Source organism: Melanostigma gelatinosum (genome assembly GCF_949748355.1).
Source record: "Melanostigma gelatinosum genome assembly, chromosome: 10".
In the NCBI taxonomy this organism is placed as follows: domain Eukaryota; kingdom Metazoa; phylum Chordata; class Actinopteri; order Perciformes; family Zoarcidae; genus Melanostigma; species Melanostigma gelatinosum.
In genome coordinates this window covers 24,544,447-24,688,625 of record NC_136643.1, presented here as the reverse complement: position 1 = coordinate 24,688,625, position 144,179 = coordinate 24,544,447, and the positions used below count along the sequence as shown (strand labels likewise).

General features: G+C 44.1%; 2 protein-coding genes across 2 annotated transcripts; one reads left to right on the top strand and one right to left on the bottom strand.

The window, feature by feature from the left end:
* Window positions 1-41,018: 41,018 nt before the first annotated feature.
* Window positions 41,019-115,434, top strand: cntnap5a (contactin associated protein family member 5a; the record flags this gene model as incomplete). The annotated part of the gene is made up of 24 exons (XM_079276659.1): window positions 41,019-41,091; window positions 57,353-57,463; window positions 60,035-60,228; window positions 69,842-69,989; window positions 73,855-74,058; window positions 74,440-74,624; window positions 76,304-76,447; window positions 78,726-78,993; window positions 83,227-83,370; window positions 84,151-84,310; window positions 87,132-87,238; window positions 87,937-88,056; window positions 91,123-91,323; window positions 97,120-97,276; window positions 98,650-98,777; window positions 101,162-101,332; window positions 102,174-102,392; window positions 105,241-105,480; window positions 106,717-106,944; window positions 110,527-110,660; window positions 111,228-111,315; window positions 111,424-111,624; window positions 113,959-114,033; window positions 115,244-115,434. 24 exons carry the CDS (start codon window positions 41,019-41,021, stop codon window positions 115,432-115,434), a joined length of 3,891 nt encoding a protein of 1,296 aa, XP_079132785.1.
* Window positions 115,435-136,186: 20,752 nt separating this feature from the next.
* Window positions 136,187-141,534, bottom strand: ndufa10 (NADH:ubiquinone oxidoreductase subunit A10). Its single transcript, XM_079277072.1, has 10 exons — window positions 141,394-141,534; window positions 139,770-139,938; window positions 139,449-139,664; window positions 139,168-139,254; window positions 138,851-138,972; window positions 138,553-138,632; window positions 138,366-138,420; window positions 138,194-138,279; window positions 137,801-137,909; window positions 136,187-136,363 (listed from the first exon to the last, which is right to left on the bottom strand). Exons 1-10 carry the CDS (start codon window positions 141,466-141,468, stop codon window positions 136,295-136,297), a joined length of 1,068 nt encoding a protein of 355 aa, XP_079133198.1. The 5' UTR covers window positions 141,469-141,534; the 3' UTR covers window positions 136,187-136,294.
* Between the last annotated feature and the right edge of the window lie 2,645 nt (window positions 141,535-144,179).

Genomic DNA, 144,179 nt, shown 5'->3' with positions numbered 1-144,179 from the left:
TCGCTCGAGGTGAGGAAAATCCATGTGGAGCTGACACATGGATGTGGAGTTCAACGTGTAGAAAACCAATTTCCCCCAAAAATTGAAAAAGCCTCTGCACAACTCAAATATGTGAACGGTGCATCGGAGGAAAGCACACCTTGAATAAAAACGACAATTTCTTAATAATGAATAGTCATTATTAATTCAGCAGACCGAAACGGTCGGAGTTAATAAATGCATCGGCAGTGAGCGAGACAGTGGTGACCAATTTAAAATCACCTTGAGAGCGCTGACCCTTTGAGGGAGAAGTGGCGGGTCTGGAATTGAAGAAGATATAGCTCTGTGACACCATCCAATCTTATATAACCCCGCTCTGCCAGAGCACCACCCGCTTCATATCAGAGGTGCAACATGGGCTGCAGTGTGAGATTGTGTTTGGAGAATATCCTGACACCTGCCAGACAGTCGGATTCAAGTATTCCATTGAGGCGCGCTGCAGAGGATGTTTGCACAGCGACTGTAGCTGTTACTGTTGGCACACATGCCCTGACTGAAAAGAGCCGGGAATCCAACGGGCTCTAATTGCTGCCTTACCCCGTTGCTTAATGCAGTGGAGTTCACAGTGACCTAATTCAGGGAGACATTTCTGACATGAGGTACCCACTTGATAACCCCAAGTGGCACATCAGTCGCAGAGCTGCATATATTCAATCCTGCACTGTTTATATTAGGTGACCTGTGACTGATACTGCCAGTCGAATGGTCCTTTAGATTCATGGAGACGTGTCCGGACCACAGACTGTATGAATATGGAACTAGTCTCCCTTGTGTCACACTTTTCTGAAGCTCAAAAGGGGAGGGGGGGCTCCGGCTGTCGCCATCTTGGCATTAACGACACAGCCTAACTCTAAAAGCGGGCAAAGCGGTGAATCGTCAGTGGAGCTGAGGCGGGGTCCAGGTGACCCAGCAAAGCAAAGCCGAACGCTGTTCATCAGCTGTTTCGATGCACCGCAGATATCTAGCAGGCTAAATATCAGGACGTGTTGTCGGGGGACGACAGCCAATGAGAGCACAAGAAACAGGTTGTAACCCAGTCAGCAGGAAAATAAACATTGTTCTTTTCTGCAAACCACAGAGTCGTTGAATGTGGACATTTTGCATTTGACCAGGTAGCTTTGTTGCCTTATCCTAACCAATCGTTTCACAACATGAACTTTGTGTCATTGTAAGTTTCTGCAAGCCGGATATGAGTCTCGTGACTGGGTTGTGGGTCGCCTGTAACTTGACTGTGTGTGTTGCACTTGTAACATGGACCAAAGGTGTTGTTGCACCTCTGGTGTTGGATGTTTGCATGAATAAATATAACACCTAAGTGACTGATCTACACAAGGGAAATGGTAAAGACGTGTAAACAGGCTATTATGTGACCACATGTGCCAACAACAATAAGCCTGACTACACCGCGTTTCGTCTCGTGTGTGTTTTCGTGATAGAATGTAGTCATGAAGCCAGACACTCATCAGGGATTCCTCCCGGTGAAAGATGTGGTATTGTGTGACCTCCTGTCAGTCACGAAGAGTGAAAACCACGACAACTACGATTACGAGACAGCATGCGGTGAAGTGTGTACGTTACAGCAATCGGACTACTTTGAAAGTCGTGTATTGTGAACTTGGTTAAACGTTGACAACATACATTTTCAACACAAATAGAGCCACTTGATTGAGAAGAGCCAGGTAGATTCTACAGATAGCAATGCAGGAGCACAGACGGAGTTCATAACTACGATTATTATTATTCTGTTCCTCTTTTCTTTCCTCTCGTATGTGTTTTTGCGGTGCATTAAAGCAGCAGCCTCTCCCGCTAATGTATTCATGCTTCGTCAACTCCGGTTATCATTTTAGCTGATAATAAATCACGCCAGGATCTGTGCACCGCTGATTATCACAAGCAATTATTCAAGGCCTAGATTACAATACGTACGGCTACGTGGATAGTAATACCGTTTTCAACGTGCTAATGTTCAAAAACAGAAGGTGACACCATAAATCACTGCTTGGATCACATGTAGAGTTAAGCAGATCATCAGACCTGCATTAGGAATATACGAACATCCACGATAGTCCACGAGAATACAGAACCACATAAACAGGAGATGAAGAGAACAAGCATCAATGTATAAAACCTGAAAACCTAAAAAATACATCTGGCTAAAGGGTTAATTGTGTTTTGCGAAATTTGGCGGATGCTGCATTTCCTTTGAATCCAGGGCGGGAGTGGCGGAGTCCGCCACCAACAATAAGAAATAAGACCTAAAGGGGTAAGCAGAGAATGTAATGGATCACAAATAGTTTCAAAAAATTGTTAGATTTCATCCAAATCAAAAAGATCAGCTGTAGCCGCTCACATTCTCCCATCTCAATCTGCAATGCTGATGCCGACCACCTGCTGTGATCTGTATTACAATATTTATACGCAGAACACAAGATTTGTGTCGCATCCCACGAGAGCAAACGTCTCCGCCACGTGTTCACAAATTTACACACTGAAAAAAGGGAGTTGGGATTAGATACAAAGTTTATTTCAGTTTCATATTTCAACATTCAAATTTTTGTTATGTTTAGATGTGCTCAAATGTTGATACCCTAAAGATAACTCTGGCTTCAAGTATGAGCTCCTCAAAAAGACAGTAAGAACTGAAAAACGTCAGCGCAGAGATCATGTTCGTCCTTGTTCTCTCCGTACCAGCTTGCTCAGGGCTCCTCTGTACCTTCTCTCTGCGATGGGCTACATGCTTAGAAATGACAACTTGTTACATTCACTGTGATTCAAAGCCAGAAGTGACCTCTCGTTAAAGCTGTAAGGCTGCTGGGAACTCAGCTGTCCTTTCCACAGTCGAGTCAAGGACAGTCTTCACAGTTGGACTGTTCCATTAACTTCTACTCTTGTAGAAGTCTCGTAAGGGCAGCTTCCTTACTCAAGACTCTTTTTGTTTTAGCGGTTAACTGCTGGCCAGTTGCTACAAACTTTTTTTTGTGTGGATAAACTCTGAAATAATTCATTTCAATAGACCCTTTTACAGCCAACGTCATCATAAATAGGCGTGCATGTTGCTCAAACTCACACCGTGTCTTTTATTGCTCAGGACTGAGGTGCAGGTGTTCTGGAGACAGCAGGAAGCTAGTTATTGCAATCCGGCACTTCAAAACCCTTAGCACCTAATTGCTGCACTTTGTTGGAAATTACTAAACTTCTCGTACTCATTACTCACACATAGCACACATACACTTTACACACATTTGTTATCAGTGAATTCCATTTTCCAGGGATATCATTGTGTCCAATGTCCGTCGAGAATCAACGTCCATTAATTGAACATATGCTCCTTTTATAACTCCAGAACTTGCCTGAGAATCATCACATTTTTAGGTTATCTTCAGTGTCAGAATAATCCAGCGATAGTTATCTGCACATTCATGGGTTCATTTTAAACAGGAACTGATAATAGCCAATTCGGCATAATTTTAATGGTGCCAATTTGTCAAAACATGCTTCAGCAACTATGCTGATGCTTTGCATACAGACAGGGCTGAGGCCAGACAAATTGTTTTTCCCCTTTTTCTCTCTCTCCAGAGACTCTGAATCAAAATGTGCTGCAATGTATGCAGCATATAGATGAACCTTCCAGCATCAGTCGATGGCAGAGGGCCCATTAAGGTGGTAAAGAATTAGGCAGAGCCCAGATCTCCCAGGTCCCTTTACCCTTTCTCCATGTTCTTAAGTGATAACAGCAACAGACGACGTTCACGCCTCATTTCATTTCATTATCGCGTCCCGTTCGCCTCATCGCCTCTGTTCCCGGACTGGTCTTTCATCTCAGCATGCGGCCGATCACTCACGGACAGAAAACACAATGGAAGTGGGGGGGGGGGATTGTCTAATCAAAGGTTTGTGAAACCAATTTACCATGCTCTAGAAAAGAGCCCTCCAGAGAGAATGCACCCGCAAACTGTAGATGAGAAACTGCATAATACTGCGTGAGAGGCTGCGATTACAGCTTGGTGTAGACAAGGGCCTGTGACTGACAGGGGCCACGTGGGTTCTTTTTTTGTTTTGGCAAAACACCCATAGCGGTGGACTGAACCATCCAGCCCAGTGAACTGTACTTCCAAAGTGAATTGCGAGTGAAGAGAAAGGGTGACTGATTTCGTTCACCTGGGTGGTGGAGGTGTGGTTACAGCAGTTGTGCAGGGGAGGGGGGGGGGATCCCCAGCGCCCCTGGAGACTCTCTACAAGACTGTTTATTAGCCAAGTGTGACGCTTTCAATGTCTTCGGCATGCAGGCTGTTATTTGAGGATGCATGATGGCATGGGTGGAGGCTCTCCGCTGTTTGCACGCGGTGATTCACAGCATGTAATGTAACGACACATGGAGCTTTCATCCAGCATGCCTGAGCTCTCTGTGTGTGTGTTCTTTATTCTGGAGGAAGAAAATAAAAGGAGAGAAGGCACCGGTGTGCAGTGTGACTCGTTGAGTCTAACCTGGTCAGGTGGATCAGGGAAAGATTAACGGTCCAGCCTGCAGATTCATAACATTTATCCAAACACATACGCCTGCATACGCTCAGTCCTCGACATCAACCCGTCTGGAAATTGCGCCAGTAATATTTGTATTACTATTTCACAATATTGAGGTCGCAATATTTTATGACGTGAACTGCATTTTGTTGCTCAACAATATCAAAAGAGCTGATCAGATATTTTCCCATCACTTAAATGTGTCATTTTCTGTGTCAAAATCCGATTTCAACCCTGTATTGAACCTGTGGATTCAGTCGGTTTTTTTCATTGCTCGGAAATCGGCTGAGAAATTCCCTCGAAGTGAAGTGTGAAATTGATCTGGCATCCAGTGAAAGGCGTGTGAAGAGTCCTCTGATTACAGGAGACATCCCATCCGATCCCCCGACCGCTGCCAACCTCCGAGCGCCCGACTAATACCCATCACTGCCACTTTTTCAGAGAGGCTTTGTTCGCTTCACCTTTATCATTAGTCACACTCACGCACAACAACTTCAACTTTGTGCACAAGTCGGAGCATCTTGCTCCGTGATTATGATTCAGCGGCTGTATCCTCCCGATCGACCGAGAGCGTGAGATTATCGGCCTGGAGGATCGATGGAAGTTATGAATTATTAGGTGGAGAGGAAAGTAATATTGGAGGACGGAGGATTGAAGACCTGCAGCAGAAATGACCAATCACTGCAGTATAAAACAGACATTCGTTTGATTTATCAGGTGATGGGAGGCCCCTGGAGGAAGGCCGAGGCTTATGCATTTAGCCCGACCTCTTCACAACACTGAGCCACTTTTAAGGCCTTCGGTCAGAGACAAATTCGCTCCACTTTCCTTTGACTGATGGTGTTTTTAGGCGCTGTCACAACTATACGTCAGATCAAGCAGCCTCAACATGTGCTGCTGAAACAGTCAAGAGTTGCCAAGAGGCTTATGTCACAAAGACCCACAACCCGGTGACACAAACATCAGTCTGCTGGATTAAATTCAAGCGGCACATACAGATAGATTTTCAGGCGAAAACTGAACGAGTGAAGACATAAACACATAAAGCCGGCTGGTCCAGTTGAAGATAAATCTTTTATCGAACTCTGGGCAGCCGTCTCTGCCCTGCAATCTGCAGACAGAAAATGGCCACAAGCCATTTCAGGGGAAGCAGATCTCCGCGTAACCTTTGAGGGATTGCTTTATTTCAGCCCATTAAATCCAAATTATTTGATTCTGTGTTATGTTAAAGTCAAGCCACAGAGGCCGAATGTGGTCTGACTGGTATAATTTGTCATGAGTCATGAGTACTTTCACACACGAGGTGAACAAAGAAGCTTCGTGGGTTTTTCTCAGAGCTTTCGCACTGAAAATGTAGGCATCAACCAATCGTGTTGAGCGGAACAGACGCATTTAAAATACACGCCGTATGGACAACAGCACGGAGGATCAGTAAGACCGAACCAAGATGGCAAACTCAACTTCTTCCGCTCTGACCTTTCACAGTAAAAGCCCTCGACACAGACACTGTTTACCACGCAGAGCATTTCACTAAAAGGAAACATATTAAATATCTAACAGGCGCTTTAAGCTGAGTTTATACTCGCCACAGTGAAGCAGGCACGAGGTGCACGAGCCAGAAAATGATGTCATCACATTTTGTAACTTGGCGCGATACAAACTGTGTCAGAAGTAGTCGGCTGATAAAAGCTCTACTTACATGTCCAGAGATTACACAAAGACGGTCAACTCATTTTCAGATGCTTTAGAAACAGGAAGTCTTAAACTTCTTTATTTGAGTAAATATTTTCCAGGCAAATGAAATTGTTTACAGGATAGTCAACCTTTGTTTCATGATAATACATTTAGTACGTGACTTTGTTCTTTACACGGCTTCTATAAAGGCAGTGAGGTAGTCCATGAATATGAGATATGAGTTTACAGATAATTACAATCCCTCCTCCTCGTTGTGGAGGTTGGTTTACGGCTGTTGGACGGTTACGCCGACTCGTTGTCTTCTTGATTCTTCACAGTTCATCGTGTTTGTTCGCCCTCTGGTGTTTCGGAGAATAAGGCGGCGCGCAGAGTACAAACGCCTCCGCTCATGCTCGGGGCCTGCGTACTGTACAAACAAAGCTTCAGGCGATACAACAGTTTACCTCAGACAGACTGCCAGACACTGCGTTAGTTTCAGTTCATTCAGGTTATCAAATGCATGCAGATACAAAAAGTTACCAAAATACCTTATGAATGAGATGTATCACTCATGATCCATCACAACCTCAGCAACAGGTCGCTGTTTGTAGAAGCCACATGTACGTGGACGCCAGCTCTCTTCTTAGTTCTGTACACATGACATCTGTTGCACTTCTGTCCATCCTGGGAGAGGGATCCCTCTGTTGCTCTCCCTCAGGTCTCTCCCTCTTTTAAAGGGGTTTTGGGAGAGTTCTTCCTGTTCCGATGTGAGATCCATTGAATTGAACTCCCCCCACAAAGCAGGTTCATCTTCAACCCAAAATAAGACGCACTGTGCACAGGTTGCCTTCACAGTTCACAGTTTTGAAGACGTAACTGGAAGAAAAGTCACAAGAGGTGAAATCGTTGGTTTGCGCTCACACGGGGCCTCGTCAGTGACCCTGCCGTCATTTTCTGTCCACTCAAACAAGAAGTCTGAGTCAGTGTTACAAACTATTGTTCTTAAGACTTGTGGGAATGCAAAGTGGATTTGTTCCCTCCCACATAGAGGCGTATGAATAATGAATGCAGCTGTGGTTGTGATTGTGTTTGAAGCAGAAGCTGTAAGTGGAGCTACACGCTGTGCAATGTGCTGACATGACAGCTTTTGCATGGTTTCTCTCTGGTTTCCTGCCTTTAAAGAGCTTATCCATAGTGTCTGTAAAGCTACGACGACCACATCCAAGCTGCAGGTTTCTCTTGACGCAGATGAGAAGTAGGGCTCAGTATAATCTCTTTCTTCGGTTAGAATTTGCAGCTACGCTTTTGTTAAACTCAGCCGATCTCCAGCTCGCTCACCACTGACTCAAACAAAATAGCTCCATCAACTTCCAAATAAAGTCTTTTTAGCAACATAAACTCCGAAGCGGGAGAAGAGGTTATGAATCAATGTTCATCAGACATCTCAAGATCTCGTAAACATCTGGGATTCTAGAGTCACGGACAGAAGTTCCATGTGAGAGTGGACTGATGCACATAGTTCGTGTCTTCTCGGACTCACTGCAGGAACTTCCCAAACTACCACCATAACTCTCTATCCAGGTCATTGATCTTTGTTTGAATTTTGTTTTCCGCTCTCCTTAATATCTGTCCAGATTCACGGTCAGAGGATCGATTCCCCTGCTGTAAACATTTCTCTCTGTCAGGGTCAGCTGTGAACTCATAAGTGTTACAAAAGTTCTGTTCGAGCGAGTCAAATCGTTTATTGATGGATTCACAGATGTCTTTTGGATATTTTTCCCCACATGTTGCTCCACACACGGCCTGTGAGCAGAGACACTGCATCCAGTGGTTTGTTGTACTTTGTCTTTGTGTATTGGGTGTATTTTTGTACTTAGCATTCAAGGGTAATACTCACACTACAAGCACTTGTAAATGAAGCACTACACACTCTGCTGAAGTTCAGCGTAAACAGTTACCAATCGACTGGATAAAAACATCTCCTCGAGGTGCATCACACTTGCAGTCTGTGACTCTATTTGCAGAGGCTGATCTGACAGTTGCCCTCAAATGCCGTCACACAAATCCTTTCATCTTTATTTTTCACAATTTAAAGTAGGTTCACACAGGTGGAGCAAAGGTTTGTTTCGTGCAATTATTCTCCTGTTTAGCTGTTTCAAAAGCCACAATCGGCTCAATTAGACGTCGCTCAGTTCACTCAGGCCTTTATCATGATTGCCAGGACAATAGAACGCGCGGTTCAAAGGTAATTGCTGGCAAACGTGATAACTCCTTAAATTGTTTGGACATTTTATGTCACTTCCTCTACCTTTTCCTTGTGCCTCAGGACGAGCTAGTTAGCTCTAACTAGCTCGCTCATTTCACCGTGCTTTCATGCTTTGAGTGGTTAGAATGCTGTTCACACCAGAGTTCACTCCACAGCGGTCCGAGACCGCCCGGCAGTTGTTTGTTCCGCACCAATGTTTGAGTCCGGCGCTCAAACAAAGTCAAATGTACCGCACTAAGGGGGTAAACGCTCCGGTGCTCGGCTCAACCAGACCTCTCTCCCACTTCATGTGAGAGATGCAGAGCCAGACGTTGAGAAAAAAGCAATCATGAAAATGTGTTTTTTGTGAGTTTGTGATGACTGCACAGCGGCAGAGCATTAATTCAACACCTCCATCTCATATTTAGTTCCCTTGCATTCCTTACATGCAAATATAATGTACCGTACTGCCCTTACAATACTACGGTTGCACATCATATGATAACGCTGTTGTGTTTTGATGAATGTTTTCCTCCAAGTCAAAACGTTTGAGAAAATCAACCTCAGTTGCCGCTTTAAAATGAACCGTTGTTGTTTTGTAAATTAACAATGTAATAATCCAGGGTGCTACTAGACGCTCTAATAACAGAGTATAGACAATCATTTGCAGACCCAAATGTTTTAGGGGAGAAAAAAAAGGCAATTATGCAGCAAGCTCACGTCAATAGCTTCTGCCTGGCTCACAGTGATTCATTTGCCGCATCACGAACTGAATGGACACCGATTGGCAATTAAAATGTGTGTATTATTGAAAGACAACAGGCGAAAGGGATGAGACGTGTTGAAGAGGACCTGCGGGTTGAAGACGCTTCTTTACTGAGAGCCACGATGCAGCTTCAAAGCAGCTTCACACAAAGAACAGCTTTTTGTGCAAAAACTTAGAAAAGGTGATTATGAGGCTTGTTTTGAGCGCAGGACATTTATCCAGACTGAAATATATTCACACCGACTTCAGCGTATTTCCATCTGACCGTTTGACCAATGAAATCCTTTGACCACACTGAAGATGTGTTTTTTGTTTGTTGCACAGAGAGTATCTTAGGAGCAATGGACCTTTAGAACTATGGCTGTTTGTTCTTGTGGTTATGGTCTTTTGGAAAGAGTCTTTTTTTGGTCTAATTGGGACATTTTTCAGACTGTGGTGGCTTAAAAACACATTTCAGTGTGCACTCTATAAGGTTAGATAACGTGTTAGTCAGATCATTGCCTTTCTTACACAGATATTTCATTCTATTATAATAATAATCACAATAATAAAGCCTTGTTGCTAGATTCTTTCATGAAAAATTGCCTTTTTTCCGTGAAAGACCTGGATCTTTCTCTGCACTTCAGGCAGAACAACATTCATAAATCATACTCCGATTTTAAAATGGCTCCATTTATGAGTTGTTTGGTGCAGCTGCCTTGATGCAAGAGGCTTGAGCTGTTCTGTGCAGAAGCCAGAGAATAACGGCTTCAGTGTCAAAGTGCAAGTGAGATAAATGACTCGCGAGCATCTGCTGCTGAGCGGTCCTCTCGCTGTCGCTGGGTCAGGGACATTTCCTCTTCTCTGGACACAATGACGAGGCTAATAGGCTGCGAGGTTACAAACAGCACACCCAACTCTGTCTCCTACCAAATTGCATTTTCATACAACTAAACTGCAATCCCTTTGAGGGAAATCTATTTTTTTACACTTGCAGTTTTGAACACGTGGTTACGTCGTAAGTTGAAACAAAACAAATAAAAAGTACTTGGTTTTGTTTAGGCAACACAAATACCTGGTTAGCTTTAGTAAAACATCTCGGTTTGGCTTTTGTTTGTTATGTCAATTACGATAAAGATGTTCATTCAAAAAGATCAATGTTGACTTTTGGTTTCAAATGGGAAACGATGGTCTCCTGTGTGAAAGTCCTGTGTTTGGACCTTGGACTGATTAGAAGCGTGATTGTGAAATGTAGAAAAGAATTTTGGAGAAAACAATACAGTTTCATTGTTTGGGAACATTACATATATTAACATTAGGTTTTAATAATAGCACAGCTCTAATGTAAAAGGTACTTAGTTGCTTCAACTATTTGTATGACTATTATTTACCTGCAAATTGAATTCACTGCCAAAGGTGAATTTTAATTTCTTTTCAGCAATGGGAAGAAATAAAACAACACCCAGGAAAATAAATCAGCCAGAGTCGAAAACACCATCTCACAGCTGAGGAGATGCATAATATGTTGTTCTCTCAGTTGAATGAAAGCAAAGAGCCAGAAGAGCCATAAAGAGAGTGAATATTGGACTTTATCGCCAACTGGAGAGAAACCGCTTCATATGAATGCTAATGTTGCTCCGTGTCCGCTGTGTGTGTGCATAGGCAGTTGTTTGCTGACATGTGAACTTAATAAGGCAATAATATATCTGGGATGTGTGCCTGTCAGCTTGTTTGTGGGCTCTAGTGCCCCCTAGTGACCCAACAACCCCATTACTGCGGCTCTGACGGCGCCCTGTGGACTGTTCTTACACACAGAGTTTCTGTTTACATCGTCTGTATCCTCGCGGTCAAACGAGCATGTTGAACAAATTCCCTTCCTGCAAAGCACATTTTTAAAACCTACGGTTGATATTCATGCTTGTTTGCTTGCAGTCGTTTCTTTCTCTGTTGTCACATTGCTGCAAATTCTTTTTTACTGCGTCATGTAAATCCATCTACGATTTATTCAACTATATTTTGTATTTCTCTCTCTTGCAGCTTCAAAGGTGCAGGTTAGTGGCCCCGAAGCTCCCAATAGCAGAACAGAGAACGCAGCAGCATGGATCCTGAAATCATTCTGCATCGACCCGGAACTAAATGTAAAGCTCGGTGAGCAAGTGAAACAGGAGCGAACGTTTCAACCAGAGTGAAAATGCTGATTCTCAACTTTAAGTTTCGCCCTGTACCTCAAACTATCTTTAGCTATAATGCCTCAACCAAGATGTCCATCTCAGCATTGGAAGTACTCCCAAGTACTACGGGAAAATATCACCCTTCCCCACTCGATATAACGAGTATTTCACCTCAATCGGTATATATTTATCTCCTTGGCACATGTTTATTGCCAGAGTTGACAAAATAGTGCGTCACGCTTTCCACAGGACTTGATGTTGTGATGGCCGTCATTAACAGTGAAACGAGTAGATAAAAGCACGGCTTGGTAGTTGTATAGTCACAGAGACTATAACTGGTGGTTGTTGTGAAAGGGCTGAGGAAAGTCGAGTAAGGTCAGCTTCCTGTGACTGCTGAGAGCTCACCGAGCACAGCGACAAAAGGCAACAGCGAGAGAAGGTCAGGCAGTTTTCAAAAGGTTGCTTCCGATCGAAGCCACGTCTAAAAAAATGTACTAAGAGGGCCGTAGGTTGAAAGGTAAAGCTGCAGACATCTTATTTCTATTGGTAACAAATCCCTCGAAAAGATCAAAACCAACGCGTTGTTCTGTCTCTCAACACGCTCTGACTTCTCTCCACCGTCTGACGCTCAGAGATGTAAATCTTTCAATGAAAGAATGTGTCACGATGTTCTAAAACATGAACAAACAGGAGGAAATATCGCATTTGTTTGGGACAATTTACAATCACAATGAAGGATGGTTTGGTGACGCAAGTATAAAAAGAGTATTGTTGTTTTTGGTCTTTTCAACGTGATTTAATGACAGTAAAAACAATAAAGCCAGGAGGTGACATGAGGGGAGATGTCATCCCTCTTGTTAGCAAAATGATCAATACGCATCGGGCTTGTTCACCTGCTATCCAGCCTCTCCGTCCTCAAACAAACACAGGACTTTCACCCAGGAGACCTGTGTTTGCTTCCCAAAGTGTTGTTGAGTTGTTATGAAGCTCCTCAGTGATAATTGTGACGTGTTTCCGTACTTATGTAGAACCTTCTGAGCAGGAATCTACCAGAGCAGAGAATGAAGTCACTCTACAACCCGCTGCTACTACGGGATGAAAAGGTCAACCGGGGGGAAACATTCCCCGTTAGAAATCGACAAGTCGCCAACTGACTGTAGAACATTACCAGACTTACTCTATAACGAGGCGATCTGAGAGGAAACTTAAGTACTCCACAGTACAAATACATGTGCTGTGGAGCCGTATCCATGAACTGCATGTTCCTCTTCTGGTGGTGAAATGTTCATTTCTAAGAATGTCTAACTTGAAAACGTATCAAGACAAAAGCTATTTGCAGAGAAGCTCAGCCCTTCAGCCCCCGGGGGGTAAGGAAACTCTGACAACAGGGAGGGCGGTCTGCAGAAAGCTCCCTTTACTTCAAGCAGAGGAGACAAATGGCTGCAAGAACGGCAGGCAGGAGGAACTTCCATCAAATGCTAAATAGCATGAATTAATCAGATGCTACAGATTTAATTGTCGAGTATTCGCTGATCTGGATGACAGCTGTGTTTCTCACCACACATACAACAGAATTAGGCACTTTGTCACAGCCTTGTGATGATGTGCCACATACACGTCTTGTCAACAGAACAGCAGCGATGGATATGGTGATGGTGGGTATTCATATCTGCATCGTTGCACAACTACTGTGTCGGAAAGAACTGAGCAGATTTAGAGCCTGAATTGTTGTCTTTAGAAATGATTAGAGATCAACAACAGAGACAGAAGTGAGTTAATAGTGGACGTACACTCGCCAGGTTGCCAGACAGACACATGACTGACATGACACTGTTAATGCCGCTCCGTTACTAAACGAGCTGCAGTGTAATCTACTGAGGGCAAGCTGTCACCGTCGGTTATGTCCACCAACGGTGTTTGTTCCCCTGTGATTGTTATTTGAAGGTTCTGACGTGATGGAAAGTTCCTCCTTCTCAAGTTCTGCAATCCCGTGAGATGTCATGTTGTGGGAAGACAGCGATGGGAAGCATTACACTGTAGTCTGCAGCGTTCTCCCTCAATACTGAAGCAGCTGAAAAAATACATTTTCTGTATTAGTCACATGAGACATGAACACATTGGAGAGTAGGGTGGAGAGTAACCTTTTCAACAATCATGCCACTTTAACAACCCCTTATGGCTCAAGCGCTAACATTCTCAAATGCTTTCCGACAATTATTCAAATTGCAAGTTCTGTCAAAATGACTGATTGGAAGGGTTTTATTTTATTTTTTCGACGACTATAATTAAACCGCATTTCAATAAGCCAAGAGAATAAACTGATTATGGAGTGTGGCTCACTCCGTGCATGAGACTGATCTATTAATGGCAGCGTATAAAAGACAGAGTCAGACGCGATACTAAACTACACAGACTTCACTGGAGTCATATTATTGTCCATCTCTCACTGCGAGACAGTTCCTGAAGGCTGAGCTGGGACTGAATACTAAACTCGTGCTGCAGTTGGATTCTCGCGATGTCACATCCCAAATCCATCTTGTTGGGCTTCAAGTTATGCTCCTGAGAGGAGCTACTGCAGCTATGGGCGTGGCTTAAGAGTGTGTGTGTGTGAACTATGAGGGGTTAATGCTGCAATAGCATCAGTGATATCAGAACTGAGAAGTACTTCATCATTAAAAGAAGAGCAAAGAACGGCACTGGAGCCTTTTCTTCATGCAAGAGATGTTTTCGCTCTTCTACCGGCGTCGGTAAATGTTTGATTGACAGATGGTTCATCCAATCGCCTGCCAAGTATTTCTTTTAAAGTTCCTGGCCTTTCCAGTTTCCAATGACGGCTTCTCCGATGGTTCTGTGTCACAAACCACCTGGTGGGTCGGCTTCACTGAATGCAGTCCCAGGTCTCCGTGCTGGCATTTACTGCTGGTAACTTACAGAACGCTGACCACAGCGAATCTGAGAAAAACTGCTCAATAACAGACGAGGCAGGGAGTTATGAAACATTAAGGGCAAAACTCCTGTGATTTACAAGAGGTTGACGTTTCCAGAGCAACACATTCGGTGGATTGACTTTGAATGTGTGAGCAGAAAAACAACCGCTTCACACTCTCTGGTGTTGAGTTGTCGTCACCAGAGACGCTGGCACAAGAACCTGTTTTATAAAGCCGTCATGATTTGGAGGTCACAGATACTACAGACAAGGGGAATGGTTTTTTATTTCATCTCGCAAATGAATTTAGTTGACAGATTCATTTAATTAAAGGAGCCTACGGACAGACCAGTCACCAATATTGAAGCTGATTAGCCGACAGTTCCTCTAATTGAGATACTGAGCGGAAGCTTTCTAATTCAAACGATGCAAACCAGCTGAATGAAATTAAGATGCAATTAGGACCAAATCCACTGATGCTGTGTTGATTGAAGATCTATAAAGTTATACTTGACAAAATCCGTCTTCAATGATGTCTTCATTAACAGCATTGCATCGCTTTTTTTTTGCAGGATTCAGCAAAAGCCTGGGTTTGCTCCTTTATTATTTATCTTATAATAATATTAATAATACATTTTATTTGTATGGCGCTTTAAGTACTCAAAGGCACTTTACATGGTAAAAACAAACAATACAAGTAATTACAATACAAACAAAGGAGATGGGGAACAGCACAAAAACATACACAACATGCATACACCGGTGAGGCCACTTTACAAGGTGCCACCTGGTCCTCAGGCATGAATTAGACCGAGTGTGTCTCTCCATACAAAGTGCAATTTTAACAATGTAAAGAAGTAGCTTTTAACACTCTATGGTCTGTACAGGAAACGTCAAAACATCTCCACTCACCTCTGTCCTGCATTGAAGTCCTGCTACATGAGATCCCTAAAGGAGAGGCTGTGTTTTTCATCAGCTTCAGCAGCAGAATTATGGACCCGACAAAGCCGAGGAACATGAAGTAATAACGAGTGTTAATATCACCTGAGGGTCGTACGCCGCTGAAATAAAGAAGAAACGGTTCGAAAGGACAATAGTTTTGCCACAGCAAGGCAATCGATGACTGCAATCAGAGAAGGGCAAATCATTGAAGTGGTTTTGCAGTTTGAGATATTGATATTTCTCACTGTATATGCCACCATTAGGTCACATCATTCGTAACCACAACATGTAATTTCACTGTTATGCAGACGATACAAAGTTGTCTCGATCAAACCCTCTGAATGCAACAAGCTCTCAGGTTAGAAGCGTTTGCTGGATCTGATCGTACACGCCCACCGCACAAAAGAAGAGGAAGTTACGATATTTTTATCTGACTTTTTTATGTTTTTGCATGAGGTATAATGTATGCTGTGCTTTCAACATCTGGATCTTGGACGTTGTAATGTGGTCGGGTCTGATTGATCTGCTGCGTGTGATGCTTGCACCTGACCTACTTCATGAACAAAGCTTGAGCTGCAGACTGAAATACCACTTCTGTTTAAATCATCGAATTATTTGTTATTGTCATGAATCGTGATGTAGGCGGACATCCGGCTGTCTGGAACCTCTCTCCCCAGCACTCCAGCGTGCTGTGTGGGTTTATATTTCATGCGTCTCACACTCCTCAGTTGCTCCGAGTGCTCAGTTTCTCTCAGCCATCGTGAAGACATGAGGAACTATATGGAAGCACTCCCAGCGTGAGAATGGTTCGATGGTATCATTTTCATGGTGAAAAAACAAAACTTTTGACAGAAAACATGTAATCACCAGGAGCTAATTGCACTTCCGCGAGGACGCTGCTGGCTGACGGTATCAGTTGAAACCACATAACCCAAAGCTAAGCATTGAGCTAACCAGTGGGGCACGCTCACAAGCACTTACATGCACTAAAAGCATGCACGGCCGACCCGGCGATGTCAACAAAGCCAGGAAGCTCAGATAACAGCACACAGGGGGCGAGTGACTCCATTCTGTGCTCATTAGACGTCACTTCACCACATCCTTCCTTACATCGACAACAGTTGTTTGCGCCGATAGTGAATGAATGAATGAATTTTATTTATATAGCGCTTTTCACGGACATAATATCACAGGTTGTCGGGTTGCATATTTTCAAAAACATTTTATGAAAGTGTGACAAGAGCATTCGGCAGAGTTCAGGACAATAGCAGAGCAATAGAATAAATAATAGATTACTCAAAGATGACTTTTAAACTGGGCTAACCAGACAGGTTTGCATTATTCATGGTCCACACACACACATACACACACACACGCAGCTTGCATGTCAATTGCATGTAATGGACGTTGTTACTGCTTGTGTTGCCTGTATTTCAAAAGGTGAAGTGCTTTGTGACGTCCTGTGGGACACTTACGACTCAAGGTTTGAAGTCAGATAATTGCCTCTGTGAACTAAATGACAACATTAAATGTTGAAGTAAGCAGAGGGTATTTTCTGTATTGAGAGCATCCTTTTGGTGTAGATAATCTCCAGTTGAATTGTCTGCTTGATGTTGATGTACTGCAGGGTGCATCTCTGCAGCGCTGCCTCACAAAAGCAGATAAAACAGCGCACGACATTTCTGACTTTATATTCTTGGCTTCTCTTTGCTCGGGTCAATACGAAACAAGAATAGAACCCCAGATTCAGCACCCTGGACAGCGGTCGAGAGCCTTCTGGGAATTTGAGATTTCAAAGTGCTTTCATTGGAAAAAAGGCCACACAGAAGCTTTAGCTTTTAGTAAGTCAAAGAAAATCTGCCAATGGAACAAGTGGACATTTGCTTGCTAAGATGTCTTGAAATAAGATGTTGTACTAAGACTTTTCGAAGACAAAAAGAGATCTTGAAATTAGCTGGAAAACTAGGTTTTGAGCTGTAATTTACAGTAATATTGTGTGTCATAATAAGAGGGTTATGCTCAAAAGTAGTGTTTTCTTTAATTTAACATGTTTCAAGATGCATAGTCTTAAAACAAGTCTTTGTATCTCCCTGAAATGTTACCTGTTGGGTGATTGTGTGCTGTATTAAGTGTTATGAGTTTTGTTGGAGTAATTAGACAAAGACAACCCTCTCTACCACCTGCTCCTTGCAGATGATGTGGTTCAGTTGGCTTCATCAGATCATGACCTCCAGCTCGCTCTGGGGCCGTTTGCAGCAGAGTGTGAGTCAGTACCTGGTCTGAGGCCGTGGTTCTCTGCTGTGGATCGTGCCCTCTGGGTCGGGGGTGAGTCACTGCCCCAAGAGAGGGAGGTCAAGTTTCTTGGGATTTGGGTAGCGACCGAAAGAATGAGATTGCGGATACAAGCAGACGACATAAGCTTCCTTCATAGGGCTGCTGGGCTCAGCTGTAGAGATAGGGTGAACCAGCTCAAAGGGGCCAGCTGAGGTGTTTTTGGCATCTGATCAGGATCCCTCCTGGACGACTCCCTGAAGAGGTTTTCAAGGCAAGTCCAGCTGGGAGGATGGCCTGGGGAAGACCCAGAACACGCTTGAGGGAATTTATATCTTAGCCTAAGAACGCCCCAGGGTTCCCCAGAAAGAGCTGAACAAATATTGCTCAGGAGGGACGTGTGCTAAGCCTGCTCGAGACGAGACGAGGATAACATAATTCATCAGGTTTTTCAAGCAATTTCCAATTTTAATTTCAAAGCAATGAATTTGTAACCATCTGTTCTTTCTTTGACGATATAGATTACAAGTATATTCACATATATAACTAGATTTATGATGCCGATGTAAACAAACATTCATCAGTGTTACAAAGAGATTATTTAGATGCAGCTGTTGCAGTGCAGTCCCTGTGTGGAAGGAGAAAGGAATCTAATTTGTGTGTGTGGCTGCGATTTGGTTTAAATGCAGACCGCAGCCTGGGCCTTAAATCGAGATAATGAGCTTCTTTATTTCGTGATATATTGAAGTCAGTTACATAATGGAGTAATCCCTCTGTGCCTTGAGAGAAAGAGGCGTCCCTAGAAAGACACAAAGCAGAAACACAAGAGTCTAAAGAAGCAAGGACGATACACAAAGAAATAAATGAGCGGCTCATTCCTTCGTTAAAGGAGACGTACAATCGTCGTTTACAGGTTCATACTTGTATTTTGGGTTTCTAGAGAGTCTACTAGGGTTGTGTGAGTGTTTCTTGATCAGAACCAGTTGCCTGACAACGAACAAAGACTCCAGGATTCTGGTTCTGGATTCAAACTTTTCCCTTTATCATTCGTTTGTTATGTTCTGTCATTGATAAAGTTTTGGAGTCACACCACGAAAAAAAAACCCTCAGCCCACACTGTCTGCTAAATAATCCCATCCTATTTCTGACTCTGTGTCTGTACACTGTTGGCTGATGTCTCCTACCAGCATGGATTGAACAGGTGCCTGAAAAACTTTCTCCAGCCAATTTATTCTCCCAGACATCTGTTCATTGGTGCAGCACTGCCAGTTTCTTCCAAGACTCTGAGCACATGAACAGAGCAGCTTGAATGTAGCCCGACAGCGTTCACAAAGCCTGGTTGTGGAGGGCAAAGGAAAGCAGAGGCGCACTGAAGTAATGGATTTGATCAAATGTGTGCGAGGAACTGTTCAAACTCCTAAAAATCCAACACTAACATCTGTCAAATTTCATTTTACAACAGCCATCCCAATCATTTTCTGTTTTTTGGACGTATTTTCTGGACATATTTTCGCTGTCGCCATCTTGTTTTTTTTAAACCAGAAGAGGCACGAGAGGGTGGAGCTAAATCCAACCGAAAACTATACAACACATTGTTAGGTGACCAACATGTCACAATTAACTTTCATGAACTTATCAACATACAGTGAAAGGGTTCAAGTTGTAAGACAAAAACACAGTAATGGCCTGTCAATCACAGCAAGCCCCGCCCATAAAGCATCCCCTGCGTTATGGTCTGTGTGACTCTAAATGGACCATAATGTACTAAATGAACATCATGCTGTATTGAAGAAGACTTGAAACTAGAGATTGAGACATAAACTCATGTTTACTGAGGTAATAAATCAAGAGAGAAGTAGAGTCATTTTCTCATAGACTTCTACACAACCAGAGGAGTCGCCCCCTGGTGGACATATGAATTAATGCAAATTGGAGGTACTTCCCCATCGGTTTCACTGGCTGGTCATGATGGAGAGCCTCTCTTTATGCCCAGCATGCAGTGCCGGCTCAGGAGACTCCTCTAACAAAGTTACAGTGTGTAGGGGTGCGGCGCTCCCCTCAGTGTGCCGATTCCCTGATAAATATTGATGATGGAAGGCAGGCCTGTTGACATGGCAAGTGGCTGTGACACAGTTACAGCTGCAGTGAGCTCGCTGCACTCTTGGCACACATCATTCTCACTGAATGCTGGTAGTGCTGAGCTGTGCAACACACCCCTCTATATTAGATCACAGTAACACAATGAAATCAATCTCTATTTCTGCCTGCAATGTAGGCATTTTTATGCATGTACTGCACAGAACCTACAGCATGTCTGCATTAAACGTACTCCCTTTGAGTTTTGGATTCAAATGTTGGGTCATTTTATTGCGCTGCTTCAATCAACGGAGCAAAAAAAGATCATTTTATGAATTCATTTGTTTTGAACTACAACTTGAATCCAGTTGTTTTATATAAGTCACACAAAACACTTCTTAAAAAGTATGAATGGAAGTCTGCTTTACATTCAATAATTGATTCAATCCAATGCCATCCACTTATTTCCAACGCATTTCAGACGGAGCCTGGCAATCACGCTTTAGTGGCGTTTTGTTTCACTTCACTGATCCGCTGAACAATTCAGAGGTCTGGACTGGAACCGGGCGAGTGCATCATTCAGCCTTTATTTGCTGCTGGCATTAACGGCGTAAGCGGCCCTTTGCACAAGGACCCTGCATACGCAGGCCAGTAAAAGCAAATCTACTACAGTTACACTTCTAATTAAGAGCAGCAGACAGTGAAACGTGCAACACTGAAACTAAATAAATGCCAGATAAGAACTGTAAAGGGACACAAAAGGGCATCAAAGCAGCAATAAATAAGTAAAAGACGAGTCCACCCCATAATAACTACGATACCATGGTGGCTACATGTACTGTAGATGAGATGATAAAGAAACGTATTTGATCAAATATTAAACAGTATACTGCTGTTCATTTCAGATGCAATGAGCTCAGTTCAGCTGCAGGAGGATAGAACACCATCACAATCACCAACCAGACATCAGTCTGATTTTATAACAATCAATGAAGCCCGACTGGTGGCAACGGCTGAATTAAAGGGTTAATCCTGCTGCAACACCTGCAGTGTATCTTCCACCTTGCTGCGGCCCAGAGGAGTGTTGCTCGCAGCACTAACCCGGTGCAGCGAGGATCAGTGCGTCAGCTTCATTTCCATATCGTCCAGTCGCACCGAGCGACCTCAGCTATGCTGCCATGGAAACAGATTCCTCCAGACTTCGCCGGTCCGGCTCGTCGAGTCCAGTTTATCTGCGTTTGCTCCGGCGCCGCCTACTTTTCCAACTGTTTCACTTTAAAGGAAATTGTTTTTGATCCAGGTTACAATTTTCTCCAAAGCATGTATTGCCCAGGCTTGTGTTAACAGAAGAAGTGTGTACTTAGTGTGTACTTATTGGTGTTTTCCCCGTCGCAAACAGGAGTTTCTCAAATAGTTTCAACATGTTTCTTTTAATACTTAATACAAACAAAATAAGGGCAAACAAACAGTTTGTATGCAGCAAAAACAACAGCATGGACAAACAAGACACACACACACAAACATATATATTTATTATTAAATTTTACATCATAATTTATAAAATATGTACTGTGTGTGTAATCATTTTTAATGCATTTCTTTTGTTACAGTAAAGTTAAAAATGCACAAAAATAAACGTAGTTTTTCAAATAGTTTCTGAAATAGTTTCAACATGTTTTCTAAAGTTAAATACAAAGTAAGGGCAAACAAGCATTTGGTACAGTCCAAACAGTCCATTATTTATAATATATATATGATCCATTCAGCACATAGCCTGACAGAACGATGGTAATTGTATCATCCACAGGCTGATGATGGTAGCTACACGAGCAGAGCCATAACTCACACTACCCAGGGTTTCATACACTCACGTCAGACATGTGACAATGAAATGGCAACATTATAGTTGTTAAAACCCTTTTGCTGATGAGGGAACAGCATCATGTGTTGCTGCAGGGCAGGGGCAGCATCCGGCTCAGCGTCAGCGACCCTGCAGCCTCCGCCGCTCCAGGGAGCGGCTTGTTTACCAAAGCAGCGCCTCTCTGTGCCTTTGGTGCCGTTACGCCGAGATTCGATTTTTTATTGTTCAAAGAGGTCTGTTATTGCCATCAGGGTTTATGTCTCATCACAGAAATACATCAAAGGGAGATGAAGCATCCTTGTGATTCTTTAGAGTGTGCCTTCTGGAGAAAGCCAGCTCCCTGCTGCTGGCAGGAGGGACTCCTGAAGATCCCCTGTCCTCCGTGGGCCACTTCTGTTTCTTCTTCTTTGCTTTTTTTCGGTTGGCTTTCGTTTGATTTGTTTTGTGTTGTATGACTTTGTGAGAGGGAGAATACAAGTCGTGTGGAAATTCGACCGAAACGTAGCCCCGGCACTTCCAGAAGCACAGCATATGAAGTAAAATAACAAAATGTTTGATTGTGACGTTGATGCGGATGGACGCTGTTGTCTCACGGTGTAGTGCACACTGGCAATGAGGGAGCTGCTCATGGATGGAAAACAATACAAAGAATAGTGAAGATGAAAAGGAGAAGCTGCCAGCTGAAGGAAAGAAATCAGCTTTCAACATAAATCCTTGAGGTTTGGAGAAAGAACCGTATACGGTAATGCCCAACCCGTCTGTCCGGACTGAAATATCTCCAACGATTGAAAGAATTGCCGTGACAGTCATGTGTTCTCTCCTCCAGTGCAACCATCAGGTTGACATTATTGGCTTTTAGCGAAATATTCCAACAAATAATGGATGGACCGCCATGATTAATTGACATTCATGGTGCTCAGAGGACGAACCCTAATGGCTTTTGTGATTCCATAACCAGGTTAGCGTGTTTCGCCGCCAAACTGGGCTTCTTTTGAACTGTTGCTTTGGGTCGAATCCTCCCCACAAAACAGGAAAATAAATCCTACCCTGCTCTCCACACACACCTCTCAACCCCGGGGAGAAAAGTGGGCAAAATACAGGAAGATATTTAAAAAGAAATGTGACAGTGAAGAAGTAATTAAAGACGACAGTAAGTATGAAGTAAGAGCAGTGCAGTCATGTTATCAAGGCAGGAAGGAAGAGGGGAAAAGGGCAGAGGAAGCTAAAATACAAAGCAACTGGTTCGTTTGTGCGTCAGTGAATTGGTCTACACGTTCACAATGCTACATTATATTTATGTTAATATAGTGTGTGTAATTACAGAAGGCCATTATCGGACCGAGATTAAAGAACTGTTTCGGGAAAACTGCTTTTAATGCTGGCACGGTGAACAATCGTGTGCTACTTGTAGATATTACAATACATTTAGCAATGACAGCAATGCGGTTCCAGTTTAAAAGCTGTGTGTGTGGCTTGGCAGTCGTTTATCTTGAGTTTGGATATCTTTTAGTTTTTGGACAGCTGTTAAACCTCCTGCGCTTGTATCCGACTCTTTGTACTTTGTCAGCGTATTAAGTCCATTAAAAAGTGTTTGACTGCGATGCCACAGTAACATCATTACTCTGTAATCATGACCTCCTTTTCCTCCTGTTTCCACCTGTTAGTCACGGTTTCATAACATGGAGTCAGGTTGCAGTCTAATGACACTAATAACGCTCATAATCTGGTATTTCTCCGCATAATTATTCACATCAGAAGCATGAAAGTGCTGCCAGAATTTAATTTCCCCACATGGAAATACAGATGATACAAGATTACAATCGGCAAAACTAAACAATCAACGAGTTACCTTCATGTTCACTCCTCTTGTTGTTGTTTTTTGTAAAAACAAGAACCGCACCAGAATTAAAATGCATCAGCGTCTTATTATTGTCCCGCTTCTCCGGACCAAACGAACCCAAATACAGGTCTGAAAAACGGTGGAAGTCCTCTGATCAAGTGAACAGTGCACAGTAAAACTCACGAGTGCATTCATTGCCAGTGTCAAATTATCATTGCTGCCTCTGGGGGGTGTTAGGTCGGCTTTAGTCTACTTATCACTAGAAATTAGTGAGACCGATTCCTCGTGTAGGGGACGCAGGGTGCTCATTTATTTGACCTCTTTGCAGCTCGTATGGAAGATCAAAACCCTTTCTGCCATTTTCTTAGTGCACATCAAAATCAGTGCTGACATTCTTCCTTGTTACGGGGTTAACACCTGAAAGCATTAAGCAAACATATCACAGACTGTGAGATCAATAGACGAGTGTGAACAGAGGGGCTCAGAGGAGAGAGAAGCAATCAAACTCTGCTTTGAAGCAGTGAAGTCAGTGCGACACCGGACATGAAGTACAACACCAGCGATAACCCCATTTCTGACCGTCCGCCTTCATTCCCGCTGCTCTCCAAACGTGTGGCTGTGATTTAAATGAGAGCTTCAACTTTTTTTTGCCAAAAACTGTGTTAAAATCTCTTCATCTTCTCCATAAACAAGCTCTGAAAACACTCGATAAAAAAACCAAAAATCCACCATCATTGCAATATCCTCATCAAACCTCATGAAATGCACTGATGTGTGTCTGGTTCTGAACATTGCACACGGTATGGCCCCGCCTCCACTCAGTGATTTTACTAAACAAAGCACTTAAAGCAGCAGACTCACTCGGTCTGCTTCAAGGGGCGCTTGTGTCATTTCACATCGGTGCTCTTTTAGCGTTCTCTGTGAAGGCAGCTCACTCGTGGAATGCTCTGCCATCACACATACGCACACAAAACACGACGTTGAAACACAGCCGTAAGGAATGGCTTGTTGCCAATCAGGCGTGCAAGTGCTGTCTGTCCTGCCTGCTTGTTTCGCCTATATGTGCATTTGTCTTGCTCAGTGTTGCTATTTTCCATTTAGATGTGTCTGTTATGCGCCTCAGTGTTATATATGTGCTTGTGCTGTCGGTGGGTTTCTTCTGCCTGACGCATGCTGCAGCCTGCCTTCAAGCACCGCGGACAGCAGATGAAAACTAGCCTCTCTGGCTAACGCTGACTCACTTACAGTTTGACTGTTGCTTGGTGTGCATTGTCCCTGCAAAATAAACTGATCAATAAATAAACATGACCTCATCCTTGACTGTGTGGACGTCGTCTTGGTCTCGCTCCTGCTTGTGGTGATCAAGCACCGAAAATAGAAATGCATTTGCTGTAATGAGGCGGGCATCGCGGCATGTTGTACAAAGGTTACGCCAATCAGATGCTCCCTGTTCTTCTGTGTGGCGATCTCTTCCAGAGAGCAACGCGCAGTCAGACAGGAAGTCAATGGCGAGGTTGGGAGTGTATAATCACACTTGGGCTTAAACTATTTGTCTACACAGAGTCGTTATTGGCAATATCGCAGTTCGAGACATTCACAGTCCACACCATCCCTTGTGGAGATGAGCTCTGGCTTTCTGCAGCATGAACAAACTGCAGCAGGCGAGGTATCAGATTAGAGCTGCCCTCAGGCCGCCAAAACACACATTAATCCTGTAATGACCCGCTGTGCCGAAGTGAACGCCGATATTTCTTCAGATGACACCGAGCAAAAGTTGGCAAAAAGTGTCTGCTCAATCACCAGGGGAAGACCCAAACTCTCACCTCTCGATGCCGGCAAACGGTTTCCCGTCGCATTCACGTCAGAGCTTGAAAACTGGAGCGTAAAGCGTTTCCCACCAATTAAACAACCTTCTAACCTTCAGCTTCACACCAATTGTGACAACCATCCATGAAGAACGAACGAGATTAGAAGCTAATTAGCGCCGTCACTGATGAGGCACCTTCTAAATGCTGTTCGGTCATCAGCACCGGTTTAACATCCAAACAATACCGTTACAGGATGTTGCTGAAAACAACAAAACAAAAAAAAACCTCAATTTCCGACTCCATTTTCTCCACCTGTAATAGATAAGGCTCAGGACGATTGAAACCACATACTCCATAGCTACACACAGAACAACCGCAGGAGTTGCATCTGTTGGTCAAATAAATAATCTACCATTTATCGACAGCTCGATTACAAACAACCCACTTTTTGAAATAAAGTAGCGTTTTCTAGACGGAGGATATTTTATCTCGGTGCGTCCGTGAAGCTTCTTCAGGCGGCGCTGGTGTTTGCTTGTAAAGACACAAATATGGATGAGTAACGGTGCTCCACATGCAGGCACAAACAAATAACAAAAATGGGTTTAATTATCCTGGCTCATTGCATTTTAATGAGAGGTCCAACCCCATCTCGCTCAATCCACTTTCAAGGTGTTGAACTGTTAATCTGTGGGATCTGTTGGAAGCGGTATACTGTACGACAAGTATCTTTCATGCTGTAATATGCATGTAGACAGTAAACAGTGGATGTGGTTTTACGCTTGAAGAGCAACAAATGCTACAACACATCTTGTTTTCCTCGAACCTTTCTTGGTCTCATATTTCCTCTTGCCCTTGCCTCGATTGAATTCCACGTTGTCTGAGGGAAATGGTGAGGGTCACTCAAAGGCACTTTGCAGGTAATTTCTGATGGGAACTAAGCGACTCTGAGGTGAAACTCTGGAGGAAAAACTGTCTGCGTCAGGTGAGTTAACCCACTGAACTGTGGGTTAACTGTGGCCTCGTTTGTAACCGCAATATTGAAGTTCTGCACCTCTTTGAAAACACAATCATGGTTAGAAGCAGAGAGATTTCAAACATGTCTTTTGTTTCAGATAACGCAGTGACCATGCCATAAATCATCATTTCTTTGATCATTATTTTACAGAAATTGGAAAACACTGGAATCTATACATTCATTTTCCCAAGTGTCCACCAGTGTTAGCAATGTTTGAAGAATAGAAAAAAAGCAACCTCTCTGTGACGGTTCCCTGCCATGCTCCTGGTTTGTGTGTGTGTGTCCCTTTAATGCCAGGATCCGGGAGATTGCAGACTGGAGACACCTGGGCCAGTGCTCCAGTATAAAGCTCCGCCTTCCTGGCAACATGGGGCCCTCCTATCACCCCGTGGAGGACCGGAATGGCTCCTTCCAGCCACCGATGTAGATAGACCTATTGTTTGTCTCATGAACTGTGCTCAGCAGCGAAATATCACAATTCGAAGCTTCCTTTTGGTTGCTTTTTCTGACCGAAGAGTTTGTCGCACATGATGCGTTCAAGGACCGTCAAAAAAGATTTAAATCTGACGACAGTGCCCTTTTTTTTTTACAGCTTCTGGCTGTGATAAACCTTGTAGTTTTCTTGATTGTTTAAATAAAACATTCTTTTCAATCCCACAGGATGACTTTGGGGTTCAGAGGGTTGTCAAAGAGAGAAACTGACGGAAAGTGCAGATCTTTTGCAACCTCTGTCCGCTCCTGCTGAAGGTCTGATTCACTGAAGATATCGCGCTGATGATATTACAGCGCCACACATTTTGCAGCTTGGTGCAATTTACAATTTTTGTTGGCGTCTGATTGCAATTGTCCGCGTGGAAGTGCAAATGCTCTGGAGGCACTTGGTCGGACGTCTCTATTTCACTGCGCACATAGAGGCATTCATTCCGCAGAGCTCCCAGTCGAGTGGATAACGCGTAAGAGCTTTTTGAGACATTTGAGAGCGTTTTAAAGATTCCCCATTTAGAGATACGCTGTGTGCATTTACGCTCGCGGCACAGCAGCATAACTTCATTCATAATTTAAATCTCCTTTTTCCTTTTTTCAAACATGACATGTAGAGGAGCTTTATTCATTTATTTTTTATGCCACAACTGTTGCATCCTGTCGCTGCATTCCAAAATAAATGAGTTTGAACTGTCCTCATACATGTGCGCCAGTTCAACTCTCTGAATACGATGATAATTTCACTGTAACTGTGGATTATGTGGCTGTTTTTTGTAAATTGGACTGTTTTTGCAGTGAGGCTCATCCTCATTGAATTGTGCACCAAATGTCTGCATGTTACCAAATTTAAATCTGTGTAAATGGCACAGTACAGGAGCACCGAGGCGCTATTAGCTTGGCAGCTATGCACCGTTAGCATGTGCTTTGTGAATTACACGCTTCCTTTTTGTTGTATTTGCACAGTTTTACCAGACGCCAAAAAATGCACAATCCTTTTGTGAATTCGTCCCCTCGGCGCCACAGAAACATCAAATCATACAGATAATAATTTAGCAGATACTCAGCTGACATTCGAGGAAACGACTTGTCTTCGCTTAACGTTATGGTTGGGTTTGTTTGTTGGTACTACTTGGTGAAAGGGCGTATCATGGCCCAAGAAAGAACCCATTCAATGGACTGCAGCAGACATGAATCATGGGACGGATACATGCATTCAAACCTTTATTCAACCACGCAAGTCATTAACAACAAATCATTATTTACAATGCTGGCCTGGCTGAGTGCCCTTCTAGTGAGCTTTGTGTTAGATGAGAAAAGAAGCGAGGAGGTTCGTCCTGGCACAAAATTAAAAATTGCATTACGAACACAGACAACAGAGCCAAGTTTAAAAATGAGCAATACTGCAGGGAGGTTAATCATGTCGGTATACTCGAGGTAAAGCATTGTTATGTTGATGAATTCAAACCAAAATGTGTGAAGCGAAACAACAACAGCACTCGCACTCTCTTTGCCTGCAGCAGAGAGTGCGAGTGAACTGATTACTTCAGGGCCGCGGCTGCACAGGTGAGCTGCATCAGCCGACGACGCTCCCACCTGTGCCTGCCTACAGCAGCCGGGGTGGTGCTCGCTGCAGAGAGGGAGGGCTATTGCGTCGCGTACGATTCTACATGAAAGGGCTACGTCACTGTAAATCAGTCAGACATGTTGGTATCTTGTCAGACTGAAGTTTCCAATTAGTGAAAAGACTCTTTTTTGAAACCCAGAATCTGAATCACATGTCTGCTGTGTTGTTCTTTTCTCCACATGCATGTTGTATGTCCAGGACTTAGTTTAATTATGTGTGCAGTTTGTCTTTTGAATATCCACACATCTGGATGTAGATGTGTATATATATTTTATCATTATGGCTGTAACCACGAGGGCCACTTACACCACCTCATATATGGCACAGCTCATATTATTATTTCTGACAACAATGTACCGAGATGACGCCGGTGCAGCACAGCTTAGTGTCTGAGCTGCTCAGGAGGGAGTCATCGTCGTGGTGATGAGAGAGAGAACAATGTGATAGTAACTACGAACTTTTTTTTCTTTCTCTGGCCTCAGCAAAAAAAAACTGCGCTTCGGTTATGACAAGGTGGCATGATTTGCCAGTGTCAGCCGGCCGCGGTGTAGAATCCCCAGTCGGGAGCTCAGCCGCTTTCAATTAAATCCACGAGCGAGCACTTTGATGGTGGAGGGCTGCACTGTGAATTAGCCTCTATGTGAAGCTTTTGTAGCTCCGCCACCGGCTGAGTGCACTCGCACTGACCTCTCTCCCGTCCTCCAGCAGAGAGACAGAGGAAATGATAATGAAAAGGCAGCGGTGTCACTGAAGAAAAAATCATTTTATTATACACCTCTGTAATAGAAGACCGTGAAAGAGGTTTAAATTATAGGAGCTGTTCTTTTATGAAGTCATAATGCCGCCTAAAATAGTTTCCATCAGCAATTAGGTTTTAAGCACACTGCTGTGGGATTTTCTTAATTACCTTCTTGAGGTCTCAGGGAGCTCGACCTTTTACAGCCGGAGTAAGTGAAGACATCGATAGTAACCTTCGTGTTTACTGTCAGGCTCTTAAGATGCTACTGGAATATCTCGTTTAATCTCTTCTGGCAGCCCCCGGTCTCAGCAAATGGCAAACGAAGGACACAACAATTTGTAAGTAATGTAGCGTGCAAAAAAAACAACACTATTCTTATTTACTGCGTGTTATTTTACGACATGTATCGCTTTGTAAATGTGCGAACATGCAGTGATCAGAACAAGTGATGCAGTATAAAAGAATAAGGGGGACAATTATGACGGATGGGTCAAACTAACACAGGACCTTTAGCCAGGAGACCGGTGTTCTTGTCTTTCTTTTGAAGTTACGCTAGAGGCGTTTGTGACGTGTTTTCCGCACTCAAGTTACGTTGTTTACGTGGCTGTTTTGCGGTAACGTCATGGTGTGAAATTACATGCGAAAAAGCCTAAAACGTCGGGTTATTTATGAGGTCAGGTTGCTTTTAGGAATGCTGGAATCCAAGTGTTTGTCAGTTGGTGTGATGGAGTGATTATGTTTTCTTTAGTTGAAGTGAAATATCCACAACAGTTTTTCTTCATTATCAAATTTTGAACTGATGCTTTGGCAATATGGTCCTTGCTACATTCTTGCCAATAAAGTATATTGAATTGAATTCCAATTGATTTGTAAAAGAGCAGTTAGCGCTCTTCAGGACTCTCTGTGGTAAAATAATATACTCCAGCCCCTGATTCACGATGTTTGTTTTTCCTCTTTTGCCTCCCACAGTGTAGGACCACACACACACACACACACAGACACACACACACACACACACACACACACACACACACACACACACACACACACACACACACACAGATATACACTGAGTAGCACAGGCTTAATCTGCAGCTCCGACTGGTTCAGGTTTGTGATTTTCAGCCAAGGTCTTTCCATTCCCTCCCTCCCTGTAATGTAAGATGGTGGGAGCCCAAGTATGACAAAGAGTGCATGTCTCCGTGTCTGACAGGGTGACCCAGTGGGCGAGGAGAAGCTTCTGCGACCGGGGGAACGCATCTGGCCGACTCTGTATTATGACAAATCTCCCTCAAAGTGAGAGTGCGCTTGCAATATATTACAAAGCTGGATAGGAGCTCGTGGCCCAGAATGATTCCAGCTGCTGCGTCCACCTGCCTCCTCCATTATCTGCTGGAGAAAATGACAGTGAATTGGTCATACAGTATGAATATGACTTTCTGTTTTTCAACGAACAATCAGAGGATTTGTTGTGGATTTTAGCAAAAGGAGGCCAAAGGAAATAAAAACAGCCAATAATGGAAAAAGAAAATTGGATTATAAAATAGCTCGTGTATTTTTTTTAATTGAGGGACTGAGCTGCGGCATAATCAGAGGCAATGTTTTGTTGGTGGAATGAAACAGGCCATGAACTCTTGATGCACCCTGGTCATCTGCTGTGCTGAACACTGTCTTCATACAACGGTTTATGTGATGTCTTACGAAAAAGTTACTCCTCATATTTCGCACGTTTTCCTATGAGCAAAACATGTCCATTTTCACTTGTTACATGCATAAAGTCTTTAAAAAAAATAATGCTAACATCTTCAGGGAAACTACTTTGTTAGGTTTATGCAATAAAACTACTTTGTTAGGTTTAGGCAATAAAACTACTTTGTTAGGTTTAGGCAATAAAACTACTTTGTTAGGTTTAGGCAACAAAACTACTTGGTTAGGTTTATGCAATAAAACTACTTTGTTAGGTTTATGCAATAAAACTACTTTGTTAGGTTTATGCAATACAACTACTTTGTTAGGTTTATGCACTAAAACTACTTTGTTAGGTTTAGGCAATAAAACTACTTGGTTAGGTTTATGCAATACAACTAGTTAGTTAGGTTTAGGAAAAGATGGGGGTTAAAATAACTGCAGAAATGACGTTACTTATGTATGGAAGTTACGTGACAAATGAATCGACGTTGACTTCTGGTTTCACGCGGGTCACGAATAACGGTCTCTTGAGGGAAAGACAGTTTTTTGTTCGACCCATCTGCCTCCTCTGACCCATACCGGGTGGTTTCTTTTTTCAGCCTTTATACTATGTGGATTACATACAAACTGATTTGTGGGATATCTACGAACACTGGATGAGAACAGTCTGCCTCACTACAACTCGCCGTTACAGCCATCCAATCAAATAGAGGTGTAATTGAATCCCTTGTATTCCAAGACAATAATGAACTTTATCGTTGAAGAAAATGTGAGAAAAAAAGCATTTAATTAAAGCACAAGCGATGCAGCAATCTCGAATCTAAACGAACATTGTCCTGCTTGTTTTCATTAAAGCCTCTTGTCCCTCATGATCACATTGCTACAAACACTTTATATATTTGTTCTGCAGCAGCTTTTAACAACACATCATATAGCCTCGGGTCATTTCTCCCTCCCAAAGCACGAGCACTCTGAATACTTCCAGCAGGGAAAACAATGCAGACATATGGAGTTACCATCTGTATTTGCTCGTGTGGTAAAAAAACTGAAACTTGTTACACGTTGAGCCTGTCTCATTATGAGCATGAAGTCACTTTGTGCAGTATTGTGCTATTAATTACTGAGAGCTGAATGTTGTAAGTGTAAAGATATGGTCCTGATTTTGTTTTTGCTCATGTTTTTTTAGAATGTAGATCATTTTAAATACCAGGCTGGGAATTTGGTGAAATGGTTGCTGTTTTTCTTGGAAGAAGAGCGTCATCATCATCATCATGTGATGGGTTGAAACCACCGTCTATGTCGACGGTGCTTGAAGAAGATTGTGCTGAAGCAGAAATGCGGTGGATGACTTCATTGCCTGTTATATTATGTGTTTTGCGCCCACTGTGTGATGGTGTCTTTAATGCACCAGCTATTCATCCATCCTTCACTTAGTTTGTGAACTTGTGAGAACTTTCAGAATGTCAAAGCAAGTAAAGCACGTAATCATCTGTGAATGTGCGGTTAGGAAACATCTGTTCACTGTAAATTGGAAAGCAATCCTCAGAAATATCACACGCTGTAACAGAACTTAAAGAAGAGTTTTATGGGCCAATAAATAGATTACCCTTTGTGAATGTAGGCATCATTTATTTTTTGCTTCATATTCATGAATTTAATAGATCTATTTAAAAAGGGTGTAAAATATTAGATTTAGCTGCCTTACTTATTTATTTTTTTGTTCATTAGAGGTTTATTGTGGTATGTAATATAAAATATTCCCAGTTTTCATCATAATTAAACAGAACAGGACACATATGAACAAGCTCGTTCTGTCAGCTGCTTCAGTCAGCTGGAAACTGTACCTGGCAGTTCAAATATGTACAAACAGCTACAGCAGACTGAACAATACAACAAGACGTTTGTAGGATGTCAAATCATTTAAGTCATTACAGAGTTTTTTAATTTTTATTTTAGCATCAAGGTTTTTCTTTCCCATGCAGCCTTTAATTAGGAACTTGCAGTACAGAAGGTATTCATTCTAGCGTGAAATCTTTTATTCAGCTTTTAGTCTGCAAAATAACTGATCTTATCTCACAGCCTGTTGGAGCCCTTCTCTGCTGCTTATGAGATATGGAAGTGATGCATGGATCTGAAACTGTTACAATTACAGGCCATGGAACCAGATAATGAATGACATATATTGTTTGGAGTTTTATTTTTTTTCATATTAGCCAGATTTACCGATTGTGACTCCTTTGTATGAGTCATGTATTGGGTCCTGCAGGTTTCTGCAGAAGCCAAACAGCATAACAAATATGTAAGGTGCTGATTGTTGACCAAAGCGGACAAAAAAACAGGAACCTGCAGTTCAATAAGCCGAAGAAAACCCTGTGAAGAAATGTTCCCGAGGACAGTTGGAGTACATTTTTTTACTTTAGTTGCCAGAAAAAACATCATGGTTTGTGTTACAATAACAATGTGACAGCGTGGTGTGACAACGTGGCGTTTCAACGTGACGCAACAATGTAGCAAAACAATGTAGCATGGCAACATACTGTAACAAAACAACGTAATGACAATAAATCATCCTTGAATTCCTTGAACAGCTGAACTCAACGAACCATTCCAGCACAACAGCACCTTTAATATACACAGCTACTGAAGTACTAAGGGAATAAATACTCACTTCAAATGTATCAGGTTTGTTTCTTTCTTGTGACTTATTCAAAGTGAATGTTTCGGCTATTCCTTCAGATTTGCAGTAGGACAGTCAGTGCTCTGGACAGGAATGACAAAAGCCTTCGTCTATGTGATAAGAGATGCCAAGTTAATAACAGCGACTTCACGCAGAAGCTCTCTGGCTTAGGGGCCTGCTGAGCCATCAGGCCCTCTGGGACCGGCTCCGTAATCCACCCGTGCCTCCTGCCTGCCCTTTGTGGACTTTCTTACTTGTTCTACTTGCTATTACAGCGCATCACTTGCATACCACAGTCGCTCGATGTACTAAGAGACCTGCTCTGAGCGAATGGAAAAAAACGTCCACATTCAAGGTGTCCGTGCTTTGCAGAAAAGTACAATGCCAACATCTTCCTTGGCGACAGGGCTGCTTTACTGACAATAGGACGACTTTAGATGTCTTCATAGTAGCAGGAGGAAGTCATGGAGGTTAAGAAAGGAATGAACAGAGAGAAGCACAAATCATACATTCGTAGATGATTAAATATCTAAAATGAAATGTTATGAAACCCCTCACACCCGGTGACTACAGCTCCCCTGCCAAATATTATTCTCCTGCCAAGTACAGCAGAAGCATATTGTTTTGTGAACAATGTGACACGGAGGAATACAGCCGACTGCAGCAACAATGTAGGTGTCAAAGGTGTGAGCTTGAGTGTAAATTGAAAAACCAGCACAAATGTGAAAGTTTAATTCAAATCACAAAGTAAGCTTGTCATTAACTAATGTTTATTTCAGCCATTTGACCCAAAATGTACATTCAAACCATGATACAGGCATGAAGATGCTGCCATGTCGTGTTTCTTAAGGACAGCTGTGTATTTATCTTCCAGGATGATTTCAATATATGAAATGTTTTCTTAGTTTTCTTTTTATTGGAGCTATCGTTGGCATCGGGTCTGGAGGTCAGGACCCCCCTGAGGGGGCTGCAGGGGGCTGAGGATACGTGATTAAACGTACTGGGATGAACAAACATGTTATAACGCTGCAGAAACCTGTTGTTTTGTCCTCTTCTCTGATAGTTGCTTCTTCTCTCAAAATGATTGGATATGCTCACAATAAAGAAGTGAAACAAATGAAATGAGTTTTTCTCCCAATCATGATTTTCTATTGTTTCCTTCACAGACAGTCCAATGAGTTTCACAGATATTCAAGAAGACATATGTAGAAATACATGAATGAATTAAATAGAACGAATGAAGAAGTAAATAATTAAAAGATTAAAAACTAAAATAATTATCACCGGGACATTATGCAAGGTTGATTTTATTTTCAAATCAACCCCATGAAAACATGATGCTATCTTCTTAGAGATCTGTGAAGCCTTTATACCGGCTGTCTTGTGTCTTGGGCTTCCTTTTGTTTTATGCTACATATTGTATTCCATCTTTTTGTCTCTGTGTGCGATTTTTTGATTAGTTGCTTTTCTCTAAAGTTGCTTCTGTGATTGCGGAGCGAGTCTTGACACTTCCTGAGGCTATATTCCGCCATCCCTGGTTTGACAGCTGATATTGTCTCCACCGGAGAATAGAATCAAGCAGTTTTGTCAGGTTACAATAGAGGACAGGAACACTTCTGTCGATGCCCGATCCATGTGATCCATGTGACAAAAGCAGTGGCTTGAAAGAACTTTGATTCCATCCAGGTTTTGTTTGATTCCATCCAGGTTTTGTGTGGGGAAAGACAGATTGTTCAGCTAACCTCCAGCCAGTGGATTCTAGTCAGCAATAAAGACCTCTTCCACATTTCCCATGTGGGGCATTTTTCTCGGGGTGACCGCAAAAAGCCATGCGATTCAAATGAAAGCATGGAGGGACTTAATTGGCTTTTCACGGAAAGAAAAGCTATGAGAGAGAGAGAGAGAGAGAGAGAGAGCGCAATAAAGCATGGAGGAACGTGAAAGGCAATGAAACATTATCTTTGGAAACGAGCTCCATAATCCATGCAATTAAAATGAAGTGGCTGACAATGTCAGTCGGCCATTTCCGTTTGCATTGTCCGGGTTGAGCTCCTTGCGGCGGCATGCTCCTTTTGATCCTTTCATGACTCTCTGGAGCTCAATACAGAGGAGGGGAACATTTAGGAACATTTGTTTCAATGACTACAGCCGTAGGCAATTTGAATATGAGAACTCTGTTTGCATTATGTGGACGCAAAAGCCCAGATAGAACATAGAAAAAAACATTAGGGCAATTCAAGCTGAGACTAATTCCTTTTCTGGTGCTGGAATTGCAGGGCTTTTGTCCACTTGGCAGCTGTCAAATGGTGTTGCTAAGGCTATCTAGGGGAGCAAGGTGTACGCTTCCCTTTTTAGGGGCTCACATATCACCGGAATCTGTGACACCTATCTGATTGCAGCTTTGTCAGGACCCTCTATCTGGCACAAGAAAACTACTGAGTGCATCGTCCTCTGATGCAGCCACTGTGGAGAATTTAATTTGGGAAGCACCAGACACTGCTGAGAATTTCACTCTTGCACATGATGGATGAGCAGGCGTTTTTCGGATGCAAAGAACTCTCATATTTAGGCCTGAGCACTGCTGTCGACGGCGTCCTTGAGGGCGAGCATGTTCTCCTTCACAAGTCGGTGTCCAACTAACCAGAAAACAGACGGAAGTTACAATCACACTTCCCAGCCGTGATGAAATTCTCCTCCCGAGTTCAAGGGCGGACTTCACCAATAAGCAACGTTCGTCTGGACGCCACCCAGCTACGAGGACTCAGTGACGTAATATATACACATAGTGGAAGCTATTTCACAAATCAAAGAATGAAACGAGTGCTAGAGGGCAGGATTAAAACATGACTGTGAAAAGTCACAATAACGGGATAATGGTTAGCATGAGTAGCAAAGGGTTAGGGTTAACGGAAGCCAGAGGGATACCTAGAGCGTCATCATCGAAAGGGTAGGGCCACCCGAGCGTCAGTGTTTGACACGTTGGGAGTGAGAATGTGTTGGTTTCATTGCTTTTTGAGTTCAAGTCAGTGTTTGTAGGATCAATTATTTCTTCTTTCAAAAGTAGCATAGCGTCGCTTTGAAGCATTCATTGCAAAAACTCCAAGAGTGTCAGCCGATCTCAGTTTCTTCTCACTTTAATTGACTCCACGACTGGAGTGAGCTGGAATTTGTTATCCGTACAGCTCGGGAACAAGGGTCAGCCCACAGAGTCAGCAGAACACACAAACAGACAGACATAAATATAACATATTGCACAATAAATAAAAAATCACAATATTTCAAGGACGCAGAGTGCAGCTGGATGTTCATGAAAGCAGGGGAACAGTTCGGAGTGCTCTCACTTGCTAGTGGAAAGCACTACTGCCCCAACCTCCCCTTATTCTAGTTGATGGGACACAGATGTAAGAAAATAAAAATACATTCAAAGGGGCAGCAATTACCTGTGTGAGTGGTTTAAGACCTTTTCCCATCTTCCATTTAATGTTGCTATAAATAATTATTCTCCAGAAGTAGAAACCTCTGGTTCTAAGAAGTGAAGCCAGAAAAGAAGTGCCTTCAACTTTTTTCTAATAACAGTCAAGAGCGACTCCTCTGGTTGTACAGAAGTCCATGAGAAGTCCATGAGAAATTGTCAATTACATTTCGAGGGAAATATATTTTCTGCGGGTTTTTGATAAATCTCAAATATGTTTCGAATCATAGTCCGTGTCGGGAGGTCTGAGGAGAGACGGCTCAAAGTTACTTAGGACCTTCACCCACAAGACCATTGCTGGTTTCCCAAAAGTCATTGTTGACTTACTTTAATTTAGAGTCTATAAGTTAAAAACATAACCAAGTAGTTTGGTTGCATTTTAGTTTTGCTCCAATTTGCAACACATGTTCAGAACTGCAACTGTAATCCAGGATACAATATCTCTCCCTCTATAGCTGAGAATGCAGTTTGAACAAGTTCATGTAAAAGTAAAAAATACTACGAGAGTATATAAAGACAAGTACACAGTAAAGTCCTATTGTATATTAATAACAGTCATTTTGGGTAGCGCTTTATATAAGTAGTCATTGATTTCCAGAGCAAACATTATTCTCCATATACTGTAAATTTGTACACTTGAAAGCCATGAACCTTTTTCCATGTTCAGCTGAATAATGACTCTCTGAGTTACACTGGAGTCAACTGGAACTAATATCCTGGTAGTGCACCAATTGGACATGATCTCCATTTCCTCATTTTTGTACCATACGACGTTGCCTTTTCCAGGAACCTTCCTAAGAACCTAGAATAGAATAGAACAGAATAGAAAATACTTTATTCACCCCCAAGGGGAAACTTGTCCAACCTACATTTCCATGTCAGTTCCTTTCTAGAAATTATAGCAAATTGGACCCCTTAAAATGAAGTGTTGCTGTAGTGAAAAACACGTACAGCCATGTATTTTTTTCATTTGATTTATTAATGGATCGGAGTGTCGGAGTGAGAACATTTATTTTGTACGGAGAGGGAGCTGTCCCCATCCGTGGTGCTGAAACGATTTACAGCAGTGGGGCTCCTCTTCTTGATTCCTACTTGATATCTTCCCTTCTGCTCCTCACCTTCACTATTATATACAAATGTTAAACTGCTGTATATCCACTTATAATGTACATTTTAATGGGTATTTTCACAGTAAGTTGTTCGTCTTTCATGATTGTATGCTATGCAGCTTCGTGATGTAGTTGTATACCAGGAAATGCCACATAATCGACACACTCTCGGACTGAAACAAAATTCAACATTTACTTGGGGAATAAACTGACAGTTTGGGAAGCAGCGATATGTGTCAGAGCCTGAGGGAAAACCAGGAGAACACAGGGAACTGTGCTGTGCTTCCTCAAAAGTTGCCTCCTCTCCTCTCCTTGTTTGTATCTCTTCCTCACAGAAGAACCACTTGTAAACTACAACATTCATTTCTTTCTGTCATTATGGTAAATTAACAGTTAATTCGTTGTAATTATATAGTTGTATAGTGTAGTGCGGTGTTGAATAATGTATCTTGTATAGAAATGTAAAAATAATTGCTGTCCTTTTTACAACATTCTTAATATTACTTTAAAAACTGTATTGAAAATGCTTTGACGATACTGTACTTAAAGGTGCTAAATTCAAAATTTAGGGCATTCAAACAGCATCAAACCACTATTTTCAATGTAAAGTTAGATTAATATCAACCTGTGCGTCGTTATCCAAGCTTCTCTGTTCTTTGTTTCCATAGCTAAGCTAGCTGTGCGTACCTTTCAGTGCAGGTGAGTCTCTCTGTTGTGCCGCTCTGCTCTCATACGGCAGTTACAGATTATGACGTAGAGCGTTGTGCCCTCTGGTGGCCCTTCAGGTTAGCACAGTTAGCTCTGTCATCACTGTTGTCGTTGTTTGCACTGTTAGCGCTATTAGCACCGTTAGCTGCTAAGCGACCAGCTCAGCTGTCACCACGTCGAGAGCTGTGTGGAGTAAATTCCTCAATCATAAACATGCTCTGAATATGGAGTTCAGCAACTTTTAATTATGGTTATGTCGATTAAATCTAATTTGACATAATAAGGTTGAATTTCAGCTATTTGTGTGCAAAATGTGTCCAGCTTATTCCACTCTATTTCAAAGTAAGAGACCAAACTGAACCTACAGCTGAAAATAATTGAAATCAAACCAAAATTGTACAACATGGTAGTCAATTGTGGACTTTGTACCCTTAGAAAGATCTCTGTTTGTCAAACTAAGAAGATGGAGAGAAGAGTGCACCAGCCGCTGGACATCTACAACAAGAAACGGAACCTTTTATACTATTTAGCACTGAATAGACAACTCAGAGTGGCAGATATCTGTGCAGTACGAGCAATCAGAAACTAAGAAATAATGAATCCCAAAAAAACTGAGTGACCACACAAGCGACCAACAATTGGCTGTTGAGTCTGGTTGTCACAGAAAAACCTGGCAACCCGTTGAAAACAGACTGAGTCAGTTCTGCCAACAACAAGATGTAGAGACAGAGCAACACGTCCTGTTCCACTGCAGCCAGTATGAGCACATTCAAATCAGGTTATTCAGCAGAAATAATACCCAAATACCGAGAATATGATACTCTCCCAGGCTAAAAGAAATCCAGTGTTTAATTGGGGGAAAGAAAACTGACCATGCCATATAAAAAACATCCACAGGGTAAAGCAGCAGAACACATAAAGCTGTAATGAGCTCCTCTGAAATCCGCTTCCTCTTTAGATTTGTATTATCTCTGGTCTTCTATGACTCTCAGTATTACCACAGCACCACATTTAATTGTTTAACTACATCTATATTTAAAATTTCTTCCATTTTAGGATTTGTTGCACCAATTCGTTTTAGTGTCATTTCGTGGTGTATATAGTGCCGTAATGTGCAAACTACTTTATTTGTTCTCTCTTTTTGGTTCAGTCTAATCTTCAGCCACACTAGAACCTCCGGTGATGACGTCAGTCAGTCCATTGCTTTGGTGAACGTTAAAATACCTCAACAACTGTTGAAAAGATCGGCAGAAAATATCGTCCATGTAGCATATTGGAGTCAACTGTCCCCGACAAAAATACTGCAATAACTACAACTGACTCGTTGGTGTCAAGCTACATTCATGATGGACTATTTGAAGATTCTTTTCACATGGTGTTTGGAAAATGAATATAAAAGTCCACCAAAAAAGGTGAGGAGGCTCCAGACAGACACCACTGCAGGAACACTACAGATGCATAGCACACTGCATGGTGTTCATTTTTCATATTTTTAAATCAGTAATAAAAACCTTGTGAAATATAATGTATGTTTAAACGTGAAGCGTGGATGGAGCTGAGGCAGACCGAATGAAGACCTGTAGCTGGTCGACCACCATTCTAACATGGACGTCTATGGGGACTGACTCCCTTTTGCAGCCAGCCTCTAGTGGACATTTGATGAACTGCAGTTGTGGCCACTTTTGCGTTAGGTTCATTTTTCAGCATTGGAAGGTAATGCTTGGAGCCATCGAACTACCAACCTTGGGGGCGGCCATTGACCCCAAGGTTGGCGGTTGGATCCCCTGGATAATACTGTCTGCATGTCAAAGAGTCCTTGAGCGAGACACTGAAGCCCAAGTTGCTCCCCACTGCTCCTAAAATACTTCAGGTGGGTGAAATGCAGGTCAAAAATATCACGTATGTTTGTTTACCATACACACCTGTACGGTTTGATGACTTCATCTTGGACGGTCACAAAAACTCATCCCCAGACAGACACCTGGGTACTAAGACCTGCTCTGTGGTAGTTCCTCATACAGTAGTTGTCTCCAGGACCATGCTGACTCACACACAAGGTGAAAACTGGTGACCAGGAAAGTCGGGTGTGATTTTATGGGCTGCTTAATGGGGCCCCTTGGTGAATGTGGCCCCTCCCCTCGCAATGCTTGGGCACCACAATGCCCCTTCTGCAGCGCGAGAGAGAGAGCGCGAGAGAGAGACGGGTTGCGCCTCACATTGAGGGAGTGTCGTCGTCGGAGCGGTCTGCTCTTCTCTTCCTCATCAGACTCCTTCTGTCCCTCCGTGCTGGAGGAGCGAGGCGGAACCTCTGCTCTGTTTTTTCCTCTTCTCTCTCTCTCTCTGCGGACAAACGGATAATAACCGCACCACCACGGCTGGGAAGATGGTTGTTCTGCTGCACATGGTTACCCTTTACTCTCTCAGCGTCTTAAGCGGAGCGTCCGCCGCCGCGCACTGTGAGTATTTCACCTCCACGCTCACCTGTGAAGCTGCTCTCTCTCGCGCGCGCTGGGGAAAAAGCAGATCGAAGCGCAAGTTTTGCCGCCTGGCTGCTGCCGCTTGTCCTCAGAGGGAGCATCGTGACTATTGTATCTGCTGTTGTTGCTCATTTTCAAGTGCACTTTGAGGAGTGCTCGTGTCAGTGTGGTTGCGGATAACAAGTTGTTGACGCTCGACCCGGGCGTGTTGTTTCTCTGTTGAGAGAGCACGGACTCCTGGTGTGCGATGAAGGTCAAGCAAACAGGTTCATTTGCTTTCCTTCACAAAGTCAAACGCAGTCCGGAGAGGCTGCGCGCTGTCTGGAGAGGCTTTTTTTTGGCACACATCGGCTTATTTGGCACATTGTGTCCGTTTTTTTTTTTGGGGGGGGGGGGATATGTATTGTGTGTGTGTGCGTGTGTTTGTGTGTGTGTGTTGGGAGAACACAAACTGCTGACTGGCCACAGCTGTATACTGCACAGACAGCTGCTGTTAGTGGTCGACTCCCACCAGCTTCCTCTAAAGACAGACTACTGCCCCCCACCCACCCACCCATTTTATAATCTGAAGCTGTCCAGTTGTAGTTTTGGGCTTGCACTGCTTGAGTGATTTCATTAATGCATGTGGGTTAGAATATGTGGAGATCGGAACAGTCTGAATAAAGCATCAAGTCATTGTTTTAAGCTGCTGGTCTCGGCTCTCCACTGAAAAACAGAATATCACCACATTTTCAATTGTGTTGGTTGAACAAACCTTTTATTTCGCAGACCAAATGATTTATCCGTTCAATAAGAAACGAATTAGCAGATAAACAAGATAGAAATCTTTTTTTTTTATTTCTCTTTCAGCCATGATTCCCTTGCAGGGAGTAATGAGATAACATCCGGGTTGAGGCATCACGCCTGAACTTAAGACAAATCCTACAGACGGAGTCACTGTTCATACGAAGAGTGTGTTTTCTGATTCACACGCTGCCCAGTTTGAGGTGTTTCTGTTATTTAGTCCGCACCCGGTGATTTACTGTGGGGTGTTTTGCTTTACAGTAGCCAAGTGGATCTACTGAACCAGCAACTGAGTGGACTTTTATTGTTGGTTTCACAGTAAATGTAAGATGTTTATAAAACACTGCCTCCTGTCAGTGGAATCACAGTAACGTGCTTTTACAACCTTCAGTAAACACATGTTTAATTCTGCACGGCATGCAAAGGAAAGCAGTCGATATGGAAAAGGAGACATTGGAATTAAATACACGCTGCTAACATAAGAACAGACATAAGACGTGTTATAGACATGTTATAAGAGCTGAAGCTGGAGGACACAGTAGGTTTGATTTCCAAAATAGGTTGGAACATTCAGACAATTTATATTAATATGTTTTGCTTCTGCCAGTTGCCCAACTGGCAGAAATTTTTCCCCAAACCCGATGTTGGTAGTTCTTTACCTGCAGGAAAACAACACACAGGAAGTTATGTGTTATAACATAGAATTTGTATTTTTGTTTTAATGAAGAAATACGGTCGATATATAGCTTGAGTCCCTTTAAAAACAATCTTGGAATCCATTGTCTATCGGTCCAAAACTGGTTTATCCTCTGGGGGCAATCCGGGCCGAGACTTCCTTTTTCCAACTTGAGAAACGCAACGGAAGTTCAGAGAGGACGTGTACAACATGATCTTTGTCCAAGTGTCCAGTTGACGAGCTCATTGTAAAACAATAAAAAGCTCCGCCTCTTTTGCTCTCCAAACGGACTGTTCACCTGCAGGAACGTGATCATCCGTACCACGTGGACTACTCACTGAAACTACAAGCGTTCCTCATTTCAAATTCTCGTCCTCTAGATTCTGTATATGAATGCATCTGGTTCTAGAGATTACTAAGAAATCCATGTAAGGCCATTCACGCTCCCCAGAGGATGGACCTTTCCAATTTGGACAAGCTCCACTCATGACGGCTTTGCACACAATATATATATATATATATATATATATATATATAAATGATAACCTTATGTTCAGATTTCAATATGTCTTGCTTCCAAAGGGATAAATATTTATATTTTAATGACTCCATGACCTTTCTCCCTCCAGCTACAGCCTTTGAAGAAAGTTCACACTTCCAGCGCTACTCTACGCGAATAACAAAATCCTGACAGTGCTCATTTTGCCAGACATCTTTGCATGGTGGAATGTTAGGAAAGAAATAATGCAGCTTTAGCAGCACTCGAGACCTTTGCTGCCCTTTCTTTCTACATCAGAAATGTGCAAAGTGAGTCCCGACGGTAAATGAATTGCCAGCAGCGTGACATCATTTGATCTTACGGGTTTATCTTTGCTCTCTGAGGGCGATTGTGACACCGGGCTTGTGGTGGGTTTTGAGCATGTTTATGTTAAGCTGAGGAGCTGAGCTAAACTGACAGCTGCATTACTCATTGGTGGCGGTCCTGCGGTTCTCAGATGTGCGCGGTGATCACGTCTGACACACTGTGCCGAGATGAAATGGTGAGATGCTCCTGGAGGTCAGATGGCTGTTCTCATAGTTACCAGCGAGAAACAAAAAAGAAAGGAGGCGAGCAGAGATGCGTCACGGCTGGTTCGTGTGGCCTTGTCAAGTGGCAGCCACTTCCTGTCAGGAGTCCCTCTGCTCTTTCTTCAGCTCCACGGAGAGACGAGTACGTCAGTCAATACATCAGCGTTTCGATCTGCCATTCTCAGCAGTACTGGTGTGACCTTTACAGTAATGGCCAAATGATTGGCAACCGAGGAGCTATTCGCAAATGTGTCGAAACAACGATTTCTTCCTGTTGTTTTTCTTGCTTTTTTCCTCTGTATTTTGTAAAGACAGTACTGCTATACTTCACTGGTGGAAATGTGTCTTGCTGGTTCCCTCCAGCAATTACATCAGCACCAGTAGACGTGAGAAAGCAGAGGGTCGAGTGCTTTCTTTTCAAATATATTGAGCTTTGTGTTCAGTTCTGTGCATAATTTCCCAGCTGCATTCTTTAAATGCTTGAAATGAGGCCGTGTTGGCCACTTCAGCTTGAGTGGTTTTATATTTACAACCCAGATGCCCATGTCAGGGTGCTCAATTGGAAGTTGGCATACTTTTTACTAATGATGTAAACAGTCCAGAACATTCTGGCTAATACCAAAGCCCTGTGAGTACCGTAAGTACGCTGCTGGATACATTTGATTTAAGCAACAAGAAGTCAATGGGATTACAATTTAAATGGAATGTTGAGGTTGACTTCTGTGCTGTCTTCTCAGGAGATGGATGACACAGTGTTGTTATCAGTTGTGTTTTGGTGCATTCAGTGAACACACTCGTGAGGGACTTAGCTTTGCGTTGCGTTGGTGCTGGAGGGTATTTTCTATCTGCCACTTAGATGCCGTGGATTGCAGTAGCACGGCCACCATACTCCCCCGTATTTCTACTTTGGTTCCAGCCTTGACAGCCGAGGCAGCGAGTCTCGAGGCTACGCCGACAGCCGCCTCCTGCCGCCACTAGTCCACTCGTTAATCTGACAAATGCTAAAACGGATCGCTAAAATACGTGAGCAGCAGTTCATTTGTCCGGGTGGCCTGCAAGTAAAGTCTGTGTGATGGGAACACATTGAGCTCTAACCCATCTTAACCTCACTGAACTTGTCTTTTTGTTGTGCGTCTTCTCCGACCACCAAAGTGGCACGCGGCCTGACCTTCCACTACCGACAATGTTTCTGCATTTGCCGGGTGCTAATTTCAAACCCTTGGTATATATCTCCCAAGTTATGTGTGTTCTTTACCAGCCAGTGCTGAGCCTACAGTGACTCTTACTTGGAGGTGAAAGGTACGCGAGCTGTGGATGTGCAGTCTGGGGGCTACGATGCTGCTGAGGCCACTTCTAAACTGTACCATTAAGCCGCTTGTTCACTCACAGCGTCCCATTTATTGTTTCTACATGACGCCACAGCAGAAGATGTGATATAGATCTGGTATCATTCCATAGCAGCAGCTTTGGATGTTGATTATTTTCCCGATGAATTGGTGAATCATTTGGTTTGTATACAATTAAACATTTAATCAATCACAGCTTCCGAGAGCCAAAGAAGGTGATTTCATTTTCTACAGTTTTAGAGAAAAGAAATCAAGAAATCTACAGATTGATGAATCATTTTCACTTGAAAATGAGATCGACCAATAATGAGTAAATAACTGTTTCAGTGCCGAGGCTTCTTCTGAGGGAATATGTCCTGCAGTGGGAGGAAACTGAGGCTTTCAGTACAGATGATGATTCCACTGCAGGTCAGTGGGAGGAATGTTGCTGCTCTTAGTGTTTCACCAGCAGCAGGTAGAGACCGCTGCTCAAGGCATCCATCTTTTATTAGCCTGAATGTTTCTGGTTTATCAAAGTACCACACACACACACACACACACACTTATATCATCTTTAGATTTCATGTTTCAATGAAGCTCAGCTAGCAGCTTATTATTTCCCATCTGAAGCACCTAAAACGTGCTGGAGCCCAGCTGACATTTAGCATCACTGCAGAAGCAAGAGTGTGTGTGTGTGTGTGTGCGTGTGTGAGTGTGTGTGTGAGAGAGAGAGAGAGAATGAGATGGAGACCATGCAGCTGCAGATTCAATCGTCTAATGAATGTGAAGTAGGCACTCAAGGAACACCTACCGCTGTACATATTCACGGCCTGATGAATTTATCAAAAGGTAAATGAGGCAGAGCACCGCTGTGTGACTGAGCAGCCACTTTTCCTCATCTTTAAACATCCGCAGAGTTTCTTCTGAGAGACAAAACCAACTGGAAGGAATGTGGAGGACTGAAGGAACGACGGTACAGAAATAGTCTGTGAATATGTCACGAGGATTACTCTCCTCACCATCCTGATGCCGCAGGGAATTTGAATCCTTTGTACAAATCCTATTTTCTGATATGTATGAAATTTACACTGAAGTTGGGTTTAATTTATGAATATCTGTTTATTTTTTTATATTTTCCAATGTAATTCGTTCATCTATTATGTCACACTTTATTTTTTTCCTGAAAATAAGAAAAGTCTCATCCTAATATGAACAAAAAGAATGAACTTTGCAAACTAACCCGACTGGAGGCCCTCAAACAGTCTCGTTAATTGGAACCAGACGATCGGGATCAGGATGATTGCGCGTGCTCGTCCCACTTCAAAAGGGGGAAGCGCCGATCACCGAAACCATGATGTTCTGACAGTACAATGTCAAATAAAGTCAAAGAAAGAGCCGCTTTTTACTCCGCTGACAAGCAGGAGATGATCATGAACACATATGAGGAATTCAAGACCGTAATCACGGCAAAATAAACACCGGCACCGCTGCGAGGGGGCGACAGGAAGCACGCAAAACATCACAGACGGGTTAAATGCGTCAGTGTTGGAAATGTATCGGCTAATTGTAATGCCTCATCACCCCAACCAATCAGATGACATGTCTTTAATGTGCTGCTGGCAGTAGACTTCATGATGCATCATCCAATGAGATCTATAGCGACAATAATGATCTCAACTCTTCAGAATAAGTAGATAAAAACAAGCCCAACGAGGATCTGATACTCATTAATATGAGGATATATGTACTGTATGCCCTGATGGATCATGTACTATATATGTGTACATACATGTATGTGTAGATCACCATATAGAACTAGTTTGAATATGTGTGTGTGAGAATATGGGCGGATCAGTATGTGTGTTATTCATAATCAGACATTCAATCAACTGAAGCAGTGAAAAGAAATAGTGTGATTCTCTCTATTCTTATCATGATCCACCTTCATCATGTTCTACAGTAATGATGTGCTGCTGTACTAATAACAGTCATATCATTATGAGTGCTTTAACCTCCATATGCAACGCAGCCATCAAGAGGACATGAGAGCAAGTATACACTAAGCACACAATTCAGAATGCTGAGTCAATACAATATGTGCCATCATGTAATGAACACATCCATACGTTTATTAAGCGCCAAATGAACTTTACGACCAGTACGGCATTTAAGGATCACCGTGTGTCTCACTTTACATGCATTTCATCAATTCCCGTATAACCCCCAGTATATGCGCAAGCGCATTAGACTACCGTATATGACAGGAGCTGCCATTTTTCCCGGGGGAGTGACAGTTTATCCAGCTCCCTTCACTGAGCCTGAACCCAGACATCGAACATTTGCAGGCGAGTTGTTGCATCTTGGTTTCTCCATCTCGCCCCCGGTTTGGAAAGGCTTTAAAACTGAAATAAATCAGGAATTAAGTCGTTGCAGCATTTCCATACTAATTGCTAGACAACGAAAAATAGTAAATAGAAAGAAAATCATCATTAGTCGCTGGAAACCTTTGAATATTTCATCTAAAAAAAGGGAATTGTTTCACAAATTTCCATTTTTTAAATACTTGCGGTTTCTCTGCGTCTTCATGTTTGGGAGGACAGGATCACTGCTGTAGTTAGTTTTTTGGGGTTTCTGAACAGATTACTGTTTTTCTACAAACGAAATCAACAAGATAATGTTTCTCTCCAGATCAGTCCCCATCAGAGAGACTTGATTTACAAAGAGGAAGTCGAATGGAGCGCTCTGCTACAGAGGACTGTCTGTTTATTCGGTTATACTGAGAAAATACAGCATCTCTCACTGCGTGATCCCCGACTGATGCAGCTCTGCAGAGACATGAAATGATGACAATCTCACCTGTTATTTATTTGTTTCATCTTGGTCAAAGCATTTTGTTTCTTCTGATGCGTTCTATTGAGTTATTTGGCTGGAAACGCAGACAGATGCTGCTGTCTTCACACTGTTGCTGAAGTTGTGCACTCCAGTCAGTGTGGCATCGCTGCATATTGCCTTTTACGTCACAATATTGATGAATACATGTATTTAGAATTATTGAAAGCCTTTTTAGCTGTTCCTGTAGATGCACCTGAAGAATGAGTGTATTTATATACAAGAATTACACAAAAGCTACTGATCAACAATGTATTCATCACTATCTCTCAGTGGATAGAAGCTGTTACAATGTGTTTGTGTTTTACTGGCACACTCCAGTCGAGATAAAGCTGCTGTTGTCCTCTGCAGATAGTGTGCAGGTCAAAACACTTCTTGATTGTAATGAAAAAGAAGAAAATATAATGGACACTTGATATAAGACTATTTAGAGGAATCGTTTCTGCCCCGTCTCTCGGGAGCAGGAAAGAAAAAAAAATCTATTGTGATGAATGCGGAGCCAGTGGAGGTCTTTACATTTTCAGCTGCATTGGTCACACGGTGATGCTGCACCAATTCCCAATCCATAGAGTGCAATGAATACGCTTCAGATAGCTGTGGTGTGTAAGTTCCATCCTCTGTTTATTCTCCGTGTTACTGGCAGAGGGGCTTCAAAGGATTATCAACACCCACTTTTCTATCGACTGTGCCAATAAGATTGATGCAATAATCAGCAACGGCCGGTTACAGTGATGAAAAACCAGACGGCATTAAGAAAAACAAAAATCTGTTTTGAGACTCTGTCGAATTAAAAGAAGAAGGAAAAACAGCCGAGGCTTGTTCGCTCGATTTCACATTCTGTTTACAGTTTATTATTTGATGTAATTACGTTGTGTGAGTACCTGAATCGGACACAGGCCTGCACCGCCGCACTCTGTGATATCGATCATGATTTACACGGGTCCGAAACAAAGGCGTGTAATCATGGACGTGCTGGTTCTCAGGACCAGCACGCAGAGTTAAAGAGAAGACTGAGACGCCATAGTTCAGTTCATTTCAGCATCAGCAGATCAACAAATCCCCTTTAAAAATGTGTCTCCAATCAAATATGGAAAACATGAAAACAGATTGCGTCTGGCGACTCCATCGGTCTAGATATTAACGGATTATTATTAAAAGGACTTGTAGTATTTATACCTGTGTTTTTCTCAGTGTTGTTCTGGCTCATTCCGCCTTAATTCCGCCTGTTGCAGCAGCTTTCAACAAATAAATATCTCAGAACAGATTGAGGGCAGCACCGTGACACAGGCATCATATCTATAAATGTGTCTTGTCTTGTGACTGCCCGTGCACGACCACACTCACATACCAAGCGCTACACGGAGCCTTAAGAGAAAAACTCAATCAACTTCTTGCGCTCCCTGAACTTCCCTTCGAGGAAGAAATGGGTTCGGTTCGGGAAAGCTTCTTTTAAAATAGATCTATAGCACTTCATGTAGAATCCTCTCTCCAAAGACGTTTTCCTCTTGTCGCAACCAACGTCAGGCTACTAAATCAAAATTTGTTCTTTTTACTCTGAAGTAAATGCTGCCTTTATAGATATCTTCATGTCCAAATGATAGAGTCAATTCAACCTCATTTTAGTTTAGGACCATTTTACAGCACAAGCCATCCAATCATTCTGTTAGGGCTGCAAGCTATCGGCTGTTTTAATGATTAGTCCATCGATTAATTCACGAATCGGATGAAACTCACTCAGGTGCAAAGTTAATTGTTCAAAAGAAGAAATGAGACAGAAGAACTAATTGGTCTTCTTTTTAGAAACGTTTTTGTTTCATGCTGGGTTTAAAGGTTGTAGTCTTGGGTTAGAATGAGGTTAAATTACCAATTCCTTAAATTGAACCCTTATATCACAAATATATGATAAATGTTATGAAGACATTAGCCCCTAACGCTTTTGTAATAACCACAGCAGAAACCATTGTTGCCCATTCTTACCCCTAGAATATAACTTTAAGCAGAAGACGAGCAGGAAACCCTGCTTCTCTACAGTCCTGACTGAATAATTAATGTTTGGCAGATGAGATGTGTGTAATCAGTAAAACATCCCGCTGGCTGCCTGTAAACGCTCATCGGCCCCTTCAGGTGATATGCAGCGCTCAGAGGAATGAAGTGCGACAGTAAACCACGCCGCGGTTCGCAATCATTTGTATCGACGTGCGCTTCCTTGAATTCAGCCGGCGTTTGGGACTAATTGTCAACCGATACCTCGGCTCTACTCGGCCCATCGGCGAGCAGAGGTCACCGAAGCCCCGAAGCCCGTTAGTGCGCGCGAGGTATCATATGAAGCTTTATCGATGCCACACAGAGGTCTGAGGCGGCTCCGGTACCAGATACTATCGCTGCCCCCCTTTGATATTATTGACTCTGTGGTCTGCGTCGCCTGGACTTGCGCTCCCTCCGGCACACTGCCTTTGCCTTTGTGGTGTTGATCATGCTGTAAAGGTGCTATATGGGGTTTGATGTGGTTTTATTGCCCATAGCAGCGAAAAAGCATTAGCCGATATCTATTTCATGTTGCATTGTTCATATCAGTGTTTCCCCGGGGTTGACTGCAAACTTCACGGAGAACAACGAGGGCAAAAAACGGCCACACCGATCCGTCGTATCCGAAAGCTCCGGGGGGTCGGCTCACACTTTGATATGCAGCCCCTTTTTCAATTTAGTTTTTAATCAGCGCGCCACATCAAGGATAACGTCAATGACACCACGTCAACAATTATAGATGAGAGCACTTACAAGAAGGCTGCCATCCAAATCAATAAACCCACCAACCCTTCACCGATCATGTTCACGAGCAATAAACTAACGAGAAGGCAACGAGTACCAGCCAATCAGAGGCGGAGTACATGGCCATCTTCACAGAAGGGGAACAGCCAATCAGAGGCGGAGTACATGGCTATCTTCACAGAAGGGGAACAGCCAATCAGAGGCGGAGTACATGGCTATCTTCACAGAAGGGGAACAGCCAATCAGAGGCGGAGTACATGGCTATCTTCACAGAAGGGGAACAGCCAATCATACTATCGTAAATGATAACCGGCACAACTAACCATGGCTGTGAAAGCGCTCGTATGGCTCGTGCACCATTGGTTAAGCTTCATCGTCAGAATAGTCGTTTTGTGCCATCCAGACGAGATGGAAGCTTTACACATTGAATACAAACGGTTACCAGCATCAAAGCGTCAGACTCAATGTTCCAGAATCAAGTTCTAGGAAATGCAGACAGAATAATGTGTTTCAGAGCAACAGGTGTCTCAGTTTAACCAGCGACCGTGTTAACTGCTGACTGTCACCCCAATGCTCCCGTCGTTTCTCGTGGTGTCTTTATGATTGGTGTTGATAATAAACAGTTGAGTCTGTATTTAAAATAGATGGAAGGCTGTTTTTACGAGGACACCGACATGTTCTGTGAGTGTTTTCAGCAGCTGCCGTCACTACGAGCGATCTCAGAGTCACCAGTTAACATGGTCGCTCGTTAAACCGGGACACCCGCTGTGCCTCTGACTGCAAGCGATTCAAAGTGTTGACCACCACTGGTCTGTTTGAAGCGCCCATTTAAAAACATAACAAAGTCAAACCTCTGAGTCTGTGTCGTGGGGTTTGCGGTTCGGTGCGTGAACACAGATAACTTGTAGTGTCACTCGCGTGGTTTCTCCACCAAATGCATGTTCATATCTGGACACCTGCTAACGTGTTCTACCCACTCACGCACACACAGATCTGTTTCTTTTGCTTTCGCCAGCTCATTGCTCTTGACAAGCTGTTGCACTCCGCCGCGCTTCCGCTGCCAAACTGTGTGAGTCATCGTTGTTTGCAGAATGTGAAAGGCTCAATATCTCTTTGATCAATACCTGTGAAGTATTGGTTGAAGTGGAGCACATTTAATTAACTGATTTCTTGCTTTTAATATTCTCTCTCTGGCCTGTTGACTCCGTTGTGTGCTGCTGAGACGTTAGTCATAATAATCACGCACAGATGACAACTTTGGCAAATTGCTTCACTCATTTATCAACTCGAAAATACAAACAGTCTCTTTCACAGCTGTGAATAAATGCTTTGTTGTGTTTTGTTTTTTGGAGAGAATGAGCTCTGAAAACATACGCTGTTGTATAATTATTTACACCCTGAAAGAATATTATAACCAAAAATGTAGTACTTTTATTACTACAGTATTTTTATTTTGCACATAAATATGTTTCTTTAATGAACTCCTGTGTGTAGATCTACATCTCGTTCCATCACTGCTACAGTATTCACATTTGAAAAGTATTAATAGCATTATATTGTTGGCCATAATACATTTTATAATGTATTTCTATTTTGTGTGTTAATGTGTGTAAACAGATGTTCCTGTGTGTACTGATGTGCAATCATCTATCAAAATAAATCACGAGTTTGACCTACATTTTGAATGTAAAATCGTAATCTACAAAGTAACTTTAGTGTAAGTAACTTACATCGCATTGCAATAGCTCAGACGGTGCAGTACTTGCATACATGCGCTTGCAGAATATTCCGCCACCGCTTATCAACATGTAAATCACTGACTGTAATTAACCAGCCGAAGTCAAATAGCTGTAAAAGTAATCAGTAATCCGATAATGTCTACTCCATAGAAAGCAACGCTCACTGCTGCTGCACACCTCACTGAAACAAGTGACTTCACTGTTTTATTCCCGTTCCCGGCTGCAGAGACCTGCTGATGTCACAGTTGCTTGTTTTGGGAGTTGTCTCAGGATGCAACGGACAACAACACTCAGAGTTTGGATTGTGTCACGGTTTTGAGTCAGCAGAAAAATAAGGGAGCAAAAAATGCAACTTAAAATGCATCGACCACATTCTTTCCGCTGGTATCCAACGCTCCACAACATCTGTTTTCACCTCCGTCATGAAACATTCTAAATGTTTTTCTTTCACCTTCTTATGTAATTGCTTAAAACAATGATTAGGAAATAAAAAGATTGCATTTGTTTTGATAAAAACATCCGTACGGTTCTTGGATCAGTACAATCCGTTACATACGGACGTATGTGAGCTGCAGCCTGATTTTCTGCTGTAACTTTAAGCACATGGGTTTGAGGATCAGGTGTCTGCCCTCGGACTCGACTGCATGTTCTATTTTAAGTGAATCCCTTCGGCCTTTTCTTCCATCCCAACTGTTTGTACATTTCCTGAGACTCGATACGATATCCTTCCTCGTGTTTGGCGCGCCATGTTTATGTGATTTGGGCATGTAGTTGTCTTCAGGTGCGATTACGCCTCTGCAGCTCGTGCTTAAACATATCCAGCCCATGTGTGCTACGAATGGCGCTTTGTTGTGATGATTGAGTTCGATTTCTTTGTGGAGCACCATCTGTTTGTGCACTCAGGTTAAGGCGGGCTTGCTAATGAGCAAAGGAGAGGTCTGTATGGAATGGCTGACTCGATGCTGCTATTTAACACTGAAATGTGCTTTATAAATAAACATACCTCCCCTCACTGCAGCTAATGTCCGAGTGGGTAGTTTCAAAGATGTTTTTGTTTCAACTTTCAGACACCTCATGTCCTTGAATTCAGAAGATTATTAGTATGAAGTTAATCAGAGACTTTCATCTGAAATGACACAGATGTCGATTAAATCTTCTAACGGGCCAAAGAGCAGAGTGAACGCTCACTCGGAATCCGAACGCATTTGCCGTCATTCATCGGGGAACGGATATGTAAGACGAGGACATCTCTTCTTCATAACATGAAAGCACACACTGCGGTGCAAGGATATTGAAAAAGAGCATGAAAGGATAAGGCTGGTAATGTTCTCCGTTTTCTTTATCGTCAAGAAATCCCATGCAAAGACGAAAACCAACAAAGAATTGATCGTGTTGAGAAGTGTTGTCTGAGTAGCCGTGTGATGCACTGCAGCTCGTTCCTATGTGCCGTAGAGCTCCGTTGTTGCTGTTGAAACATCAGTGAGCCACGCCGTGACATGTGCCCTCATTATGGCAAATGCAGTGTTGTTTATTTTGAGTTTCTCCCGCATTCACTGCTGTAGTGCTGTAGACACTCACTAGAGCACCAAATATGTATTAATCTGCAGCTGGAAATAGTCCAAAACAAATGCAATATTTATAGGGCTGCACCGATTCATCTGCAGAATATTCGTTGACTGCCGTCGGCAAATAAGAGGACGTTCACAGATGGCGGTGGTCGATTGGTATCTGTTGTGTTCCATAGATTCTGCACTGGATAAATGTTGTGTTGGTTATTTGTATTCAGACTCAAACAGCAGGCGCTAGCATATGCTGCTATACTGCAGCTGCTCAGCCAGAGAGGAAACCACTGACTGCACACGCATCCGGCACGACGCGAGAGGGAAACGCAACCCGAGCGCCAGAAAACAAATGTTGGCGTCGTACGTTCCTGCAATCAATGAATACGTTGAATGTCGACTTTTACTGAACCAGACATATGTTTCGTGAATACATATCAGCCTTGTGTCATGCTTGTAAATGCGGACAATGCCATGTGGTTAAAGTGGGGAAGTGATTGGTTAGAAAAAAGATCAACCTAGCGTAACAACAGTACCACAGGTGTAAATAAGAACCGTCCTTAGCGGACTAAGTAATGCTCCGTAAAGTCAATATTTACTTTTGTTTCTCACAGGACAGGAACAGTGGTCTCCTGGGTGAAAGTCCTGTGTTTGTTTGAGCCATCCCCCACGTGTCCTACCCACTGTTAGTGGACTCTCCTGCTTCTTATCTACCTCCTACCTCGCCCTGCATGTCGCTCATTGGAATGCATTGCTTGCTTTGACAGACATCTTCTTTCAACGTTTCCCAGGCTTGCAGAAAGGTACAATGCCAACACGTTTGTCTGGCGAGGTGGCTGGGCAATGGGTGCCGTGTGAATAGACATGTTGGCAGGGTGGGATTATGATTATACGGCCTCAGGAGAGAGATCAGTGACAAGAACGTTGCACTCCGTATGAAAAACATGAGAGATGAAAGAAAGACCTATTTATGCTTCTAATTGCTTCTACATTTAATTATATTTAATTAATGTTTCACAAAAAGGTTTTTTGTCGGGCTGTGTACGTACTGAACATTTGTTCTCGTGAAGAAGGTAACAGATAAAAAAGGCCTTTAAAGCAGTTATACAATAACACAAATATGTTGTTTCCCCGCCACAAAAAGGGGAATAAATAAGAACAACAGAACATTGTGTGTTGGCCAACTTACATCAGCTCAGAAGTTCATCAGTGCATCTCTAACGAGATCTTCTTCGAGCAACATTTCCTGAGAACCACGGTGCAGCTGACTTCGGAAAAAACTATCTTTTTATAAATTAAACGAAATATATTTGAGTCGTTATTAAATATTTACATGAGCAGTAGGAACCAATCAGCTTATGGCTGAGAGCAACGGAGAGAGCAGGGTGAGAGTGTGTTTATTCATGTGATAAGCAAACAGAATAAAACATTATGCTTTAATGTAAAACTGAGCCCACAAATGTGCTGGAATAGATTTTGATTGTGGCTTGGGGTCGGTGTGCAGGCGCTTCTCTTTAGAGTCTGTTTTGGTTACAAAAAGAAAAGAAAACAATCAGTGATAACCTCTGGTGGGCTGCAAACCCAAGGGACACCAAAACAACCCCCCCATCATCCCGGCACTCCTGTGACTGAAAGTGAGAGCTCCTCATATCAGCTGGCGTACTTAAGATTTCAAAAGAGATTACGCGTTCCGTCTCCGCTCGCAGTTGCGTGCATGTGTTTGTGTCCGTGCGTCTGGCTTCATTTGGCTGTCAGATCCAAGCCCCTGAGCCTTGCCTGGAGATCGCGAGTCAGCTTCAGAGGATCTTCAGTTATCCCGCAGGCCAAGGAGCAGCTTTGCAGGCAAATCATCCGTAAGTCTCCCAGACTGACAGCCGGGCATTTGGCTCAAGACCAAATCTGTAAACAACAACGGAGTCTGTAAGACGCAACGTTTTTGCACTCACGCAGTCAGCAGTCAGCTGCGAGGACATGTGCTGCCCGTTCTAACTCCCAACTCATCAAAGGGTCGGCCCGGTGGCCCTACGCGTCAAACTGTGGACACAGGACCTTCACCCAGAAGGCCGGTGTCTGTGTCCTGCATGACACCAAAATTGACGCTAAAGTGGTACCAAGCGCGTTAAAGTTGAAACCGCTGGGCCACTGACCAAGCTGCCATATTTGACGAATTGGGGGTGAGAACCTGTTGTGTTGTGCCATCAAAAATGTTTTGTTTCGCCTTCTCTAAGCTGTGAAGGTCTGGTTGTTGTTCACGGTCGTGTAAATCAGCACTGTCACCAGAGATGCATCGTACAAGAAATTAAAAAGAAGATGGGAGGGTTGAGCGTTATCCTTAAGGGATCAAGAGGGGGACTCGGAAGTCTTTCGACAGACTATGTGAGTGCTGTGCTTGCATAATGACCCCCCGGTTTACAGCAGTGCTGTGTTAAGTTGGCATGCCGCTGTTCTCATTCCCCCAATGAACATCTGCAACTGCAGCTCAGCCATAATTTGAGTCTTGGACTAAACAGCTTGATCCACTTTAGTCACACTTGAAATCAGGATTAGAGAAATCTCTTGGCAAGCGATCTGAGAGCAGCCAAATCAGGTCAGTCGAAATTTCGGTGGGACGCCCAAAAGGAGAACGAGCTCATGCTGTCAGCTCCGTCGTGCTCTTGTCTAGCAGATGGATGGCCAATTGCCACTCCAGATGTGCTCCGAATCCATCCGAAATCCAAGTAAAGTAGTTTCCAAAAAACAAAAAAAAAGCCCGTCGCACTCAGAGGAGTAAACCGCACGCTGACGGAGAGAGTACGGGATAATTGTAATCAGGCCGGTGCCAGTTTTCATCATGCACTCAGATGCAGGCCTTAATGCAGCTCTGCACTCAAGTGAAGCCAAAGACACGAGAGGCTGTTTGTTGTTCGACTCGCTGCTCTTATTGTGGCGGGCAGGGCGGGTCGGGGGTAGAGGAGAGTGGCAGGTTTAGATCACTGGACTCCTAATCTGTTCCTGCCTGTTGGACGTGATGTAATCTCACACTGTGGGATTAAAAAAAGAACACACACACACACACACACGCGTACACAAAAGGGAGCCGCAGTGTTTTCTGTGCTATTTCCAAGGGTCACTGCATGGGTTAATAGAGTGTTTGAGGTATCTGAGAACTGGATAAGTGAGTCAGCCCTGTTATTTACCCCCCTCTCCCTCCTCCCCCCATCTTGCTTTAAAACTCCACCGACAGGTAAAGATGCACTTTGAACCACCATGTTTAACTCCTCAAAGATATCTTTTCTATTATGTCCGTCAGCTGAATAAATCCGAGCGTGGCGACCGGTGAAAAGCCCTTTCAGAACCGTTCAAACAAGTCAGATTTGCATGTGAAATACCTTCCACGAACCACACAGCACGTCAACATGTTGAAGTTAATGGCCTCTCTGTTTTCTTTCACAGATAATTGCAACGGCCCTCTGGCGTCCACGTTGCCACAATCATCCTTTCAGAGCTCCTCTCAGTCCTCGGTCAGTTATGCCGCTCACAACGCCAAGCTCAACAGGAGAGATGGTGAGTACAAGGCAGCATTCATTATTTCTCCATGCATCAGACACGCGCCGCCCTCCTGCGGTATTTGTGTGATGGGTACACGGGCCGTTTCTATTTTAAGGCAATGACAAAGTGGCAATGAGGTGCGACGACTTGCTGCATTGAGCACACGTTGTTGTTCAGTCGGGCGCCGTTTTATTGTTGTGAAGAGGTGAGAAATACATGGCTGTGTGTGCAAAAATATGAAATTTCTATTATTTTCACTTCAATTGCGATATGATTTTCGAGGGAATGATCAGTGTTGTCATTTTCATTGGAAAGCATATTAAAATGATTATGGTGTTATTTTTGCGGGGAGGTGTACCAAACAAAGATGAGGAGGATATGATATGTCAGGAAACCACAATATTTACTATGAAATTGATATTTTGACACACATTTTGCCTTCAAACTAATTACTAATTACTAACTACTGTAATTAGAAAATTGCTTTTTTGATTAATTTTGCTCTCCTGGTTCAAACTAAATCACACATTTCATGATAACGCTATACAAATACAGGAGCAGTTGGATGGCAAAGAAAGTGACTCAATCTTTTCATGAGAAAGCCCGTGAAGGACAGAGCTGGCAGTCACACCAGGATTCAAAAAGAAGCTTTTATTTACAGAAAACAAGCAATTTACAAAATACGCCACGATGGTCTGGGCCCATAAAGGGGGTCAACTAAACAGAATTTAACCACGACTGTGTTAACATAAACTGAACAGACCAAACTGACCTCATAAACCAATCATAAAGGGGAACATAAACACATAAATACATAAAAAACAATCATAAAGGGGAACATTAATGCTGGCTTTTTGAAACAAAAGGGTAACAAAGACAAACACTACGACCTCAACTACAAAGAAAAGAAAAGAAAAGAACCAACAAACTGACAGTCGAAAGAAATACATTCCCCCCCCAAGATGTGGCGGCTGCTTTGTACATTCTGATTGGCACTTCCTGTTCTTAAGAGCTCCGCTTTAGGGACGACAAGACGTCGCTCCTGTCTGACAAGACGTCGCTCCCCGGCGCTGGTGACTCACAGACATAGAAATCAGAAACATAGAAGACGAACTAAAGTGTGAGTGTACACAAGTCAAATAAACATCAAATAAACTACTGCAATACTAGATGCACTGCGAGTATGATGCATGGAACATGGTCGTTTATCTGTTAGCCCCTCCCCTAATCCGCTTCACAAATGACTGCATAGTTAGTTTAACGTGAACGGTTGTGTAGGAAGACTCAAACCATGTCATACCATTTTCCAGATAAGGGGGTTCTCATTATGAAACGCGATACATTGTAATAAAGCAACAATAAATGCTTTGTTTGTTCTTGTAAGTAAGGCCTCAGCAAAGAGGGTCGGGCCAAACAGCAGCTGAGCCTGTGGAACCAGGCAATCAAAACCAGAATCCAGCAGACGTCGATCTCCTGCTGTTGTGCTGAGGAGGAGGAGGAAGAATAATTATAGTTCATCGTCATTAAAAAATGCTAATATCAACCTTTCGACTGCATTTGAAATGTGTATGTTCCCACCACGTCTACCGGCATCAACACAGGAAGACAGTGGTGGAGGAGTCCAGCCTGCCTGGGCCAAGCGTGACATGTGACGCAGTGGTGCGACTCCTGGCTCTAAACTGAATATTTTTTTACTTTCATTCCCGTCTAAAATGCGAAACGTTGTCCTGCCCAGGGACACATGGACATGGACCGGAGGATCCGGGGGATCGAGACCGCCGATCTTCCGATTGGAAGACGACCTCTGAGCCACAGCCGCTGAACAACGGAAAACAATGGTTGATGCTGAACAGCATTGGTTCAAGATAGAATAGAATAGAATGGAAACTTATGCCAGATGTTGACCTTTGCAGCCAACTGTTACTTGAATTCCAGCAGCTCTGCATCTTTTATTCCAAAGTACCCATCGCCATTATTACTTCTATTTAGGATTGGCCCCAGACAGCTTTCCCTTTTTTACCGCCTTGTGCGCGGCCCTGGTCTTAGTCGCTCCTCTGGAATTAAAGGGAACACCTACAGCACCAATGAGCCGTGGACATATATGCTAACAAGACAACTCTTTAGAGATTGTAGAAAAGGTGCTGAAATATTACTAGCGGGTGTATTTTTTTTAGATGATGTGAACAGAAAAGGCCCAGTTTCATTGATTCATCTCAGTTTTCAGAGACATGATGACAGACACACTTCGTATTGTGGAGAGGAAGCTTGTGGAACAGAGGTAAACGTGTTGAGCTAGCAGCATTCTGCTCTTCATCAGTTCTTGAGCCCGGCTGTACACATTTCAAGATGAATCAGCTATTTTCCAAGAAGTGAGGTGTCTGACCTCCACGGGGTCGGCTGGAGTGCAACGTCACCAGGAAGCGAACCCTCCCTCCATGTATTCACATCAGGACTTTGTTTTGCAATTTGAGCGGTGACTTAGCATAAACACACCGGTCCACGGTTCATTCTGTCCATATCCACAGTATCGGTGTTTGACGGACCCCCTCTGCCTGTATTCCCCCCCCCCCCCCCCCCCCCCCTCAGGAGCAGGAGGCTGGTCTCCCGTTGTGACCGAACAAGAGCCCTGGCTCCAGGTGGACCTCAGGGAGCAGATGGAGGTGACGGCTGTGGCCACGCAGGGACGTTTTGACAGCTGGGACTGGGTCAGCAGTTACCTCCTGCTCTACAGTGACACGGGCCGAGCCTGGAAGCAGTACAGGCACGAGGACGGCGTCGGGGTGAGTCGGCCCACGGATGTTTCGTTTGATTCACCATAGGTTTGATGTTAAAGCTGGAGTTGGCAATCTTGAGTAGCAATAGTACGCTAGATTAAAAACAATGATCCAATCAATACATTCAGCCCGACTAGAATGATTAAGGACATTACTAAGCCTACCTTTAACAACTGAATCCAAGCACTGATATTATGTTGTTTTATTTTGCTTAATTCAACAATCCTGGATGGAAATGTTGAGAAACAGAAGAAACGGTTTCATTCTGTTTTTGATTCAAGGAATGAGTCGACGTTTTGGGAATTGTTCTTATGTTTCTTGATGAGAGTTAGAAGAGAAGATTAATACCGCTCCCATATGTTTGCTTGAAGTATGGCGCTACAGACGGGATTCAGTTGTCCTAGCTTAGCATAAAGACAGGGGGAAAGCTAGCCCGGCTCTGTTCAGAGCTCGCTAATACGCTTCAAGCTTTAATCATTACGCAAACCCAAATGTAACAAAGACAACTTGTGGTCTTAAAGGAAATATTTGCAGACTAGTTCAACATCTGGTACGACTCCACATTATCCTGCACAGATGTTGTTCAAGCCTGAAGTGAATAAATATCTATAAATCTATAAAATATATACTAAATTGCATTGCAGGTTAAAGTCTTTGACTCCTGAATGTTCAGCTCAACCCACACGCTGTCTAAAGATATTTCAATAGATGAATAAAATCACATCTCTCCTCGTTAGTGAGGATCACGAGCTGGGAGTCTGTTCAAGGCTCCTGTCAGAGTGACACCATCGTCAAACAGCAGTGAGAAATCAACACAATACTCAAATGCTGATTTTCAAATTGTGCAAATCAGCAGATTATTAATTACAGCTCGACTATTCCTGCTCAAATTCCAGGCACAATTAAAAACTGTAAGATGAAAGTAGAATGAAGGTAACAAAGTAGCTAATTAAAAAAACATACAGGCCCTACCTCCCTACATATATCCTCATTAATTAAGTGGGAGTCGGGTACGGTTACGCTTATTATTAACAAACACTTTATTCTTAAACAGCAGCAGAATGAACTGAAAAGAAAACATGAAATTGGTGCAAACTCGACCCGATTCAAGCCCGAACACACAGAATGAAAAGCTCTGAGCCACACTAACCGTTTCCCCTCTGCCTCTGACGGCCAATCAACTCCCTCATCTGCCTCCATATTTAACGCGCAGACACGAGAGTGGAAGTTGAGCAATCTCGACGGTTAAGAATTACATTTACTTCTGTCACGAGAGGTGTCGTCACTCTTCCACGCTCCGTTCTCTGTGGAGCTATTTATTGACAACGTTGCAGGTACGGGTCCGATGACGCATCCTCTCACTGTTCTCCACACATCTCGAGGTGTTGGGAGTGCTGGGAGTGTCTGGTGTCAGCGCAATTGTATACCGTTTTGTTTCGCCCCCCCATGTAATGTCACAGCGTGTTATGCCAGCCTGTGCAGGCGCTCGAGGTCGAAGAAAATAGGCTGATGTTGGCACACGTTATTACTCCTTCATTGTGTTTGTCCCAGTTATGTCAAAGGCTGCTGACAAGTTGTTGAATGTTTTTTTTATGAGTTTTTATCCTTGGCAGTCCAATTAGCGTGAGTGTGTCGTTGCCGCAGCGTGCGCTTGTATTTTTCATTGTGTTGAAAGGAGAGAGCACAGAGACGTGAGGGTGTACGTCATGACTTTATCTTCCTCCATCTTCTGAACAAATCTACTGGAAAATAGGTGTTAGAGATAAAATAAAACATATTTGGTTGGTTTTTTTGCACTTATTGTATTACATTTTTACAAACAAACTAACAAACGCAACCAAATTCAAAGCAAAACCATAAACAAAGACGACAACAACGAATAAGCCAGACGACTAGAAAGAGATACATTTAAAAAACATGTTTCAGTCTTAAAAATGTACATTTTAGCAAATAATTACGCTCGTTGTCGTTTTGATTTTTTAATTTATTTTTCAGGGACAATGCACACTGATTAACAGTTACACTGTAAGTGAGCCAGAGTTAGCCAGAGAGGCTAATTTCCATCTGCTGTCCCCGGCCAGATGTTTCAAGGCAGCCTAAAATAACAAAATCTCAAATTGAAACGGAGTTAAAATTCATAGAGAAACAGACAAAACCGAAACGCAGCAAGATTCTTCACAGTTCATGTTGTTTGACCGCCCTCTGGTGTTCCAGAGAACATTGCAACAAACAGCGCAGCGCCTTGTGCGTGCTGCGGAGGCTGAGGTGCGAGTGTAAACAAAGCTTTAAGGTGAGGAACAATTGAGCCCCAGGTTTCCTGGAAACCACGTGTGTTACCTGGAAGCCTCTCTGAGACTCGTTCACTAAGCCATCTGGAGAAACAAGGAGCACTGCTAGCTTTTTAACAACACAGTTCGGACAACTCTGAAACAGGTCGAACCCCTTTAGTCAAGCCAGAATCCCCCCCCCCGCCCAAGCTCTGTTAAACGTTCATGTTGTTACTGTCACACACACACGGGGTGTGTATTTATCTTTGGGCTGAAAATAGTCCACAACAAATACTCTAAATCCACTGACTCACGATTCAATTACGATTCAATTCACAACCATTTGTTGTATCCTATCCTCAATTTTCTATATTACTGCATATCATCATTTTTCATCAGTTAATACTCTATTAAAAGCAGTCTATAATGTAAAAAGCTGCACATTTTTAACGCCGGTATCTGTGTGAGCCACCTCGGCACATAAACATTACAAAAGTAAAACATAAATCCTTCTGCAAAGCGTTACAAGTGTGAACAATGCAGTGACAAATACAAAATGCATGAATTAGCTTAGCGGCTAGCAGACTTTTCCTCACTCGTCGCTCTTCTACTCTCACTTGGTTTATTGTCGTCTCTCTGCTCTGAGCTCACAGTGTGTGTTTAAGCTCCGCCCCCGGTGAAACACAGAGATCAGAGGAGAGACAGGAGAGAAACAATCGTGACAGTATATGACAGCAACACTCGAGCAAACAAGACTCACACTGAGCTGGAGTGAAACCAAACTCGTCTGTCAATGCATCGATGGAAGAAGATCCACGTCTGCATCGCAATGCATCTTAGCATTGACAGAAATGTCCACGGCTCTAAAAACCACAGAACCTTTTGTGCTCCTATTCATGAGACGGGAAATGAGGACTTTGTGTGTAGGTCATACCAACGTGACCTGCAGCTGTAACCTTTTGGAAGTGACCCGTGAGAGAGAGACAAGAGAGAGGGCTGCAAGAGTTTCACATGTTGAAATTAATGTAGCACTCAGCGGTGTATAACACGCGTCGTCCTCCAAAACCTGTCAAGCATTAAGACCAGGCGTGACGGAGCTTTATATCGACTGGTGCTTAATGCACGCTCACAAAGACGATTTAAGCCCCCCGTCTCATCTGTGGTGCTCATGTGAACTTGGATTTACAGTATGGTTTATGTAGCGCAGGATGAATGTCAGCCAATTCGTCCGAAATCTCTTATTCTGAAACTCACACTCAAGCTGACTAACTACAGCGTTCACCGAGACCTTTGGCTGAGACTTACTCACATCCGTCTGGCATTTGAACAAGAGAAGCTCCAAGGTAACGGCTCACTGCCAGACACTGAACTGAGGGGGACTAATGAGAGAGCGGCAGCTGCTGATATGACTGCTCGCTCTCAGCCATTCTTTAACTAAGGCTGAGCCAAATGAGCTCCGCTGAAAAATGAGCTCTGTTCAAAAAAATAAAATAAATGGGGATGAAGGCCGACAATCCTGCTGGCATGGTATGGAAAAAACAGACCCTGATCCACAGCTGAACCAATATGGCTTAAGATATGATAAATAGTGTAATATAATATCGTATAATATCATATATATATAGTGTAATTCTACATATATATCAAATCAGATTTGGGGTTAACTTCCATAGAAACAAAATCACCAACACCAACATCAATAGCAGCCATCCTCTGAGGACCATGAATATTGATATCAGATATTCTGGTAAACTGATCCGTATCTATGGACATATCTTGCTCTGCATCGAAGTGTTCAAAGGGCGTCTTCACTCTTGAGTTCAAACACTGAAAAACAAGTAAAAACTGAATGCAAATGAAATCCCATGAAGGCTTTAACGCATCTTCAACTGTCTGCTCCTGTAAACTGTGGGAGCAGAGCCTTACAAAGTACAAGAGGAAGGCGTGGAACGACATGATGGTTCGACTCGACAAGCTGATAATAACCCAATTAGCGAGAGCCAGGGGAGAAGATCTGTGGAAATAACTCATGTCTGTAGAAGCATTTAGGAGGTGAAATGTGGTCTTTTATCAGCTCATCAACGCCTTTCCAAATGTGAAAAAAAAGGTTTTTCACTCGATGGTACTTTTAAAGTTAACTCTTTAAAAATGGCAGAGCACCCGTTTTAAATCCCGCTGTAACTTAATTCCCTGTAAAATATTAACAATCCGCTCCGTGGCGAGTGGGCGGGATGCTCTGTGCAAATATTCATAGGTGGGAAGAGGAATGTATTCTAGCAGGGCGTTCCAGATTACCTTCATTATCCTTGAAAAACCTTTTTCATAAAATCTATTTTTAATGCGGCTGTGAATAAGCGTGTGAAACAAATTCTTGTCCGGGAGGGAGGAGGAATTTGCACATTCATTTCCATGCTTGTTAGCTGTTCAGGTAGATGGGAATCTAACAAGGATTAAAATGGGTCTGCATGATTGATGATTGTATCATGACTGCGCTTGGACTATTTTACAGCCCGATCACAAAGGAAATTCAAACAATCGTTTGGTCATTATGTGTATGAAATTGGTGGTTGAATTGGAGTTTTCACCGAGCGGTTCACATCTGTGGTTTTGAGTTCAACATCTTAACTGTTGGGTGGATCGCCATGACATTGCGTACGGATGTTCAAGGTCCCCAGAGGAAGAATCCCTCTGACGTTGGCGATTGTTGTGATGTCATCACATCAATAATTTCAGTTTTTCTAAAACTTCCAGCGCCAAATACCCATAAGCCTCAGCTGCATTTTGTGTCTAGTTCAAACGAGCAAATGTTAGCATGCTAACACCCTGCGATAAGGCTGCTTTCACTCCCATCTGGTCTGTACTGAGGGAAAGAGTTATACTCTGTTGCATTTCAGTACACAGAGTCAAATACAAGCACAGCAGTTCTCAGAGCTCTTGATCCATTAATCAGGGAAAATACCAACACTGACGTCCAAACGTGTTGATTTGCATAAACAGGTTATATAAGCGGCCCTAGACAGATCTATAATAAGATCGCTCCCTGAACAGACTTCAAAATCACCAGATGGATTTATGAGCATAGATAAGCTTTTGAAATCATGCTAAAATCACGTATCTGCTATCATAAAATCCTGTGGTTGGTTCCTTTCTTCTCACGCACCACAAACAAACCGCACCAGTCTGCTCGGAAGTGAGACCCACCTTTTCGAGCCGTCTCGGTTTTGGTTGTTTGCGCCACAACAGGGTTCAATTGACAGCTTTCACACCAGCCCAACTAACCGGGGAGACTGCTTCACCGAAACAAACAGGTTGGGTGTGAAAGCAGCCTGAGATGTTCACGGTCAACCTTATACCTCCGACAGCAGACATCGCCATGTTAACCTTGCCATTGTGAACAAGGTGCCTGCGATGTACACCACACACTTACCAGTAACGTCAAAAACCTAATATATTATGTTGCTGAAGCCAACACAGAAACAAAAGCTACTACTAGAATGCACAAGGAAAATACATTTTAATTAAACAAAATACCTGTGTGTATATATGTGTATATATATGTCTGTTGTGAGGTGAGGCAACTAATGCGGCTGGTCGAGGCAAACTAGTCACCATTACTCCCCACCAGCAGGATCAGCATTGAGCCCACTGGTGAATACCCAGGACGGCTCCAGAATCAGCACCCTGGACAGCGCCCGCCATGCTGACGTTAAAGCCGCTGTAAAACGGACGTTAGAGCGCCTTTGCCTTCTGTACTGTGACGTATTCACAGTGAAACAGAATAATTGAGCGGTGTACGGTTATGAAGGGGATTTAAATGAAGTTCTTTGGATTTGATTGGACTGCTAACAAGTGGGCTTGCTTGGAGTTTAGCGTGATACGGAGCTGCAGAGGAGAGCTGGCTCCACACACACACACACACACACACACACACACACACACACACACGTCCCTCGACTGTTGTTACATCAGGAGGAGGACGAGTGGGAGATGAATGGAAAAAACGTGCCGCTTTAACTTCCGTTTCACTGGGACTTTGCTCTCAGGGCGTCACTGTGCAGCCTCACAGGGCTGCTAGTTTAGCTGTAGTCTCTTGACAAAACTGAAACAGATATCTTAATCAAACCTCAACCCGAACTGTAACAAAAACAGAAAGCGTATCCTCTGCTACTTGCTCATAAAAAGAAGACATATAAGGCTTGTTGGTCCCGGTCGGAGGACGTCTGGCCGGCAGACGGGAGGTCAGGGATTACTCCAGCATTTTCATCGCAAGGTCACATACTTCCAGCTCGCTCACCGTGTTGTTCCCTGAGGCTGTTTAACTGGCCAGTGACCTTTTGGAACATACTGTATTCAACGCCGGCAGCAGGATTCATCCCCCAGTGAATTGATTAAAATAAAGGTATGCATCTGTGCTGCATGCAACACAAAGGAAAAGTGACTCGAGGGAGCTCATCACCGGAGAGGAAGAGTAAAGAGTCTCAATGAATGGGGAGGGAGACTGTTCCACAGTGACCGATGCATGAATAGAAATAATGAAGTCACAGCGGGGTGAGGATTGTTTATGTGGATAAGGACCGACCTCTGAAAAGCTGCTCTGCCCCCAGGGCTTTACTTCATCTCCCGGCTGAAACACACAGGATGTTCGGTTGCAATATTTTTTTTCCAGAGAGGAAACAAAAACAACCGTCATACTCGGGACAGCCTCAGTGGTGTTCTTGTCGTGGTATCACTCTGGAATACTAATGGCTCACGCTGAGGTGTGTAAGTGTTGTTGGATAATGAACAGCTAGAATCACTGCAGTGCAGCCTTCATCCGAGTTTGTTTGGTTCATTAGATTTCTCAGATATTCAGCTGGGAGTTGAGTGGAAAGACGGGCTTAATGATTGTAACACAAATAAGAAGAAGTGGAGTTTCACAAGCAATAAACCAAACTGACATGGTTGGATAGTTGAACGGGCCTACCGAGCACAGGCCGAGGGGCCCAACATGTGCAACATGACACTCGAAGATAAAACATAGCAACCAGGAAGAGACTCAGAGATGACCACAGATAAACATGACATGACTACAAACAGACATAAGAAAACTACAAAAAGATGCAAAACAACTGCAAAGAGAAACACAAAGAGACTAAAAAAGGGGCAAAATGACCACAGACAAAAATTACAATAAAAGAAACAACAAAAAACTACAAAGAGACACGAAACCACAGAGAGATACGTAACGACTACAGAGACTCAAAAAATACGACAACAAGATGCATAAAAACTGGAAATAGACACAAAGAGAGACAACCACAAGCAAAAATAAGCATAAAAGACCAAAACAAAGTTAGAAAGAGACACAAAATGACTTCAAAGAGACACAAAATCACACAGAAAGAGACACAGATGAGGCTAAACAACTATCAGGTCTGTGTTGCTCATATGTGAGGTGGTGGGCCTATTGTCTCATAACCCCCCCATGAACTTGTTACGCCTAGACCTTCTGGGTAGTGTTTGTTGCCACATTCTGTTCCTGTTGTGTTGTCTATCACTCACCTTGTCTCTCGTTTCAGACACCCCCCCTCTCTCGTGTGCCGTCCTCCTGGGTGATTACAAGCCCCGCCCTCATTGCTTCCACCTGGGCCTCGTTCCCCTGTGTATTTAGTCTGTGTTTCCTCCTTGTCCTGTGCCAGTTTGTCTCGGAGATGTTTGAGGAGCGTATCAGCGATATTTCCCTTTGTGCCTCTCCTGTGTACGAACCCTGATCAAAGTAAAGAACTTGTACGTGGAACCTATCTACCTCGCCTTGAGTCTGCTTTTGAGTCCTGCTCCCTGTGGGCCCCAGACCCCCCTAACAGAACTATGCACTAAACATCTACCTTCATTTAGCAATGGCGTCCTAAATGAACACACCTTTTTTCTGCCAACTGGTTTTGGTTATTTCGACGAAGACATGTTCGTATTTCTGTTCTTAGTCGCCGGTTCATAGTGGCCAGGGCTCCAATGGGGGAAAAAGACGACGTCGTGCCATGCCTCACGTGCTCATGTTTCCATCACTGCCAGACAAATCACTTCAACCCACAATGAAGAAGATCAACCACATTCACAAAGGCTTTAGATTTCGAATGCGGAACAATCAAATATTCTCCCACTGCAGCGTGTCTCACAGCTCTGTGTCACAAGCACAGCAGCATGCTTTCATCAGCTCCATCCCCTTCTCACCCCCAATAAACACTGATGGACACATTTTATTTTGTTTTGATTGAAAGCATTTGGAAAACGTGAATTAGAATAAGCGCCATGAATACGTATGGCTTGTTTGTTTTTTTTCAAGGCCAATGGGTTCCCACATATTTATTTTGCTCTAAAAGCAGTTTTTAGTGGGAAAGTAATACATTTGCTTTGACCGAACGTATAAAACCAACGCGCCATTTCTTCATCCCTCCTGTGCGGACGTGAATAACGGTGCACGTGTAATAATTTCCGCTCAAAATGGGGGAAGCGGTGGCATAAATCACAATAACAGCCCAACAGTCGCGCTGTCGCCTTGATTATCTACCAAGTAGCAGCATCCCGGTGCATCTAATGATGCTTCTGCTTCGCGGCGCTCTGCAGGCACCGGACGGTCGTGTGTGCCGCTGGTAAATGTGTCTCTGCTGTATTATTGGCTGTATTATTGGCTTCGTCTGAATGTGTTGAACTGTCCACAGAAGCCTGGAGCTCCGCTGTCAATGATGTATATTTCTGTTTCTCTATGGAGCCCTTATTGATCTGATATGTCACCTGCCTACTATCAGTTATGAAGACGCTGGTAATCAGTCATTTGAGAGGAGATGTCATTTCTTTAACCCATCTTTCACTCTCTCTCCTCTTGGTTTGTGTCCCCTGGCTTTGTGTGGGGCAGAGAGAGAGGGTTGAGGAGGGGTTGGAATAGAAGGAAGAAGAATGACATCTCACAATATACTCAGAGAGGTTTCTTTAGCTCTGCAGGGAGAAAACACAATACGAGAGCCGTTATTGCCCCCCGGCTGCCTCGTGGTGAATTTTCCTCCTGCTCGCGTGGAATCTGCTTGAACGGATATTCTCATATTTCCACACCACACGATGATTCTCATCACTTTACATCAAATAGTGTGTTCAAGGATAGGAAGAGGACATTGCCCTTGGCCTCGCCGTGTCAGCATTTGGTTGTTGTCTGTGCTATTTGAGGATTGTTTTTTATTGTGCTTATATTTCAAGTATTCAGCTAAATAAACAGACTGGTAAAAATATGACGATTCACTTTGGATCGGAGGTCGTTTTCTCGTTTCTCAGCGGAGCCCTCGGTCACAACCACCATCGATCTTTGTCGCTCTGTTTTCCTGCAGAGATTTGTCGGGAATGTGAATTCGGAGGCCGTTGTCCAGAACAAGCTGTCCCACCCGGTGAGAACGCGCTTCCTGCGCTTCGTCCCTCTCGACTGGAACCCCAGCGGCTGGATGGGCCTCAGAGTGGAGGTGTACGGCTGCTCCTACAGTGAGTAACGCACTCCGAAAGCACTCAGTCGACACATCAAAAAAACCACCTAGAAGGATTCCTTCATTTATGCACCTGCAGCTACTCTCTCTTCATGGAGAGTAATTAGGGAGCCATTTTCTCTTCACTTACTTTTAACACGCCGTTTGATACTCCAGACAGCAGAGAAATGACTAATCAAGAAGCCGACAGGCCGGCTCTGAAACATATATATACAGGGGGATGATCACCGCCCAGCAACAATTACAACAAAGAGTTGAGCGGGGCTCCTTTTCTTGATGCACAATACGGAATGATTTGTAATTGAACCTCGATGACCTGCAAAAACACAAAGTGGAGCCAGATGAGGCAGAAAGATGCCCGACGCAGCTCAGGTCATTACTTTGCTTGTTCTGACTCTGATGTTGTTAATGCTCTCACTCGTGCTAGCGGGCCGATTAGCACCAACATTATAATTACTTATCTCTTTCTCTCATGATATGAAATGTTGTTTGTATTCAGAATTGACCAATTTGATTGTAAAAAAAACACAAATTGAATACTTAATATCTCGGGATGATATGAGTGTTGACTTGGGAGTCGTATCACTGAATCATTGCTCTCTGCCACGATAGAAGGTGTCCCACGTCACGCACATATTAAAAATGTGATGCTAATGAGCATCATACTTCAGATTTAGCCTAAAATACGAGATTGGGTATCGGTGAGTATGTGAGTCATTGTTGTACTTCATCAGCTCATTTATGCTACACAGGAACAACAACAACACTTGTCATTTGCTACCCGATACATGCACCCTGCTTGATCGTGACTGAGCATGTGCAAACTAGTGCAACACACCTGTGGTCAATGCTACATTGTGAACAACAAATCCTTGTTTAAATACTCAGGAGAGCCACTTAGCGTTAGCTGTTAGCCGTTAGCAGCCGGTGGGCAGCACAGTGCTGCTTGGCTAAATAACTGAGCTAACGGCTAACGTTAACGGAGGTTGCATTGAGTTCCATTATGACGCGCTCAAGCTGTCTTCAGTGAGTTGGGCAACAGTAAACTACAATGTTATGAGGATGTTTAAATGCCATCTTGTAAAAATGTAGTTTCTAGCGAAAAACAGTTGTTTAAGGGAGATTTTTGTCACAGCAATTTACAATATATGTGAGAGGGAATTATGTCTGGGTCACTTTTTTGTTTTTAAAACACTGGTATCAAATCAATACTTAAGGACAAAGTAAGTACTAAGTGTGACTCACACTGGCCTCAAGTACTGAAGCACACGCCAGATAGAACAAGTAATCAAAATACGGTAGCTGGCATGTGCCATTTCTGGGAACATTGTCATCGTTTGAAGCAGACAGGTGGACCCAAATGCAGAGACAGCAACAGGCAGGACACAGAAACTATTTACTCTCAAAGGAACACAAAGCAGAGATACCAGGAAACTCAGGCAGGCAGGTCACGAGGAGCACCGAGGCAGCTTCAACTGAAGACAAACTGACAAAGAACTCAAGCAACAGACGGGTATGAACACCCGTGCTGCTAATCACGAGATGCTGCACAGCTGGAGTGGGCAGGGAACTGGAATGAGGGAGGAAATGCTATAACAAGACCACGAGGACTGGCAACAAAAAGGCTGACGAGTCTAGACACTAAACAGGTGTACGAGGGGAGAAATGCAGGGCACGGCTACAGGAACACACAGCGCACGCACGGGAAACTGAGAATCGGAAAAACACAAGGACAAAACCCTGCTCACAGAAAACCGTGTCAATGTTTGAGAGTGGACACAATCATAAATAATACTAGAGAACAACAATAACAAAGATCATGAATTTTTGAAGACAATTATTGTCTGAAAAGATACCACCGTAGAAGATGACAGGTAAATAATTCTCTCCATGTAATCGTAAGGAGATGCTAAAACAAACTGGAAGTCTGTGACACAGACTTCCAGTTTGCTGAACAATGCTTTAAAACACACGTAATGAGGATCCACTGACACCTCTCCCACACATGGGGAGGCAGCACCAACTAGATGAGCCGCTGGATTAATGTGCTGGGAAACACTGTGAGAATATCCCACCATAATCATGTCCAATAAGCAGGTATACAACCCAAGATGCCTCTCGTACTCCCTGCTCCTCCATTAGTCTATACATTTTGTTGATTCATGCGTCTGCTCATAAACCGCTGAAAATACAGAATGATGCACAATACAACTGATGGATGATTTATGTTACAGAAAGAGCTAATCTGCCGTCGGCAGACCCGAGAAAGGTCACACTCTTTCTGCTGCGGGATAATGTATGCAGGAGTGTGTCTGCAGGAGTGTATGCAGGAGTGTGTCTGCGGGAGTGTGTCTGCGGGAGTGTGTCTGCGGGAGTGTGTATGCGGGAGTGTGTCTGCGGGAGTGTGTATGCGGGAGTGTGTCTGCGGGAGTGTGTCTGCGGGAGTGTATGCGGGAGTGTGTCTGCGGGAGTGTGTATGCGGGAGTGTGTCTGCGGGAGTGTATGCGGGAGTGTGTCTGCGGGAGTGTGTCTGCGGGAGTGTGTCTGCGGGAGTGTATGCGTGAGTGTGTCTGCGTGAGTGTGTCTGCGTGAGTGTGTCTGCGTGAGTGTGTCTGCGTGAGTGTGTCTGCGTGAGTGTGTCTGCGTGAGTGTGTCTGCGTGAGTGTGTCTGCGGGAGTGTGTCTCTGAAGCAGGATTATATAGAGGTGACACCGACAACGCCGCCGATCTCAGATCTGTTCACCCTGAAATCAATTGTACATGAATGATGAGAGTGACACAGGGAGAGTGTAAAGAGAGCTTCTCATTATGATGACAAGTTTGGGTCCAATACTCTTTTATTTCCTTCCTTTGGATTGAGCTGCACGTCTCCTGTAAAATATCTGTTTGGTTTTCACTCCACTTTTGAAAATACTGGGCTTCTGCTACTTTAAACACATTTTTAATTGTTTGATTGCTGCGATGCTGCTGACGCTGGATGGATTATTGTGGTGTTCAAATTCATTTAATTTCATACATTGCAGCCAGTGGGCATGCTATGCCTTAAATTAAACGTCATGTCTCTGGGGGACGGGCGGATATCGATCCCCAGAGAATCTTTACTGCCGACACTAAATCTTGTAGCTCGCGTCAATGCGATCAATCCCCCCCCCCCCCCCCCCCCACAAAGACTCCATCTCCAGACTCTGAACACACTCCTCTTAATGACACACTGCTCATTTGTTATTATCCATTCGGGGTTGTCTTGTGTTTTAACATGCATGTGATTTAGTAATTAACAGTTAATAGTAAAATGAATGTTTGGCAGATAATTTGGAAAATGTTCAGATTGCATTCCGCTCATGAATCAATGCAGACTAAATTATGAGAGCAATTTTCCAGACAGTGACTGGATGGTGACAACATTTAACAGACTTGTGGGTGGCACTTGTATATAATGCATGATAATACTGTATATTGTAAATACTCATTATAATTATAATAATAGTGATTATAATGCATTATTACAATATTATAATGGGTTATTAATATACACTATGATTCTTGCATGAAAACTGAATCAAGAATCATGACACTTGAGTATGTAATTAAAAAATGCTTTTCAATTTGTTAAAATTATTCTCATAAAATGAAAAAAAAAACATTAATTTCTAAATATTTATTAAATACATATTCATGAATTACTTATAACTACAATTACACCGTTCTAAAAGCAGATGTTTATAATGCATTATAGACCTGGGCATCATAGAAAGTGTGACCAAGTAGAGCACATTTTAAATCACGTAGAACATTTCTTTGCATCACTTATTGGAAGTACAGTTTGCAGTACTGATATACGAGGTGCTGTGGTTCTCCTGTAGAGTCGTACGTGGCAGACTTTGACGGCAGAAGCTCCTTGCTGTATCGGTTCAACCAGAAGTCCATGTCGACGGTGAAGGACGTGATCTCTCTGCGCTTCAAGAGCCACCAGGCCGAGGGCGTGCTGCTGCACGGAGAGGGGCAGAGAGGAGATTACATCACCCTGGAGCTGCACCGCGGAAGATTGGACCTCTACCTCAACTTAGGTGAACTGCGCTCTCTGAGCCTCTCCCTCTCGAAAATCTATTTTTTTTTTTATTTCCACAAGCATTTTGTCTCACAGTCAGGACTGAGAGGTGTTACGGCAATGAGGTGTTTTTACATCTCACCTCAGTTCTAGTGACACAACAATACAAAGATGTCTTCAAATTGCTGAATTTGTCAGGCCACAATATCTGTCTTTAAGTCAGATTGCTGTTTTCCAAGCAAATGCATTTCAATCACAACATGCTGAAAAAGAGATAAACAGAAAATGTGCAAAGTTGAAGAGTTTAAACCAGCAAATGGTTGACCTATAGCTGACTCTACACCAATGCATCGTAAAGCTGCTCACTGCGTTCCTTGCCGTTTCCTTTGTGCTTCTGCAGACGACAGCAGGCTGAGGTTCAGCAGCGGCCGCGTTGCCATCACCGTGGGTAGCCTGCTGGACGACCAGCAGTGGCACTCCGTTCACATTGAGCGCTTCAACAAGCAGGTCAACCTCACGGTCGACTCCCACGCGCAGCACTTCCACACCAAAGGGGAGGGGCACTCACTGGAGGTGGACTACGAGGTGAGTCCACGCCATCATTCACTCGCAATATACAGCTTTGTAAACCTGAATATAACTCGTGACGAATTCATCCAGTGAAGTCCAGACAACCCGATCACTGATAACACAGTGATGAGCACAGTGGAGTTAGTCAGGAGCCTTGGAGTGCCTCAGTAAACAGAGGCTGTGTACTCACTGCGAGCTCGGGAAACGGCATGTTTGGAATGTCTCTGTTATGAACGATGGAAAAGAGAGAAATGTTGCAGAGATGAGTTATTTGTGTTGTCTCAAAGGACTAACAGGCTGCACAGACTCTTTTCTGTCGTTGGGTGCACTGGTCAGGTTTAGGCATGAGGAGTGAGATGGGTTAGGGGTGAAGGGATTCGTAATAATCTCCTGGGGGCAAGAGGCTGTATTTCTGGGGTTTTCCGGTTGAGCCAGCGGATATCTGGGCCAAGACTTCTTCTTCCGTGCGCTGCTAGTTGTCGGTGACTGGAGTTGGAGTTGAGAGACGATGTGTGCAACCGGATTGTTTCACAAGGAGCCAGTTTACAAGCAGACGTTAAACCACGAGAAGCTAAATCATCATCAGACGGTAGCCGATAGGTTCCCAGATCCTCTCTTACTCTCCACACGGACTGTTCACCTGCATTCAACATGCCTGCTGGGAAATGGTTGGTCAATACTATTCGGACCACAAATGGAAACCTGAGTGCTTCCGATACCAGAATCCTGTCGACAGATTCTGCACACACGTGCTTTGTTTATAGAGATGTGAAACGATCAAATATTGTTGCGACAGACGATTGCCGGCTGGAATCAGAAGCCTCATTCTAAAATCAAGAACCCATTGTTTGAAAAATGACGCAGAATGACTAATATTAATTCTGCCACAGTTATTTTAATCCGCATGAGAATGGAGAGCTAAGGGTGTACTCCTTATAAAATCACCTTCAGAGATGCAGTTTGAATTTGCACAGTTCCAGCCGGTGTTGAAATACGACATGCATACTTCCTCCTGGATTGAGCAGTCGTGTGAGGACACTCGACAGCGGTTAGAAAAAGGCCATTAATCTGCTGCCTCAAGTCTTCTGGGACGGCTTTCAAAAGGATTTTGGAACCTGGCTGCAGGGATTTTCCTCCATTCGGTCACAAGAGAATTATTGAGGTCCAGCACTGATGTTGGGTGATGCTGAGGTCTGGCTCACAGTCACAAGTCCCAGTTCATCCCAAAGGTGTAATAGGCTCTGTGCAGGCCAGCCAAGTTCCTCCACTGCAAAATCGGTAGAAACCTTTTTCTTCACGCACCACTCTTTGTGCACGGGGGAGCATTGTCGAGGTGAATAAAGGGAAACTTATTTCCCAAACTGCTGTAGCATTAAGATTTCCCTTCGGTGGAACTAAACAGCATGCGCCACACCATGACCAGAATACTGTACGCATAACAGTGGCTCTGCGGTGTATGCTCGGGTCCAGCGAGTGGGTGTTGTTCTCTCACTGACTCAGCTGTGCAACTTGTGAGAATGTGTGTTTTGAGACTGTGATGGTTTTAACATACAGAACAGAAGGTGAAATTCATGTTATGTAAATATTCCTTTTTATAAATACAGCATAGAATTGTGTACTTGTTTCTGTTGGATCGATTTCTGCATCGAATGCTAAGAGCGCCGCCGCTGCTTTCTCACTTCCTCTCATCAAAGCTGAGTTTCGGAGGCATCCCGCTGCCGGGTAAACCGGGCACCTTTCTGAGGAAGAACTTCCACGGCTGCGTGGAAAACCTCTACTACAACGGGATCAACGTCATCGACCTGGCGAAGAGACGCAAGCCACAGATACACAGCGTGGTGAGTGGCACGGAGTTCAGTGTTCCAACAGCACGGTGAAATGTATCAGATGTTATCTGTCAAGATCTGTCTCGTAAATATCAATATTTTAGTTCTTGAAAATCTGAACAATATGTCGGCCAATATTCTTTTTTTTTCACAAATTTAAATTTGATTTCCACAAAATGTACCAACATGTACATTTAGCAGGTAAAACATGAAGGCATCTAGTCATTACAGATGAATGTAGTGGAATAAAATGTACCATTATTTTAATGGTGATATTGTTTCTAGATTATCTAATTTGACGCTTTATTTTTACGTTGCGATAAGTCAACGTCGACCTGTTGGTCTGCTCCACTGCTGACAGAGATGAAATCTTCAGCTTTCCACATGTAGACCCAGGTTGAGTCCATCCTTGAGCTCAGTGTCGTCCTCGTGCTTCCCGTCTGGGAAATACAATTCCTGCTTTCAAAAGCTCCGAGATGTGAGGCGCCACTTCTCCATTTGAAAGACATCTCACACAGCAGTCTCAGTGGCGGCGATGGAAACCGATTTGATGGCGTATGAAGAGAGAGACAAAGAAACAGAATGTGCACAAGAGCACACATACAATATCAATTTACACATATATTGCATATTCAGTGTAACTCTATGGTTTAGTGGTAAAGTGTGTAGACTGGAGTCTCTGCAAAGGCTGACGACGAGAGACGGCTGAACTCAAAGCCGCAGATGTTAACCTCACGGTGGTCCGAGAGGAATAGTCAGCAGATCACCGAAGTCATGAGGATACATCCTCTGGGGACCATGCATGTCTGTAAAAGGTGTCATGGCGGTCCGATAGCAATTAAGATATTTCTCTCTGCACTAAAATGGCGGACGGACTATTTCTCCTTGCTGCGTCACATTGTTCTCTTCAGGCATTCTGCTCAGAACCTGCAAGGAGAGAATAACGCTAAAAACAATCATGACATCCATTGTGATCCTAACTACAATGTCATTAAGTCAGAGTGTGCGAATGGATTCGTTTGAACCCCCCCCCCCCCCCCACACCACTACACAAATCAGAGAGGTCGGCCAAAGATCCACACGCCACATCTCATCCGAGACACCGTCTGCCTTTAAAGTCTGATTGCTGCGTTAAAAGGCCTTCGCTGACAACAGAGGCTGCGAGGCTGTCATGATGGCAGCTGTAATGGAATTTCAATGGGACGATCTCCCTGAGGTTGATGGGAGAGAATCACATTGAGAGTCAAAGAGCTGTGATTGCTGTGTGCTGCCCTGCAGGCAACGGGACTAATGGGACTCTGACCTTAGCCGGTCTGTGTTTGAACGTACCGAACACAACCTCTTTAGAATTACGCTGAAATGTGAACTGTAACGTTTGTCTTTGTCTTGGAGGTTCGACCATGTTGGTTTGGAGCAAATAAATGCCATGGGTTCAGCTTGGATCCAGGCTTTTCCACATTCTGCTTACTTTGGAGTTTAAACAACCTCAGAACAACACGCGAGGAAAATGTATCTTTATTTAACTCTTTAATTGAGACGGGAAGTGCCAAACAACGAGAACAAATGTTTGAAATGAGTTTGTCAACGCTTTGATTGGCGCCATACGAATAGTTCAACATCTTGAGAAACACTGTTGTTCCCTTTTGTTGCTCAGAGCTTGAAGAGCGATACTATTTCATATCCACTTTCATATCTGGACGGCAAACATCCGAGCTATCCTAGCTTAGCATAATGACTGGAAACGGAGGGAAGTGGCTAGCCTGGCTCTTCTCAAACAAAGCGATCTCATCCCCAGTAGAGATGCTTTGCTTTGGGACAGCCTTGTGTGTTACTAACGTCAAACGGTTGCAGTTAGGTTCAGTCAACAAAAGCACTTCACAACATGATCTGCTTGCCCGGGTTTGCAGCATATGAACGAAAAACATCATTTGTAATGGGAAAGATGTCTTCACTCCATTAACGGCCTTTGGAGACGAATCCATGGCGAACCATGGCGGCCCTTTTGCATCATTATTGTGAATTTATATTCAAGGAAGTACAAATTGCTGCGGATGATAAATTGACAATTGATGACGGATAATTGAACAGCTGGAAGGTTACATTTAATTAGTTTGGGTGGGGCTTCGCTCATGATTCTTCATTTAAACCATCTGTTCCCTTTTGTTGTTTCTATCAACATGACGTTTATTTCCCGACACGTCACAAAGAAGCTCCCGTGAGACTAACTTGCTCCAGCATGCAGCGGATGGTCCGTGTGAATCCGTGTCCTTTGGGCTTTCTCCTGCTCCAGGGCAACGTGACCTTCTCCTGCTCGCTGCCCCAGCTGGTGGCCTGCACCTTCCTGAGCTCCAGCAGTAGCTTCCTGTCACTCCCGTCGGCGCCGTCTGCCACGGGGGGCTTCTCCGTCCGCTTGCAGTTCAGGACGTGGAACCCGGACGGGCTGCTGCTCTCCGTGCAGCTGGACCCGGAGCCCCACCGGCTGCAGCTGCGGATCAACAGCAGCCGGCTGCAGCTGACCCTCCGCGGCTCGGGACGAGCCAAATCAGAAGTCTCTGCCGGTGAGTTCACAGGGAAGCGCACGTGGAAATATGCTTTGACCGTTAGAATCGTTGTGAAGATATAAGTATGATTACCGGTAAGTGGATTTGATCATCTCCAAAGATCAGTTCACTTTTGGAACCGCATGTTTGAAATATGAGTGGGTGTACTTTATGTTTTAGGGCTGTCGGCATTATGTTATCGGATTGTCCTGGGAGGTTTTCATCACATTTGTCAGCAAAAGTCCACTTGGACTCAAGGATGAACTGATTCAAACGTGGTGGTCAAAGGTCACTGTGACTTCACAAGACTCATTTTTGGCCATAATTCAAGAATTCAAATGCTAATGATGACAATATCACACAAATGTCTCTCTAAAGTGCTTAAAATCAGTGTGCAAACACAGTGGGTAAAACATACCTTTTATTTCTTTACCGGGAAAATTCCACAGAGCCCCTTTAAGTGAACCAGCAACTCTGTTTCCTTCACCTGGCTGCTTGTCTGTGAGCGTCACTCCACTGAGACAGGACGCTCTTCTCACCTCTCTATCTTCTGCCTCCTGGTCTCCTGGTGTCCTATCTCCTCTGTCCTCCTGCCCGTGACCCTGACATCGATCTCATAGCTCCATCTTGAAGGATTCCTAAAATCCTGAAATGCGTCTTGAGGAGAGCGGATGCCTCTGCCATGTGTCCTCGACTCCTCTCTCCTCGTGAGGAGGAGAGCGGCTGAGGAAAGGAATCGAGTATATGCACAAACAAATGAGAGGAGCGTATGAAGAAAGACAGTGCGGCACTAATCCACAATGTGGAGACCGAATACGTTGGCTTGCGCAAGTAATTTCATCCGACTTACTTTTTAATACCTTTGTCCTCCAATAAACAAATTGGAATTACTCGGAGAGGAAAAATCATTCAATCCTCCGTACGGAAATTCAACACAGATAACCGTGATTGTTTGGGGAAGCCAGACTTTCAGCAGATGGTGGGCTGCAGAGAATTATAGATGAGAAGACAACCTCAGCCAAGAGACAATATTTCCTTTAATATAATTTACCTCAAGCTGTATTTAATTACCAATCTGCACGGGGGACGAGCAGTGTGACCTGGCATCCGCCTCCTCTTTGCAATGACGTGTCAGGAAACGTTTCACTGCTAATTCATTCAGCACAGTGAAGAGTGATATTAGTTGCGTGTAGGAATTGACTTCTCAGTAATTTGGGGTATTTATCTATTCATCAATCCACTTACATTCACCAGGATTCCTTGTTTGTTTGTTTTTCTTCCACCGGCGCTGAAATCATTATCGAGCAAAAGCTCTGATAGCATCTCGCTTACAAATGTAGGGGGCTCACCCAGCTCCTCGGCACAGAGGTCTGCAACATTGTAAGCGTGCTGAGCGAGATAAGCCCTCGGATGTAGCCAGTAAATGTGATTAAAACGCAGATTTATCCTGAGTGAATGTGCTGCATTAACCACAGACACGGGGGGTAACGTTCCTTAATTTCATTAGGGTCCCAAAGTAGGGTGCACGCTACTTGGAGCAGCTGGACATCTTCCTCGTGATGGATGTGCTGAATCGTAACCGAGCAGTGAGATCCAGGCAGAGAAGTGGACTCACTGCTGGTAGATGTATTGTTCCTGCGGTGCGTACGGATCAGCTGGGTCAGTAAACAGCGCGCTGTGCAGTATACGGATATGTTAAACGAGGTACCTGTCGCTGCTGCTCGGAGCTCCTGTAATGTGCAGCAGTATCTTTCCTGTTCACCTGCAACAATGTGCGTTCCGAACTCTGTTCACACCGAGAAAAAGAGGGAAATTGTGAATCTCAAAACCGAGGATATTAATTAAAATGAAAGGCAAGTTGGTGGGTGTCATAGTAGGTCTCACCCTTTTGTCACCACTCTCCTCTCAGAGTGCAACAGCATCACATGCCTCACAGCAATGTCGAATGCAGCAGAGGTGTCTCATTAAACCGAGCTGCAGGGCTCCAAAAGTCTCTGCGAATAATTTAAACTTTCTAAATTTAAAACCCGCTCTTCTTGTCGGTTTTTTTTTTTCTAGTTTGAAAAGTAGACATCAGAAAACGCTTGAGGAGAAATGCAATTGGTCCTGTTTGATAAAGTGCTGTACTGGAGCTTAAGTGCACAAGAGCGTTGATGTGGAAAACAAAATCGATCTGCGTCTTCCTCCGTTCAGCGCAGAAAAGGATGTGCACCGGCAGCACCGTCTTAATGGTGCAAGTTTGTCACACCAGGAGACACACGAGTGCCTATCACGGGCGACAACATCCACAATTGAGCCTCTGTTTCATTCACCACACTCTGCATCCACTGCCAGATGCGCTTGTCGAGGACTTGAGGCCACTGCAGCTTTCTTTCTTTCTTTCCAGGAATGACATGAAGCTGTCACATGAAACTGTGTGTTTCCTGGAGGAGGCGGCGGCGGCGCTCAGAGCTGTCGTCTCAGACAGAATAGGCAAATATGTTATTCTTCTTCAGCAACAGGTTACTGATGCGATTTAAAAAAAACACCAGATATGTGTACTAGGTAGTACTTTGATGCTTGGAGCTTGGCCAGCAGCAGGACAGCAAAGAGATCATGAGATATATACATGTAAATATAAATGTATATAAATACATGTGGGCTGGGGGAGAGGAACTCCCGCTGCGGCGCTGCTGCTTCCACCATGAAACAGTCAATGGTGTGGAGAAAGCAACAGCATTGGCACTCGCGCTCCTCTGGGATGAAGGTTTTTTCTGGCAGCGACAGGCATCATTGGATCGTTCGCGAAATTCTCAATTTCTCCCAAGAGCCCGGCCCGGATCTGATTTCAGACCAACCAAAAATAACTCCCAGTGTGCACTCTGCGTGACCGTCACGTGCCCTCTGATGCCCCCAGAACCACAGCGCAGCTCGATCGGGATGCTGATTTGGTCCGTCGCCAACACGTCGGCATCGGAGGCACGGCTCGGTCATTCCCGCTCACAGTCGCTGCAGCCGTTGTGCGCGTTCCCGCCTCTCGGAAGCTGCGGCTCCGTGAGATGAGCTGTCATTGTCAATTTGACAGGATTTCAAGATGAGTTGGCCAATTACTCGTCTCTTTGGGTTTAATCAGGTTATTTTAAAGACTGAAGGGGTTCAAACTGTTCTTCAGCTTGATGCCTTTTTACCTCCAGGTATGGAAATATTGTGCTGAAGGGTAACTTAGGTATTTTTCATGTTGCCCATGTTGTTGTGTCTAAGTGACGAATGGGGACAAAATGTTTTAATATTGGTCCGGTGTTGAAGGAGAACGCTGCAGACAGCTGCCAATAAACAGGCTGCAATGCAATCGCTCGGGGGCAACGCCTCACTGTCAATGCGCGTCCACTGTGTGCGTGTTTCTGCCACTGACGGGCTCAGACTGTTATTATACGTGTCTGACTACGTTATGGGAAGAACCCTACAGACAAACAAAACCCTTTTCTTGAACTTTCACTCGATCCTCGAGTTTGCGTGGTGAAGTCTCGCGTTGCGTCCACATTGTGGAAATGAGCCGAATATTCAGCCACGACGCTTTCTGTACTCCAACACAACGAACTGTGACAACAGCAGCTCTCCGCTCACTGACGTGTCCACCGTCACATGACACAATGCTGTCCCCGTGTGTCACTTAGACACAGACATGTGAGGAAACATGCTCCGGGTTAGAAAATGCCGAAGTTGCCCCTTTCAGCAAATCATCACAACGCTTTGCAGCAGGGGAAATATTCCACTCGGAAGTTAGTGCATTTAATTAACACAAAAAATGCTGACGTAGTCTTTCTATTAACAATTTAACTTTCATCCGACGATGATAAAATATGCAGTGAGAACGTTGTTGACAAGTGACAGAGCGGGGGAGGGGGGAGTCCTGTTTTGAGGCTGTGAGTGATGGAGGAGGCTTGAAGCTCCTGCTTCACAAGGTCCCTTGTGTCAGTGAAGTTGCACACCACTGCAGAACGGTGTTGTGAGGAAACGTGGAGATTTGATGGCAGCTATTACAACATTAAAAGTGGATCTTGAGCTAATCCCAAACTCAGGCGCAATGAATGACACACTGTCATGTTGTCCTGTGGCCGTTGTTGCCCTGGTAGCACAGGTACTGCAAGCACGACACCACGAGGACGACATCACATGAACCGGAACATTCCTCCAGGTCCACAGGGAAATGAAGAGCATATCTCTTTCTGTGCCGCAGACGGTTGAAGCTTCATGTGAGGTGTTGTTCTTTAGGTCACCGAGTCAACGACGGCCTGTGGCACTCTGTGAGTATCAACGCCAGCAATCAACGGATCACGTTGACCGTGGACAGTGAGCCGTCCTCCTCCATCGAACTGTGGGAGCAACTGGAATCCAGAGGCAACTTCAACTTTGGAGGTTTGTGGATTCTCGCAGTGTGTTTGCAACAGGGTCCAACATGTTTTACGTCAGACATCGGCACCAATCTTCCTCAGTTGATCACTTACAATATGACAATCATTGTTTGTACGCCGGGTTTTCAGAAGATGTACGTTCAAATATGCAAATGAGGCATTATCTTATTAAATAGATGCTTATTTGCATACATTTCAAGTCCAGCAATCTGAGCATTGGATGAAACCAGAATTAAAATTCTTGTTTCATTTTGTTGACATATTAGAGTCAAAGGATTTTAGAGAGGGAATTTTAGATATCTCTTTGTATAACCCCATAAATATAACAATACTGTCAACAGCAATAAAAACAAGCATTCACTCCATGTGTTTTTATGAATAAAATGTTGCATAAATCAGACTCTGAATGATGTGTGAACAAACCCCTCAGTGTGAACCTCCAGCACACAGAGAGGAATGAACGAGTGAAGTTTGGTGAATGTAAGAGCTGCTGAAGTGGAGATTCATCATCAGAGTCTGAGAACAAACTCATTGAGAGGAAACGTCTTCAAAGAGACGTTAAGATTATTTTTTTTTATGACAACTTTTCTGAATTTGTATGTTTAAACATGCGAATACGTCATTAGCTAGAAATCTACAATACACTGCTAAATGTGTATTTTGGATGTTTTCCTTCCAATAGCCTGAAAGAAAACGAAATAGCCCCAAATCTCTGAATTGACCAGAGCATGAAAGGTTGACATGTGCGCGTACAGTAACTGCGTCATGTGTCGCTGCCCTGCAGGATGTCCCACAGCGGACTGTCAGAACCTGACTCCGGACTTCCAGGGATGTGTGCGGCTCATGTTCATCAACGGCCAGCCGATGGATCTCAATCGTGTTCAGCAAGGATTGCTGGGACAACACGACGAGCTTCAGTTCGACACGTGCAACATCAGAGACAGGTAACGCCGTTTGGACTTCTCATTTACACTTTCAGTTCCTCACAGAGATCTTACAGAAAACTTTCAACAGTCGAAAAATGTGTCAAACGTAAATTATCTGTGAAACCGTGTCCAAGTTGGCAGCAGAGTCTTATTCATGCCCACATTGTTCATCTGTGGATAGAAGTGCGTTGCCTGCTGTCATCTTGTCCTAGAAATACAAACACGCTGACAAGATCATCCAATTAAACCGCCACAGAAACTTTGCAAAATCTTTTCTATGCTAACAAGCTGCTCCCTGCTGTCCTTGTGGCATCCCTCCCTATCGCTATCGCTCATTACCCTGCACTGCGGTGTGGCCCTATGACTGGGATTGGCAGACCTACGAGCTCCACAAATGTCTGCGCGTGCCTTGAAACACGTAACGAGACAAACATGCAAACTGCAGCTTTTCCCTTGTGTTTGGCCCGAGGTGAAGCTCTCCTTTGTCAAAGTAGCTGCTTTCTTGTCCAGATTGTTCGCTGTCAGAAGATATGCAAACACAACAGGGCTGCCAGGCTGTTGAATCGGCAGGCGAAGGGATGCACTGCAGGAAATGACAGAACAATGGAACGAGACGTTTTCCTGCTCCCGGGCTGAGACATGAATCTTTAGTGGTTCCTTCTAAGGGCCCGATCACACAGAGGCGGGGCCGCTTCACAAACGCCGCAAAGCGAGTCGGCAAAACGGCTGATGAGCCAGTGGAGCGGGGGGGGGGGGGTGCACAACCAGGACATCAGATGTAAATAACGGGGAATAAATGGAGTCAATGCACACATCGGGCACTTGCTGTCTCACAGACGTAGTCATCGTGAAGTCACCCATTGGTTTGTGGACGGCCATTTTGGCGATTTCGCTGTCGCCATCTTGGCCTTTTTTCAACCAGTGAGCGGAAGTTACCATATTTTGAATGAGGAGGAGTGACGTAGAGACGTCGTATATGGCTCTGGTAGCGGCAGCGACCTGTCAATCACCGTGTAGCCCCGCCCTAAAGCGTCCCCTGCTTTATGGTCTGTGTGACTCTAAATGGACCATAATGTACTAAATGAACATCATGCTGTATTGAAGAAGACTTGAAACTAGAGATTGAGACATAAACTCATGTTTACAATGTTTACTGAGGGAATAAATCAAGAGAGAAGTAGAGTCATCTTCTCATAGACTTCTATACAACCAGAGGAGTCGCCCCCTGGTGGACACTAGAGAGAATGCAGGTTTTAAGACACTTCCGCATCGGCTTCACTCTGAAATTAGATCGGAGGAAAAGTAGAGTGAAAGAAAACCTGTGAAAAGACAATTCAGGCACAGAAAGTTTGTAATCTGCGGCGGCTCCTCAGCTTTGTGACTGTTAATCGCACCGATGTTGTCTTTCCTTTCACTCTCCGCGGCCGACTCAACGACCCCGGAGTGTGAGAAAATGAACCTTTATCGCAGTTAATCTCCTTTTCCTTTGTGCGTAATTAAACATCGTGACTCCATTTGTGGTCGGTGTGCACTTAGGTGTGCTGGCTACTGTAATTCCCCGACCTGTAAGGGCGCAGAACACAACAGAAGATAGCACGATGGTAATTAAACCAACGGCTGCAACCTTACCCGCGGTGCGGCGGGCCCCGCTGCGCTGCAGTTAATAGGTGAGAGATGAAAGTGTATGAAATTATAGATGCACGCTCGAAAGGCTGGCAATTACGTGAAACTGAAGGAGGCTCGAGGAAGGGACTATTAATCAGAAGAGTGCGGTTTGGAATTTCTGTGAAGCACTCATTGTTGTAAAATCCCATTAACAGGCATTCTAGTGACAGTAAGGCTTTTATTCTGAGAGAAACGCTGCGATCCGTCAGCTTCTTCAAATTCAAACAAGGGCGCAGTGTGAGACGCCATCACTTCACAGTCCTTTGGGATCTTTAATGAAACGTGAGTAAACAGCAAATTAGTCTTTCGGGTGAGTTCCGAAGCTTGTGCTCATAATTGCAAACAAAAGAAGAAAGGGAACGGTGAGAAGAGGTCTTTCTGAACTGATAAATAAAAGATCAGGTTTGCAAACACCAACAAAGGAAGTAGCTTTATTAATGCCTGATACAAGTTCCTGAGGGGTTTGTATGATCTTTTGTTCTGCCTGTCTAATTGTTGTGCTGCTCCTAATAGCTGTATTTGTTGTGAACGTTTATGCATGAAAAGCATAAAATAAAACCCTTAGCCTTCATAAAGTACCCGACCAGTGACGAAGGAGTCCTATTCCTCTCCTTACTGAACCAGAAACGTGTACGCATTTAAACTATGCAACTAATAATTCACTTTAGACGGCTCCAGTGAACTGAATTCTTACAATCCTGCAGTGTCTTGCTGGTTTACTGTCATGTCCGCAGTCTGTAGATGAATCGAACCCATTGCAGCGTCCACGTGGAGGTAAAGCGTGCAACACGATCTAGATATCAGCTAGCTACCTACACTAGCGTCTCCACGGGCAACAAATGGTGTGGTCCATTCTAGGGGCGTCTGAAATTACACAAGATTCTTCCAAGCATGAATATGGGAAATCTATTGTGATATGTATGATTACAGGTAAGAAGGATGTATAAATGGGGTATTGTTGTACCTCTTTTGGGGGGCGTCCAGGTCTTAATCAGGAGGGTCCTTCATTTGAAACAAGGTGGAACTCACACATTAATGTATCAACAATCATAATACAGTCATATGATCTGTATTATTTTCAAATGGGTCATGCTGCAGCATGAGTACATGTTTTTTTATGAATCACTAAAGTAGTGAAGACAAGCTCCTGATATGAAATGCTTCTTTTCTTCAGATGCCTCCCTAACCTGTGTGAACACGGCGCCCGCTGCTCTCAGACGTGGAGCTCGTTCTCCTGCGACTGTTCAGGAACCGGATATTCCGGAGCCACCTGTCACAACTGTAAGCACTTCTTTGCACTTTCGTTTTCTTCGCCCCCCCCGTACATCCTAGGTCTACTGAGCTGTGTCATTTGATTCAGCACACACGTCTTTACCTGTCTTGCTCATTGCGCTCTTCGATTTGTGCCACTGAGAGGCGAAGCAGAAACCGGTCTCGCTTCAACCTGACATGACCTTACAAACATTATTCTCACTTTCAAATTTCTGAGAATTTTTTTTTGCTATTTCCTTAAAATAGCTCATGGCTGACTTCAAACAGGAAGTCTCTACTTACGGCTGTGGTATTTTCTGCCGCTCTGCAGCAGCGCCTTGATATTTGCTGAGGCTGTTGACTGTGTGTGAACCTCTCCTGCCCCAGAATCCTGATTTCCTGTTTGTATGCAGACAAACCCGGTTGTCTTTGCATGTCAGAGGGAACATGACAGATAAGAACATCTGCTGGATTTCAACTCAACAGTAAAAAAGAAATCAACCCAAAAAACACATAAAATCAACATTTTCCATCTTGAGCTCAAATTTATAACAATCTATAACTTGAGTATTTTCAGATGATTAAAAGACACAGCAAGAATTGTGCTTCGCTAATGACTAACTTATGAACAGTTCGTGAATAAAGACAGATGTTGTGTGGCCAGGAGACAGCTGTTGGAGAGTGGGCTGATCCTTGGAAGAATAATGTCGCCTCGCTGCTTCTTCCAGCCATCTACGAGTCGTCTTGTGAGGCCTACAAGCTGATTGGCAGCTCCTCTGGCTTCTACTCCATTGATCCAGATGGGAGTGGTCCCCTGGGGCCCACGCAGGTATACTGCAACATGACAGGTAAGATCATTGTAATTCACTTGTTGTCACCTTTACCCTTTTTGAGTTCCTCTTGAGAACTGGCTGGAAGCTCAGGGTAACGAGTCCACTCACTTAGAGATTGCACTGCAATCGATCCACACCACCACGGCAATCTGACAGTTTACCATCCAGTGAGAAATCATTACGGCCCTGAGAGTCTAGAACATCTCTGTGGGGGAGTACGTCTCTTTTGTAAATGTCCATGTGGTTACACTGCAACATTTCTTTGCTTCGGTTCAACTAACCCCATTTGGGCTGGTGTTCTGTAAAAGGTGTGTCAATCAAACCCTGCTGCAGACCCGTGGATGCATTACTGAACAGGACGACTGGGTTTAAGGCCTGGGACCCAAAGTGTCAGGGTCCCTCAAAGAGACACGTACGAACCAGAAAGACATTCAAAAATGACCACAAAGAAACATAACATGACTACAAAGAGACACAAAACAGCTGCAAAGAGACCACAATGACTATAAAAAGGAGTAAAGCAACCACAGAGACACAAATGACTTCAAAGAGATCAAAACAACAACAAAGAGACACAAAACAGCTGCAAAAAGAATCACAATGTCTACAATAAGGGGCAAAGCGACCACAAAGAGACACAAAATGACAACAAACAGACCAAAGGCACTACAAAGAGATGCAAAACAGCTGCAAAGAGACACACAACTACTTACAAAAGTGGCAAAAAGAACCCCAAAGAAAGGCAGCAAACAACACAAAGAGTCTCTTGCTGCTGCGTAGGGGAGGCGGTGGGGCTCTTAGCATATCTGTGCCCAGGAGCTCACTGTCTCATACGGTCTGGAAGTGAACTCTGATGCGCTTTGTTCGTTGCTGTTGTTTACATTCCTCCCGAAGCAAATCAAAAAAGAAAAGCACTGCAGGCATGCACGACTGTTTTCGTCTTTGTCTTGTTTTTAATGTTCAGCTGCATTTTGTTGTGCATCTCCGTGTTGCTACAAATGCAAAGCAAACTAACAGCGATGTGTTTTATGTTATAAGAGAAAGCTTCACGATTAAACCCGTCTGCTGATTGTGAGCTGTTCTGGAAGCGAGCCTGGAATCAATCCGTATAAGCCACATATATTTATGTACACAACCATGGCAGCACGTATGCGCTTCAGCTTGTGAGCCGGGGGGGGGGGGGGGTTGATTTCCATCAGGTCTATTCAACTGTAAGTGAGGAAATATTGCTCAAGACGGCTCTTTTTCGTCGCGTCTCTGTCATTATTCACAGCATGCGGTCCATTTGCCGTCTAACAACAACAACACTTATGTTTATTATATATTTCTGCATGAGCTCTTTAATACACCAGAGAAGGTACAGTAAATATACACACCAGGAGCATTAAAGTGCTGCATGACCTGCTGTCAGTCATCGTCACCATTTAACGAGCCAGACTAGACCAGCGGCCTCTAGAGGCTGCAGGTCTCATGAGAGCGTTGGGTCATTAACGTCAGAAGGGTTGTTCCCTGTGGCAGCGCTAATCTGCTCAGTACATTTCATGGTGGTCTGCCATTCAATTACGGGATTTATTTTGTGTAAGACTGACATTTATAAATGAGGGGGGGGGGGGGGGGGGCTGTCGAAGGTGGTCCAACATGGAAAAATATATTTCCCTATAAATGCACTGCAATCTGCTCCTTTTAGATTTGGGTTTTTTTTCCCGCGTACATTTTTTGGACCTGATTATGATGCAAAAGCCGGGATTGAAGATTTTCTTTTTGTTGTTGTTTTTTAAAAATCTTTTCGTGTTTTAGGCTTAATGACTTGTTGTTTTGTGGCGTCATCTGGGGACCATGAATATCCACATGCTCCATTTCTTCGTTGACTCATGAAATATGTCCTGGTATTTATGCGTTGCTCGAGGAGAAGCGGTTTGGCCTCGTTATGTCCCTTAGACTGTCTGACCTTTGCTAAACGTATTGCAAAGTTTGTCACGAGAGAGATTTCACATTCTTCTGATGAAGAATTACAATGTGCACTTTCTTAGAATCTGAGATTCAAACACATATTCACACAGCCAACACAATCAAAGAACCCTGAACCCTTCAGCGCGGAGCAGACTGGAGCGAGGAGTCAATAAAATCGTTATAAATCACACAAATATCCACACTGAATGTCACGGTAATCACTTTACAGTCCCATCTGACCTGTAATTATGTCAGCATGTAATTACTGTAGTGTAATTTGGCAGGCCTGTCGGATTTATGTCTCCGGTCTGACTTTGGAAACCTGGACCTTCCATTGCGTCGCCCCATCAGAGCCGCCGCATTCGGTGCGATCTCTCGATGGCGAGGACACCGTGTGCTTCGCCTCAACGATCACCGGAGACGTGACATTTGACGGACACGTCCTGATGCGCGGCTCTCGTGACATGTAGGACAAAACGCATCGAGATAAGTTTTGACACTGTGGAGACAGTGTTCATCACGGGGCTGTCGCAGCTTCCTCGGCTGCACGTTGTCCTTTTTGCAAGGTTAATGTGCCGGTGACGTTACCGGGGAGAGAGCCACATCCCCCGCTGTCTGGTTCTGGCATTTTGCGTGCGCAGTCTTCCCCTTCACAAAGCTGACTCGTTCAGCAGCAGATATGCCTCTACTTGACCTCAATTAAGGAATCCATAAGAAATGTAAACAGCTCTAAGCCTAACAACCTGATGTGAATAATCACAAAGTGGAGAGGGATTTTCTCCGAGGCAAAGTAAACATGGGATCCGGATAATGAAAACCGAGCTGGGATGGTGATGGGATGGATGCCTCGTCTGATTTTACTCTTGACTCCTTCTCCAAGTGTCTCATACTGTATAAGCAGCAAATGCAGATGACTGGCAATGATTTCTTCTTCTTGTGGAAGGTTTATATTCAGGATGAAGATTTTAGGTTCACGCTGTGTGGCTTGGAAACAATGTTTTTTTTTTTTAGATCTGTGAAATGTCTCCACTAACACCGGTGGTTCATGTTAAGGCCTCTTTTTTTTTTTTTTTTAGAGCAAACCTTGCGGTTCCGGGCGAACAGATTTCTATTTTTTGACTTCTGTTCCAGAGGAGAAAGTGTGGACGGTGTTGGAGCACAACAGCACGGCTCCGGTCACGGTGCAGGGCTCCTCTCTTCACAAACCCCACATCATGAGGTTCGACTACGGCGCCGCGGCTGAGCAGCTCCGCGCCGTGGTGACGGGGTCGGAGCAGTGCCAACAGGAAGTGGTTTACAACTGCAAGAAGTCCCGCCTCTTTAATACCAAAGGTCAGTGTCATTTTCTTCTTGCTTGCACCGAGCCTGAGCTGAGATCAAATCAATGCTTTATGCCAATAAAGCATTGAATTGTGTGTGGCTGCATTAAATGCCGTCAGGTCTTGCATGATTTACCGGGTTACCGGGTTACCTGGTCTCTTTTACATATCCTGCATTTGGTACCAAGCGATATGTAACAGTTAACACACGGTCACGGGATTAGATCTGAACATGTGTTTTTTATTTCACTTAAAGCAGCTGAGACCGAGCAGAGAAACCAGGTGGTTGGTCCTAACCTCGACCACATGGTGGCTGCGATGCACACGTTTGTGTTTATCATATCAAAGAAGAAGGAAGAAGGGATTTTGCTGCTTTTGGAGACAGATTTAAATCTGCAGATGCAGCCGGCTTAGTGGGTGTTCAGACCGAAAACATTTAAAAACAAACCTGCAAAGGCTTGCGTTGGTGGAAGCGTCTGGTGAGACATGAAATGCGATCCAGGAAGTCTACGTGTAGTTTGAGTAACAGATCAATGCGCTCGAAGGCTTATCAGACGCCGAACCACTCAACAGCTGTTTATAATACTGTGAGGCAGCATTCTTTCAGGATAAATAATTGTTTTTATTGAGTTGTGTTCTTGCTAGGGCTGTCAACAACATACATTAGAATGTATATGTATTTGAGTTGTTGAAAAGTTCTATTTTATTGTGAATAAAAAGCAGCGCTGTCATGCTGCTTGCCTTGTGGGTTCGTGCATGGACCTAAGACAATTATTTTTTGTTTTACAAGTTTTCTGAAATTCTATGTTTTGATATGCAAATGAGGCATTCTCTAAATATATTAAATATGTGATAATTTGCGTACATTTCCAGAACAGAAATCTAAACATTGGATACAGCCAGGTTCAACATTATTGTTTCATTTTATTGTCGTATTGGAGTCGAGGGTTTTTACTGAGGGAATTTGGGATGTGTCTGATAACTTCACAGTCACACACTCTCCAACATCGAGTCACTCCCTGAAAGAGTTTGTTACTTGTATAACATCGTCTAAAAAAACATCTTGAAAATACATTTCAAAATAGAAATCCCAGATGTTTAGGCGATACATTGTCAGAATCCTTCTCTGTCTTTCTATGTCTATTGGTTTGCCATTTTTTGGCCATAATGTGCAAAAATAGTTTCAACACACGCAATTTTTTCAAAGGAATAAACACATTTTTGGCCATTTTTTTGGCAGCCTTATTGCTTGCAAATATTTGATTGGCCACTGCAGCCAGATGATGTTGCATCCCGACGTGTTTCTGCCCGAGGCTTCTGCATTGGCAGCCCTACTGCGTCGCCCCGTTCGAATACGTAAGGGTGCTGTGTTTTTGTTTTTAGGGGACTCGAGTTGATCTGAACGTGACCTTAGTGAGACGAGTTGTTCTGTACTTTGCAGCATCAGGGGACTGTTTGCTGCTACCTTGTGAATTGTAAGTCAGGCTGCCTGTGCTTTCTCACACCCTGCCTTCTGCTTCACTCTCCTTGTAACATTCTTGCAATAACCAGAGAGGTGGTCTCCAATCTCTTTTTTGTGTGCATCCATCGTGAACTGCTCCGGCGCCTCCGGTGTCCCCTAAACATCCAAACATTTGCTCTTAAATCATGAAACATTCATGAAGTCCCAGATTCTCCGTTCCCTGGGTGCCATGTGTGCGCAAACAAACAAGTCCATTATCACACCAGACATCAGAGCGGGACAGGACGCGGCGAGTCCATAGCTGCCACAACACCTTCAGAAAGAGTCTGGATTTGTTGTTTGTTGTAGTTGGTTTTTTGAGCATAGAAGGTCAGATGTCTCTTTTAGCTCTTCACTTTGCAGAGCGGTTAGACACAAACAATATCACTTTTGACATCACACATACATTAGCATCACGTTCAAATTATTATTGGACGAAAATACACTCATCACGCAAACTTACAGGGAAGACGACAACAGCAGCAGATGTTGGAAGCTGTCAACCGGATTCACAGATGCATTCATTTGCCAAGAGTTAAGCTGCACAACATCCTTCCTGTCAGTCTTTATTGTTAACTTAAAAGTCATTCAATGTCCTTGTAATGATGTTCATCTGTGGTCATATTTCCACTGTTTCTCCGTATTCCATACACATGCTGAGTTAAAGGGGATATGTCATGCTCATTTTAAGGTTAATACTTGAATTTGGAGTTTCTACTTGAACGTGTTTACAAGCTTTTATGTTTCAAAAACACATTATTTATCTCATAATATCAGTCTGATTACAGCTGTATTCACCATCTGTCTGAAACGCTCCGTTTTATGCGCCTGTCTCTTTAAGAGTCTGCTCTGATTGCCTTGCGAGAACAATATGGTGGTCTAATGAGCCTGCATGTGACATACAGGAAGGAAATCTATAATCGGCTTGTTGAATCATGTGTTCTGATCTAGGCAGCCCACAAAGAGCCGACTCGGTCGTCTTATTTCACAGCTTGTGGGTTCGTAGGAACTCCAGATACCAACATGTACGTACGTACACAAGCAATGAAACATTTCGTTTTTTTAATGATACGTTCCCTTTAAGTTTGCTGAGAGGTAACTCGTGCTTGTTGTTTCCACATTCCTACTCGTACATGTTTGAAGTTCTGAAGTTCATCCACCTGACTGGTCTGGTTGTGTTTCATAAACAGAAAGCTAAATCGTGCATTGGCGAGTTTGTCTGGTTCAAGAGAGCTCTGTGGGAGAGACAGGCTCTCAGATTGCTGTTGTCCAACATGCAGATGTCGACATGTGTCTTGTATTTTTCTTTTCTCCGTCAAAGAAAGCGTTTGTACAGTAGCGCTTGGGAACACGCTCTGAGTTGTTTGTTTGGTTGATGCAATGCCAACAACTAGCTCTTGTTCTGTGTTTAAATGCCACCACCAGAATCTCACGTCACCATTTCAATCGTGGCTTCTCTGTGTTCCTTCAGCCACATTCGCTCTTTGTGCGCAGCTCTTTTGTATCGCGGGTGGAACAGTCATTGCAGACACTCGTGGCTGCTTGTGGGGGACTTACGCTGGGGAAGCACCAATAAATGTCTGTGTATTTATTTGTAAAAACATTTTTAACAAACGATTGAAGTCAAGCAACTCAAGCCTGATGTTGCCTTAAACGTTAAATGATAATCCCAGTCCCTCTCCGCACAGTGAGGCAGGCAGCTTATTAGTTAAACACTGGCATCGGATCGGTACTCGGCGTCGGCTGACACCCAAATCCGAGGTGTCGTATCGGAGATGAAAAAAGAGAGATCGATTCGTACCTGCTTCAAAGCAGTTGTCAAAATTTTTATTTCCATTATTCTCAGGAAAGGAGGGAGTGAGATGCATTTGCTTTGCTTGCTGTGAACGAGTCCTGACAATATCCATCTACTTTGAGGGAGAGAGTGACGCTCACTGCCCCTTCAGGAAGATATTGATTTCCTTATTGGTGTACCTGCTCGCTGTCTGATCAGTGTTTTAAAACAAGCAGCAGAATAGGAGGGACACCGATGCAGTGAGCGCAGGGACGGGCGGTTTAAAGACAATAAAGAGTATTATTTTGATTTATTATGTTCAACCTTTTGTAATGCAAATGTTGGCTTGCTGGCCAGCGTTGTTCTAGCCCACATGATTTCCTGTCTTTATCTGTCTCACCATTGCATAGCACATCCTGAACCCATCAGATCCTGTTTGGAGAAGATTCCCGCGGAGCGTCCACACGGAGGGTGGCTTAATGAAGATGATGGCGTTCTTTGCTGCATCAGTCGAATATGACATGTGTATCTATCCACACATATAAACCCATGCGGCTGTAATGCATGCTGGGTAGGACAAAAGCATCGTAGCATGTGACACTTGATTATGTATTGTGACATGTAGCTTAATGGGCTTTTCCTCGTCGACCCGCCTCATCTCCAATACACGTTGTGTGACAGATGATTGAGGCTGGACCACTTACCCTCTTAGTGGAGGCAATGAGTTATGCCTTTAATGTACGGCTTCGCCTCACTGACACACAGACATCGTGTCGTAGAACGCCAGCGGAGAACCAAAACAAATACATTCAGACGATGGGGAAGATAACCAATTTGGTTTGATTACCAAAAAAGGTTTGTTTATTTGACAGGGACCATACAGATTAACACTGTCACATACAAACAAGCAATGCAACAGATGTGAAGTCTTTTGAGCATCGTGTCTCTGAGGCTTTTAAATGTACAACAGCCAAGTCAGGTTGATAAAACTATGAATGTATTATGTCTTTTGCATTGCTCCAAAGCAAACAAATAGAGGAAATGAAGTGTGCTTAAAAAACCTGATCTGTTGACTAAAGGCCAAAGTGTTCTAATTATCAAAAAACCTGTCTTATTTTTATCTTAATTCCCTTCATGCCCACTTTTATTCGCTGTATTTCATTCTTACTATAACGTGTAGCGGCTGCAGTGCGTGTGCAGCAGAGGAAGGAGGACTCGGATGCATGAAGGTCGAGGCAGACAGGGACAGTCCAATGATTTAGTGTGAATAGCTTACAGGTGACGGGCAACAAAAACGCCACACGGCAGCGATGATGAACCGACAGGAAGTACAGGACTGGTTTAAGGAGCGAGTTGACTGATGAGGGGCCTGAGAAACAGGTGAGCAGGAGGTCGGGTGCCTGCAGGGCCCATGAGGGAAGTGGACCACGCCGGGTGACAATTCAATGGGATCATTTATCGTCTTTTGATGCGATGACATCGTGATTAAATCATATATCGCGATATCGTGATACACAATTGAGTCGTCTAAACTAAAATTTCTCAGAAAAACAGATTCTTACATTTTCATTTCTCAAGTGTTTGATTCAAAAAATATACAAAAACCATGTGGTTCCTTCATATCGTCTATTTTTTTGTGAATTACCAGAATACACGAAATATTGTGATAGACTGTATATCGTAATTAAGATATGAAATTACCTATATTTGGATCAAAGATAATGGCCAGATCGCCCAGGCCCTTGGACATCATCATAATCCATTTGTTTGTGGACGGCCGCGTTGAAGCCTTGGTCGCACCATCTTGTTTTTTTGGAAGCAGAAGTGATACAAGAGGGTGGAGCTAAACACAACCGAACGCTGAGTCATGTGAGACAAAACGTTACAATAAACTTAAATGAACTGAAAACACACTGTGAAAGTTTCAAGACGAATACACTGACTGTCCATCAAGAAGAAGACTTGAAACAAGAGATTGAGACATAAACTCATGTTTACAATGTTTACTGAGGGAATAAATCAAGAGAGAAGTAGAGTTTTTTTCTCATAGACTTCGATACAACCAGAGGAGTCGCCCCCTGGTGGACACTAGAGAGAATGCAGCTTTAAGACATGAAGCATGTTTCAGACCCGCAGGTTGTTTGAACAGGTTTGCGTACAATAGAGTTCATGAATCAGGTGAAAGAGTCTGAGGCCATTTGGTGGACTGGTAGTCAACGGCAACAGTCTCTGAGGAGGATGAAGCTGAAGACGAGGGACAATAATGTCTCATATTATGGAAGCCTCTCTGCACGGCTGCCTCTGATTTCTGCCGCATGCTTATCAAGACATTTTTAATTAGTTTGATGTCATTTTGTATCTTTTTTTTTTTTCCACTGCCACTTCCATGTTTAGACATTTTGAGATAAAGCCATGGAAGCGAAACAATGCAATCCTCCAAATATAACCCATGACCGTGACCTACTCGAGCTCCAGTCAGGTGACCACAGCAGGCCGCTGCCGTGGTCACCTGACTGTCCGGTGTTGCGTTCCAGACGGCAGTCCGCTAACCTGGTGGCTGGACCGGGAGGGAGAGAAGCGGAGCTACTGGGGAGGCTTCCTGCCCGGAGTTCAGCAGTGCTCCTGCAGCCTGGAGGAGAACTGCGTGGACATGAACTACTTCTGCAACTGTGATGCTGACACTGACGCATGGTATACAAAGCACACACACACACACACAGCATTTCTAGTCCAGGAGTGTTTTATTGCCTTCTTTTGCTAAATATATTTAGTTTAAAGAGGTGCTTTGTATTATCTTTTCAACCCAATTTATTTCATGATGTTTTTGGATCCATATTGCTGCAGCAATGTGTACATTGTAGCTGCAGTATTTATGAATGAATCAATCTTATAAGTGGGCACATGGAGTTTTTGGGTATAGAACACTGATTTTCTTGCAGTATAACTGGTTGAAAGATACACATTTACTGTTGTTTAGCCTTTAGCCCACTGTCAAAATGATTTGACAACCCCTGGTCTATGAGATCATCATATTCAGGGATGAAAAACTGTCATCTGAGAAGTAACTAAAGCTGTCAGACAAGTGTAGTGAAGTAAAAGTACAATATTTACCCCTGGAATATAGTGGAGTAAAAAAAGAGAACACTGTTTCCCAGTTGTAGTTGACTAGAAGAAGAAAATGGATACACTTAAGTAAAGTACAAGTACCTCGACTTTGTACTTACAGTGTAATACTTAAGTAGATCTACTTAGTTACATTCCACCACTGCCACAAACTACATCCTCCGCAGAGATCCTACAGATGACCCGACACGTCTCTAAACCAACAAAGAAAATGACGACATCCTTCATGAAGGGAGGATTGATTGATTGATTTACAGCACAACTGTTTCATTAGACCACATTAGTGTTCCGAATAAACTGACCACTCAGTGTTCCATAGGAGAGCTAAATATAGGATTCCAAATATGAATCAAAAAACGAATTAATATCAGTGATATTAATCAATCTGTGGTTTATTCATGAACTACTGTACAACCCTCCACAGAAAAGCTACTTATGATTAATTAATCAATTCATCTATTAAGCATTCAAAGAATCAATTGAGAGAGAATATTTCTAAATCACTGAACCCTCTCACAGAGACAGAGCACCAGGAATCTGTACAGTCTCTGCAGTTCATTCACAGAGATTCACTCACAATTCCTCCAACCATTGAATCTCCAGAATGATTGATTGCTGCTCGTACATACAATCACGGTCAATCTAATAAGACGTTTTGAGCACTGAAGGCTGCATTATGGTTGTGCTGGATGCTCTGAATGTCTTCGTACCGTACGTTAACCCACTGCAAAGCCTCTCTCGATTCAGCTCAGTTTGCATATTTCCAGAGGCAGTTGTCTGCATTGTGATAGATTGCTCCTTTTTTTAATGTGTTTACTCTGCGTTCTGCGCTAATGCAGAAGAATGGAGGCCTTAATCTGGACCTCCCATAAAGGCATCTACCCCGAGGGCACTGTGTTGCCATTTATTTATTTCTCTTTTTTTGTGTGTGTGTGCCACAGGGCTAATGACACGGGAATCCTCTCCTATAAAGACCACCTGCCAGTGAGCCAGATAGTGATCGGAGACACCAACAGGACGGGCTCTCAGGCCGTCTACCACGTCGGCCCTCTGCGTTGTTATGGAGACAGTAGGTGATCACCTCAGTGTTGGAGCTGCTGTGCCGGATTTGGTTGCAGATGGAGGCCTTGATTCCCAGGCTTAGGCTTGATCAGAGGCAGACCAAGCTCAGATGATGTCCTTATGCCTCACGTGTTCATCCACGGACAGACAGTTCAAGTGAATCTGTTCCGTTACGAGTCGGACAACTGGGCTGTGTGGACTGTAACCTCATAAAATTGGATTCTCTAACTCCTGTTTTGCAGCCAAGCAGGGGGGGGGGGGGGGTGCCAAAATGTGGGGCAACACAGCGGGGGGGAGGCAGAGCTGGACAGCAGCACTGGAACATGAAAGAGGTTGTAGATATTTATTGCTTCATGTCCCACAGTGAGCTGGGGACAAAGGGCAGGGAATTATTAGAAGCTCATCTGCAGTCAAATGAAGTCCAGACCTCCCTTGGTGTTCTTTTATACAACGCTTCCAAAAGCAATCAAATACGTCTTCAGACATCGAGAATATTTCCAGAATATGTTCTTACTTCCTGCACAATCACTACACATTATAATGAATTTATGGACATTTGTTTTTATTATGCAAATAATTGTATGTCAAACTAGGGCTGCACAATTATTCGAACATTAACCGCAATCCCGATTTGGGCACGATCGACTGATATCGACCTTTAAAATGCGTTTTAACGGTCGATATCGATCCAGATGTCACGCCACTGCCCGCGCTCCCGACAGCGATACACCGAGTTTTATACTCTATATTATGTTGTGAGAGCAAACGGGCAGTGCTCACCATTCAAATGTGAAAGCGCAATCAACTTATTTTATCCCTAAAATCAATTAATAATCGTGATAAACAATTGAGATCTCAATACTCGGGATTGTCATCTTGGCCATAATTGTACAGCCCTCTGTCAAACTCTGCTAACAGCATTTAGTTTGTAGACAAGTTTAGGTTACTACCTTGAATTACTCCTTTCTTACTTTAAAGGCGCTACATTTGATATTCAGAGCTTAATGCTTCCACACGGCTAACAGTGCTCACAGCGCTAACAGTGCTCACAGCGCTAACAGTGCTCACAGCGCTAACAGAGCTCACAGCGCTAACAGTGCTCACAGCGCTAACAGAGCTCACAGCGCTAACAGTGCTCACAGCGCTAACCGTGCTCACAGTGCTCACAGCGCTAACAGTGCTCACAGCACTAACAGTGCTCACAGCGCTAACAGAGCTCACAGCGCTCACAGTGCTCACAGCGCTAACAGAGCTCACAGCGCTAACAGTGCTCACAGCGCTAACAGAGCTCACAGCGCTAACAGTGCTCACAGCGCTAACAGAGCTCACAGCGCTCACAGTGCTCACAGCGCTAACAGAGCTCACAGCGCTAACAGTGCTCACAGCGCTAACAGAGCTCACAGCGCTAACAGTGCTCACAGCGCTAACAGAGCTCACAGCGTTAACAGTGCTCACAGCGTTAACAGTGCTCACTACGCTAACAGAGCTCACAGCGTTAACAGTGCTCACTACGCTAACAGAGCTCACAGCGTTAACAGTGCTCACAGCGTTAACAGTGCTCACTACGCTAACAGTGCTCACAGCGTTAACAGTGCTCACTACGCTAACAGTGCTCACAGCGTTAACAGTGCTCACTACGCTAACAGAGCTCACAGCGTTAACAGTGCTCACTGCGCTAACAGTGCTCACAGCGCTAACAGAGCTCACAGCGAGAGAGAGAGAGAGAGAGAGACTTCATTCTCTGCTCAGGTAGACATTACTCCTCTGTATCGTTACATTATGTGATGCTCTATTAATGCTCTGAATATCTAATAGAGAACTTTTAGTAAAGGTATTCTGGGATATCGTCCTTTTTTCATTTTATTCTGGTACCACAGCCTCGCACAGCGTTGAACTCTCCCAACTGAAGTTCTGTGTTCTCAAATAAAGCAGCTCATTAAAAAGCTGACATCTTCATGTAGTCTGAGATACAAAGACTGACTCACCACAGAGACAGCAGCATTGGTTGTTGGTTAAAATAATTAAACTGTTACCTGTTTCGACGTCTTCCTGACTGCGGAGCTCTTGCTATGCTGTGAATAACGGCCGTGCTCGTTAAGCGAAGATGAAATAGAGTGGTGTTATTCGAACGTCCCAAAACCTGTTTGGGACGTTGCGACAGACTCCTGGTTGTGTGAATTTTAACCGCAGAGATCGCCGCTTGCTTTCTGTTTCACACCAGGAGTCAACACTGAAAACACCAGTGACAGATCCGGTGTCATGTTTCATCTCAATCATCCATTTGTATATTTGAAAAATGATTTTGAATTAGTCTCCTTATTTGGTGCGCAGCCCCCTTCAGTGAAGGATCTTCCTACCTCCACTTTACTCTCATCTTGCCTTTGCTTTCAGAGTCTCTGTGGAACGCCGCGTCTTTTTACCAGGAGTCCTCCTACCTCTACTTCCCCACCCTGCAGGCCGAGCTCGCCTCTGATATCTCCTTCTACTTCAAGACGAGCGCTCCTTCAGGAGTGTTTCTGGAGAACCAGGGCCTCAAGGACTTCATCCGAGTGGAGCTCAGCTGTGAGTCAACGTTCAGAATAGAGAAGTAGAGAAAGAAGCGCATGGCAAGGACATGCACACAAAGCCATACCGACACGAAAGTTGTCAGCGATATTTATTTTGCTTTTCTCAGAGGGAAATGTTGGCTGTACTGTACTCGACAGTTCAATTTCCCCGAGAAGCACTGCACTGTGTGATGTAGTCCTAATGGCGCAGCGACGGTCACGGGAGACTTTAAAAGCGTGCACTTACGACCCATGTAGTGAAGCTGAGTCCTTAATGAACACACCGGTTGGGGGAAGATTTCCTTGTAGATTTACTGGAGGAAAAAAGGAGATAAAATCAGATTTATTCATGCAAAACATTGACTTGTTTACACCAGCGCCAAGAAAGAAATACGCTGCAGTTGTAAGGTTTTTATGATTGCATTATTATAGCTGTTGGAAAAAAAAGATTTGGAATTGTTGATTGCAGTGTGTTTTGTTCACCAACCTGAGGGAGGAGTTCGCAGGGTATTTGGAGCCATTCTGTATTGCTGGAGCGTCTGAGACGTTGTGAAATATTGACAAGCTGTCAGCTCAGCCCCCTCATAAATCTATTCAGGTCATCACGTTTTCGCAGCAGCATTGTATCGCATTGCATCAGAAAGGGAGAAGAGAGAGGAACATAAAGCACCTAATATCACATTCAGCCTGACCTGTGTGTGTGTGTGTGTGTGTGTGTGTGTGTGTGTGTGTGTGTGTGTGTGTGTGTGTGTGTGTGTGTGTGTGTGTGTGTGTGTGTGTGTGTGTGTGTGTGTGTGTGTGCGCGTGTGTGTGTGTGTGTGTGTGTGTGTGTGTGCGATTCCCCACTGGCTGTCCAGCTCCCTCGGTGGTGACCTTCTCCTTTGATGTGGGAAACGGTCCAGCGGTCCTGACCGTGAAGTCCCACCTCCCTCTGAATGACAGGCAGTGGCACTACGTGAGGGCAGAGCGCAACGTGAAGGAGGCCTCCCTGCAGGTCGACCAGCTCCCCCTCCGCTTCCTGGAGGCTCCGGCTGACGGACACCTCCGCTTACGGCTCAGCAGCCAGCTGTTCGTGGGTAGGCTCGCTGTCAGACTCAATATACCGCCGCCAGAGGTTTATTTCAACCTCCATTAATTGCAGCAAGATGTAAACACAACCTTGATATTTTATCGCCTCATAGAATTCGCTTGGTGAGCATAAGTCCAATATTCACTGTCCTTTTAGCTGTGTTGCTTATCTCCTCCAACTCCTGAGGGAACTATCGGGCTCTTCAGCTTTTAAGTGCTCCATTTGAAGTCGCTGATGTTGTCCGTGCTGGTAGTGCTGGAGACTTTAACCGGTAGCAGTGGCCTGCTGCTGGATAGTTGGGTTGGTCAGCGTGAGCCAGAACAGGAAAATTGTGGGCAATGAAAACCGAAACAATGAGCTGAAAGAAAGAACCGATGAACGAGTGATGATTCGCCGTGGGTTTATCAGCAGGAGCTTTCCCATTGTTAAAATAAGAATATTTATCGGTGCCGCTTGAAAGGAAAGGTTCAGATACCTGAATACAACACTCAAATGCTATGTGTACTTTTTAAAAAGTGAGGAATTGGTCGATGCTATAATTCCTCTTCTCCAAACTCACCTTGAGGTGACCTTTTCGTAGCACAACTACACTGCAAGAAAAGGAGTCAAAACTCACAGCGCCTGTTTTGTGCCAAAATGAATTCCGAAGTGCAGCTCGTGTTAACTTTTCACAGAACTTTGAAATTCATTTTTGCACTGAGCGAAGAGTGTGTTTTTATTTCCCATCTCTGACAATAGTCGCAGTACAAAGACGTGTCTTCACAGCTAACATGGAGAGAAAGATGGCAGCTAACGATACGCTAACTACACTAGCTGCCCTGTAAGCTGCTGCTTATTGTTTTTTCATTGTTGCTCTGGTTCAGGAGCACAGAGAGTCTTTCTCCGCTCACATTTCTCCAGCAGCCCCCCTCCCCCCTCTGACAGTTTAATGTGTCTCCTTAATAATACGCCGGCGCTCTACAGGGGACAGACCCCATTTAAAGAAGTGTGTTCTCCATTTTACTGGAGGCCTACAGTTCATGCACTTAATGGGTCATTCACTTTCAGAAATAATCCATCGGAGGAAGGAAATGACAAATGGGAGCAATACTCCTCTGTTGATCTCAGAAGAACTTGTCATTAATTGAAGATTTAATTGTTTTCATAAGAGGTGTAATTTTAAGAGGTGGAGTTTTTTTCTCTCAGAAGATCAAAGTGGTTATGCCGGCTGTTAAGCCTTCCCCTGACATTTGTAAACTGATTACTAGTTTGGAAAAGTAGATGATAAAAAATTACTAAAGTTTTATAAAAATGTCCCAGGGTCCCAAGTTTCTATGTTCACAGGGACATATATTCACAGGGTTATATATTTAGCAGGGACCTATGTTCCCAGGGTCTTATATCCCAGGGTTCTATGTTCCCTAGGTCATATGTTTCCAGGATCCCATGTTTCCGGGATCCTATGTTCCCACGGTCATATGTCCCCAGGGTCCCATGTTCCTATGTTCCCAGGGACATATACATAAATTCCCCTGGGTTATATATTTTGCAGGGTCCTATGTTCTCAGGGTCTTATGTTCCCAGGGGTCTATGTTCCAAGGATATTATATGCCAGGATCCTATGTTCCCTAGGTCCTATGTTTCCAGGGTTCTATGTTTCCAGGGTCCTATGTTTCCAGAGTTCTATGTTTCCAGGGTCCTGTATCTCAGGGTCCTATGTTCCCAGGGTCTTATATCCCAGGGTTCTATGTTCCCTAGGTCCTATGTTTCCAGGGTCCCTCATTCCAGGGTACTCTGTCTCCAGGGTCCTATGCTGCCAGGGTCTTATATCCAAAGCTCCTATGTTCCCAGTGACATGCAGTACATTCCTCAGGGTTATATATTTTGCAGGGTCCTACAGTCTTTGGGTCTTATGTTCCCACGGTCCTGTATTCAAGGTTCCTATGTTCCCATGGACCTATATTCCAGAGTCATATGTTCCAAGGGTCCTGTATCTCAGGGTCTTATATCCCAGGGTCCTATGTTCCTAAAGTCATATGTTCCCAGGGTCCATCTTCTAAGAGGTTGGCAACGGCTATCTTTGCAGTTCAAATTGCAGAAGAACAAAGAGAGACCAACATTTCAAATGCATTTTGAATGATTAAAACTCCATCCAGCCGCTGTGGAGGAACTTCTTCTTCACCAGTAGGCTCTAAACTGTAGTTGGGTGATTCCAACATAGTGACCCAAGGAAACATACATTGAACATTTGACCCAGGTGAGAAACATTGCCGACCACATACACCCTTTGAAAGGTTAATCTGTCGCATTAAGAGGATATTGAGCTGGACAACACAGGACCCTGGCAACAAAGATACGCTCCGGAACCGGGAGCTAGTAGCATCGACAGCACTAACCCTGACTACAATAAGTTGTAGCCATATATCCCGATACAATACTGCGAGCTGGTATGATATCTGAAAGCCTGTCTTCTCCTGCTTGATATGACTCGTAACATATGGAGTCCCTGCTGTTTGTTCCATCGACATATACCACCAGACATATGCCAGATAAATTCAAAAACTTGAGTGAAGTATCATTTATCGGCCTCGTGGGATCATGAAGGGAAGCTTCCTCCACCTGTTTGCATGTTGTGTTTTGTTTTCTGGGATAAATTAGAGGCATGATAACAAGTCAGTCTGCCACCTCTATGAAGCATTAATTATCAGCTCACGGTGATGTTTATATTTCGTCTTGATTTGATTCCACATGCTCCAGCGCCCACAGAGTTGCTCTCGACTGGAGTTAAATAAATGTTTGCGTAATATCCTCATCGGCCTTCAAGGGAATAAAAGCATGAAAGATGCATCTGAGCACAGCTGTTGTCCTCCTCACAGGAGGAACGGCATCCCAGCAGAGGGGCTTCCTGGGCTGCATCAGGACTCTGACCGTCAACGGCGTGAGCTTCGACCTGGAGGAGCGGGCCAAGATGACGCCGGGCGTGACCTCCGGGTGTCCCGGCTACTGCAGCGGCTCCACCTCCCTCTGCCACAACCGAGGGAGGTGCATCGAGAAGAGCAACGGCTACGTGTGCGACTGCTCCCAGTCGGCCTACGGAGGGACCACCTGTAACCAAGGTGAGTCCTGATCGACAGCAAAAAGCTCCACGCTTAATGTAATTAAACGGGTTAATGTAGATTACAACGAATAAATAATCGATCACTGCCAAGGTTATTCCATTACGGCGCATCGATAAAAATGCAAGCCATGCAAGAGGCAATTAATACTTGTCCTGGCTGCAGACTCCGAGAACATTTAAAATGCATTAAACCAAATGATCTCCTACGAGCACAGCCGAGCCCCACCAGAGCAGCAGGCTGAGCGTAGAGCGTAGATGTACAGAGATATAGTTCTGAAGACGTTGAGATGGAAATCCTGGCTGCAAAATGTGACCACACTGCACTATTTGCGCTGTTTCCTCTCGCTCAGCGTGTCGATTATGTAAGCGGCACCCATGCCAGGATACAGTTAATCCGACTGCTGTTCAAAGATCTTTCTGCTTTATTACAACTTGGATCTCAGCTGCGTTGCCGTGGTGCCGATCAGATATGTCACCTGGAGGTTCCGGGCTCTTCCTCTGATCTGTGTCTCTCTGGGAGTTAAACTTTCAGGTGTTAAATTGCAGCTCTTAGACAAACGCTGTCAGATGTATGACAACGTGATGGCTCTGAAGTTCTGACACAATGAAAGTGCTCCACTTTAAAAGCAGCGGTTTGATTAAATGAATGTTGACTTTTTACGTATGTTTTTTTTAGTGTCAGTTTTATTTTCTGGTCTTTATTTAGTGTATAAATATATCAGCACGTTACCCAGCAGTGATATGAAGCCGCTGCCTAGAGATCAGTGGATGTGCAACTAGCAGGAACTGTGGTACCACCAGGCAGCAACCTCCGGTTCTGAAAAATGAAGCTAATGCTGAGGTGCCCTTAAAGCTGCATTCTCTCTAGTGTCCACCAGGGGGCGACTCCTCTGGTTGTATAGAAGTCTATAGAAAATGACTCTACTTCTCTCTTGATTTATTACCTCAGTAAATCTCAGGGTTGTTGTTTTTGGACAGATTTTCATTTTTAAAAAGTGCCTTCCCTCTATCTCTACCCATTGGGCACAAACTACACTTTTTACCCCACTTTTGATTGAGTCGCGTTGGTTTTTCCTGCTCACACTTTTTTACATTTTGAGGTGTAATGAGCATTGCAGCATCTGGAGGCTGTGAGCTGGGCTTCGGTCTTTTAATCTGGATTGCAGAAACAGTGGTAACGGAGCTGCCGGCACTGGAAGCTCTTCATCTCTGTCTTTCTCTGCGTGTCCTGCAGAGGTGTCGGTGTCCTTCGACACGGAGTCCTCAGTGACCTACACCTTCCAGGAGCCCTTCTCAGTGATGCAGAACAGACGCTCGCAGGCCTCCAGTGTTTCCACAGAGAGCAGCAGCAGGGCCAGAGAGGACATGGCCTTCAGTTTCGTCACCTCCCAGAGACCGGCCATGCTGCTCACTGTCAGCACCTTCAGCCAGCAATACATCGCTGTCATCCTGGCCAAAAACGGTACGTACGGGTCTCGCATTCATAGTATGAAAGAGAAGAAAAAAAGACCTGCTGCACAGTAATAACTCATGGCCGTGACATATATAGTTATGTCCGCCAGGCGTAAGACTGTGGGGAGATCATGCCTTCGTGTGTGTGTGTGTGTGTGTGTGTCCGTCTAAGGCTAATCTCTCATATTACTAAACCCATGAGCATAATATTTTACATGCTCATTTATGACTTATGCATGCTCAAGGACCTCTCGTGGTTGCGGTGACTGTTTTATACCGGCATCGACTGCTGACTCGAGGGTCCACTAGTGATCAACAGCGCCTTCAGTAGCAGGAAGGCATTTCTGGCAATTTGCTCAGCTGAAAACAAGCCTCCCTTAGTCAGTTGTTTGGCCTTCGTCACGGCTCAAAGACGCACAACAATTGAAAAGTTTGGTCTCGTTTTGAACCTGAGCATCTTCAGATTAATTTCATACCCTTTATGTTGTGATCCGCTAATGTGAGGCACGATACAAGATGAATATCTCCTCGACACACCTGTCAGAGAGCTGCACTCTGCTGAGTGCCCTTTAAAGTATTTACATACTGTGAATGTCATCTGTAGCTTTCATCGCTGATGTGGAGAAAACGGGAAATTCGCCGACGCAGCGAGCCGGATAAATTTAGCAACCGCGTTGTTGGCAAACACGTCTTCCACCTACTGACACACCAAAGTACCGCTGCTTACAGTAGCAGCTTGTGGTTTACATCGTATGGCTGCAAAGATTTGGATGCAAACATATTGTTTGATGTGTGAAGCCCTCAGATCTGCAGCTCTCCGTTGAAGCGACTGATTAGCATGAGGACAGTGAGGTCACACTCGTGCTTTCTTTTTTAAGGGTTTTCTTTTTGGGATGAGCAGTCATGCAATATTTATTTAGAATGTGTATAACCCACTTGGCAATTAGTGGATTCGCTCACAGGGCTGAAGTAAATCAATCCAGTTCGGTGACCTTTGACAATTTGCATCGTCGACCGACAGCAAACTGTCACTGTTGTGACGGCGCTGATCTCTGAGGGAGCAGAGAGCCTCTACTGCCGGTCTTAAGCTGTGTGTCGCCAGCCTCCTCTGTCTTCCTGTAAAACGGCTCCACGTCAGAGTGACGATACGGGTAGATTGTACAAATATGTTTTTGGAATAGCAAGTCAATATTTATTGATTTAACCCGACAAAGAAGCGGTGGGTTTTGTGTTGTTCGTTGATCAAATAATGATCGAATGTCAAATAATGACAACCGGGTAGAGAGACGGGACCAAAGCAGCTCAGTGTCTGATAATAACGGAAAATCCCCGCTCTCGCAAGCTGACACAATTGCGTTACCATGGTTACCGGTTCATTTTTTTTGCATAATTACACAGGAGAGTGCTTCCTTTGACGGCGGGCCGGTCCACTTTACACTCGCACTACAGGCGAGATACACGCCAGAGTTCACCTGGAGATCGCCAGTTTTTAGGGAGATTTAAATGAATGAATCATAATCTCATTGCACTGCAGCAACCGGAGGAGTTATTTATTTTATTCTTTTGTTTTTAACCTCCGGCAAGGACTGATTGCAAGGACATGTACAGATTTGCCTTTTAAAACATGTCTTGAAACCTGCGATGTCTCAAGGGGCGGACGGTCCACTTAATTAACACATTGGTGAATCTCAGGTTTGTTTTCATGGTGCTGAGCAGGAGGGAAAGTGAGGCTGACGGTGAACAGGCAGCTAATGCGTTTCTTTCTGGTGCTGCAGTTCATAATACCGGAGCCGCCCACACAAACTGATTACGGGATGATGAATAGATTTAGCCTCCGCTGCTCTGCTTCTATGCTGCGTCGACTCATCGCGAGTCTCACAGTCCAATACGTTCCACCGGTCCAGATGCACAGGGAAAGGTTGTTGTGTATCCAAAGGAAAAGATTTCTCACGAGAAAGCTGCACTCAGTCGAGTGCAGACCTCCGCCAGGTGTGTCTCCTCCTTCCCTCCGCCAGACAAAGAAGAGTTGAATCTCCATCAGTCATCCTTTAAGTCAAGACGGCAGCAAAGACAACGAAAACATCATCTTTTATCGCGCCTTTAACTTTAGTGGATCATGACACATCTGCTGTTGAATTAATCTGCCGATTGCCGGAGATGTCGTTTGCTGCTGATGCAGTAGTTGAGGAGCGAGAAGTCAGCAGTCAGTGACGGTATATAACAGGAAATAAAAGAGGTGTTTTGAGCAAACATCATCGAAAATGAGCAGAAAAACATTCGGCTGATGGGTCCAGCAGTATGTGAGGTTAGCCGTAGACGGAAAGACGCACGCACGCTCTCACACGACTGAATACCTGATCTCACGAGCTTACACCTAGCAGAGATAAAAAGACTTCACACTGCAAATAATAGAAGAACAGAACAAACCCGACTGCGATTGGACTAAACTGTTCCACTTTCAGTCTGGAGAAGATTTCAGAAAAAGGTCCTCGCTTTGCTGCAGAGTATTTCCTGCTGTCAGCGCAGTATCTCCGCGTTCTCAGCTTCCGACACATGAAAGGCCTCAAAGCTTTCGGCTGACAGCCTTTAAGCTGCAGCCGAACTTCAGAGCACCGTACTGAGTGACAGAGCAGTTGTTAGTCGGAGTCGGTGTCAGTGTCCTGTAAGTCACTCTTCTGTGGTAAAGGAGAACTCCCATGTTCCTCGGGTCTCTGTAAACACCGACGGGCAGAAGGAGACACTTCATCCACGGTGCCCTTGGTCTACAGGAGCACTCTCAGGATTTGAAATGAATCACCGCGCAGAGCCCTTCACCTACAAACCGGGAATTGTAATATTGACCCGGCTCCGCTTGACAATGCACAGCTATCTGACTCTTTGATCTGCCAGAGATTGTGTGTGTGGGAGGAACACTGCGCACATATTGACTTCTTTTGTTCTGTGTGGGAGACAAGAGCTCAGAGATAAACATTTGTACGTCTCAAAAGGGAATTGAAGAAGTTTAGATATAGCGGCCTATTCATATGTGAGCAGCCACATCATTTCAGTGTTTTCTCTTCTGCTACGAGGCATCACAATGAGAAGTCATGTCAGTGGACTGGACGAGAGTCTGCGGCGTTTACATTTGCATTGAGCAACGATATAATGTCTCCTGCACCCCGACGCACACAACATAATCATGGCTAGCAGTAAAGAGAAACCAAAAATGTATTTCAGTTCAGTCAAAGTTTCATGGAATTGTTGTCGCGTGACTGTTGGCCTCAGGAGAATCAATCGTGGCTTCCTAGTTGCACTGAGGAGCGCATCATTTCATGCTTTTTACAGGATCTGGTGAAAGCAAACGGTTTATTCAGAGCGAGATTATGAATGAGACGTGTAGAATAAAGTGTTTTTGATGAAATATCACAATTTGAAGCTTTGTTTTGGTGTCTTTTCTTGCTGGAAGCGTCCATTGCACATGAAGGACATTAGGAAAGATACGAATCTGACGATAATTATGTTTTTTACAGCTTCTGGCTCGGATGAACAGTGTAGTGCTGGCGGTCTGGGGATGAGAGGAAAGCTTACGTGTCTTCACATGCTTTGTTTCCAGGGAGTCTGCAGATCTGGTATCACCTTCAGACCGACAGGAGTCCAGACGTGTTCCGCCCCGTCCTCACTAACCTGGCAGACGGACGACTCCACCGGATCAGAATCCACCGAGTGGGAAAAAACCTCTACGTACAGGTGAGCGGCGTGAACGCCTCCAATGGCCACGGTGGGAACTTCTTCCACCGAGTCATGCTTTTCTGTTCCCATGGCGATACGTTTTGCGTTCCCTCTGACCCATGGAAAGAAGCACAGCCGTACTCTTAGCCTCGCCGAACTTCATCACACGTCAGTAAGTGACTCGTTGAATTTTCTACCTGCTTTCCAAACGCACAACAGAGAAACGCTGCTGAAATGAATCTCCCACTGTAATCAAACTCCACGCGTCTCCGTGTGATCAGCAGGTTTATTACATGTCTGCAATTTTATAAACGGAGGTGGACGCAATCAAAATCACTGCAGTGTTTTATTGCACATCATCAAGTTAAGTGATGCAACTGAGTCAGCATAGGGGGGGGGGGGCAGAAGCGAGCGGTGTAAATGGCTTCAAAGCTAACTGTGGGTGGATATGGGGTGTCATGAGGCGATGGAGGAGACAAGTCTCAATCCATAATGTATTGAAATGCGCTGCTGCTGCTGCTGGTGTTGCCTCGGTTTAGATTTCTCATAATTGCCTTGTTATTTGATTTCTCTCCGCTCGACCAGATCGACCAGGACATCCACAGAAAGTACACGCTGTCATCTGATGCAGAGCTGATCTTAATCAGGTCCCTGACTTTGGGCAAAGTCACCAGTAAGTCCCTCCCACCGTGTTCACAAAACTGCTCACGTCATCACCAATGTTAGTGTCTGTTAATGACCGTTAGTCCCACCCATCCCCCCCCCCCCCCCATCTCTGCAGGGAGGGAGAACCTCGACGAGGAAGTGACGCAAGCGGCTTCCAAAGGTTTCATTGGCTGCCTCTCCTCCGTCCAGTTCAACCACGTCGCACCGCTGAAGGCGGCGCTGACGAACCGCGGGAGCTCGCTTGTGACCATCCGTGGTCCGCTGGTGCAATCGAACTGTGGAGCGCTGGCGGAGTCCACCTCGCACACGCTGCAAGGTGAAACACTCACTCACACACTCACACACACACACACACACACACGCTTCATGATCGTTGAAAGGTCACTTGAATAAAAGCGATACGGAGCCAGAGTGTGCTGCACTTTTTCTTCCTAGTTTTTCTTCAGGCCTGCAAGTGAGATGGAAAAAGGTGAAACCAAATCAATTATTTGTTGACAAAATCTTTACAGTTATTCATGCAGCAAAAATGTTCTCGTTTCAGCTTCTTAAATGTTGTGATTTGCTGCTTTTCTTCATGCTGTTCTGCATGACCTCTCTGATGAGTGGCTGACAAAACAAGTTCTTTGAAGAGAACAAAATAATTGAAACATTCATCAACAATTTTAAAAAAAGAGAGAATTGCAGCCCGAATGTCTCGCCGGGAATATTATAGACTTTATTGGATGGTACAGGGGATGCACTAGCACTGTCCCTGCACAGCAAGAGGAGCCCAGGGTTCGAATCCCGGGCCGGACGGTCCTTCTGTGTGCAGTTTGCATGAACGTGACCGTGAATGTGTGTCTTCATCTCCTGCGATAGTCAGGCAACCTGCCCAATGTCAGCTGGGATCAGCCCCCCCCGCCAACCCGGAACAGGATAAGCGGTTCAAAGATAATGCGGTTTATTGACAATGCAGGATTAGCGATGGATCGGATGTAAACTGGGCCACTGCTGAGGACTCAGCCTGAGCACATGGCTCTACCTCGACTTCAAGCCCTCGTTGTTTCGTTGCTGTTTCGCTATTTGTCTCTGTCTTGCCACTTCTCTCTGCTCTGCTGTGAAACTATCTCATCACTGTGGAAAAGGCGGACCTCCCTTGAGCAGGTCGTAGCTGAAAGCAGCATGCGGTTCCGTGATGATCAATCTATAAGTGACCTGGTTTTGTAAACCAGAAGCATCAACAAAATGGCTGCTAACCCACTAACTGGTCCTTGTGTCGCCCCGGGCTTTCTGAAAATGAACAAATCAACTCGGAGCAGAACTGGCAGTCTCATCTGCTTCCTGTTGAGCTGTCACACTTTTTAAAAGTGACTTGTGAATTGAATGGCAGTCTCTTTAAAAGCAGACACATTCCAGCTGTGTTTTCCGGTCGTCTGTCTGAACACATGCGTTTACCAATGGAGCTGTCGACGCCGGCGTCTGAACAGTGACACAGATGTCTTCTTACTCCTCACATCTCTGTTTGTTTGGTGTGAAGCATAAAAACGTAGTTAGCAGCGACGCCGGCAGGATGGACAGGCTCTGGGCTTTGCTTACATCTGACCACACTGCCACGTCATACACCGTGAATACATATATCTACGTCAAACATCAACACAGTTCAGTTGCCGTCCTAATTGTCCCGTCTGTTCGAGGCACCAGATTGAGCTGGCGGATGCACAGATGAGACTCGCATTCAGAGCGTAATGACAGAATGTTGGCAGCTACGTGGACGGGCTCATCTCGTGGAGCTACAACATGGAGCAGCGGCTCGCTTCAGGCCTCGTGCACCGCCGCGATGCCTTCAGTGTGACGCGTTCAGGTCGGCCAACCCTTCTTCATCAACACCCCCTCCTTCCGACCGCCACTTAACCAGCATAGGGAGACATAGAGGACTGCAACGTTAAAAGGAGAGACGTGAAATGCACAACTGGTGTTTTTCATTTTCCTTTGCGCCTCAGTGACTAACGGCGATTGTTGAAACTGGTCCAGCATTGCGGGACAGCAGCCGCTAAACGGTCTGCAATAACGGGGCAACTCCTCACCGTCAATGTCCACTGAAAGTGCTCATTGTTGCCAAAGAGGAGAGAGCATTTAATCCGATGTTTATATTATCCAGGACGTGGAGTGAATGGAGCTGCTGCCGCTGCACACGGCTGCCAAAGCACGACCAAGACATCAGCTGAGCGTCTCTCTCCGACGGCTCATCTTAATCCAGTCATTTCTCTGATTATTTATTTTGTATGCTTCAGAATTATACCCATGCAGGTCTGAAGACCATCGTGGAGTCAACCGTCGTGTCTGTACTCGACGGTAGCGTTGTTGTGAGCCCTCCGCCGTCGATTCACGGTGTTTGTCTGAGCCGGTCAGTGGCCGAAAGAAACACTTTCACTGGTCGTACGTTGACGGTGAGGAGATTACATTGCAGCTCGTTTACACACAGAAACATGGGGAAACGGGGGCCAGGTTGAAAAGCACCTTTCATTTGATTAGTACGGAACATAATTCAGTGTTATTCTGGAGCTTGGCAGTGGAGTGTCAGCCAGACAACCAGAGATGTCCCTGGCAGGCATCGGCCTCCTGCATGACGGGAGGTTAATGTCTGTTCATGTGTCTGTTTCTGCTCCTCCAGATCAAACTGTAACAGCAAACAAAGACAAGGAGCAGCACGGCAGCAGCACCCAGAAGGACCTGGCCGTGATAGCAGGTCTGTTGTCTCACTTCGCTGCTGCTTTATTTCTCTTTGCTTAATTGAAAATGAGTCCCAGCTGCTTGTCATTCCCTCGATTTGCATCTTCGTTCTTTTCTTTCTTCTTCCTGGTCTCTCGATAGCTCAGCTTTAGCTCAGGCTCATTCTCATCACTGCCAGTCACGCAGTTCTGTTTGAAATTGAATTGACAACGATGAAGAAGAAGATGATGATGATGATGATGATGATGATGATGATGATGATGATGATGATGATGATGTTTAAGGATTTCTAAACAGGGAAACATTGCTTCGTATTTGTTCGTCTCCTGTCACTTTGTGGTTGACAAATGCCCCGAGCTGACCTGCAGCATCAGTATGAGACCAATGAAATCATTGAGATGAATAGTTGAACATGTTGCTAAAATACACTTTATATCCAACAACACGGTTAGATGTATGATGAAGGGATGAATGCGTTCAGGGGGAGTTATTACAGGAGCCGAAGAGAGGCTCATCGACGCCTGCAACACAGTAAATAACTTTGACTTCAGCCTGTTGAGGCATGCTGCTTTCAGAACTTCTCAATCAGTGTTGTGATATTGTGACGAGATACAGACATAGGACGGGTTTTATCATATTTTCTTCTTCTTTATTTCAGCGACAGTAGGCTACAACCCTCAGGTGACACCGCGTTAACAGCAATCGTTATTTTTCCCGCCATTCCTCGACTTCAGCAGCACCTTCAGTTCTGCTGTTAGGAATTATAGACTTTCCTTTATGGCCGAAAGCAGGACTTCAACATAGGACACGCGTTCGTCTAATATGGTGTTAATTGGGCGTTAATTATGCCAGTTTACTATTCTCATGAACGCACGTCTATTCACAGGTGGCATTCGTCATGTCCACGCTGATCGTTTACATTCAGTTATCTGAAGTTGGGAGCGTTTGCTAAATCTGACCACTCGAGGCCACCGTATGGAAATAAAGTAAGAGAAAGTTCGGATAAGAATTGGTAAATGTTCTTGCATGAGCTAGTGGTTATAATACATTGTGCCACAAGGACCCATTTTTGTGTCTTGGCAAATGTACAAAATGCTTTAATCTCTAAAACAACCGAGTCAAAGCAAATGGGCGTCGACCGCTTTAGATGCGGATCACAAGAAGCGTAATGTGGACAGAGCAGCGTTGTCCCCCGGTGTCCCCCTAATGTCCTGCTGTGTCCTCAGGTGTGGTCACAGCGGTGGTCTTCATCGCCGTGTGCGCTCTGGCTGTGATAAGCCGCCTCCTCTATCAGCAGCGGCGGGCCCAGAGGAGCGGCAGCATCAAAGAGAACAGCCCCGGCGTGTACACGGACTACAGGACAGAGCTGCACCTCCACAACTCCGTCAGGGAGAACGTCAAGGAGTACTACATCTGACTGCGTCGTGCACTCTGTGGACCGACAGGCCACGAACTTACCTCTCTCGTATAAAGGACTAACAGGTGGACGCGCTGCTGCAGGAATTTTTTTTTTTTCATAAATATTTTTTTTTTACGACAAAACATCCACGTGACCTGGAAATGTCTCCCAGGAACACTGCAAAAAAAAAAAAGAAGAAAAAATGGCCTGCAGCCTGTAGTCCGCTCTGGTTCAAGCGAGTGGCTGAGTCTTTACAGCTGTTAGTGTGTTTGATGTTGGTGAAACTGTCAGAATCAAGCTGCTGTGTCGTCGCAAAAATGTGTAAAGCAAAAGGTGAATGTCCTGGAGGGGGGGGGGGGTGAAGAGGGGTCACCGCGAGGTGCCGTGAGCGACGGCTGCTGTACATCCTGAATGCGCACAACTTCAAATATTTCGTTTGAAACCCCTCACCTGCGGGATACGTCCGCATCGCAGCAGGACTCACTACATTGTACCTTGCGAGTCAGGAGATGTAGGCCAGGCCTGTAAGATATGCGTGCACTCGCTGCTCTTCTTTGTTTTTTTTCCAGTGGTGGTGAATGTTCTAGAAGAAGAAAAGGGGGACAACACTGCCTATACTGTATGAGTGCCTAATTTGCATACAAGTTTTTATTTGAACATTTTAGAAGTTATTCGTGTGATCTGCACAAAAGCAATCGCATTTACATAGAGAGGAGCTTATTGTCATTCAGTTCTGCAAAAACCCATTCTGCATCGAATAAAAAAGGAGATTTGAGTTCCCCTCTCGCGCACGTCGGCCAGCTGACCATCAGTAATGTTCCTTTCACAGCCTGTTTGAAGTAGCAGAGAAATTGACAAACCTAAATCCTCTAATCTTCTGTCAGCTGCGAACCAGAGCTGTAACTCAACACTTTCAAGTGTTTCAGGTTTTCAAGTCTTGGCCCCAGAAGTAAGCGTTGCACACCGCTCAGACCGCGTGCATTTTGTTGTAGGGATTACTAGCGGAAAACTCGTGTACACTTTGATACTTTGTGTATTAAAATGATAAACGGATGAGAAAACAAGCGGTTAGCTGTAGCAACTAGCGGTTAGCTGTAGCAACTAGCATTTAGCCGCCACAAAACCCCAGTGAGGGGAGTCCCATCAGGCTGGCTCGGGGTCTAATCTGTGTAACACGTCGACAGAAAGTCCTCTGATCGTGGGAGAGTTGGGGCGGGTCCCTGGGATCAGTGCACTGCTGCTACATTTAAGCTAACTGCTATCTGGAGGTCGCTAACTGGGGGGCGAGGCAAGGATGCAAGGATGCAAGTCAAAGCTACATTTTGGCCAGATCTTACACGTTGCACCTTTTAAAGTATGGACGATTTCAAAGGCAATTATGTCCATTGAATCATGAAGGTAGCAGAAATAGGAAAACTAATGGAGAGGATGATCATATTTACATATATACAAAGCAGTCATATAAGCAGTAAGGGTTGTAACCATCGACCGAACGGTCAGGAATCTCGCCAAACTTTGCAGGCAGCCAGTAATAATATCTACAGGAACAAAAAGCTCTGCATCTACTGGTATTAAATCTGGCAAAGCGTGACTCTCAAGCGGTATCTTTGGTGTTCTTTGACAAACGGGCAGCAGTGTGGTACGTACAGGAAGCGCTGAGCTCGGCAATACTTCTAGGAGACCGGTTAAACCAGCCGTGCCGGTCAAGTTTGCCGTAGTATGAAAACAGCTTGCACAGCTACACTCATCTCCAGGGTTGCGACCTGCTCTACGACAGTGAGTTTGTGCCGCTGTTTGAGGTTGCAATGCTTGTATCTCGGCGATATGACGGGCCAAACTGACACTGTACACCAAACTGATGCAAAAGTTTAGTGTGCCTGTTCTTTTGCAGCGCTGGCCAGCAGTGCTTAGAGCTTTTTGCAACCAAGAAAAAAAGGCCACATATGTTTATTTATTATCTGGATTACAGGGATAAGTGGTGTTTTCTATATACTTCAAGCTGACTACTTTTTATATACATCTTACACTGGTTGATCCTGAGAAAAAAAAAAGAAATCCATAAACACACAAACGAGGCAGAAGGTCTAGAGCACATGTGTCAAACTCAAGGCCCGCCACGTCATTTTATGTGGCCCGCGAATCCGCCAGCAAAAAATAAATTAAAATTAAAAAAAACATTTTTTTGGAAAAATAATTAAAAGTTAGACTTGATAATAAAAGTATCCCCATGGTCGAAATTATGAGATAGAAAGTTGAAATGATGAGACAGCATGTTGTCTGTGTACCGACATTAAAACTATGACAACAGGTGGACAGGAGAGGCAACAGCCCGAAAAGAGGTTTTCCAACGATTGAAAAAGATCGACAAACAATCCCAAAATGTCCACGAAGAGAAAGATTGATGCAGAGGGAAGAAAATGTAATGAAAGATGTGAAAGAGAATACATGTTTGTGCTTCGAGGAGAACAACGGGTCTGTCTTCTGTGTTATGAGGCGTGTCGGTGATGGAGGATACAATTCACGTCGGCATTTTGACACCAAACACGGAGCTAAATTTAGCCTCCGAGAAAAACATCAAACTGTCCAAGAATTAAAAGGCAGACTGCAATCACAGCAGAATATATTGACACAGCTACAGCCCAGTGCATGCTGAAGGTATGTGAGCAGAGCTCCGACCAGATACAGACTTTTACAAATGTCAGTTTGTGAAGAAACACCATCGCAGACGAGTTGATGAACTAGCAGCAATCTAACAACACAGCAGCTTAGAGACGAGCAGGTACTTGTGTTTCTAATGAACTGTTGATGAAAGCACAGACAACACGGATACATCATCTATCATGTTCATCAGACCTGACTCTCAGTGAGCAGCTCTTGGATGTAGCTGCATGCACAGGACGACGACAGGGAGGAACATTAGTGATGCAGAGAGGTGAACAAACAGCTTTGAACAAAGTTAATGTCATAACTTGTGTTTGATATTTGTCTTTGTTATTTTATTTAATAGTTTGATCTTTGATAGAGTCACGTGGGTTTCTGAACCCTCAATTAAAATGATTTATGTTATAATAACAGAAATGTGTTTAAATATCATCTTTCATTTATATAACTGCATGTACAATATGTTTACACTTGAATAATCAAATGCAGAGAGAGTTATTTAACAATATGTTAGGAGAAGTTAGTGTCACAGTCTAACAGTTACAACCGGCCCTTTGAGGGACCGTGATGCTGATGTGGCCCAGAGTGGAGATGAGTTTGACACCCCTGCTCTAGAGCCTTCCTAGTGGTCCTGTAATGCACATTAAACACCAGAGAACAAAACGCATGGATGAAGAGTGGAGACGTTCCTTTTTGGTTCTTTTTTAGATCTTTACCACTTGTGAGGCTAGAAACGCTACGTTTGACCTGCAGGTGGTGCGAGAGGAAAAGTGACGTTACCTAAATTTCTAAATCAGCTTGTTGGGCTCAGCTACACAGATTTAGCTCATTGTCCACTGGCTTCAGCTGCTCCAACGCAGGTCAGCCGTCCTGGTCAGTGTCGGTAGTAGTTTGAGCCGAACATGCTAAAAATAAGGGTTACGCCCAAAGAACAGCTGAATCTGAGGCTGACGGGAATTGTATTTTTTCCTTGGGTATCCTGTCATGAATGAATGAAGTCATTACAAGTCAACCACTTGGGATCATAAATATCTGTACAGAAATTGAAGGAAAGCGATCCAACGATTGTGAAGATATTTCAGTCTGGTTTTCCGATTTTTGGACCAATACACCGATGGACTGACGGATGAACATTATCGTCCTCTCTGGAGCTCCGCCTCTGTCTGGCTAAAGCTCACGTGACTGAAAGTGACGCGAGGTAGTGGCATGGTCAAAGGATCATCTGGGCCCCATCTGTGCATGTCCTTGTTATTTAAGTATGTCTCAACATGTGATCTCCAGTTATCAGTGAATGAATACATACCTCTCAGAGTGTCTTGGTTATATTGCAATGGGTTATATCGCGTGGTTACTTCTTAATGATTTGTATAGCTGCAGTTTTATTAAGGATCTATTGTATAGATGTATAATTTAATAATAAAAGTGAATATATTGATTAATTCTCTGTTGTGAAATGGCTTGACTTCAACAGCTTTAAACAGGTTCAAGGTGCAAAATTTGGAGCATTTTGATTGCCTCTTAATGGCTGGTAGCTAACAGTGCTAACAGTGCTAACAGTGCTAACTAGGGCAAACGAGCTAACAGTGTTTACCGGAAGGGGGAACCACGCTTCCGGGACCACGCAAATAGTAGTTTGAGCTCCATTAATGCTCCGAATGTACGGTGTTTAAAGGCGTTTACGTCTGTGGCAGCCCGGCAGTAGTTTCAGTCCAAGTACAACATCGCTTGCCGGTGGGAAGCCGGTGAGGGATTTGCATCCTTATTGGGATCTGGAGAGGGATCGCATGAAGCGCCCATGTTGTGCCCATGTTGTGAAAATATGTATTGCTTGTTTCATTTATCTAAACATAGCTGCAAAAGGGTTGGGGAATCATGAACACATCTTGATACAAAGGTTGTAAATTGGCAACAGTTACTCCTTTTGAAGTCTAGACTTCGTCATTGTGCCGTTGTCAAGAAATTTCAAATTTCATCAAAACAGATATACTGACAGACACTTATGCTAAGTAACTGACATGTCCAGAAATGAAAAGGGCTTTCAGTGCAAAACACAGTCAGACTCCACAACCGCTGCCTTGAGGGCATTTAAAATTATAATGTTGTTAAAAGTGAAATTACTTTTGATGGCTTGGAGTATAATTGAGTTGCAGTTGCACAGAATGGTCATGAATCATGGCAGTTGATGTGAAGTACACGATGCTAAATTGAATATTATAAAACTAATGAACTGTTTTCAGTTGATCCAATCATATCCTGTACTCATTTTGATGAACATGGCCTTGCCTCGCATATCCATAAAATAAACTTTGGTGGACAGTTGCTGCATACAAAGATCAATGAAATAATGATCCGTCCATTATCTTCTGCTGGTCCTCGGACTGCTTGTGGAAGCAGCAGAGTTTAGCAATGTATCCCAGATGTCCCTCTCCCCAAGATCCCTTTCCAGCTCTTCCTGGGGAACCCTGAGGCGTTCCCAGGCCAGACGAGATATATAATCCCTCCAGCGTGTTCTGGGTCTACCGAGCGGCCTCTTACCAGCTGGACTCGTCTGGAAAACCTCTAAAGGGAGGCGTCCAGGGGGATCCTGATCAGATGTTGAACCACCTCCGCTGGACCCTGTGAAAGAACCTTTAACCTTTCGCAGACCTGTTTCTTTACTTTCCTAACACTCTACTTTTAAGCAGATGACACCAACATCCTTTAAAGCCAAGGTATAAAAGCCAGATGTAACTTTAGTGCTGCGCTCTTGTTCTGTGGAGACGATTGATCTCTATAAAATCTGAGCCCATGTGCAAATGCTATAATAAACTCTTGAAAGACAACTTAGATATCAATCTTAATTTCCGGTTTCCACCACACCTTTTTTTTGACGCAAAGGAGCAGCATCTACTCCAGATGTCTGAGCTGCTCTCCTCATCTCTGAGGCTGAGCCCAGACACCCAACAGCAGGCGGCAACCTCCAGTTCTGCCGAGTGAAGCCGATGCGGAAGTGTCTTAAAACTTGCATTCTCTTTACTGACCAGCAGGGGGCGACTTCTCCGGTTGTATAGAAGTCTATGAGAAGATGACTCTACTTCTCTCTTGATTTATTCCCTCAGTAAACATTGTAAACATGAGTTCATGGTCTCAATCTCTAGTTTCAAGTCTTCTTCAATACAGCATGATGTTCATTTAGTACATTATGGTCCATTTAGAGTCACACAGACCATAAAGCAGGGGATGCTTTAGGGCGGGGCTTACTGTGATTGACAGGTCGCTGCCGCTACCAGAGAAGTACACGCCATCTCTATGTCACTCCTCCGCGTTTGAAATATGGTTACTTCTTGGCTGCAAAAAAATCCAAGATGGAAACTCAAGGCTTCCAAACGGCACCGATGGATGACGCCACGATGACTACGCCCACTTTTTATATCCAGTCTATGCCCTACAGAGGAAGATCATTTCTGCCACAATCTCATTCTTTCGACCACTACCCAAAGCTCATGACCATCATGAGGTGGGGGAGGGTTGGAAAGTATATGGACTGGTAAATCAAAAGCTATCACTGCTGACACTGCACTCGCTCCATTTCACACACACTCGTTCACAAGATGCAGAGACACTTAAACTCCCTCGCTTGGGGGCAGTGACTCGCTCTCCAGTGTTTTCCTGCAGAATGACATGATGATGAAGAAAGGTTGTTACTTGGATCTGATGTCAGGAAATGAAATTTTGCATGTAGAGGTACAGAAACACAACCTGACAGTAAAATCAGCTTTCACAGACAATGGTTTACACTGACTTACTGTATCCTCTGCTAACAGAAAGGAGTGTAACGTACAGAGGGACTTTGAGAAGCAATTTCACACTTCTTTTGCATTTAATGGCTTCTTTCTTTTCTCTCCATGTCGACCGACTTCTCCCGTTTCTGTTTCCGTTCTCTTTTGTTCAGCATCATGTTTTAAATGTTTCACATGTTTTCCTGTTCATGAGCACACCTTAGAACGATCGATCACTTTGCATTACGTTGGGTGTGCTGTGTTATAACATTGGTGCATTGAAAGGTACAATCGTCTGCCGTATTTACACTTACGAATTGAAGTGTGTTCACTTTGGCTTTTTTCTGTCCTTCAAGGACTTTCTTAGGTGGAAGAAACAGGATCTGGACAGCTGACAATGGTTTTGAAACTTCGCCATCTTGGCATTTTTGCAACCAGAAGTGACACAAGAAGGCGGAGCTACAACCGATCCTCAACAGATGAAGACTAACTTACTGGCCCACCGCTGCATTGCTTTTTGTTTTCATTTTTTCGGCAACACATTGCCTCACCACCACGTGAGTTTCGCCGTCATTTGGACAAAGATTCAAATGTTCAACTAAATCATCATGAATCTGTTTTGTAGATGTACAAACATGAGAGAGAAGAAGAAAGAGACTGGAGGGAAATCACACAACGGACTGGAGATTCTGGTGGTTTTCGACATCTTTGGCAAAATGAGCAAACTCAATCTGCTGATGTGGACGCTCGAAAGCTCCGGAACAAGCGAGTAAGTGGACCTTGACTTGAGATCGTTTTGTCAGCTAAACTTTAGTGCTCCAAATTAAATGACACAAGATGTCTGTGTCGAATAGAACAGCAGTTATCTGATGTGATTTTGGTTCGTTGGATTAAGTGCGCTGCAGCGTCCCACGTGACAAAACTCTGAAATGAATTTAACTTTGCAAACTTTGCATGTGCATTCCTGCCACATCATTAATTATTCATAACAGTTTGTCAGGGCTGCAAAATACAAAACTATGCACATCACAGAATTTTCTTTCCCGATATTTATCGATCCAAGGTCTTGCTGCTCAGCTCCGAGCCCTCAAGACAAGTTGAGCCTTCAAGTCTCACGGCAGAGCAGTCAAAGAAACATTTTCACAACCCGAGCCGGTCTCCAGCCGCTGATATTCTTAAGTCACGTGACAAAAGCTGTAGCCCATGCACGACACATATGTAACATGCATAATACAGTTAACTTTTCCTTTGGCAGAGCTTTCTGACCACACGCTGGTGCACATATGTGTGAGAGATTTGCGGCGTGGCCTTTGTTCTGCCCCTCGTGCTGTGCTGCTGCTGCTGGCTCTGCCTTCAGCTCACAGTTTCCCTCCATACGTCTCCGCTCTGGGTACAGAACAAGCCCGTGTCCTACAGTTACTTCTGTATGCAGCTATTCTGCGTCAGCAATTATATTTAATGTGGTAACATCCGGTCGGGTGTGAAAGTCGAGTTCAACCCCGCCGCTGCAGGTCAACATCACAAAGGCATCACAGTATTATCATGTAACCCTCATCTTTCACCAACCATGAAGTTGACTTGTGCATATCTTTGTAGTGATGGACACGCTAGTTAAAGGCATCCAACTATGTGGTTTTGACTGAGTTATTTTAACACGTTCAATTCCTCCAATCAGAGACAACACAGAGTGATGACACTCACTGTGTCGACATACTTTTCACAAACCGCCGCTGAACCAACTGGAGCTAAAGGGAGCCGGTAGCTGAAGAAGAACACTGCGACTGTCATTTTGTCACAAACGTGTGCCAGATTCTGAACATTAATTCAGCAGCACGCTGCAGATCCAGTCACTCCCTCTCCACTTACTTACTCAGCTGCTCCCCATTGACTTGATTAGTCCATCAGTATACATACCGGCCCGTCTCACCAGCGCTGCGTGTCTGTTCCACTGTTTGGTGATTCTCTTTCAGCCCGAGCTCGCTGTCTGTCTGGCTTTCACACTTTTTAAACTAAAGTAAACTTGAGCTTTAGTCTTTTGGGGTGTAGCGAGTGGCCAATTAGTGTGGCCCGACAGTCGAGCCCACACATCAAACCGGTCATGCTCGTAATGCCGCCTTTTGATATGTGTTAATTCCAACATTCATCTTTGCAAAGAAGAGCCGCGCAGACCGTCCACGCTGTGTGAGACGGCTCCATCTGTGCACATAGAGGTTACTGTGAAGAACTGCCCACTTCAATCACACTAAATTGGGCAGAAAATATACAGCACCGGTCACAAGTTGTGATAAGTGAACCTCTTTGATCGCAGTAATGTAATGACTCCACATTGGTAACCGCCTCAGTCACAGCTGCTACTAGTTTAAAATCCCCGCAGATGGATTCACGTGTATCCCATTCACCAACTGTTGCCCTCTGTGTGTTTGAATTTCATTTCTCCCTCTTTTGTCCCTGAGACGCTCACACACACACGCACACACACACACACACACACACGCACACACACACGCACGCACGTCTAACAAACAAGAGAAATGAGATGAAGTGGCTGGAATCACCTCCACTGCTTATTCATTAGTTTCGCTACTTTTGTGTTCTCACTTCAGGGCCACCTACGCAAACTCCTGGGAGCACAACAACTGTTTTTAGCATAAAGAAAAGTCTCAGACAAAGTTTCTTTGCACCAAACTTTTGAGTTAATGAGCTGCGGTGTGTATGAGACGCTCCTTTTGAGCATTCTGTTAACTTCCTGTGTGAGAGCTGCTTGACTGGAGCTAAAACGTCAGAGGATTCATTCTAACGATGTGCGTAATGACACGCTGTATCCACCACTGAGCCACAGTCGCCCTCACAGGACAAGAGGCTGAACGTACCGGCCTTATCCTGAAAACACTCGTCCACTGTTCCCATGGCCCATTGTTTCAACATTCCACTACCACGACAATAGTAAATAGAAAAATAGAAATTCTTTATCCAACAGAAGTTAGATCTCTAAAAGAACATTTTCTAAAGGCCAATTTATCCAAAAATAAATCAAGCCAAGCCTTCGTCATGGTAGGAACGAGAATAAATTGCGATCGGTAAAGTAGGATGACACATTCGAGTTGGTGTTTTCGGAGCGATGGGCCTTCGGAAACAAAATGGGAGTTTGTTTTCGGGCTAACGGGCTGTAGGACAGATGGGCTTTCAGTCCAGTGGGACTTTGTCCGGGGTTTTGGATTCATGGGCAGTCGGTACAACGGCATGGCGTCGCAAGAGACCGCTGCCCAACAATTACTTCAGCTACTCAATGTACATCTAAACACACCTGCAGACACTGAGCCGGCAGAGCTGAGACAGAGGCAGACTTTTCAAACTCATCAGAATACATTAAGAGCATGCAGCAGCAAGTACAACTTGCTAATTGAAGCTTCTAAATTGGACACACAAAGGCAAAAAAAGAAAACAGCAGCATATTTCAGCTTTTCAGGAGGAATGACGAGAGAAACCCTCGACATACCGATGGCGGTAGTCGAGCCGTGACAGGGTGGGGACGAGTGCTTCTCAGCAGAGTCTGCTCACATACATCCGCTGATGAGACGCTTCCTGTGGAGGATAGAAATACACGGAGCGCTGCGAGGCCACCACGAACCTACGACTACTCCCACAGTTGGCCGCCTGTTGGCTGATCCATCGAGCCGTCAATCCAAATGCCGCTCATTGCTTCTTCCGCTGGTTCCGGCTCACGGTGAAAACAGACGAATGCAGCAGCTGCATCTTATTGGAGTTGTTAGTGTTTGTTGTTTTATTCTAAAATATGAGAGTCGTCTGCCCTCATTATAATGTGTGCGTAGGTGCAAAAGATGAGATACCAAAAAGAGAATATACGAGCTGTCAAAGTACCTGCAACAGGGAGTATCACCAGGATAAATGACCATGAAGTCCCAATGAGAAACCCAACAAAGTGACTGTCTAAACATTCACAGAGAGTAAGTCAAAGAGCGAAACAAGTCAGCTCAACTGTCAATGAACAGTTTTTAATTGTATTGTTATTTATTCAGTGTACAGTTCATATTAATATTAATAAACATTCATGTAAATATGGCAGAATTAGCCAGGAGGCTATTTTCATCCACAGTCCCTGGCCGGGTGTGAAGCTGGCAGCTTAAAATCAGCCTAAGCTCAAGAAACAAGTTAAAATCAATTGACCTTTTGAAACCCTTTGTTTCTCCAACAGGAAGTGCCTGTGGGTGAGTAGCAGGAAAAATAGAAGTTTGAGGAGAAGAAGTATTCTTCCTTTTTCATTAATGTTAATGTGAGACTTGTGTTGTAATATGTGCATATGGCGTATATCGTTCTGTTTCTTAAAATGTATTCTGAAATTGTCATCCCCATTTTTACTGAACACCATCTGATTTTGTCTTTCTTTTCCCGTAATTGTTACGGAACACAGTGAGCTTTCTTTACAGCGTATTCCCTTATTCTGCAGATTACTCCGTAAGAAACCGGGATGTCGAGGCCAGATGTCTACACCTTCAACGGTTATTGCTAGCTGCCGACTGTCTGCACGGCTTCAGCCAAAAGACTATAGTTGGTAGTATTAATCATGTATGGGGAGAATACGAATAAGATGATTCCTCTGTGCTCATGTAACTACCACAGCCCTGATCTGATCATCAACGGGATAAACCTCCTGAACGGCTTATCAGTGTCCCTGTAAACGCACTCACTGGTGTTAATGCTTCTGGCGCTCTAACCTGCCTTTTCTCACACATTCACATCAATCCCATCACCATAATGATAGTAATTTCAAGTACAGTGTGGACAGCAATTAGAATTAGCATATACTGAGGCAAAGTGTGAGTGTGTGTGTGTGTGTGTGTGTGTGTGTGTGTGTGTGTGTGTGTGTGTGTGTGTGTGTGTGTGTGTGTGTGTGAGCCCTGGCCCTGTCACAATCCGACATGTCTCCTCTCGCTGGCCAAGGAAAGAAAAATCCAATTAACCAACAGCGTGCTCTCAAGTGGAAGTGAGAGATTGAGAAACTCAGACAAAAGCTGGACACAGGAGTGACTGGAATAACAATGCAGCAGCGACAACACACTTCAGCAACAACTAACATTGTTGGCCCGGAAGAAGCGAACCAGTTCTCACAATGGCAATGGTAGCATGTGCATCACTTTATTGACAGTAAAACTCATAGACTGTGTAGAAGAAGTGGACGTAGACACCGTGTCATCACCCATTGGTTTGTGGACATGCAATTTGTCCGTCGCCGTCTGTTGTTTTTTCACAAGAAGACATGAAAACATACCGTGAAAGGGTTAAAGTTCTCGGACGAAAACACAGACGACTCCCAGATTGGAGAACGCCGTGGTAGAGACCTGTCAGTCACCGTGTAGCCCCGCCCTAATGCATCCCCTGCTTTATGGTCTGTGTGACTCTAAATGGACCATAATGTACTAAATGAACATCATGCTGTGTTGAAGAAGACTTGAAACTAGAGATTGAGACATAAACTCATGTTTACAATGTTTACTGAGGGAATAAATCAAGAGAGAAGTAGAGTCATTTTCTCATAGACTTCTATACAACCAGAGGAGTCGCCCCCTGGTGGACACTAGAGAGAATGCAGCTTTAAGACATGAAGCTTCGGCTTCACCTTTAGAAACCGGAGGTTGCCGCCTGGGGAAACTGCATTAACGAATATTCACATATCAACAATGGAAAAAAATGAATGTACGTAAGGTAAATGGGGTCATTTGTACTGACAAAAATGACCATCATTACATTTAGTTGTGTGACTCTACAGCAATTAAAAATATGATTTAAGCCTCCGAAATCTCAATTTCCAGCTCATTACTGAGTGAACTGTTGACCATTAAATAAGGAGTAGTAAGTGAGGAAGGGAGTGGTTATGGGTTGTTTTATAATTTAATATCTTTCATTAACATTTTAACAGAACATAATTGGCGGCAGAAGACACTCGTTGTGACAAATCAGCGTATCTCTCAACCGCATTTCACAGGAGACATTTTGACTCAGCAGGAGAAACACAGGCGTCACTAACAGCATTAGCATTGGCTCCATTCTGTTCAAGTAGTCAGTGTGACAGTGAGCCAGCATGCACAGCAGCAGGGCCGTGAAACTGAGGCGGCGTAATGGAATTCAGCCGTCATCCATTTGTATTTTTCACACCTGTGCTACTGTCCGACTGTAACATGTCCAAAATGTTGGCCGTGAAATGTTTGCGTCTGACAGAAGCAGGAATGGGTTTGCAACGAGTGGAGCATCGGTGATTCCCTAAGCAGTCGAGTGAAAAGCCTTTTTATTCTGTTCTTATGTTCATTCTGGATCCAGAACAGCTGATGAATTCATTTTCTTTATTCAGAATTCTTTCATTCAATTTCATAGTTTCACTGTTTTCTTGTTTGCTTTCATTTCATCGCTTCCTCGGAGTTCTACTTCCTGGTTGAGGATGATGCTTTCACAACGGCACACAAAATAAGCTTCATAAAAATAGTAACAAAAATATGATTTTAACATCATTTTTAATATTAAGTTGCAGAAATACAGAGATTTAAATCTGCATAATAACATGAACCGCGACCACGGGTCCAGTGTTGACTGTCAAAGGGACGTCAGTCACGACTGCAAAATAACACAAATACCGAAACAGCAACCGCTTAACACAAACAGATCATAATGTGGACAATGAAATGGAATTGTTGCCATAATGTTTATTTTGTTCATTTCTTTGATGCTTTCTCAGCTCTCAAAATAACTCAGCAACAGACTGAAGATAGTTTCCAGTCAACTGTCCGACAGGAGCCCTGTCCTCTACAGACCTCGCTGGACAGGAACTTGAAAGTCATTTTGTTGGATCACAATCAGTTTGCTGGTATTTAATCATGTCGTCGTTTCCATTCATAGCATCTTAAACTCCGTGCTGGAGATGTGTAGACAGCTGTTTCATTGAATCCTGTCACAAGAAAGTTGCTGGTTGCTGACTCGAGATAAGAGAATTATTATTCAGTGATCAACATGATAAGCTGTCAAACTATTTCACATCATCATGAAATGAAAATAACAGCAAACTGTCTTCTTGTGATGGTTAACGAGTTGTTTCCAGAGCAGTGACACCAGTGAAATGGCAACATGTTGATGTTGAGCCGGGAAACAATGTCGGCAAAGCACAGCTGCATTGACGTGTGGACGTTTTTGCATTCGATGTTTACATCAAATTGTAATTCTTGTGATATTGTGAATAATAGTGGAGTGTGCGTGCCTGTTCTTAACCTCTGCAGACTCTGCTGAGCTTCTGTGTAGCTCAGCAGTTTACTCAGGTTCAGTTTGTGTTTCTTGTCTGCTTGAGAGCTCTACTTTCCACCTCCATCTCCCCCAGGAAGCCATTACCCCTCTCCCTTTGCCGAGCTGCATTGTTAAACTTTGTTTTGAATCCAGATTGAGAGAAATTGCAGGCAACTTCAGCCAAACTTTGTTATTTAGACGAATGAGGTTTCACCTAAAATCCCTCCCTTGTGCGGCTTAAACACGACGAAGCACGTCCTTGTGCTGTCCAATTCCCAACGCTGACTTCTTATTCCCAGTGAAAGGGCAGCAAGTCCGGCAAGATAATTCCTGCGTTCGCAGGGGAAGATGAACAGCCCCACAGAGGGCTCTGCTGCAGCTTGTCAATCAGGGAACTCGCTGCTCCTTTCCAGCGCTTTGTTCTTTGAGCTGATGCAAAGGGCACGACTCGTGTCCATCGCTCGCAACTCCTTGAGAATATCCTTGCCGAAGTGCTCTGAGAGAAACACTCGAGGATGAGGAAACCGCTGCCACTATTGTAAGATGAAACAAAGGGACAGTTGTCGTTCATCTCATGTTCTCGTTGCTCCACAAGTATGAGAAGCAATGCTTTCTGTGTGCGGGGGAAAGCAAGGCAGAGATAAGCAAACGGCTTCGAAATTACATTTGCCATGCAACCATTTGTACCCGTCGCAAGATAACGAAGGGAAATTCTATTCTGCAGGCTTATCAAGAACCAATTGCAAATGCATCCCGCAAGCATGTATCAGGCACATATTAATTAGCAGAGGAATCCAAGGCACGCTGTGTGTGTGTGTGTGTGTGTGTGTGTGTGTGTGTGTGTGACCATTAGTCAGATATATACTGTGCAACTATTGCAATGAAATAGTCTCTTCCTCAACTGTTTGTTTTTTTACTTCTGAAGACGAAAAAGAGGAAGTCTTCGCTTGAGGCCAAAATTGCATCGAAAAAATACCAGATGACACAAGTTATTATCTTGAAAGTGCGTCCGACGGAGTGTCACGATGCACTGACCCGAGCAGGAGGCTGCGGGGACGCAATCGCAGCCCCAAGACGGCACACAGGGCGGCGTGACTCACATGCAGCGCGTTCTTGTCCCTATGTATGTGCTGTACATCCTGCAGAGACATTTGTGGACACTCCGCTGGTTTCCTGCCTCCACATGTCCACGATTACACAGCAGGCAGGAAGCGAGCAGTGAAGTGTTGTAACACTTATTAATTATCATCTTGGTTGAAATGCTTTGACTTCAGGAGCTGGCAGCATCTGCTCAAAAGAGAAAACGTTGATGTTGGGAGAATGGACTCTCTACAACTTTGCATGAAGTGTGAGAATATAGAAACTTATTCAAAGCAAACAAGAGAAAGTAAAAGCTTCTCTGGCTCAACTTTCCCAATCAATACATATCAGGTCAAAGCTGCTATCAGAGATTGTACTGATGGTGCTAGTAGCTGGCACTGTTATTACATGTCAATACTTCGTCCACACGGCTCTTCAGGCACATATATCCCGGAGAAAATGAATAAATATTGGGAATTGGACAGGATGAAAATAACAGGTCAGATAAATGGTGCACGGCATCCATGAAGTGTACAGTGTAATACCGGTGGAAACATCCACAAGAACCCGGAGGCGCTTTCACTCAAATATCACACTTGAGCCACAGCAACACATAAAGCACCGGGAGTGACAGATTATCAATAACCCTATTATGTGAGAACTCTGCCGCCGTGTCACATCACATCATCCTGCAAACGTTCCGTCTTTCTGTTTTCTTTCTTTTGCAGTCAGCGATCCAAACCGATGTCGTTACATTCACACACTCGGGTGTGAGCTGCTCGTGTGACCATTGGAAATGGAAGTGTGCTTTCTGTGGTAGCAAGTCGAAATGAGCTGCATGCAATCAGGGGACGGCGCCGTCGCCAGCCGTTCACAAATAGGAGCAAAGAGGTATCGTAATAGTTATGAGGTGTACAGTTACAAGAGGGATTCCAATCAAATGCTTTGTATTTGATTGGACCGCTAAAAAGTGTCATATACGTCTGTGAGAAAATTACTTGATTTATTAATGAGTTTATGTCTCAATCTCTAGTTTCAAGTCTTCTTCAATACAGCATGATGTTCATTTAGTACATTATGGTCCATTTAGAGTCAAACAGACCATAAAGCAGGGGATGCTTTAGGGCGGGGCTACATATTGATTGACAGGTTGCTACCAGAGACTTAAGCAGAGTCTCTACATCACTCCTCAGTCCAAATATGGTCACTTCCTGTTCACTGGTTGCAAAAACCCAAGATGGCGACGGGCAAAAACGCAGAATCGGAGGCTTCAAAACAAAAGTCCTCAAACCAACGAGTGACATCACGACGACTACGTCCACTTCTTATGTACAGTGAGTCTACGATTATCTTACAAAGTAGTAAGTCCCAATGAATGCTTGCAGCAGTGTGCACTTTGTAGGGGCAACTGCAGTATGTACCAAAAATAAAAATAAAAAGTATGTGATTTAGATTGCAACCAGGACCAGGGAGAGGCTCTCGACTGTCACGTGTAGCTCTGGACACATGTCTCAGCGTAACACCACCCAACAGTGATATACACACTCAGTTACTTGAGGAGTCACTTCGGCTGTTGCTCGTAGAATGGGTGAGTGGGGGTGGCAACGTGAGAGGAGCCGCTGGCTGCAGAAATATTTTCCTCAATTCATATTCCCATTGTAATGTTTACTGATATCCTCAATATTCATTGAAAAACTGGATGATTGACAGTCTATCCTTCTAAATTATTTATACTTAGTTTCTGCGAAATCATCAAATTTTTCAAGTTTCTTTTGGTAGCTGGCTCTAAATACTACAATACCCATAAACCTTAGCAGCTGTTGCAATGGAGAATAAATTGGAGGTGAAATATGCTTTGTTGTTTCAGTTTGTAAAACAACAACACTGCACCATAATTGCCGAAGAGAACTGACCGAGTTAAACTGCTGAACGTTGTGTCTGATTTAGCTTTAGCCTCCGCTTACTGTTAGCATCGAGCATTTTCATTTGAAGCTTGCTGATTGGTCGTTTCTTCCTGAAAATGGCTCAGTCGATTCCTCTCCTTATGAAGCTGTTTTTTTCTATATTTTGTCTGTTGTTGTCACGATCAGGCTTCTGTGTTCTGTGTCTTTCTGTAGCTCCTCCCTCTACCTGTCAGCCACTCCCTCAGCACCAGTCTAACTCCCTTCACCTGCCCCTGATCACGAATCAAGCACTCCCTCATCAGCACAACTCTCCTCAGCTGTTCCAGCCACTATTTAAACCCCTGCCTCCCGGTCACACTGCCAGATCATTGTTTGTGTTGTACCCGCCTGTTTGTCTTGTCCGGCTCCCGGTTTCCCTCGACTGCCCTGCACAAACACAAAGTATTTGATTTAAATCCCTCTTGTAACTGTACACCTCATAGCTATTAATCTCACTCTGTAACACATCGCAGTGCAAAAGCTTTGTGTGACATTTGTTCTTTTCCCTGATGACGGCCCTTGAAGCGAATTCATTCATAAATTAGAAATGATGGAGGTGAATGTACCTCTTTGCTCCTATTTGTGAGCGGTTAGCGACGGCGCCTTCCCCTGATTGAAAGGCTTCCCATTTCGACTTGCTGTCACAGAAAGCACACTTCCATTTCTTATGTTATCGGGAATAAATCAAGAGAGCAGTAGAGTCATTCTCTCATAGACTTCTATACAACCAGAGGAGTCGCCCCCTGGTGGACACTAGAGAGAATGCAGCTTTCACTCTTCAGAACCAGAGGTTGCTGCCTGGTCATAACATGGCACTTTGAACTTTGACCCTGTTGCTCATATATCTGCCGCGCAAAGGATTTTGGGTGAGAAAAGCATGCTGTACACTGCATGCTGTAGCTTCTACAATACAAAATGCAACAGGATGCAGTAGGACAGCCTGGTGTTTTTGGCATGCTGCATTGGACATACTGTGTATTGGGGACATATAAATCTTTTTCTGCCACACTGAACAGTGTGGCGGGATGGATCCAGATAGCAACACTGCCATCTGCTGCCCCTGGACTAAAGCCCGATGGGTGATCAGCAGACCAGCTTCCCTTTCAGCCTTTTCACGTCTCAACAGACACTTGGAAAAAGACACGACGAAAAGATTTCAGGCAACAGCTAAGTCGAGGTGCTTGATGAACGGTAATTAGCCTTACCGTGATTTAATCTTCCTTTTCCCTCCTGCTCTGGGATTTTCTGTTCCTGGCTCAGGGGCTCCCATGATGCCGAGCAGCAGCCACAACTCGCTGCAGCTGAGAAATGAACCCAAGCGCCAATAAACCTCCCCTAAGCTCCATCACTGAGGCTTCCCAAGGCGTCTCAACGCAGCGACACGTTCAATATCAGCCTGCTGTATGGCATTAAATTAGTTTTAATCCTGGAAGCTGTGAGGTTGAGATTAAAGTTTAAAGATGGCTTTTAGTGAAGTGCTCCGTGGGGATGTCAAAACCCCAAATCATGAACACATGGCAAAGCTCCTGCAGCCATCATTTGCCTCAAACTCAGAAACCCTTTCAGTGTATTGATACAGAGTCAGACCACCGATTAATGACCGCCTTTTTCTGCTAATCTCCCAAATTCGACTCTTTATTTATATTCTAACTGTGTTTTATTGAATCTCTTGGGCCACGGAGGGGATTTGTATTCACAGTATATGTTTACATCTTGACCAATGATAATAAATGGATACTGACAGAACAAAGCGAAACATTCTTGTGTGTAAAATAATTGGAATTAGAATTGAATATTCATTGTGGTTTTAATCAATGATGCACAGAACTGGTTTCTGGTTTCACACGGGGCGTGAACCGTCAAAGGGACCCACCCATCCATACAGACCTCCTACGTGGACTGTACTGCTCTCTGCTGCGTCACCTGTACTGGCTCAGGATTACATACTAATTATAGTGCGTTGCTATTTGAAGGCATAGCTACTAACGGTGTATGAGAACAGCGTGAATCATCAGTTAAAGACCTGGTGTGAGGCCTCTTGGGACTCTAATACAGGTTGCCGGTCTCACCCAGACCCTCTCCTGGGTTTATGAGGGTTTTTCTGACTTCACCCTGATATGTGACATCACTGGTGCTGCATTTATTTTCTCTCCTTTTTTTTCCCGCTTCCAGATCTGTCCCGCCTCTGAAATGTGACCTTTTCCCCACCGCGGTCCCGATAAGCCCTCCGTGTCACATTATACCAGACCGCATCGTGCACCCAACTTCCCCAGACTTCATGTTTTTCATCCTCCATTTGTTCAATGTGACTGCACCAAGCTGCTGTGCTGTCAATTATTCACACCTTTGTCTGAGCAGCCCTGGCGCTCTGAGTGCGAGCAGACAGGACTTTGTTTTCAGGCCCCCCGGCCCCCCGCTGTCTGCCGACTGTCCACAGTTGATTTCTTTATTTCTCACACTTTGAGCGACCTGTGAAGGTGAAGTGCTTTTGTTCACACTTTACTCTTTTTTTAGGGTTGGTCAGTTTTCAGATACATGCAGCAGTATTGTGTGTTACCCGGCACTTTGTAACAAGCACATTCATTCCTCCTGCTGCAGGTGACTCGTCCTTCCCCATCATTTCTCGTTCAGATCCTCGGGCTTTGTCATAAGGGATGGAGCCGTCTCCCAGACCTGCGATATAGCAACTCTTCAGACGGAGAATTCCTCCATCGCTCTGAGCAGCTTCCCCCCCATTCAACGCAGTGTTTGGCCCAGGAACCTTCGGACAGAGATCCCTGGGCTGCTTTGGGAAGGGTTGGAACGAGAAGAACATCATTTCTGTGGAAGGCAGAACTGTTGTCAACCTTCAAGGTCTGCAGAGGCCGAACCAGCCGTCTCTTGAAATGATGAGGTCGTACAAAATGTTTCTTTTTCCCCTCTTTACTTAAGATTTCATGAAACCTTTTTTTCTTTTTACGAATTGTACCAAAACACTGGCAACGAGGAAGATCTCTGGTAGATAATGAGAATAAATATGAAACAATTTAAATCATAGTTGCTAAACTAACATAACTATGGTTTGAATTGAAATCATTCACCATTAAGCTCGTTTACAAGATATCTAGTCATGGATGATCAGAGGGAGCAGAAGTGCATCGTTGGCTTGATGGGGAAAAACATCACTGAATGGAAACGCTATTGACCGAGTTCCTCAACGGTTACTGATTCATTTGTGGTTACACTTCAACAAGTCGCGTCCTCACAGAACTTGTCCTGCCTCAAGGAGAACTCGCCAGAATCAACGGCCTGGTGTCCCGAAATGGCCGAGAGAAGACCAGCCCTGCTTTTATTTGCAGGACTTGTGGGCCGACTGCAATGAGCTCTCAACTGGTCCTCCCAAAGGGAGCACGAAGCCGCTCCAGCTAGCTTTACCCAGGACTAAAAGAACAGAGCACATTACTCCAGCTCTGGTATCTTTACACTATATTCCAGTTAGTCACAGAATGTTTTAAAGTGCTGCCACGAATCTATAAATACACCTCATATTCTTAAGCATGAAAGGAGCAGGGCGCTCAGCAGAGGCTGCATGCGTCTCCATCGCTCTGAGGCCATTGATATGCAGCGACGTGTTTCAACCCGTTCACTATCCGCTGGTGAGCAATTTATTTTTAACACAGATTAGATTGGTCTGTTGTGGTGAAGAGGGAGCTGAGATCTGGCAGCGGGGAAGCACGTTATTTGAGATTTATTCCCCCCCACAGCTCTCTGGTGAGCTCTACTCCACGCTGCTGAGACCGCTTTATCCTTCCGTCTGTGTTGGTCAATCAATTCTTAATTAGAACAAGAGCCTCCTCCTGCAAACAGCAGCTCGCAGGCCGTGCTCTGCCCTGCCCGAAGGACACTTACAGCAGGAGCTGCAACGACGAGGTGAGGAGAGTCGTTCAGGACCCCAGCCACCTGGATAACGTGCACCAAGTCTGACCCATCCTTGTTTCAGTAAGGAACTAGAACTTTCCATTATCTCGGCGTCCAGAATCAGAACAAACGAAAAGACATTTTGTCGATTGAAAATTTATTCTTTCAATACATATTATTTAGGACGTACAACAGGAGAGACCTGGATCAATGAGAGTTCACTCAGCCCGGGGGGGGGGGGGGCTGTGGACTCATTCACTTCAGCCAGATGGATTTGTCTCCGACATCTGCGTTGTAACCGGACGCATACTTCTTCCCGGGGAGCTGCAAGGACAAAGACAACAAATCGACAATTAAAGTTAAAAGGGACCAGAGTTGCAGGATGCATACTGAGCAGGTCTGGCTTCTTAAAGATGAACGGGCTTTTGTTCTTGACGCATGAGAGTCATTTTGGATTTCCGAATGAACATATTCGAATTGAAATAGCTGAAAGCATCTAATCAGGACCGAGTCGCCTGCAGAGTTAATTTCTGTATTTTTAACACTGAATATAAAGAGATAGAATTCATGATGCAGGAAGGTTTATTTGATCAGCAGAAAATGACTATTTGAATAGAAGATGAATCAGTCACGGGAGTAGAAAACAAATAACATGATTTGAAATGGAATTCCTTCATTTTTTTGACGGTTATTCAGCGTTTTATGATGAATTCAGTGGCGGTTGTCGTACACGAGCTGTAAAACGTCCTTCCACGACTTCACTTTGTCGTCTCCAGCGCGCGGAGGGAGATCACGCCACCGCGCGTCACAGTTCTCATTCTCTCCACTGAGATCGCGGCTCAGAGCTAAATGTCAGGTCACAGCCTCCTGCAGCATTGCGCGCCACGGTTTTTCGCAGCAAAAGGAGAGACAAAAAAAGTCTCCAGTCCATAAACAGAAAAGGTCAGACCCAAATGTTTCCCTGCAAGACTGATGACACCAAAAAGCCTCGCGGAATATTCCATGTCTGGCATTTACGTCGTTGACGCTACGCGCCGCTCGATATTTCAGCGGCGGGAAATCAGTTCCATCGCGGCGGCGGTGCGTCACGCGGATCAAAGGGTCGAGGAACGGAAAGCATTCGAGAGGAGGAGAGCGCTGGCAGAGTGCCTGAATATGATATTTATTTTAATACAGGGATCATCGCAGAGAAATAACACATCCTCAGATAATGACAAAAACACAACTCCTACAGCTGTGGGTTCAGCGTGAGGGCAGAACAGACTCGGTTATATTCATCAGTATTAGTTATGAAACATGATCATTTATTATTCTTTGAGTGAACTCAAAGCAGCCGACACATCGGCCGACATGAGATGATCAAAGACTCTTAACATCTTTAATTCTGTATATTTAAGGACGATTCATCAAATCTTTATTAAACTCATATCTCACATCCATGGACGACTTTATTGCCGTCGTCCAGTATTAAATGTGTTATAAAGAAACAGGTTGAGTATCCTGTAAACTATTTGATTTGGCTGCTAAATATTTACTCAAATGAAGATGTTTAAGACCTCCTGTTTCCAAAGCATCTAAGAATCCTTTACAGCGGCCTCTGAGGGCCCCTCTGTCCCTGCAGACGGGTACGGGACCACCGGTCGCTGCTGTTAACCGAGGCGGACTGACCACAGCGTGCCTGAGACTCTCCCGTCACCATCGTTCATCGCATCTATACAACCAAATCATGATTCTGAAACGGACCCTCTCGTCTCTACATACCGCTCTATAGGCGTAGTATTTCTCATCGTAGTCGTGGGCCCCGATGGTGATCTCAGGCAGAAACTTCGGTATGTGGGTCAGGGTGGCCACCTTCTGTTTGTCTTCCACGCTGTAAAATCACAGGAGAATAAGAAGAGGGCAATAACAGCGGCTCATAGCAAACATCTGCATGCCGAGCTACGGGTGGAGGACGGCATAGAAAATGCAATCAGGGAGAATCTGCATTTAAAGTTGTCTGCGTGATTCGTTTCAGGTACTTTGCATATTTATCCATAATGAGTGTGACAAACAAGAGGCTGGGGTCGTGCATCTGACTCAACCCGCTTGGAGTTCTTCCTCGGTGTAATTTGCATTTAAATGTGGAGAGCGTCTAAACATCGATCAAGAACTCACAGCATCCTCATGTGGTGGTAGGTGACGTCGTCCTGCTCCAGCCACGGGCCTTTCTCAAACTTCAGGTAATCGATGTCCTCTGCCACCTGTGGACGTCGCACAATGAATACGCCGTCTGCAGGAATAGTGCGTACAGTGATCATTCAACCACGCTGCTCCACTCTGGTCTTACCCTCTCGACATCTTGGGCTTGGGTTGTATCATAAGAGAGCAGTTCTGATGTGGCGCTAAAAAAGACAAACACACAAACCTCGGCGAGGTAAGAAGAGTAACCGCGAACTAGCTCGGAGCTTTGAACATCACATCGCATAAGAATCATGTGCGATTCATGCGTCATTTGACACATGCGTTTCACTCACCTGATTTTGGGCAGGAAAGACTTCTTGTAGCCGTCCTCGATGCTCTTCAGATACGTCAGGGGCACGTTCTGAAGATAGGACTGACAATAGAGAGGTTCCTTTTTAATAAATGATGCACGTGATTAAAACATCCCGCTTCTTACTATCCTCTTTATATCTACATCGTATTAAAAGGTGTTTTTGTTCAGTATTTCCAACTGGAAAGTGATCCTCTCTTTAAAGTTGAGACTGAAATATTGGGACAGTGTGACAGCATGTGGTACAGTATCCTGTGGTTTCAGTGACTGCGTCTCTCTACCTTGCCGCTCTGCTTCAGCTTCTTCTGCACCTCCTCAGCTGGCAGGTCGACGTAGATGACGACGTGTGGAGGCAGGAACTCACAGATGCTGATGCCTTTGATCTCGTTGTAGTGCTGCACACCTGCGGGCCACGGGACATTCTTCAAGTCGTAAACAAACTTACCGTTTATTTTGGGGATTTTTATTGAACTGAAATCAAATGAGGTGACAACCGAACCTGATTGGGAAATCCCCGTCCATATTGTCTTATATTAGAGGCTACTGAGATAATCAGGACCGCTCGCCTGCATCTTTGTTCGTGACGCTGAATACTCACACTCCTTCCTGATGTAGCCCTCTTTGAACATGGCCTCCAGGAACACAAAGTCACTGAAGGGAGAACGCTCCAGGATCACTCCTTGGCCTTAAAAACACAGAAGATCAGGAGGTAGATGAGTGATTCAGTTCATAAAAAGAGTCGGTCTACTGATATCAGAAGGGCTGCTAACTTGACTACAGCAGTCACACACGTGGGTTGTAAAATGTGTATAAATCTGCTGTTTTGCCATGTAGAATGACCCGGCTAGACACTGCGGTGCATCCCTGGGCCGGTGCTACCTGTCGTGAGCAGGTGTTCGATGGCGTCGGCGTACTGGAGCAGCCTCATGGCGTACATCCACATCTGCAGTCTGTAGCTGTTTCCGTCGGCGGCTTTGGGCTCCGTGTAGAACTTCTCCAGGCTGCACATCCCGTTGAAGTCGACGGGAAGCGGCTGCTTCTCCCCGGTCATCGTGTCCAAGTAGAACGTGTCCGCCTCGGGCATGTAGAGCATCCCTGTGCAACACAACACAAATATCGCCCACAATTATCAAAGCAGCTCAGTCGATGGCTGCGGTCACATGTGGACCTCGTGGGGGATCCGTACAGTGAGATAGTTACCCAGCTTGTCGGCCAGCTTCTGGGCCAGTGCTCCTTTCCCCGAGGACAAGTTGCCCTCCAGGGTGATGATTCTGCTGTTCTGCTTTAACCGCGGCGTCGTCCTCTCGCCCAGCGCGTAGGCCAACCAGCCGTAGCGCAGGCTTCTCACCGAGCTCGTGTGAACACCTGCCTGGAGGACAAAACGAAAAGAAAGCAGCACCTTTCAATCGATAACATCGGGGTAAACAGAGCCGAGCCAGATTAATCCACACAGGCCCAAGAAGAAAAACAACCAGCTGATACACAGAAACACATTGCTGCCAGTTTGTGAAAATGCCAACTCAAATTTGTTTGAGTATGCACGATGTAAACATCGTTTCAGCTGAAATAAACAGGTAATACAACTCATTTGAGGCCATAGGCATCAATGTCATGTAAAATGCACAAACAACCACAGGGACTCAGACATTTCCAGGCTTTTCTGGTACATATTACCAAACAACTGAGCAATTAATGCAAATTACAAAGTAGGTGCCACACCAATAAACTGAGGCCCGACACATTTGCCCGCTGGGACAACACTGTAGAATAAACAGTTTGAAGGTTGTTATTGTTTTAGTATTCTCCTTTTGAAAACGTATTTTTAGTGACAACAAATAATACGTAATACAGTTGAAAATGGGACAATTCGACTACGAGCAGTGGTGACTTGCTGGTTTCTGTACTCTAAACTAACGCAGTGCAACAGCCCGGAAATGCATCCTGCCTTCATGAAGGTTTTTATCATAAACTGTATTAGAAAGGTGTTGATTCAACTTTATGGTTATTCTGAAGGCTGTAGTTTGGGAAGCTGTTGAATTATATTGAGCTGGAATGAAAAAGCCTGAGGGCTGCTGTCTCAGTCCCCTAGTTTACGGTCTGTTTACACACGACTGCGTGGCCAAACATGAAAACAACAGCGTCATAAAATGCGCAGAGGACACACCAGTGATTGGTCTAAATGTGACAGCGATGAGAGAGCCTATAGAAGGGAAGTGGAAGATCCACCCACATGTTGCCATGATAACAAACCTCTAAATGTCATGAGGACAAAAGAAATCCTTGTTCACTTCAGGAAGAACAGGAAATGATATTCCCATTTCCATCCATGGATCATCTGTTAAGTGTGGACAGGTTTAGTTTTGCTATTCTATGATATATATATATATATATATCATAGAATACCCGGTAATACTGCCTTACTATGAATTCCACATTCCTATATCGTATTCTGTTATTACTCTGCACTTAGATGCTGAACTACATGTCATTGTAGTAATCTCTGCGCAATGACAATAACACTGAATCAGGTATTACGTTATGTCAGCCTCATTTGTCTCAAAGGAAAGTAAACAGACTTTAAATTGGCAGTTATTTGGTTGAAACTCTGCATTTGGCAACATCGACACAACATCATTTGAAATGTACTCGGATGTACTGACAGATTGTTTTCTTGGCTCTCAACTGTCAACAACATTATAAACAAACCAGCAGCATGTGATGCTAGCGGCTAGGCAGCACGCTAGCGAAGTTAGCTTGCCCTTGTGAACTTGACACACTCGCGTTGCAGTGACAAATGAGAGTCCGTGTATTTCCTGTTTCTTACCTTCTGAGCAGCGTTCACCGCGTTAAAAGCAGTCGCTCCCGATGGGACGACCAGCCGGATCACCCTCAGGGCCATGATTCCACTGTCCTCCAAAACCCCTCCGAGCTGACCCGAGAATTCACCGCTACCCGGCGCCTGAATTACGCGTCAGAGGGAGTGGGGGGTCTTTCCTGAGTCTTGGCTCATACGTTAAAGGATGTCTTGTTAATGCCTGATTATTTTTTATTTTTGTTGATAAATAAAACATGTCTGAAAATAGAATTACAATACATCGCGGATGAATGTATATTAATAGAGTTTAAAAAAAATTAAAAATACTTTAAAAAAGCAGTGACATATTACATCTACTTGTTTTATCTGACCATCAGTCCCAAACTCAAAGACATTCAGTTAATAACTAAAAGTCAGTTCATCAAGAAACGCTTTAAATGCTCAAATTTGATAAGATAGAACCAGCAAATGGCATATTTTTGATTGAAAACATAAAACTCGTAGCTAATGGATGACAATCCACCAATTGATAAATTGACTAATCATTTGGGTTTTGTAATTAAATACTTGTGTGATGAAATGCAATAGTTTCCCCATGACAATGACCACTATAATAATTATTGTAAGGGTTTTAAATTCTGATCATAGACTCCACACTTACTTGTATTCATATATCCTTGAGGGTCTCAGGAGTATTACTCCAGTAGCCAACAGTACCAGATCAACGTCTGGTGCAGCTCTGCGTTTTCACCAGCAGATGACAGTATTCATTTGTTTAAAAAAAAGGGCCGTTTCACTTCTGATGTCAGTAAATGCCAAACCTTAATGCATCAATAAATATAATCCAATGTTTAAATACACATTCTTCTGTAGAATGGGTACTTTTACTTTTGAAACTTTAAGTGTATTTTGATGCTGATACTTTAGCACTTTTATTATTTTGAACGCAAGACTTTTAATTGTGAAAATGAAGCTTGTTGAACTTAAAATAATTTGTAACCTGGCTGACTTAAATGTTGAATTAGGCAAGCTCAGAAACTTTAGTTCATTAAACTTAGAATAAATTTGATGGTATCAAAACATAACCACGAGGCAAATGCCACATATTTAACATGTTTGTCTTGTAACATCGAAACTGTAGCATAATGAAGATTTCTACATTGTGGTATCGCTATCGTTACTTCATTAAAGAGCTCTTCTTCCACAAATGGCAGGAAGCTAAAAGTCGGAGCTCTGGCTCGGACCAGGCTCACGAGAGTGCTAAATAATTTCCTACAAGAAATGTAAATGGTCGTAACACTACCCAGACCGCCCCGAAAATGTGTCTGAGGTTTTGAAATGCCATGGTGTGAAGAGCAGGATTCAAACCACATTATCCTCCCACAGATACGCAGGAACAGAAACTCATGGCCCCCTTTGTGGAGCCTGAAGCAACATGAGCTCAGTTTTATTTATTTCTTTCTTTTCTCACTTCGACCCTGAACTCGCATGAGACGGGGAAAAGCCTGCGATGTCCAGTCAGTAGTTATACAAATGTGTTCTGGTTCAGCACGAACAGATGTTTTTAATCTTCATGATCTGGAATGGAGTTGACATAATGTGGGTGTAAACAGGGCCTGCCTCCTCATCATGTCTTTGTAGTGCAGCGATGACTCAACAACGGGGCAGGTGAAGTGTGGCGGCGATGCTGTTGATTGAATCAAGCTGGTCTAACGATACTCGAACAAATGAGCATTACTAATTCTTTCTGTCACAGTGATAATAAATCCACACATAACAAAATGGCCACTTTATGTTTTCAAATTGAATAAAGCTGCGTTCTGAATGTTCTTTGATGTCAATGATATGAACTATTACTGAACAAGTTACCTGGCTGCCTTAAAAAGACAAGTTAATTCAGCAAGACGCTTAGTTGAGCCAACTTGTATTATTGTTTGCATAACTCAAATGTATAAATTGATTTAACGAGATGCTTAGTTTAAACAACTATTATTTTCATGTTCGTACAACATACATAGAATCACCTCATTTCGATTTCCCCTCATCTTTTCTTGCACTTCCCCTTCCTCACAGCTACGAGCTAACTACGCTCACACCTGAACCCTCGATACTTCACAACACCTCCGGTCTGTCAGCATACATGTGACTCACCGGCGCTCCGTAGGCCACGAAACCACCAATGTAAACAGGGCTGACAGTCAACTACGCCGCTTCATGTTTCATGAGCCAGTCAGTATGAGATCCAGTGTTCCACGTTTGCACAGGGAACTCTGCTCATACGAAAGAACCCTCCAGCAGATCGAAATGAAATGAATGTAGACACAACAGCAACAACAGACATCCTCTCTTTGCATTTTTGTCTGTTTCCGCTCGATTTTCTTTTCTTCCTCTTCCTCCCTAGATTTCGTCAAACAAGCGCCTTGGATGCTGCGTCATGTTCTAGTTGCAATCTTTTTGAAACGTACCACTTTAAACAATGTTCGCAATGTCGTGACCCCGAGAGGCGACCGCGTATATTAGTCCTCACAGCATGACAGCATTTTTGACATTAGCTGAGTTTAACTTTTTCTTGCATTGAGTTCATACTGAATTTATTAACAAAACATTTGTAAACTACGAATCCTACTATGGCGAAGGTATACCTCTCCCTGCCTCTGATTGGCTTGTACTGGATTAAGAATGGTTAGGGTAAGAATATCATGGGTAAGAATATCAGGGTAAGCCAATCAGAGGAGGAGTACGGCATGTCCTGCCTTAGTCAGAAAAAACATAACTCGCGCCTGGGAATTATCTTC

Excerpts from the sequence above, each read along its gene's own strand:
- ndufa10 (XM_079277072.1), bottom strand. The coding sequence starts at position 141,468 with ATGGCCCTGAGGGTGATCCGGCTGGTCGTCCCATCGGGAGCGACTGCT. Across the intron at positions 139,939-141,393 it reads CGGTGAACGCTGCTCAGAAG|GCAGGTGTTCACACGAGCTC; the intron begins GTAAGAAACAGG and ends TTTGTCCTCCAG. Across the intron at positions 138,421-138,552 it reads TCTTTCCTGCCCAAAATCAG|CGCCACATCAGAACTGCTCT; the intron begins GTGAGTGAAACG and ends TGTCTTTTTTAG.